This window comes from Eublepharis macularius, chromosome 13, assembly GCF_028583425.1.
Source record: "Eublepharis macularius isolate TG4126 chromosome 13, MPM_Emac_v1.0, whole genome shotgun sequence".
NCBI lineage: Eukaryota > Metazoa > Chordata > Lepidosauria > Squamata > Eublepharidae > Eublepharis > Eublepharis macularius.
Genome location: NC_072802.1, coordinates 31,736,555 through 31,880,733, shown reverse-complemented (window position 1 = coordinate 31,880,733; position 144,179 = coordinate 31,736,555). Strand labels below are relative to the sequence as shown.

The 144,179-nt window shown below is 43.5% G+C and overlaps 1 protein-coding gene across 2 annotated transcripts; it reads left to right on the top strand.

Moving 5' to 3' along the window:
* Positions 1-39,218: 39,218 nt before the first annotated feature.
* On the top strand, positions 39,219-93,338 carry KLHL4 (kelch like family member 4). Of its 2 annotated transcripts, XM_054996409.1 has the most exons (13): positions 39,219-39,640; positions 42,821-42,833; positions 64,291-64,306; positions 65,329-65,473; positions 66,778-66,914; positions 69,170-69,366; positions 75,657-75,869; positions 77,826-78,012; positions 82,218-82,442; positions 83,812-83,974; positions 87,107-87,319; positions 90,483-90,654; positions 92,213-93,338. In XM_054996409.1, the coding sequence occupies exons 1-13, from the start codon at positions 39,219-39,221 to the stop codon at positions 92,270-92,272; spliced, it is 2,163 nt and encodes a 720-aa protein (XP_054852384.1). In that variant the 3' UTR covers positions 92,273-93,338. The 2 variants fall into 2 exon arrangements, with proteins under 2 accessions (XP_054852384.1, XP_054852383.1); XM_054996408.1 differs by lacking the exons at positions 42,821-42,833; positions 64,291-64,306 and having other exon boundaries at positions 65,297-65,473.
* Positions 93,339-144,179: the final 50,841 nt, after the last annotated feature.

Below are 144,179 nucleotides of genomic sequence, written 5' to 3'. Positions count from 1 at the left end.
TCAGCGGTGGAATGTCTGCTTAACATGCAGAAAGACCCTGGTTCAGGACCTGGTGTTGCCAGTTAAAGGATCTCAGAAAGCAACTTTCACAGGACATTTTTCTTTTGCCATGTGTTTTTTTCAGTGCAGATTCTCCTGCCTGGATTTCTGACCCAAGCTTTCTGCATAGAATGGAAAAGCTTCTGGGGTAAGGGGCACCTACATGTGGTTAAACAGTGGGTGGGAGAAAGTTCAAGAAACCTACAGTGTGCTACCTCTCTATGGCAAGTCACACCCTTTCTTTGCTGCTTCACAACTTTTCAGTCAACATCCATGCTTGATGGGGAATGAGTCATTCAACCCAAATTTCCCTGTGGTAACCGATGGGACTTCAGTTGATACTGAAGGCAGGTTTAACAGCATGTTCCTATAGTGCAAGGCAAAGAAGCAGAGAAGATCATGTTTATGAGCTCTTATACCAGCATAATGATTCATTTCAAAATGTTGCACTGCTGAAAATACTGGAGTTACTCTGCCAATACCCTTTCACGTAATGAAAATATGCAAAAAGTACTTTTGCAGTGGTACAGTAAGAAACTGGGGCAGGATTCACCCCTAGTTGCTTACAGGGTGTTTTCTGGACTTGGTTCTACACAAAAGGCAGAAGCATTTGCCCCAACTCAGGTACCCTATAGATTTGGAATTTTTTATAGCCGCCATTCATAACCTGGTTTCTCAAGGTGGCTTAATTATTACTATAGAATAAAAATATCAGAATAATAAACCAACAATAAACCAAAACTTTAAAAAAGTTAACTGCATTAAATAATAGCAAAATTTGTACACAGAATGCTAAATGAAAGCTCCGTGTTTAGAGGCTGTATACTTTTCAATATCAGTTGCTGGGGGAGAGCAATGGCAAAGGAGATTTTGGCTTCTCTGCCTCTCCTTGTAGGCCTTGTGAGGGCATCTGGTTGGTCACTGTGGGAAATGTATGCTGGATTGGATGGACTGTTGGTCTGATCCAGCAGGGATCTCATATTCTTAATAACATGAGTTTAGGTATGGTAGGGAACAAGGGGCCATGTTGGAGACCCCTTAATGGTGGGGTCTTTATAAAAAGATCCCCTGGGCTTTGTTGGATTCTCTCAACCTAAGGCTCATTCTTTGTCACTAGATTTATGAGTGACAGCAGCTGTGTGTGTTTAAAAACTTGCTCTAGGTAGGAAGAGATTCCTAGTCAAGAAAAATCTGGCACAGCTTGAAAAAGTTTGCCCTTACATTGCTAGGCATGTCCTTTAAGGGCCAAGCTACCCAATGCACCTGACATGTGCTGGTTATGGGTGCTCAGGAACTAGGGTTGCCAGGTCCAGGTTGTGAAATTCGTGGAGATTTGGGGGGCGGAGCCTGGAAAGGGCAGCATTTGGGGAGGAGACGGGCCTCAGAATAGTATAACGTCATAGAATTCACCCTTCAAAAGTAGACATTTTCTCCAGGGGAACTGATCTTTGTCACCTGGAGATCAGTCATAATTCCGGGAGATCTTCAGCCACTACCTGGAGACTGGCAAACCTATCAGGAACACATAGAGCCAGAGAAAAGGGGCAAAAAGTGCTCCCATTACACTTTTCACTGGCAAATGCAGGGTGGGAGAGAAACTCCATCTCCCCCCTCACAGTGCTCCCTCACAGCATTGAGCAAACAAGTACTTTTAAAGTGAGTTCCCCCAATATACATCTGACTGCCAATCCAGTCACACACTTGTGACCTAGCATGTGTTGGGCACATTGTGCAGTTACCCTCTAAGAGGTCCATCTTGCTTTCTGTATGTAGGCTTCGGCACTGTAGCCATTCTCTGTAAGCACATTTTAATGTGTGGTTTCAATTTAGAGATTTTTTTTTCATTTAGGAAAAATACATGTCTGCAAGCTGACAAAAAAACCCCCTATCATATGCCAAGAAAAGTCAGCAAAATACCTCTTGATAAGAGCCCCTGCTTATTTATATAGCATATATACAATGCATTGCTCCATAAAATATGCTCCAAGGGTAAAAGCTCATTGTGTTTCCATGCTCACCCGAAGCAAAATAGTCCTAGCAGGGTCCTGAGAAAGAAGTCAGAGGAAGTGGGAAAATGCCGAAAACAAGCTGACAGGAAGCAGCAGTGCAGCTTTCTTGGGACTGGAGGCTGGATCAACAAGGAAGCTCTTGGTTTGAGCCCAGAGTCACGCTGAAGCACCTTGCTGACATTCTGCCTGGCTTTGCAGAGAGGCCCAAATGCTTCTCTGCTAAGGACACTTTGGCAGCAAAGCAGACACCTAGGTCACCCTGATCATCCAAAAAGCAGCAGAAGGCTGCTGGAGGAAAGGACTGGTGGACAGTGGAAGGCACTTAAGCCCTCCCTAGCTACCTGACTCTTGTCTACTTCCTTGTAGCTGTGCGGAAGAAACAGAAGAAACTCTCCCATAAGACCATTTCTTTTTTATGTAGATATGTGTGTATGTGGTAGACGTGGTGTTGGAGACGACTCCTGAGGATCCCTTGGACAGCAAAAGTAACAAACCAAGCTGTCTTGGAACGCATAAAACCTGACATGTCTCTGGAGGGGGAGATTACAAAGCAGAAGCTCAGCTATTTCGGGCATGTAATGCGGGCCAACTCACTAGAAACATCAATGATGCTAGGAATGGTGAGTGGAATGAGGAAGAGAGGAAGACCAAAAACCTGCTGGCTGGATACCATCATGAAAGACACTGGACTGAACATGAAGGAATTGAAAGAAGCAGTCAGAGATATAGAAAGGCCTGGAGGGATATGATCTACAGAGTGGCCAAGGATCGGACACGATTAAATGGCTAGGATTGGATTGGATATGTGGTGCCTGACTTATGGGAACTCCTGGCAGAGTTTTCATGGCAAGACTATCAGAGGCGGTTTGCCATTGCCTTTCTCTGAAACCCTCGTCTTCATTGGAGGTCTCCCACCCAATTACTAACCAAGGCCGACCCTGCTTAGCTTCTGAGATCTGATGAGATCAGGCTTACTTAGGCTATCCAGGTCAGGGGTATACCCTATTTTTCTCCTCATTGGGGACCCAAAGCAGCTTATGTGGTTCCTCCCTCCATTTTATCCTCAATGATATTTGCCCAGAGGTGCTGAGCTCTCCCACCATTTGCCCAGTGGTGGTAAACAAGCTACTGTCCCCAGGCTCCAGGCCCACTAGGACTCTTCCCTTCAGCATGAGTAAAAAGCAGGGTTGGGGCAGCAGGTGCTGCATAATATCATTTCTGGTTAGTACCCAGAATTAATGCCACAACCCTCTAGTAATTTGCTTATCTCAATGATAAAAACCATAGAGATGGGGCAGTTTCTAGAATATTGTGACATCAGTGACGGGTACAAATGGGAAGATATGTTGCACAATGTTGTGCAAAAAATCCTCTCTGTCCCTCAAATACTCCAATGGTTGCCAATACTCGGCACCAGTGAGATAGGCTAAGCCAAGCCAGGGTGTCTGGTCCTAGAAGTGCACCCAGTAAGCTCCCACTGGAGACCGAAAGGGAATTCAGACTGGGATGCCTCTGGATTCTTTGTTAAGAGAAGCCACAGGATCAAACTGGGGTTTTCCAGTGCAGACAGAGCCAGTTTTTTTTTAGCATCCAACCCACATCTTCTTGTTTAATTTCCACACAGGCAAGAAAAGCAGCTTCATTCCAGGGCACAGTTGCTTGGAGATTCAGAAATGTTTGGCTCTAAACTGTATTTTGTTTAATAATAAACTGCAATGGCAATTTGGCTGGGGCTGTGGCAGAGGAGAAAGGGGGAGAGGGGTTAATTCTCCCAACTTCACACCTCTGCTGGATCTCCTATTTGCCCCCATACCAGCATTTGTCTGATGCTGGTATCTTTAAACAACAAGAACAACAACTGCTCTTCTAAGCAGATGAGTATCTCACCAAGAGTGGTGAACAAGTTAGTGTTATTATTATCCTCACAATTCAGCTGAGGAGCTGGGCTGAGAGGACTGGCTTACCTAAGGCCAGTAGTGGGATTTGAACCAGTAGAGTGCTGATTCACAGCCAAACCACTTAACCACTGTGCTACAGACTGACAACAGTATTAGCCTTTTCACCACATAGGGGAATACCAACTTGGACAGGGGCCTCTGAAGGCAAGAAAACAGTGCAAGGTAGAAACCCCTCTGCCCACAGCATGGCTGTAATTTGAATCCCCCCATGTCCACAGTGGCTGTTACTTTACTAATTAAAAATCCTCTCCTCTCCCAGGCTCCAGTCTAGTTTCATAAGGCTTTTCACCTCTGAGCACTGCCGCTCCAGCAGTTCACTGACCCAACCGAAGAAGATGAGGAAGAAAGGAGGTCAGTTTCTTAATGAACCAACATCTTTTCCTGCAGTTCTTCAGGACTGCTTTTCAGGCCTCTTCCTGGCTGAATGATTCTTCCCATGGCCGCAGCGCTTCTCTGTGATCACCAAGGGTCACAGCATTACAGGTGAAAGGGAAGGAAGGAAATTGAAATGCACCCATTTCAAACAATGTAGGGAATTAGGGAGACAAAAAGAGGATGGAAGTGTCCAAAGAATAATGGTGATAATGGCCATTTCCTTCCCCTCTATTATTGAGTATTCAAAAAGAGCTCCTCTTCCCTGCCCCAGGAGTAACTGGTATATAAGAGGGTCAAGCAATTTACCTTGAATGGTAGATGATTAGAGGAGAAATTCACATGCTTATTTAGTTAAGCGAGAAACAAAGTTTGGATAGAGAAAGTTTGCAGTGTATGAGAAATGGTGTTTGCAGAAGCCTGTACGGAACATGAAAAAACAAAGACTGATAGTTCTACTTTGGAGCCAAAAATAAATTTACCTTAACTATTTCCTCCCCTTTAATGGTTTGTATGCACATTTACTCACATGTAATTTGAGTAATGTTTCTATGTTTAATCATTAGGCCTGCAAGTTTTAATTGATTAATCAGTTACATTAATCAAATAAAACTCTTTAAAAAGATGCTCCTGATTGACTGGGCAGCAGATTTAAAAGGAAAAAAAGAGTGGGAAGGTTGGCCAGTTTGTACCAGCCTCAAAACAATGAGCCAGAGGGGTATAGTGGTTAAAGTATTGGAACCTAGGTTCAAATCCCCGCTCTGCCATGGCAGCAGAGTCGCTTCTCACTCAGAGCCAAGCTACACATGACGAATGACACTTGAACGGCAAGTGGATTGAATGGAGGGCAAGTGAACAGGGAGAAATACACTTGCCATTCAAGTGTCATTCGTCATGTGTAGCTTGGCCCTCAGCCTCACCTAATTAATGTAGGTTTCATCAATTTAACCCATACAATTCTTCAGTTGTCTGGCAGCTCTATTAGTAAGCCTTGTTGATATTTTTTCCCTTCTACCAGAAATGTAGGGTGACCTATTTTGTTTTCTCCTCACAATAATCCTGTGAGGTAGATAGGCTGAGAGAGTGATTACCCCAGCTCTCTCCTGCCAACCTTCTTTCTGTCCTTACCAGACAGGGTTGCCAGGTACCCCCAATATCAAAAGGGGGAGGAGCTGCAGGGGTCAGGAGCATAACAGGCAATCAATCACATGTGTGTCTACACCTGCGGCCCAGCTGGTTATGTCATTTCTGGCAAGACCTGGAAGTGATGGGTCATGCCAGAGCTGATTCAGTAAAAATTGCCCCCCAAACATAGCATTTTTGCTATCTTTTGGGATGATTTTTACTGAATCGGCTCTGGTTCCACCTGCTGCTTCTGGGTCATGCCGAAAATAACATAATTTTCTGGGCCTTCAGGCGCATGTGAACTGGTAAGTGCTTTTTGTGCCCTGGCACCTGCACCTCTCCCCCTTCTTGGCCTGTCTCCTCCTGTTTCCCCTTGGTTCCTCCCCCCCCGAACAGGTGAACAGTTGTGGGGGGAGGGATTAGGATGTGCAGTGCTTATATCATTTTTTTGTCTCATGAGCCTTGCTGTTCTAACTAGGGTGTTGAGTTGTGAGTTTTTGGAAAGAGAGGGCATATGGCAGGATTGCTTTCCTGCACTTTGTATACCTACTGTTGTAAAGATGATAGAAAAGGAGGGCTTGCATTACATTGTCATCTGCAATAAGGACCAGAGTTTTTATTATTTTCTAGTAACATTGCAAGGAGGAAGGAGAATTGGGATAAAACCAGAATTAGTTGGCACTGTCTACGGTTGGCTCTGGCTCTGCTGCCATTGACCATTCTGCTGTCCGCCATAGCGGGCAGCGCTAGACACCACTGTTTGTAGACTGGCATAGAATGAGATATGTTTTTATGGCCTATGGTATTGTGTAGAGTTGGATTTTTCAACTTTTTGTAAGCCATCTTCTGTTTAGCAGAAAGGTGAGTAAAAACATTTTAAATAAATAAGAGCAACTATCACCATGGTGATCCCTTGATGTTGTAGAAGATGCTTTTAGTAGGGGAGAGATTTAAAAATCACATTTGCTTTAAACTAACACACATTTGTTTTCTCTAAGTGGGATGAGAATTTACAGGATAGCCCATCTGTAGGGAAAACATACCAGTACCCACTCCAATCCTTTCACTAGCCTGCAATAGGAATTTCTGCCGCAAACCTCACTTCTGCATACCAGTGTGTCTATATTATCTTGATCTTAAGCAGGAAGAAAGTCCTTGGTCACGAGGCACACTTTCTATCACAGGCAGGTGTTTTGAACAGCATGAAGCATTTGTCAGCTGCTGTCTAACCAAATCATGATAAAGTGAGATGGTTTCTGAGAATGCAATGTTTTTAAATAGAAAGATGCTATTTTTATGTTATGTTGAATGATAATTCCTAAATTGCATACTGCCAACAGCCTGATTCTAAAACAATTGCAACCTTTTTGTATCTGGGTAGAATTCTGGGTATCATTTCATATCGCAGATACTTGGACATGCCTTGCAGGTAACACTGAGTCAATGTCAGTGGTCAGTCTGGAGGCAAATGCTGTTTTGCTATGGTAATGATCATACTGTGTACACATTCACCCTATTAGAGGGTTACCAGTCCCCTGGTGGGAGCAGAAAATCCCTCGCTCCCACCCTCTACCCCTCCAACTCACCCGACCAGCCGAGGTGGGGAAGGCATGGGAACGGGCCTCCCAGGTGCACTCCCAGGGTGGTGTGACGATGTCACTTCCCAGGAGTGCAATCATTGTGCCATCCTGAGAGCACTCCCATGTTTCACATTGGGGCTATTTGGGCCCCAAACAGGAGGGCCCATTGGGGGCCAAAATTCCCTAGGCAATGGCTGGAAAGGTGTCTGTATGGTGAATGAAGGGGCCCTTCCCCCACCCTTTTCTGTTTGATTTTGCTTCATTGCAACTTTTTGGTGCTGCAAGCCAATGCAAGTCAATTGGCATGTGTGACTCCTAGTATCTACTGGAAGTTTCCTGGGAGAGGCTGCTTTGGGGGTCTGTAACTTGGACCTCTGAAATGCAATCTTGGCCAAACTTGGAGGGTGGCTGGAGGAGAGCCTGCTGAAGCCTTGCTGTGAGTTTGGCATCTCTGAGTGCAAAGGGGGCAATCCTAGGGTCCCTAGAAGTAGCATACTACGGACCAACAAACTGGTTCATGAATGGGGTGGGTCTGTGAAAAGTTCATGGTCCGTGGTCTGTGAAACATGACAGACCATGGGGCCGATGGTCTGTGGGGTTTTCCCAGTCTGTGCCCACCTGTACTCATGAATAAATGGTTAGCATTTATACTTGTCTTTCTTCCCAATAGCCCCCCAATGCAGCAGCTTACGTTGTTCTTCCCTCCTCCATTTTATCCTCACGAAAACTCTGTCAGGTAGGTTACGTTGAGTCTGTGTGAATGGCCCATGGTCACCCAGCAAGCTTCCATGGCAGACTGGGATTTCAAACCTGGGTCTCCTAGATCCTACTCTGACTTTTGAAGCACTACACCATGCCGGTCTCATAAGAAGAGCCCTGCCAGATCAGAACAATGGTCCGTTTACTCCATCTTCATCGTTCACACAGAGGCTAGCTAGAAGATCTCCTACCTGAATTTCCTCCAAGAAAAGTAGAAATGTAATGTGAATATATTTTATCAATAAGTGACAATTTGTATTTGATGCTTCTGTGAAATGAGGTTACTCTATGCAGGATTGCTGTACTTTGCAAATCAATACAATATAGTAATTTAGGGTGTGTATTTCAGTATCTGGACATAAAATCTTAACATATCGTATCACTGTAGTAAAGTCTGCTGTCAATATTGATGGTTTTTGAAATAAAATTTTCCAGCTGAGGAAAAGAATCACATTGGCCATTTCCACACACGTTGAATAATGCACTTTCAATGCACTTTCACAATCCTTTTGAAGTGGATTTTTTGTTCCACACATGGAAAATCAGTTTCAAATGTTCACTAAAGTGTATTGAAAGTGGATTATCCAACATGTGTGGAAGCAGCCATTGACCCAGGGTACAGTGAGAAGGACTTGGAGGGAGAGAGGCTCCAGTGAACATTTAAGCCCTGGACCTCCCAGTGTTTTAAAAACGGGTTGTCTGGAATTATCCTTTTCCCCTCTAGTAGTTTATTTCTTTTTTACATGCGTCTTTGGTCCAAATCAACCTCATCTTCTCCCGTCCTTCAGTGACTGCTGTTAGCATTTAAACAAATGTATGGGATATCCAGTCAGGGATCTCTGGCCGTGCCTAGTTGGATCCTGAGCAAGCAGAATAGAGTTCAATATCCAAAGCAGCAGGCTGCAGAGACACCAGCCACCCAAATGGACCGGAACAATTTGGTTTGGCTACAAAGATCAAATCATAACATTCTCTGGTGTATTGGAGGAGTGACTGCTGTCCTGCTGCCAAATCAAAAGTATGCTGTAGCGAAGCACAATTCTGCATTATAATTTCTTCTGTACACTCAAGGAATGAAAATACTCAGCTGCTGGAGTGATCATCAATGATGAAACCAGTGGGCTTGCTATTAATACCCACTGTTTATCTTCAGTAATGAGATCTTGCGATTAAACAGCCAGAGTGTGCAAAGCCGTCCAAGCCTCCTGTTAGACAATAGTTCTGTCGCTGGAAACTTAACACTCAAAATGACGCTGAGCCTTGTGTATGGGTGAAAGGGAAAAGGGGTAGAGCACCTCAGCATTATCTGGGAATGGAGAGATCGTGTTCACATGCATGCCTGTGGATGCAGCTGGGTGTGCTAGTGGAGAAGGTCGAGCAATGCTGACACTATTACAGTGTGCCTGGCAATTAGCCTTCAGAGATCAATGTGGGCGGGAAGTGATGCTGCTGCTGATTCATGCTCATCTCTAAAGGTCAATGAATAGATGTGCTGTGATAGTTGGTGCACTTCACAATGGTCTTCTCTTCTGGCAGTACCTGCAATTATGAATTTATGTATTCTCTTGGTTGTCACTCAGCAGCAGGGGCCAAAAGGTGTAACCTGCCCACTCATTCTCCCTGCTACCACCCATGATCCTTTGAAAACAGTGTCTTGAACTCAGTGTGTAGGAGAAAGAAAAGTGACAGATGTGATGCAGTGGTTCTCAAACCGTAGGACATGACTCAGAAGTGGGTCATCATGACTCTCTTGCAGGAGGGTGACACAGCAAGGAGAAATGCGGTGGAACAGGGTAAGCCAGAAGAGGAAGCTTTGGGAGGACTGATAGCAAAGTTGGGTTTGCCTCCGTATAATGTGTGAAATGGCCATAGAAGGTGCCAAATAGGAAAAAAAAACTGAGAACCACTGATGTATGATGTACAGATATTAGGAGCCATCTTACAATGTAAGAAGATCTCTGATGGATCAGACCAGAGGTCTAACTAACTAACCCACCATCCTGATGTCTCCAGAAAGCCTACACGCAGAGCACCGAGGCACCAGTCTTTCTCCCACTGCTATCCTTCTCCTGATATCCAGTGACTTATGAAGGTTCAATTTCGTCATCATGGCTAACAGCTACGGCTAACAGACTTCTCTCCAGATCTCTGCTGTCTGCTTTTCAAGCCATCAAAGGGTCAGATCAGATGCAATGATGGAAGTTCCATGCATGTAGTTCCAAGTATTTTTCTTTTAAATATCTGGGGCACAGAGCCCCCCATTCAGATCGAGGCTGTGGTCTGTGAGACCATTTCAGATCAGGAAAACAGCACAGGGGTAGGCTGAGGGGCCCAGTCTTTCTACACTGTGGTTTTGATCCAAATGAGGATCCTGTGTCTCAGCCCTTTAAAAATTTTTAAAAAAATGCTTGAGACCTCGTATATGAAGCTCTGAGACTTGCCTGGTTTGGACCCAAGCTAGCAGTGATCACCGTCTCTTGTGGTAACAAGTTTTCTAAATTAAGTATGTATTTTGTTCTTTGATTTCTCTTTCTTTTCTTTTTAAAATTTAATTTCTGTTTATTCAGACAAACTAATTGAAAAGCACAAATATGTTTACATGACATTATAACAAACATATATACATTAAAAGTGCAGGAATGTGTTCTCTTTCTGCTACACAGAAAGCTCCTAAACTTTTATATATACAAAAGTTGTACAATTTGATGTCCTAAGGTACAAAAAGATTATTTATAACATTATTTCACACTAAGTTCTCTTTCTTGAATGTGTGTTATGTGCTGTCAAGTCACTTTCAACTTATGGTGACCTTATGAATTAATGACCTCCAGATCATCTTATCATTAATTGTCATGCAAACCAGAGGCCGTGGCTTCACTTTATGGAGTCCAGCCATCTCATTTTGGGTCTTCCTCTTTTTCTATTGCCTTTTCCAGTGAGTCTTGTCTTCTCTTGATATGACCAAAGTATGATAGCCTCAGTTTTGTCATTTTAGCTTCTAGGATTAATTAGGCTTGACTTGATCTAGAACCCACTTATTTGGGTTTTTTGGCTATCCCTGGTAAAACTCTCCTCCAGCACCACAATTTAAATGAATCGATTTTTTTCTGTGTGCTTTGCCAAATGGAAGTATTCTAGAACTAAAAAGTAGAATTATTCTCCAGATTTTTACCAAAGGGCTGGAGCAAAACTGTTAAATCACACATTAAGATGTCAATGTGGTGGATATGTGTGGACTATCAATAGTACTATTAAAGTTCTCTCTTGGGAATTCAGTTTCCAGGCACATGGGAGCCTCATTTGGATTGGGGCTGCTGTGTCTGGGGGAGAGGGGCTTAAGCAGCCCCCTTTCAATAGTTTTTATGACCTGAAATAGCCCCAGAAGCTCCTATTTGCTATGTTGAGGAAACTTATGTGTAGCTACATGTAACTTTCCCCAGTGAGGCAAATAGCTGCTTCCTGGGGCTATTTCAGGTTGGGAAAATGATATGGAAGGGAGAAGTCTGATTCAGATCACAGTGTGTATTGTGATCTGAATTAGACCAAAGTGATTCTAAGAAGAATTACACCATTCTTAGTCCATTGACTTCAATAGGCTTAGAAGGTGGAACTCTACATACAGTTCCACTGTTAGGAAGCCCTCAAGCTGGACTTCTCCTTCTTAGGCCTTCCAGCAACTGTTATTTAGTGTCATTCTCCCTCCAATCATGGAGGTTCCAGGTAGCCACTGTGGCCAATAGCTATGGATCTATCCATGAATGCTCCTCATCCTCCTTTAAACCTATCTAAACTAATGACTGTCATTCTATTTCATGGCAGTAAGTTCCATTAATTCATCATCCTTGTTGTGAAAGTACATTTTCTTGTCTTTGTCCTTCACTGACTGTACAGTACATCCACTTCATTGAATGACTCCAAGGTCAGATATTATGGTGGGAGGAGAAGGCATTCTCTCTGTCCACTTTCTATACATCACTTCCTCCCATCCTGTTACCCATATTATCATTTATAGAAAAATCTCACTGTGATCTGAAAAATCCCTATCATGTCTGTTTACTTGCAATCTATGTTTAAAGGCAATCTATTGTTTGCCACAATAGCAGCAAGATTCCACATCAGCTTCTCTCCTGAGTTCATTGTAGCTACTATTGCACATTCTTGTGTGGAGGTGGCCAAACATACAAACAGGAAATGATGGATCAAATATGGCAGTGTCTCAGAGCCAAGCTACAAGTGATGCCTGACACAGGTTGGACACTTGTCAGCTTTCCTCAAGTTTTGATGGGAAATGTAGGCATCCTGGTCTTGCAGCTGTAATGGAGAGCCAAGCTGTAAAATCAGGATGCCTACATTTCCCATCAAAACTTGAGGGAAGCTGACAAGTGTCCAACCTGTGTAAGGCATCACTTGTAGCTTGGCTCTCAGTTGCAAGTTGCAACTAGCATTCAGCCTTCAGCCAGTTACACAGAGTAACCTGTTGGATGTTTAAGGGGAATCATGAAAATCACCCCACTTTTAGCTCTCTGGGGGCCAAGCTACAAGTGATGAATGACACTTGAACGGCAAGTGGATTGAGTGGAGCGCAAGTGAACAGGGAGAAATACACTTGCCGTTCAAGTGTCATTTGTCACTTGTAGCTTCGCCCTGGGTGTCACTCAGGGCGAAGCTACAAGTGACGAATGACACTTGAACGGCAAGTGTATTTCTCCCTGTTCACTTGCGCTCCACTCAATCCACTTGCCGTTCAAGTGTCATTCGTCACTTGTAGCTTGGCCCTCAGGCAACTACGGCTTCTCTATTAGCCTACCTCAATAACAGTGATAATAAGAGGATTCTGATTGCAAAGGGTGAGCTGGGAGAAAACACTTTGAAATTGGACTGGATTTCATTCTTCACTGGTCTGATTTCTACCCTCCCCAAGAAGAACAGGCAACTGACCTAACTATTTGCGTGTAATTCTCTGTGTGTGACTGAAAGGCATTTTCTCATTACAAGGTAATGTAAAATGTCAGAGTTTCCATGTTGGTTGTGTCACCCCCCACTTCTCTCCATGTTCGCTCCAGTAGGGTTAGCCCTGCTTTCTCTTTCAAAGGCTCTGATGTCTCATTATCGAAGTGACTGGCAAAAGATGTCTTGAGGGGTCTTGGCACTAAAAATATCTCCAAAATTGCCTGAATACTGCACAGTGGACCACACAATGTGAAGGAGTTGTAAAAAGAACGGTGAGAGTTAATTAACGAGATGCTCACCTGGGGATAAGGGAGCTGTCACTTTGGCTTCATCAGCGAGGAGCCTGGATGTGAAGCTGTGGATGGGAGCGGCAAAGTTATAAATATCACTGTTGGAGAAGAGGAGGAGAAAGAGGTCATTGAGGTGTAGGCTCAGCAGCTTACAGCTGAGAGAAGCAAGCAGTTTCAGCAGTCTCCCTCTCCCTCTAACTACTGCAAACCATGCAGCCAGAAATAGTCTTGGATCAGTGTTTCTGACAGGATCCCTCTCCCAAAGCTAAACTCGCTCATAGTGCAGCATTAAGAGTACAATCACATTGTCAGTCCCAAAGAATAAGAAACCATAAAATTGGAAGGACCCTCCCCTCCAAAAAAAAAAGCTTTCAGTAAAGCCCCAAAGTTATGGAATATATGGTGGTTGTGGGTTTTCCGGGCTGTATTGCCGTGGTCTTGGCATTGTAGTTCCTGACGTTTCGCCAGCAGCTGTGGCTGGCATCTTCAGAGGTGTAGCACCAAAAGACAGAGATCTCTCAGTGTCATGGAATATATCTCAGTGTTTATGGAATATATCATTGAGCGGGTAAGCAACCTTAAAGGGACATCTCCTTGCAGGAGGCTGTCCTCTGTCTTGTGGCAGCTTCACACATCAAGTTTTTCATACAGTTTGATGTGATAGAAGCAGTTTGGACCCAGCAGAGCTGAAGAACTGTTCATAGCCATATAGGGGTAAACAGTTTCATTTACTGGAATGGGAAAAGGATATGTTGTGATCAAAGGAAGGTTCACGCAGCCTCCTGGCAGCAGCCACATTGAACATAGCAGCATTAAGGCAGAATGAAAAGGAAGCGACATATCAGATGTAGTTAGGATTGCCAACCAGTGTATATACTACTGGCATGGTAAGGATAACTTGAGTGTTTATTTATTTACTGCATTTAATTATATATCGCCTTTCGATAGTTATGGGACTTAAGGTGATTTACGGGGAGTTACCATAAAGCTTTCCATTAAAGCACTGAACAGATCCTAACTCTACATAGCTTTAACAAGGTTGCTGTGTCCATATGCAGCAATATATTTTTTTAATTGTCCTCTTTGACGGGGCCCATCATGCCTATAATCTATGACTTGTTCCCGTACCCTACCCCATCCAGTCTCATGGCATACACACAATATCGAGAGCTTTTTCATGCAAGAACATTTTCTGACCCCCCCCCCCCGGAATGACATAAATAAACCATATCAATCTTGCAGATGGACTTGGAGTTTGGACTGGGATTCCTCGGGTGACAAGGAAGCTACAGAGCATGTCTACTTTTTTCCCTCCCCCATGTCTGAGTATTAATCGTAGAGGGATAAAAGACACAACAATCCTTTTAACTGGAATTGACCCCATCTTGGGACAGTTATTATCTGTTTGTTGATTTTATGATGAACTGCTGTTTTATGAATTGTTTTAATATTTGTATTATATTTTTTTAAGTGTTGTACCTCACCCTGAGCCCGCTTGTGGGAAGGGCAAATTAGAAATGTAATAAATAATAATAATAATAACTGTGAAATATGTATGAGCCTGTCACAATAGGAGAGATGTCAATAAATTGTATTATCAATTATGCCCCTGCTTATGATCTCTCTCGAGCATTTAACTGGTCCAAGTTGCTGGAATAGCAGCTGTTCGTTGTGACAATTCTTTTTTTCTGTTGCTAGACTTTACAACCCATGTATCATAATCTGTGAACAGGATCTATAGCTGGTGGGTACTAAGTACCTCCAGTTCACTGTTCCATGACTGGCAGCAGAGAAAAGCCTTTCTTGGCAATAGCTGCTACTTGAGAGTCTTTAACGGGAGCTCCTAGGGGCTAAACCTTCTGCATGTCAGAAGACAGTCCATTTGGTGCAATTGATAGTGTCACACTATGATTTGGTAGACCCAGGTTTGAATCCCCACTCTGCCATGAAATCTTCCTGGATGACCTTGGCCAATCATACCCTCTCAGCCTAACCTACCTCTCAGGGTTATTGTGAGGATAAAATGGAGGAGAGAAGACTGCTATAAGCCACTTTAGGTCCCCATTGGGGAGAAAGGTAGTGTATACATGAAGGAAATAAATAAATGCCTAGTTGAGTAGGCTACCGCTGATCTACACCCAGCTAGACCACGTTGATCAAGCAAAATTACAGTTGCTGTTTTTATCCAGCAGCTTATATAGAAGATGGTCCTGAAAGCAAAATCTAAGATTTTTTTTCAATAAATCTGAGCATAACACCATGAGGAAATCATTGAATGGGATTCTCTAATGATGATCTCAGCATGTGGTATCCTGCTAAACTGGTAGTGCTGTCCTAAACGACCTTTTAAGCCCATTGAACTAGAAAGTTATAACTCTGCCTGGGGCTGCACTTCTGAGAACCAAGTTGTTGGTTCCTTTGATGATAATGGCTGATTCCAGACAGCCCTCTGCATTCCGAAATGTTATGCGTCGTCGTGCGTCATCGCGCGGAAAACGCGATATTTTGCATTTTCCGCATGACGACGCACAACGACGTGCGACATTTCGGAATGCAGAGGGCCGTCTGGAATTGGCCAATATGTTGTCATTTTATACAATAGCCTTGGTTTCCTCCTGCAGTGTTCCACAATAATACCCCAAAAGACATTCATATGTTTGCATATATTTTTAATCTCGCATTGTTCCACATGTTCATATCCTTAAAAATGCTGTATGCAAATTAAGGATTGTTTCCTCAGCACTCAGTAATCATCCTATTGTAATCACAATCAGAGTTGTTAAGCCTCATCTTGAAATGATTTTTGTGAATACTGTTGATTCTGATCTGAGATATTGAAATCAGAGGCTTGATAGTGACTCATAATTCATTACTGTGGTGTTGAGTTAATTTTGAATGTGTGGCTTTAGAATCCAAGGGCCTGCTTTTTAACAAGCTGCCAGCTGTGTCCCATTCCCACTCCTACTGGACCTGTGAGGCTCAGATTCTTTGTCAGGGCAAAGAACAAGAGCCAGAACGAGGTTGCTGAAAGAGTAGGGAACCTGTCCAGCCAGACACCTGTGTCAGATTTTGCCTTGGACGCTATGGCGTGAGGCACTGACGTTCTAGGCTCTGGCCCCAGGGGGCATCAGGGATACTGCAGGACCCTGCTCTGTGGAAGGAGGGGCGGTATACATCACCCTGACACCCTCTCAGTCCCCTTTCTGGCCTGCTCAACCTGACCCAGCAACCACTCGCCCTTCTATCCTTCTTCACCAACCTTCCTCCTCGCATCCTCAAAAGCTTTCACTTCCCACTACTCCACTCCATCACTCCTACACAACACACCCCACCCTGTGGGTGGACTTCCTTTTTATCCCTTCACCAATTCCCTGCTCCACCTGTCAGCCACGCCCCCTCCTGCACTCTAGCCACGCCCTTGGCTGACTCAGGCAGCTACACCTGGGTTTGCTCTGCAGACTGCCCTGGGCAGTCACACATGTGCCTTCTTGGCTGGCTGCCAAGCTTTTCCTGTAGAGTGCCTCAGGCAGCTCCACCTGTAGCTACCTGCCTTCATGCCCCACCTGGCTCTGGCTAATTCTTTCTAGCCTGCCTGCAAGTTGGGGCATGGCTCTGTGGTGCCTTGACTGCCTTCCCTCTACTGCTGGTAAGGTTTCTGTCTGCTTAGCTGCTGGCTGGCTGTCCCTGCTTCCTCTGCCCTCTCCCTCTGGTCTGGCCTCCTCTTGGTTGTCCTCACTCTCCCTGCCTGGGCTCCTAGACTCCCACTGGAGGGTGGGGCTAGCTGGCCTCCACCTGCCCCATCTAACCCTCTGAGGCTTGGGTGCTTCTTTCCCTCCCTCCAGTGCTGGCAGGTTCTGGCCCTGGGTGTCTGCTGGGGCAGCTGGGAGGCTGTTTCCTGGCTGTCTCGTGTCCCCTCCTCCTGGCGAGTCCAGGGGCTGTGCCTCAGACCCTGGACAACCTGGAGCTGGAAACAAGAGATAAGGAGCTCTTCCGGAAGCAATGTTGTACTGTCAAGATCTAGCCAACTACTGAAGGACTTTCTAGCTGGTACACTTTCAGAACTGATTCTTGTCAGATGTAAATCAAATCTTTCCTCAGAGGCTGCGCTAGGGATATTGGAGACTATGCACTGAGGTGGGCACTCTATCTGCTAGCCTTGGCTTCCTCTTGACCTTATTGGCATATTTGTTCCTGATGTCCTTGCAAGGGGTGGGAGATCCTGGTATGTCTTGTACTGGGTGTCAACTTGAAGCAAAGAAGCCTTGGGTCCTGAGTAGAGATGGGCACGAACAGCAATTCGAACAAAAAAAAGCCACGAATAGCCCAATCTGCTGTTCGAGAAGAAGCTGTTCATGAGGCCCCATTCTAAATGAACAGGTGGTCATTGCAAGCCTCGTTCGTTGCTGTTCATCAAGCCAGACAGTCTGGCACCTGCAATCAATTCCCTTGGCAACATAGGCAGGGATTGTCTGAACTCCGTCTGAACTCCTGCTGTTGCCCTGGAAACCCCAATCTAAGCCCAATTTAGCTTGATAGGCAGGTCTTCCTTTCAAGTGTGGAGCTCCAAATTTGTTACAAGAGAGCAAAGATCACAGGTGGGGGGGGGGCTCCCAGCTCTGGCTAATCTTTGCAGACAGTGGGGAGGGAGAGACAGCAGCTGTTGGCATATTGATAGAGAGATAGAGAGAGTGCATTGGAGCTTGAATTTTCTTTGTGTGTGGTGGGATAGGGATCTACCCCTTCAAGTTCCAGGGTTGCTGCCAGGATCTGGGGTCAAGCTATTATTTATTATCGGTACCTTTCCTGGTGCCTGCTCAGGTAGGGTTTCTGGGAGTGGTGTGGTAGGGATCTACCCACCCTCAGGTTCCAGGGCTGCTGCCAGGCTCTGGGGCCAAGCTATTATTTATTATTGGTACCTTTCCTGGTGCCTGCTCAGGTCAGGTTTCTGGGAGTGGTGCAGTAGGGATCTTGACCAAACTTGGATGATAGCTGGAGGAGAGCCTGCTGGCCCCTATGAACAGCCAACCATGAACATATTCATGAATAGGATCATGTTTGTAGTTGTTCTCGAGTCCCTGTTTGTGGATGGCAATGAACAACGAACATCATGTTTGGATTTTTTTTCTGTTTGGGCCCATCTCTAGTCCTGAGGTATTTAGGAGAAAGGCAGGCATTTAAATATTTTAAATAAATAAGTAAACAAATATGCACATCTGGACCCCAGCCTTCAATGGAGCCAATTGGGGCATCTTTTCCAGTAGATATTCTAGAGTCTCTAAGGGTTTGTTGACTGGTGGCTGTGGCGGAGCTCCACTCCACTGTCAGGACTCCAGAGTCCACATTGAAGTGCAATGTTCCAGGTGACTCAGCCTGCACCCCAGAAGCTGTCCTTTCTGTTAGGCACTGGGAGGTCATGGGGTATGAAATCAGACCACAACATGAGTGTGATATGCTATTTCTTGTTCTTCTAGCCCCCGCCCTGCCGCCGCCAGTTCTTTTGCTAGATGCTCTACCCTTCTCTTTGCTCGTCATGTTAGCTACCATTTTTTTCATTGATCATACTTTGTTGTGATGCTGCAGGTATCATAAGGATACTTGATGGATACGGGCGGGGGTGGCAGAAAATATTAGCAATGGGAGCATGACTTGAGGATGGCTCCCAGAGTAGCAGATTATGAGAGAACCTCTGGCCTGGCTTGTGCAGATTTTGCAGGCTGAAACATGTGTATGAGGGCAGAAGAAATACAGGAACAAATGGGTCAGAAAAGATGAGATCCTAAAACATGATCTGTCATGGACCTTATTTTTGGGTTATATTCATTGTTAGCATATGTTAGCAGAATTTTGCATTAGCTATTTAAACATCAGAGATGTTTCTGTATGGGCATCAACTGGAATCTTTACTGCATTAAGAATGTCCTTATTCTTTTCTCTTAGATGCCACCATGTCTGCAAACCCCTTTCTTCTGTTCTGAGTCATGCTGCTAAAATAGAGGACAGGAGTGTCCGGAATCAAAAAGTGACAGTTTGCAACACTGCATTTTAAGGAATCCAGCTATGATTCTGTGAGTGTCCTAAGAGGCATTAATGCTGTGTTAAAAACAGATCAATCAATTTGTATCAGTTTCTGCAAGATGCAGATGTTGTAGGTTCCCCGTCTCCATATTGTTCAGCTCAATTTGTTGCTGGAATACTGACATTAAGTATTTTTGAGATGGGATGGCATTTGCTGGAGCTAATACATAATTTCCTGGCAGCTTTCATGATGAGTAGACAGCTGTTTCACAATGGGACAGCAGAACCTTAGTCTCTCTTTTGATGTGTCAGGCATCTTCTGGAATACATGGCACAGATGCTCCAGGAAGATGTACAACAATTACCTGTATCTCTCAGGCATCAGAGAAGGCCAAGGGCTTAGCGGTGGAACACATGCTTTGCTTGTACAAGGTGTTATATTTAATCCCCAGTTCTCAAGCAGTAGGGCTGGGAAAGGTCTCTGCCACTCAAATACCAGACTAATAGTGCAACCCAAAGCAGAATCACTCCAGTTTAAGCTCCTTTAAATCAATGGGTTTAGACTGGAGTAACTTTGCTAATTGCACTGTAAATAGTGTTAAGTCTATGTATGGCAGTTCTGCATGATCTAATGTTACCAGAACTGCTCTTTATTATAATGGGGAATTAGCTGTAGCAGTCTGTAACTTAATATTAAGCGCGGATCATAACCTATGTATACGGAGGTCCCGATCCCAGACACTCTAGTGAAAAAGAGGCAGACAACAAATAAGTTCCAAACACGTGTATTTAGTGTGGCGTAAGCCTAACTTGCACAATCATACAAGGAACACACAAGATCTAGGAAATACAGAGTAGGAAATACAGAGACGTTCGCATTAGCTGGTTCCCAACGATGATAGGGGGAATACTCACTTATCCTGGAGCGAAGCAGAGACACAGCAGCGAGGGTGGTGGTCCAATGCCAGCACTGGAACCACAGACGGACAGCAAGGAAGTCTGGATAGGATGGCACGCGCACCATGCGGTCTGAGGGGCCGGCTTAAATACCCCAAAACGTACCCTGGGGCTGGTGCTGTACTTGGTGGTTCTCACAGATTAAAACAAAGGGTCTAATGGGCTACTGAATGGCTTGGATGGGCCACTTTGGTAATCAGATTGTGATAAGTGACACCTCAGGAAGAGGGGACAAAAGAGGGAGGGGGAAATCCAAGTGGGCTGAAAGGATGTTCCAGCGGACAGGGCTTGTCCTGATGTCATCAGCTCTGGAATGCGGAGGTTTCTTTGAGATGCATTCTCTAAGTGCTTGGGATGGTCGGCACTTAGTTCTTCTCCGGGGCGGCTCCTAAGATATGCAGAGCGGAGCGAGGTACTCTCGCTGCGGACGTGGTGTGCCCGCTTCGCCGAAATGGCTTCCCAAAGCAGTCTTCTTCCCAGGGTCTTCTGGCTGCCTAAGAACATGGATGCCAGCTGGGCATAGCTGGGGCTGGATAGCAGGCTGCCCGGTAGCGAGGGCAAGCTCGGCGACCGACCCGCGGGAGGCTCCAGGCGGGAACTGACCAGGGAGCGCCTAGCCAGGCTCGCTGGAAGTTTCCCCGGCAGGCGCCCGGCTGCTAGCAGCGGCTTGGGCCCATATGAGGCAGGCTTCCATGGAGGCAGGGGAAACAGCACTTTAAAACACAGTCCAAGGCAAAGAACAGGCACGGTCCGTGGCAGATGGCAAAGCAGGCACGGGGAACACAGTCCAAACGCACACTGGGAAGTCCAGATACAGGTCAGGGCAGGGTTGCCCAGAAAGAGAGTCCTTTGTGCAGTTAACCAAACATGGAGTCAGTAAACTACACAGTCTATAACAGCAGCAAGGCAATTGACACGCAGGCAGGAAACTGACACGTGTACCAGAACACACACGTGCAAAGCAGTCTTTGTGCAGCAGTGAAACAGTAATGCAGGAAACTTTAACACAGTTCATGGCATGCTTTAAAGCAGGGGAGGGGGCCTACTTGGCAACACTAAAAAGTGATTTTTTTTTAAAAAAAAACTTTCTTCTTTCCAAATTAACTCCTCTGTTCTGGCAGGTGGGACTAAAGTAATTTCATCATATACAGATGAACATACAAATGGGGAGGGGCTTTTGTATCTATCCCTTTATTTTTTTGCTAAAAGTTTCAGTTCTCCACTTTTCAGTGTTGGTTTTATAGATTTGTTTGTATTTTCTGCATAGGTTGTATGGGGCATATATACATTTTATACAGACAACATACATAATTTATACATAGAGCATATCTATAATGTATAATGCTGATTTGATGCACAAATAATGTTGAAAATTGTATGGTGAAAATGCAGTGTGATAAAACAGAAAATGATGCAAAGGCTAAAGAATGCTAAATTTGGTTCCTGTAAATGAAAAGCAAGATTAAAAGGAGGATAGGTTGGCTTCAATGGAATTAGAAAAGTGTAACTCTGCTTAGGACTGCAATGCTTGCAGCCAAAGCAGCTAGAATGAGAAAGTCAAAATCACTCTTAAGAAAAGAAGAATTGTAAACAGTGGCATTTGTGCCCACAGAATGCAAGAAGGGAAGTCTATTTTGTTTCCCTGCAAAGCTTAGCAGTATATGGCATAAACACAATGACTGTTCACAAAAACAGTACAGTATTCTGAGCTCTGATAGGTCAATTTAACAGTTGTGGTGGGAGAGAAACCTGTCACCAATTTAACTTTGATGAGGATAATTAGTAAGTGACCATTTATACAGTGCTGTTCAAATTGTGTGTAATGATGAAGAATGCTTGGATGATATGGCTGCTTCTGTCATATTCACATGTCTGATCTTGACAGGAAATTGTATGCTGAATTTCTCATCCAGGGTGGCATCTGAGTAACTGGTGGGTTTTTATATTCTCAAGGGAAGAGTGCCTGTTGGGGGGAGGGCTTGGTGCTTCTTAAATCCCAGAATCATATGATGCTTCTTAAAGCAATTTTGTACCCAGGTAAAGGTAAAGGTGTGCAAGCACCGAGTCATTACTGACCCAGGGGGGGGGGTGTTGCATTACGACGTTTTCTTGGCAGACTTTTTACGGGGTGGTTTGCCATTGCCTTCCCAACACTCCTTTTATTCAGTTTTAAGATTATACAAACTGCAGACTAGGGGTTTTTCCATCATGCCCTGAAATATTTGATTCCTCCTCCACTCTACCTGTTTTGTTTTTAACTGAACAACCAAGCTGATGTAGAGTTCCAGGGCAATTGTACCATCTCTCTTAAAACCAGCAAGGTGGGTTTCACTTGCCTGCCTTAGAAAAAGCTGCAACCCTCAAGCTGGTCCTCTTGTATGCTCATGGCACTGATCTGTGTACAAATTTCCCATACAATTACAAAGCCTGGATGGTAGAATAGAGAATCATTTTGCATCACTGATCTTATCTCAGATGAGAATGAAACAAACAGCATGCTGCAAACAACAGAGAAGTGTTACTGTTTTAGGTCCTGACCTTAATAATAACAGCATAATAATAACAACAATACATAGTAAAACAGTACATAATGTACATCATTAAAAAAAACACAAACCAGCCCTATTACAGAATTGATCTGTTAATCTGGCAGTACATTTCAATCTTTGTGTTAACAAGTGCAAAACTAATGGAATGACAGCATCTTCATGGTACAATTTCCTATCATGATTCCGTTTCGTGGTATGATTTCTGACATCATCGCGCCTTGAAACGGAGCCATGATGGGAAATTATGCCATGAAGAGACTGTTGTTCCATGAGTTTTGCACGATTTTGCACAGTGGTTAAGATGTGTGAAAATGGCCAAAGTTACAAAGGGGGAGATTAGACACAAAATGGCCATTCAGGAACTATGTGCCACATATTTTCTGTTAGTGGAAGTTTTTTTTAAAAAAAATAGATAATGTTAACGTGCTTGTTGCTAATTGATTCTGTTTGCAAGTTTATGTCAGGCTTATAAATTGAGTAGAACACGAGTGTTAATGGTGGTGGGTTTGCAACACAGAAGCCATAGCAGTACATTTCTGGGCACAACACAAAGTGCTGGTTTTAATGCCCTATATAGCCTGGCACAAGGGCATCCCCTTCCCATATAAACTGCTAACTTACTAAAATAGTCATCTGAGGGATGATTCACATGTTACAAAGACAAGTGGCTGACACAAGAACTTGGGATCAAAACATGTGCATGGAATTCTGTGCTGGGAACTCAGTGCTCAGGTGCACTTGCAAATCCGGTTAGCCACTATGGGAAAGAGGATGCCAGGCCAGATGGATTTTTAGTCTGCTCTAGCAGGGTTCTTATGATCTTCACTGCAAATATATTTTTTAAAAAGGCGCACAAATCCCTTGGGTGCTTTAGATCCTGACCAAGTTCTTTAGATCCTGACCAAGTCAACCATGAGGACCACTGGTGCTACACAGCAAGTGGTGGTAGAGAGTGCCCTCAAGTCATAGCCAACTTATAGCAACCCCTGGTGGAGTTTTCATGGCAACAGACTAACAGAGGTGGGTTGCCATTGTCTGCAACCTTAATCTTCGCTGCAGGTCTCCCTTCCAATTTCTAACCAAGGTCAGCCCTGCTTAGCTTCTGAGATCTGATGAGATCAGGCTCACCTGGGCTATTCAGGTCAAAGCACTCAGTAGAAATCATAAAATATATCCATAAGGCAGAACAGCCAGTACACTGATAAATCAAATAAAGGAGCTATTCTAGCTAGACATTTGGTGGCCAGCAAATAAAATGCACATCCACATCCATCTTCTCTGCCATCTTGGCAATGCTAGCAACATTACTAATTAGTCAGGCATTTGAATTGCCAATTATACATTTTCCAGTGCATGTCCAAGAATGACTATCTCATCATTATATTGTCCTCATGGCAGCAGGGGGTTTGGGAAGCACCAGAAACTTTATATCACTGTCATTTTGAATTACTGTACAACCTTTGCAAAAAGGCATTCCTCCTAAAGCCATTAAGAAATAATAGGTGCCTGGAATGATTTATGGTTCAGGGAATATCTGGTGAAACTCAACAGCTTTTTGACACGGAAGAAGGATAATCCAGACATAAGGGCAGCATACAAGGGCTAACATGGAATCAAGGAAGATAATGTTTCTTACAATTTAAGTCAAACATTCAACTATGTCACCAACTCTTGCAAGTCAAAGCCATGGTAGTTGTGCTGCACTCACAAAGCTCAGATGAAATGAGCTATCCTAGCAAGACTTCCAGGGAACAGAATAGAGCAAGTGGGGAACCCTCAAAGACTTTAGCAGGGAGGTCAAGTCATTTTGTCTTGTGTCCTCTTTCCTAACAGTATTTCCTCTTTTCCTCCTCCTGGTAGCCTCCATATCCTTTCCCCTTTCCCTACTTCCTTCTCTCCTTCACACTCACCAACCAACCTTCCTTGTATTTGCCTCCCAGTCCCCAGCTTTATTAGTTATTTATTTACTTCATTTATACTCCCACCTTTCTTCCCAGTGGAGATCCAAAGCAGTTTCCATCTTTCTCCTCTCTTTCATTTCTCTCTCTCTCTCTGTGTTTCTGTCTGTCTCTGTTTCTCTCCCCCCCACACACACGTACAGCTACAGGGGGCACAGTGCAGTATTCATCATGACTCTCAACAACAATCCTATGAAGTAGGTTAGGCTATGGCAGAGTGACTGACTGAAGGTCATCCAGTGACTTTCATGACTGAGTGGTAGTAGAAACAGCCTTCATTCCCTCTCCCCAGTAAACAATGGCTGAATCCACATTACCTCCACGCATCCTGGTGTTGCACTAAATGTTTGCTAAACACCCAGAAGTATAGCGTCTTTCTAGCGAGATTCAGAAATCGTGCTTGAAAGACGCTATACTTCCGGGTGTTTAGAGAACATTTAGTGCAACACTGGAACGCGCGGAGGTAATGTGGATTCAGACAACGTCTAAATACATGGAAAGACTTCCCACTTGCTCTTCATGCTATTGAGACTGCATCCCAGAAGACTGCTAATAATAGCAGACCCAGTAAAAATACAAGGAGCAGATACGGAAATACAGGTAAAATCATTGAACACCACTGGTAGCACTACCTGTCCTTTAGGTATTAGAAATCCAGATAAGGGGAAATAAGAGTATTGAGAAATTCTGACTTGACAGACTCACAAACTTTTCATTCACAATTCTGTAAAGTTCAAATTGGCTCAAGCAGGCCAATTTCCTCATCTTCTTATTTTGTCCCCTCTGACTTACAATTGCTCTCGACATCCCCTGCTTCCTGGAACATACTCAGTCCTTGTCACATTGTATTTTGGGAGGTTTGTGATAATTCCGTTTGGTTAATTAACGTCATATTTGTCTGCACACCTAGAGAGTCCCCCATCTATGTAGCCACACCTCCCTTGGCCTGCATTTTGTTCTTTTGTGATTGGCACATACCAGCCAGTTTATAGTTAGCTATAGTTATGGTGCATATTGAAACTTTTGTGAACGCTCTTCAAAAAGCTGTTTTTTCCAAGCAACATGTCGGTGAAATATCATACATACTGTATAATTCAAACATATTGATTTCTTAAGTCCTAATTCAAGCAAGCTCATACAGTTCAATAAAACAACCCCAATGAATTATATTTCTATTGATCAAGAGATGTTACATACATACTGGAAAGCAATTCAAGGCAGGATTAAGAGAGAGTGGAATTTTGGGACTGTGCCATTGCACCTCCCATCACAAAATGCTCTATTGTAAGGAAAGCAAGACATTGGCTGATTCCACACACATTGGATAATGCACTTTCAATGCACTTTATCAATCGTTTGAGGTGGATTTTTTGTTCCGCACACGAAAAAATCCGTTCCAAATGATCTGTAAAGAGGATTGGAAGTGTATTATCCAACGTGTGTGGAATCAGCCATTGTGTAACATCCAGATTTCAACCTTCCTGGGCTCCAAGTGGTGATGTGGAGCAGCTGTGAGTTTCCCTCCTTTCCAATACCAAACCATTTCTGATGCCTTTTTTTTGGTGCTCTACCATCTGTAACATAGCCAAATTGTACCAGCTAAAATCAATATTCAGCAATGCTAATTATCATAGTTTTCTTGACTTCAGCTTTCCTCCTTACCCGGTATCCATGTCTTCCAATAAGTATTACAGACAGAGCCAAGTAACTGCTGGTTCTTCTATTTTTAGTGGAGGAAGAACCATTGCAGGTTTGCATGTTTCAGTAGCTCTTGGGGCAACCTGAAGTCTGTTTTGTACCTTCCTTGTTCTAACCTAATAAGGCATAACTAATACCTCCAGCACCCAATTCAAAGATGTTTATAAACTATAGATAGGAGCCTTTCCCACCATGCTCTGAAATATCTTTTTCTTATCTCCTTTTTTAAAACTGAACATCAAGCATGAAGAAATGGTGCTTGCTACTATGCGATGTTTATCTAGTCCTATTAAAGCTAGTACACTGTTGCTAATCAGAAGATAATTACACTGTTGAGCTTAGCAAGGTTTCTGGATTGCAGTGACCCTGAACAAATCAAAATAGGGCAGGTATGGTGGCAGACCTCGCTCATACAAGCCCTACTGCTGTTAAGTAGCAGAGTGTAATTCCACATACAGGTATGCCTTCTGGTTGCCAAGCTGCACAATCAAGGATTCAGAAAGTACTTGACCTGTGAATCATTTGAGTGGCAAAGCCAGTGTTTTGAATACAGTGGCCCATTCACTCAAGAAAAAAAAACCTACATTCTATGCATTGGTAGAAAAAAAACCCACCATCTTCTCCAACTATACACTAGAAAATGTGTGACAACCTTCTCTTACCTATTTATTATGTGGCTGATAGGTCTGCAATCTAAATGTGATGAAAGTGAACCAGACAGAAGAACAACATGTTCTTCTCTGGCATACATAATGTGATCACGCAGAAGAGGAAAGACTTATCTGAATGCTAAGCAGAAGCACAATGAAGAAAGGGGTGTGTAAGCACAAGCATTCAACCTTGGGCTCTTCCATAAATTGCATAAGGCAACTATGAACTGGAACCTTTCAGAACTGAATTGTTGGTGGGGGTTACAATCTTGTGGGAGCATTCTCCAGTTCTATGTGCCATTGAAATGAACAAGAACAGAGATTAATTTTAGCAACGGTAGTTTGCATAGTAGGTTACTCTGGTGAGTTGTGCCTAATTGAAATAGAACTGGGACATCATTAGATCTACAGCCTACAAAGAGATTTTGAATTTCTCATCTCTATTGTTTCAACCTGCAAATATCGATATTATTTCTCTCTCTGCTAAGGGAATCTTTGATTCTTCACCATACCGTGTTATGGTTTCTAATACACATTTTCAATGTTCAACAAAGCAGCAGTATGCATTATGCCATGTTAAACTATGGGAAAGGCAGATATAAATATTTTAATATTTAAATACATAAATAAATGTATATTGTATGAATGACACTGACTGTACATACAAATGTCTATAAAAACTATGCAACTTCTGTATACCACACCAACATATCTACAAAACTGCAAAGAAGTAGATAACTGAATCTCAAACAAATGAAAAAAGTAATACATCTTCTCTAACCTCCTTAGGTTATGGGTGTCCTACTTTGACGGCTGACAATATTACTAAACAACCAGGACAATTTGTGAAGTTCCCGTTTTGCATCCCCGCAAATCACTGCTAGGGAATAACTTATATCTCAATAAAAAATATGTCATCACTCAAACAGAAGACAACATGGATACAGGAAATTGGCTGCAAATATGTGTGCCGTACACAACAATCAATTCAAAAAGTCAGTCATAAATCAAGCAATGTGTGGACACAATATCCCCGCACAACAGGCAAATGGAGCATGGGGATGTAAATTCATTTATGAAAAATGTAATTGCTTGCCACGGAGGGAAGCTGGCAGCAAACGTGTCAGGGATGGCATTTAATTCTCTGAACATACCAACTAAAAGGAGAAAATGCTGCCGTAGCAACTAATTTGAGTCAGAGGTAAATTCGCCATCACACTCATTCTTCAGGAGCTTAACAATTGTTGCTTTTTAAAAAGGTTTAGAACAGGCATTTCCGGCATATTCAGCGAAATAATATACTGGGTGTTTCTCTATGTCATTTTGTTTTTCAGGCATCTTATATGTCTTCAGCAAATGCATACTACTATCTCTAGAAAGAAAGTTGAGTCTCATTTACTTATGGGAGTCTCAAAACTTGTGTTCATGAGCTAGAAATCTGAAATCGGGACCATGATTAGTTTAATACAGCCTCATTACTAGAAGATCTGAAAACTGGACATGTGCAAATGGGACATTTCCTTCAAAACAAAGAAAACCAGTATTCCTCAAAATGATTAATGTACCTTCCATCAGAGCCCGGCAGCTGAAACCTCATAATTGTTTATGTCCTAGGATGTTATTATAGTCATCCAAGAGTCCAACTCTTGCTGGATTTCAGCAGCTTCAGATGGGAAAGGATGATTCATAGTGGCAAAGAAATATTTTTGAAGTCATCGAATGAGATATTGGTGTTCATTCTCACACATCGTTGCTTAGCTTACAGCCCAGACTAGTTATGATAGACAGGGCAGATAATATTTCAGTGTTTTATGCATTTATTTTTCCTTTTTAAAAGTCTGGGAAGATCCAATCACCGATCTCCCAGAGTAGACATGGGCATGAAATGGAAAAAAACCGAAATGAGAGTTTCATGTTTTGTCACGATCCACAAATAGCGAATTATGAAATTTCACAAAATTAACACGTTTGTCAAAATGATTTGTTAGTTTTGTGATTTGTCAGAACCCAGGGCATTTCAACGGCCCCCTTCATACTCGGAGATGCCAAACTTGTAGGGAGACTTCAGCAGGTTCTCTTCCTGGAAGCAACAAGAGTGTGAGCCCTCAAAAGAGCAGGGAAAGAATTAAGAAGAAATAAAGACAAACAAATAAAAAAAGGGGGAGGCCTAGGCCCCAGAGCCAGGCTAAGGCCTGAGACTAGGGTGGGGTGAGGTGGAGGAAAAACGGCACCCTCACCCAAAGACCTTCCCACAGCAAGGCCAAGAGCTGCAAATAAGAGGCTTCTTCCAGTCTCTTTTGAAGCAGCAGCAACCAAAAGCACAATCCCAAATCCACACTCTTTCTCACTACCCCAATCCCAGCAACAGGTCCTCCTCCCTCCCTCTCTGTCTACTGGGACTGAAACACAAGGCAGAGAAAGAGGTGCTTTTTATAAAAAAAAACGCTGACATAGAGCAGAACAGGAGGTCTGTGGTTGGCTGACAGACCTGCCTAACAGGGTTTGGAGGGTTGAGATTGGTGTGCCCATGGCTACAGAAGGCCCACCTCCATGGTTGCCTAGGGGATTGACCCCCAGCTCCTGGCTGTATAGGACAGAATGGAAGCTCTCCAGATGGCTAGGAGAGCTGCCAGTCAAGGGTAAGTGGGCTATGATTGGGGTTTCCAATGGCAACAAAAGGTCTGGGCCCATTGTTGCCTAGGGAATCAATGGATTGGCACCAGCCTGTCTGCAATTACGAATTGTTCATGAAGCTAACAAAACAGGCCAAAAAGTTGTAAATTTTGTTACAATTTTGTGATAACCGCTGTTTCGTGACACATGAAACGGCTTGTTTCATGATGAAATTTGCTTCGTATTTCGATTTGTACCCATGCCTATCCCAGAGTCACATATGTTTTGCCATTTCCTTAAAGGGCAGGGCTCCAGAGAGGTAACCAGGGGTCCAGGGCCAAATCTAAGTAACAACTGTGCTTATATTCTGCTCTTCTAGATAGATTAATGCCCCACTCAGAGTGGTGAATAAGTTAGTGTTATTATTATCCTTACAATACAGCTTGGGAGCTGGGGCTGAGAGGAGTGGCTTACCCACGGAACCTACTGAGCTCATAGCAGTAGTGGGATTTTGACCAGCAGAGTGCTGATTCTTAGCCCAGCCTTTTAATCACTGTGCACTCCTCTTGCATCCCCTTAAATGTTAAAAGTAGAATATAACACAGAATATTTTTACAGGACACAAAATAACACAGATAACAGAACTATATATAATATATATAAAATATATGTAATATAAATGTATTATATAAATATATAATCAACATAGGTTAGTACATAGCATTTAACGATGATTAAAAAATTAATGAACATGAATGCTGATTCACTAGATAGGCCAATAGGCTTTCTCTGTAAGCCTCTGCTCTGAAGGTAAAACGTAAAAGGTTGGACTGGCATCACTTTGTTTATCCTGCAGACTTTGGCAATATGAACCAATACCAATACGCTGGGGGCCCTCAGCATTGTGATATCTAGGTTTAATAGCTGCTGTGCTGTGTAGGATCCGGCCACTATGGTACAAGGCAGATTTAGCCTTTCAGCTCTTGTGTGGTCATGCTAATTGAAATTGTCCCCACCCCTCAATTGTTGTTATTCATGGAATAAGCTGTGCTTTGTTTGTCTTCTTCCCTTCCAAGGCTAATGAGCCTGCAGGGAGAAGGAGGTTGGTTTTGCTTAGCAAAAGCATGTGAAAACGGAAAGGTTAAATCTCTCCCTCTCCCCACTCTGCACCCAGCTCTGATCTGAACTAGGGCCCCTGCAACAGCCCTTGAAAAATGTTTGGACAATCTCCCAGAGACGCACCTGTTTTGGACCCAAATGCCTTGCAAATATTGTTACCCAAAAAGTAGGTCTCCTTGTGAGTAGGGAGGGGAATTAGCAACAAGGAGAAGCTTGCGAAGGGGAGGTAATTGGGATCTTTTGCACTAATATATACGAGGATCCCTTCCTCTAGAGAACTCTTTCAATAAGCAAGCAGATGTTCAATCTAAAAGAGTTTTTTATTTAAAATACTACATATTAATTGCACACAAAACATACAGCACACATACAGAGCTAACTAGAAAAAGAAACAGGGAGGAAAGTTGGAGAGAGTTGCAGAGTTGGGTTTATAGTTACCAGGTCCAGAAGATTGAGGGTGTCCGAGGGAGAGCAGCTTCAGTGACCAGCACTTCATGGCAAGAGGGAGAAGGGCTCAGACATGCCATCTGTGGGCGTGTGGAAGGTCCAGAACTGAGCACATGGCAGGACAGTCAGATATATTGTGAGACATGCCTTGAGGCAGGACTGAGAGTCTCTGCCCTAAAACAATGTCTTAATGGTTCTTCCCAGGGTGGGACAATAAGGCTGGTGAACTGTCTCCAAGATGGGACAATGAACTAGGAAGGTTTGATTAGGTCTTCCTGAGAGAAACTATAGGTGTAAAAAGATTATTTGATGTCCCATGATGGCTGGATGGGTGAAGTTATAATGGGAAAGTGGGTAAAGGGTAGAATTGGCAGGGTGTGTGAATGAATTCATTCAAGTACTTCTGGAGACCACCATTGTTCTATGGTTATGCACAAACTCCGGGGTGTGGGGCTAAGTTAGTCTTACTTCACTTCTCACATTCCAGTACTTTTCCATCTCCTGCCTAGCCAGGCAGCTTCTCTGTTTTTAAACACATAAGCAGAGGGGCTTATGATTTTGCCATATTCATAAGCCTTAATATAGTAAGGGCAAGTATGACCACTTACAGTATATGCTTGTGTACATATATTACAAATTGAAGCTCTTTGGGATGGAAATTTGAATGGAGATATGGTAGGGGAGAGGGCACATCTGCCCTAAATTACTTCCTCCACTTAGGATACCCCTGCTATGTGTTTGGAGAAAGAGAGGAAAGGACAGAGATATCTTTCTTCCTCTCTTAAAATATCTAAACTAGTGAGGTCACCTCTTTAAATTGGGTTGGATCCAATCAGCTTCTCCAGTTGTGATGTAAAGCTGGAGAGGATCTCCTTTGACCATGCTGGAGATCCTGGAGCCTACATAGACAAAAGCCATGTGGGACGGGAGCTGTAGTATGGACGGGAATTAGAGAAGACTGGGTGAAAAAGCTGGATGGATCCAACCCGCTAATTAGCAATGGACTTGGGGCAGACAAAGCCCTGCTTCACAAATTCATATTTGACAAATGGAATTCATCACCACAAGATGTGGTAATCACCATAGGCTTAGGTGGCCTTGAAAAGCGAGACCCAAATCTATCCATGAATCTTCACCATGATGATTAAATGAAACTTCTCCGAATACATGATGCTTGGGACAGGCCTATATAAGTGTATGCCTACAAATACAAAATCAACCTTGCACTTACAAATGTGTGTATTCTTCTCAGTGGCTTTGCTGCCATATGACATGAAACATGATAGTGAAATTTCCAAGTGACAAGGATTTGAAGCCAGGTGCGACAGGATTTGATACACATTGATACACATCTGAATGAAAGTGGATACCAAACATTTTAAAACGTTAAAACTGAAACTAAAAAAACCCTCAACTGCATCCAGTTAAGGCTGTCAATCTACTTGTGTGAATTTTTCTACTTCTTCTATAACAAGCAAGTTAAATGGCGAGTCTGCAAAAGCAGGGTGACATTTGCTCCATTTGCAATATGATACATGTTTAAATTGAATGTTCTCTTTTTCTGCTTCTCTCTCTCTTTTAAAATATCTGGGCTATATATAATTTTTTTTTGCATTAGAAAGTACTGGAACTTCATTCCTAACAAAAGGAGTTTTCTATGTCCTGAAATAGGGTATGGTTGATCACTGTAAAAGATACTAGTCACCGTCTCCTCAGAGGCTAGACTTGGGACCTTATGTCAGTTTAAAAACTCAAGGCACTTTCTTTAATATCAGAATTAAAGCAAACCCTATTAGTAAATCAACCTGATAGTTATTTTACTGGCATCAGCCAGAAACACATTTCTGCCCAGGACACATTGAGCTGGCAGTAAGACAAGTAGCCCTCTCCCCATAGCCCTTCTCTGTTAGTGAAAGTGTGGAGTGGAACGGAGGGAACGATGACACCCCTCCTGCCTCAGTGTGTGTTTGTGAGTTGATTTGTGCCCCACCTTTAAAGGTGAGTGTCAGGTCATGTGTTGAATGTGAGTCTGGTTGGTGTTTCTTCCAAACCAACTTGTGTTTAATGTATCATCTAATCAGGGACTAAACAAAGGGTCTCACGCAATTGTCCGTCATAAGACAGGTACTGTAAAAGGTTCATCTGATCCCATATGGTTTAGCTAAGTCAAGGCAGCTGCAAAAAATGCTTTCCACAACCTCGCTCCAGCCTAGAAGACGGCTTCCTACCTTGACATGACCAATCTGGCCACCTGGATCCATGCTATGGTAACATCAAGACTTGCTTGTTGGAATGCACTATACATAGGACTCCCATCCAAGTCAACTAGGAGACTCCAGTTGGTGCAGAATGCTCCAGCTTGACTGTTATCAGGTGCTATCAGGAAGAATGAATATTACTGCCATTCTTCAGTCACTCCACTGGCTACTTATCAGTTACTAGGTTCAATTCAAGTTATTGGCTGTCACATACAAAGCTCTTCATGGCCTTGGTCCAGTATACTGCCTCTCTCCCTATGTTTGTCCATGGCATCTTCACTAATCTGAACAGGGACTCTTGCAAGTGCCACCCTACACATGGGCAAAATCAACAGCTGCCTGTGCACATGCATTCTCTGTGGTGGCCCCCACTCTATGGAACAGCCTACCTGAAGAGGTCAGGAAAGCCCCTCTCTCCTGGCTTTCTGCAAATGATGCAAAACTGAATTATTCAGGAGGGCTTTTTACTCAGATAGGCGGGTTATACTGTAAGGAGGTGGTCTCAAAGAGATGCTTCATTAAAGAGATAGAGACCATAGACTTGAGTATTATGTGTTACTATGTACTAACTGTTGCCTTATGCCCTATCTGTTGCTTTAAGCATGTGCTACTATGTACTATCTGTTGCTTTAAGTATGACCCTACTGGTTACTTCTATGTTGTCTAATGTCAGTCCTATACTCTGCTTATACTCTGTTTCAGCATTTCTTCAACTTGTATTGGATTTTTGCCAATGTTATGTCTTTGTAAACTTGTATTTATTACCCTATGGCATTGTCTATTGAAATCTCCTTGATCGTGATCGTACTAATCTCACACTATGCAATTCCCCTTGAATCTCAGCGAGAAAGGCAGACTATAAATGACACAAACAAGCAAGCAAGCAAGCAAGCAAATGGTGCCATCACACAGATAGGCTATAAAACATATGGGTTACCACAACACAAGGTGCTGAAACAACTGTTCTAAAACTTCCTGTGGTACCATCTCCAGCATTTTCCAGGTGGAAGCTGAACCATACCCATACATGCCAGGAAGAAAGCTTGCTGAGAGATCATATTTCTCTGATATACCACTGCCAAGTAGTTGCTTGAGTTCAGACCTTCCAAAAAGAAGTGGGCAGGAGGAAGATCTGGAAGAAAAATACAAACCACTTGAATTTGACACAACTAAATTTGTAGTTTAGATTTCATTGTTTATGTATGAAGTTTTTCATGTGTAATGGTGTTTCATAGCATTCGTTCCCTGGGGAGAGCATAATTGTTATGTGTTTGTATGTATGTAAGTGAATCTATGTTTACATTTCTTTGGTTATGCTGATTCTATGACAGCTAGTTTTACATGATGTTGAGTTATAAACTGAGGGCCAAGCTATAAGTGACGAATGACACTTGAACAGCAAGTGTATCGAGTGGAGGGCAAGTGAACAGGGAGAAATACACTTGCTGTTCAAGTGTCATTCGTCACTTGTAGCTTGGCCCTAAGAGCCAAGCTACAAGGGACCAATTACACTTGAATGGCAAGTGAACAGACTCACGTGTATTCCTCCCTGTTCACTTGTGCTCCACTTGATCGAGTGGAGTAAAAGTGGAGTGCAAGTGAACAGGGAGGAATACACGTGAAGGAATACACAGGGAGGAATTACACTTGCCATTCAAGTGTAATTTGTCACTTGTAGCTTGACCCTTAGTCTTTGTGTGTGTCAGTTTTGCCTCTGAGTGGCACAAAACCACACTCTATCTTACAGGTCTGATCATGGATCTGCTGCTTATTTTCTATTTTGCTTTAATAGTGAAGATAGATGTACCAGTCTAGGGCAGCATACATGATGTGATTAATGAGCCCATTGGGTACCCAGAGATGTCTTTTTAGACAGATGTACAAACCTCCAAGGTGAACAGAACTTTGCTGTCATTGTTTCCTGAAGAATCCAACTCGACATAGTGCTGATAAGGTGGCCCTTTTGGCTATCAATAGAATCACATTAAAAATACACACCACCTAGCTTTAAAAATAGTTCTGAATACATAGTTAAATAGATATGCATTTTTAAAAGAAGCTGAAATGCCATCCAAAGCATGGAGGTGGGTGATGGGATAAAAATCCATGATAAAGTCAGATCTGGGTTTGTGCAATGATAGAGGAGCAAGGGAGGAGAGAAATAGAGTTAGCCCTGCAGTAGAAAAACATGTGCCCACTCTTGCAGAAAGAAATGGTTCAAACACACACATCCAATGTATTTCAGTGAATTTGCTTTCAGGGAGTCAATTTGTGTACATGCCATTTCCACCAAACTTAACTGGTGAAGAGAAACAGCCTTTGTGAGTTTTTTTGTAAACATTACGTATTTGTGCAAACCACTTCCATCATGTCTAGAACGACAGCTTATCTTTTAAAATGATGTTTGCACACTCATGGGTCAAGTTGATTGTTGCTGCAATTTGGAGTGCATGTAAGTTGGAATTTTGTTGGTTCCTACAAACAGACAGGTCAGATCCCCCCGCCCCAGTCCTGCCTCTGTCTTTAAGAGCAACACAGCCCGCCTTCTTATACAGAACTCATTGTAAAACACTGTTAGTACCCAGATGGCACACTTTTCATCACTGTGGAACAGTGCTGAGTTGACAGAAAGCATGCTGAGCACGCCACTAAACAGGAACGCCTCCACACAACCTCATACTTAAAGCCCCAATTCAGGTAATATGTTGTTAGTGTCCCGCCAGGATCAATTTATGTCTGCTAAGCTGTGGATTCTCTGTTGTTGTTGTTTTTAAAAAACTGCTGAGCAGGTGCTTATGCAAGCATGCACTCAAATACACAGGAGTAGAAAAGTAATGGGAGGAAGTGTGGATGTCAGAATAAGTAGACCCAAAAACATTATTCAGTCTTGGGAATTTTACTTTGCTCCCCTGATTGGTTTTAAAGGGAAGAGTGACTATTCCTTATTTCAGTTTTTCTTCTCCATTTTTTATTCCTGGTTTTGTAGGTTTATTTGCTCTGGACCAGCTTTGTCACATGATATACATGTTTAATTCACTGATATCATGCCTAATTTGGCCTTTAAAAATGCTTAACTTTGTTAGAGGTGTGTGTCTGGCTACTCAATGGGTTCAAGTCCAACTTCGTATATTTATTTTCAGAGACTCATACTCTGTACTTACAGCCCAATGCTCTTCAAGGTGCAGGGCTGGCCCAAGGTTTTTTTGTGCCCTGGGTAGACTATGACTTTGGCCCATTTAATAGACAGAAAAGAGACAAGTTGAGCACACATCACATTTTATTTACTTGGCATTCAGAATGAACAGTATTAAAAATACACATTTTTTTTTTACTTTCCATTAATCTTAATGTTTGAGTTGTAACGTTTTTGTTCTCAGTCATCAATTTGTGTAAACATTTATTTTTTATTTTGTTTATTTTACAAAATTTCTACCCCACCATTCTGCCCTCACAAAGGCAGCTTACAAATTAAAACACACATAATAAAAGGTCATTTTAAAACCATAACCCCCCAACACATCATTAAAACAATCAAAACCAGAGTTAACATACATACAAAACCATAAAAGCAACAAGTAAAACATTGGGCATGAAGGATAAATCACTGAGGGAACACTGAATGAAGCAAAAAGACTTCACCTACTGGTAGAAAATGGCAACTGAAGGAGACAGATGAATCTTCCCAGGGGGAGAGTTCTAGAGCTTTGGTGCTCTGGTGAGAATACTTCCCAGGTTGCCACTTAAACTAATCCAGATGGCGGAGGCACCCAAAGCAGGGCCTCAGAAGGCAACCATAGTGGTCCGATAGCTTCATAGGGGGAATTGGTGGTCCAAACCATTTAAAGGTCAGCACGAACCCCAGAATAACATAAGGAAATTAACTGTGAGCCAGCATAGATGAGACAAGAATGGAGAGATGTTCTCCCTACAATCCACTCCAGTCATCATGCTGGCTGCAGAATTTTGCATTAATTCAGGTTTCCAGACACTTTTCAAGGGCAGTCCTATGTAGAGTGTATTTTAGTCACCTAATCTAGATGTAACCAGTGCATGCACCATGGTGGCTAGATCTTTTTTCCTAGAAAAAGACCCAACTGACTAAGCAGTCAAAGATGGTAAAAGGCATTCCTGGCCACAGCTGCCATGCTGCTTATCCAGCAGTAGGCCCAGGTCCAAAACCAGCTCCAAATTGTGCGGCACAGCCAACATTGACTTAATTCCTGCAGGGGATGTGATACCTCTGAGGTAAATGGCACCCTCCCAAGGGGCCCTTGAAAAATGCAACCACTCCTTCTAAGCACATTTAGCTAACTGGACCTTGAAATCCATTTGCTGATTTTACCAGTCCATATCTTGGATACAGTCAGCATCATTGTGCTGACTCTTTATGTGATGGGTGAGAGAAACACAAAGAATGGATAGGATGAGGTTCTTTCCATAGATATGCTTTCCATAGATATGCTCAGGGTTTTTTTTGGGGGGGGGGCGGGTAGAGGTACTCACCTGTACTGTGTACTGGACTCTTTTTTGATAATTATTCCAAGTCCTAAATGAGGAATTGGTGGAAATCAGTGCAACTTTATATATGAGTATCGGCAGGGCTTTTTTTCCGGGAAAAGAGGTGGTGGAACTCAGTGGGTTGCCCTCGGAGAACATGGTCACATGGCTGGTGGCCACGCCCCCTGATCTCCAGACAGAGGGGAGTTTAGATTGCCCTCCACGCTGCTGAGCAGCGCGGAGGGCAATCTCAACTCCCCTCTGCCTGGAGATTAGGGGGCGGGGCCACCAGCCATGTGACCATTTTCAAGAGGTTCCGGAACTCCGTTCCCCCGTGTTCCCCCTGAAAAAAAGCCCTGAGTATCGGCACCCTTTTTGAAAACAAAAAAGCACTGGATACACTCCTTTAGGAAAGTCATCTCATTAGATGGCATCCTTCTATCCAGTGTAGATGAATTTGGCAAAGATCTGCTCCTAGAAATGAAGAGGTTGGTGCTGAGGAGGGAGAGGAGGCCTTATTGTGGATTTTATACACTGTCTCTTTCACTTAGTGTAAAATTATACAAGGCTAGAAAACAGCCATTTCCAGTTACTTCACATTTGATAAGGAGGTTACGGGAATATATGAAACATTCTTGAGGAGAAATTGGACTGCCAGAGAATGCTTAGAGAATAAGGCATAAAAAACACAACCACCCCCTATCTGTCAATCTTGCAATCCCACCCTGAACAGGTGCTCTTAAAAGTATACCCCACTTGATCTCAATAGCACTTCCAAGAAAGAAAGAAGACCTAAGGTTTCAGCTAGCCAGACTAATTCTTTGCATATCGACCCAGAAGCTAGCCCCACTGAATTCAGTGCAGTTTACTCCTGCATAAGTGTACCCAGGACTGCAATTTGAGTGTGAGATCCTGCATTGCCTATCAGCTAAGTTTGTTCCAGTCCTCCTGGGGAGGTGTGGAATAAAACACAAACCAGTTTCTTTTTAATATGTGCTTGAAGTTGCACCGGTAAGATCCCTGAGGATGATAGGAGGCTCAGTTATATATTCAAGAGCGGCGCAGCACTGCTCTCTGTGTGTGCATGTAAGCAGCTGGTGAGTGTAAGAGCAGATGCTCGCCTGCGCTAAGCTGATTTACTTGTTTAAGATCTGACCTCATCATTCTGTCAGAATGGATTCTCACCTAGACAGTTAGGAAGAGCTTTGCAGAAGCATTCAAGACACACAGGAAACAAACAGAAAGGAAAAACGAATGGATTAAGAAAAGACACTGAAACCAAAGAGAGAAGCAGACTCCATTTCCTTTCCGGAACAACAGGATTTGTGTTTGCTTGTGTGCTTCTCTCTTCCTCTCTTCTCCCTGACCTGCAAAGATGTCCGTGTCTGGTAAGAAAGAATTTGACGTGAAACAGATCTTGAGGCTTCGCTGGAGGTGGTTCAGTCACCCTTCTCAGACTTCCACAGGCACCGGAGGTTGTCTACAGCAGGAAGGATATGAGCATAGAGGCACGCCGGTTCAGAACAGGCTGAAGAGCCACTCGCGGGACAGAAATGGGCTGAAGAAAAACAACAGCCCAATCCATCACAACATATTGGCTCCGGTGCCCGGCCCAACCCCGGTGCACCACCGACCGATTCAAACCTGGCACGAACAAAACCTAATTGAACATCTGCAGGCAACTGAGCACACTCTAGAAGCTGGCACACAGGGAAACTGTGATAAAGAACAGTCACACAAATACACACAGGAACTGCAGATGATCACAGAGGACAACCACGATGAGTCTGTTGAGAGGTAAGTGTTCCAGATAGTTGGAGCAAAGGGGAAAAAAAAAATACCGTCTGCTGTATTGTTGGCCAATACTGCTTTTTTAACACTTAACCGCCCCCCCCCCCCCAAACAAACCAAAACCTCTAGTTCTTGCTCTTGGAGCTGCAGAAATCAGAATATTAAAATCTGTGTCTTAGGTAGCCTGAGAAAGATAAGGCTTGGAAGCCAAAGTAAATGAATTCCTTTTCAATGCTACTAAATGTGACTGTTGCTGTATAATTCTGATACATTTTGTGTCTAGCATTTCCTGGCTGGGAGATGCATCCCCCAAGGAACAAGCTTTTTCACACTTCACCTAATTTTATTCCCTCAGCATTTTCAGGTACTCGGCAAAACGTGTTTGTCCGAGGATCAATGGTTTGTCCTATAAATTGTCCCTTTGTTGTAACTTTATTAAAGTGTGCAACTTTGATAAATGGAAAATGGTTGGCATTCACGCATATGCCATTGTGTTTCTGCTGGAATCTTCACCGCTTCTGTTTATTACCTCTGTGACAAACATAATTAACCTTGAACTTCGCAGGAAAGCAGTGAGCAACTTCTGAAAGGTTTATTTTCAAATCACATTAATTTCACAGACAGTTTTAGTGCAATGAGAAGCTATTCCTGCCTGCACACTTACTTGGGAGTAAATTCCACTGCAGTCCTAACCACATAAGCTGCTTGATTTCAAAGATAACCTCCCAGGAAATGAATGGCACTTACTCCCTGGTTCAGCATTCTTGTGAGCGCAGTTTTACTCGGATGCAAATATCACTGAAATAGCAGGGACAACTTCTAAGTTCAGGATCAGGGTACGAATGCCTTTCTTTTGAGTTGAGCAAGATAAACAGAGGGAATAGCAATAAACTTCTCATACAAAATGTGTGTGGTTCCTTAAAAAAAAGAAGAAGTTCAAACAATTCTTCTTGGCCCTTCTTGAGTATGAATTCTCTTTACAGGTAAGTTCATTTATAAAGAAAGCACTTCTTCTGTGGTTGGAAAGCCCAGCTCCTTATTTTAATCCCCCCCCCCCGCAATACAAATAGTAATGCAAAATGTGGTCCTCCCTCCAGCCCATTTCAGTACTAAAAATCATATTAGACAACCTGCATGTTTATTCTTGTTGCTCAGAGGGATGATGTATGGCTGCTTTGATTCCTTAAAATCTATGTCTGGGTAACTTGAGTCAAAGAATATCAGCTTGTTGAAATGAATAGGATGCTGATATGATGTTCAACAGTACAAGTGTCACCCTGGTCACCAGACTGCCCTGATCTTTTGCATATTTACTTCGAAGCATGTCAGTGGGCTTACTTTCAATTAGGTATGCATGACATTGCAGACTGAAACTGAAGGCTAAAGAAATATGATCTTGATGAACTGTGATCTGGTTGCCAGATCTCTGCAAAAGGTAGCAGAGGAAGGGATGATGTTAGTTGGGGCCACAATGCTGGGGAAGAGGGTTTGACGCTCTCCAAACCATTTTCCTGATTGATAAAGTCCTCTCTGAGGTTGCTTTAAAGCCAGTAGGGAAAAAAAGACAGGGACAATGCAGGTACTGTCTCCCTCCCCGCCATTAGTGATATAAGCAACTTGAGGGCTGGGTGAAGGGTGCATCTGGTAACAGAAACAGTGGGTGGAGGGGAAGAGTTAAATGCTCCCTTTCCCTGCACCACTGCCCCAGAGCATATAACCTCTTCCCTATGGAGTGGCTTTGTACAGCTAAATTACACCTAGGGTATCATGTGTAGTTTGGCCTTATGTCTGAACAACTGTTGTGTTGCCATGATACCTGTTGATACATTTTTAAACTGATCAACATACTTGCCAGTGAAAGTCAGTCGAAGTTGGCAGTCCGTTGAGGATCCTCACACACCCTCCAGCAGCTTGGGGGAATGTAGAATGGGGTCCTGGAGACTCACAAAGTGAAGGCCAAGCTCCATGTGGTAATTGCTTCCCACCATTATGGGCCAGGATGGGTAGCATTCCTTTGACAATTGTATTGTAGCCTCTGCTGCCACTACATGCCTGGTCCATAGACTGGACGAAGGAACAGCTTAGGGGGGCTTCGTTTTGGTGTTAGAATGGTATTAGAATGCTGGCCAGAAAAAAATTTGGCTGGTTTAAGGGTTATTACAGGAAAGCCCTGGAAGATGCCCACAATTAATTTCAAAAACTCTACATGTGGTACTGTTTACCATCTCAGGAGATATTTATTTGACAAAGAATATCCATAGTACAGTTTTAAACTGGTTTAATGCTCATCCACAAACTTGTTCACATGCTCCAACTCAGGAAACTGTAAGTAGAAGCCAGGAATCTCTGAGACAGAATTTTTGGCATCTCATTAAACTACAAATCCCAGTATTCTTTGGGGAAGTCATGACAATTGATGTGGTATAAAACAGACATAAATTTGCTTTGTAGATCAGGCCAAAGATGCATCATGGGAAAACGCCAAAGTCAACATTTAAGAGAAAAGCCTTTAAAACAAATATTTTCTTAGGAAAAATAATAATGAAAATTTCACATGGGGTTGTTACAGGAAGAAAGGGGGTGGTCAGTGACAGTGTAATTCATGATTGCTCAAAAGTAAATGGTACTAAATGCAGTGGGACATACTCTGTAATAAGCAGAGTTGCTAACTTGGAGTTGGGAAATTCCTGGAGATTTTGGAGTTGACCATGTGTGGGTTGCCAGGCCTACCTTGGTAACCACCGGGAGACCAGAGGGCCAGGGAAATGGGGAATAGTCACTGGCAATGGTGTGATGCTCCTTCTAGGAAAACCCCAGAAGATACATCATGTCTCTCTAGGATTCATTGGAAACTCTGGGGTAACACCATAGATTTTTCAAGTATTCCTAGAGGAGTAGGATGTCACTTCTGGGTTTTTCTGGAAGTGACACCACGCTGTTACAGTCAGCATCCCCCCCCCCCAATAGCCACTGGAGTGCCAGCAGACAATACCTGCTGGGGATGGGAGAAGTTTCTCTTTCTCTGAGCATATGGCAACTTTAAATCTGGGGAGGGTGGAGTTTGTGGAGGGGAAGGGCCTCAGTGGGGTACAATGGAAAGGAATCCAACCTCTGAAGTTGCCATTTTCTCCAGGGGAATTGATCTTTGTAACCTACAGAGCACTTATACTTCCAGGAGATCTTCAGGCTCCATGTGGAAGTTGGCAATCCTACTTTTTAGTGTGCCTATGACTAAGTCTAACTAGACAAGGCTCTGAGAGATCTATGACATGGTTGGCCCAGCATTCCTGAAACAGACATAGCAGCTGTGTAGATTTGGATCAGGGCCACAGAGGGAAGGAGAAGGAGGTTTATTCTACTCTGCATGATGCTGCCAGTAGAAACTGATTGCCCCATGCCATTATTAGCCTGGCAAGAAAAAAGACAGGCACCCTTCCTGTGCCCATCTTCTTCACTTCCAAAACTAATAATAGTTTTGAAGTTTAAATGGTCTGGCAAAACCATGTGGAGATGAAAATGTTCACTTTGCCACCCCACCCCCCCCAAACAAAATCAGGGTGACACATGCCAGCTATTTCTATGTTAAAAACACCAGGAAGATCCAGCGTGGTGTCCATGAAAGTCCTGAGAATGGATCTTACCATCAAAACATCTTTGGAAATTATCTCTCACTGAGGGATCCTTGGGCACATGGAGACCTTCCCCAAGATCTGTGAACTGCTCACAACAGAAAATGTAGAAAAGGAGTTGCCAAAAAGAGCTTAATATTTACATCAAACACAAACATTAAACAAAAAGCTGTTAAAAAGGCTCACAGAACAAAATGTACTAGTTCAGCTTTGAGAAATGAGAATGGTACCATATAGTCATGTACCAAGGCCAAACTGTAAGGCCAAGCTGTGCTTGGTGGCTGCTCCCTTTGGCCACAGTCCTAATAACAATTTCATGGGAGTAAGTGCTAGTCAATACAATGAGATTTATACCCAAGGAGACCTGATTAGGTTTATTTCCTTTGGAACTTCCTTCTATCGGAAGTTCACCACCCTCTGGGCATGACCATTTTCAGAAATGCTATTGGTCTATGGCATTTGGTCTAGTTTTCAACCCTTGTGGTATCATATATATCAGTTTTCTTCATCATGTATAATTTAATTCTGTTGTTTTATGGTTATATGACTGTGTTTGCATCTATGTGCTTCTTCTCTTTTAAAAAGCTATTATTTTCTGACACGAGACCCAAGTTGGAGATGGGAAAGTGAAAGACATGATAACATTTAACATTCCAGAACTGAACAACTAAGAGTCATTTTACATTTGTCACCAGGCTGCCTTCCTTTGTAGATCACAGCAATATGTGCTTACTGTTTTTCTTGTGCTTGGCTAAGTGATGTGTACTGGAATTGTGGGGGGACTCATCTAGTGGGAATTCTATTGACTCATAGCCTATTTCTATCAAGTATCCACTGCTGTCAGCGCCGACTAGGTGTTATATATTTCACGTCCTCTTAAATTGTTATATTCTCATTAATCATGTTGTTGTGCTCGTCTCCAAAAATGCCCTGTGTTCTAACAGGCATTCAAAACATTGTGTTTAGTTGTTTTATTTATTTATTCTATGCCAGAAAAGATGACATTTGCATTTAATGAATGTCATTTATTGCTTGAAAATGATCACTTCTCTCTCCCTCTTCACATCTGCCTCTCTCTCTATAATAGTAACACTATTGAGATACACACACATAGACACTATTACTACTAACAATATTTCATAAAATAATTTATATCCTGCTGTTCCATTCAACTGACCCTCCCAGGCAATAGACAACAAATAATGAAAAACCACCATAAAGCTCCCATTAGGAAACACCCTGGTCATTTTATCGATCCCATCTTCCAAGGACCTCATGGTTCCTCTCTCCTGTATTTTCTCCTGTGAAATAGGGTAAAGCTGAGAGAAAGGGACAGGCCTAACATGACCCTGTGGATGTCATATCTGAGTAGGCCTTTGAACCTGGCTCTCTCCAAGCCAACAGTCTAATGACCACACCATAGAAGCTTTCAGACAAGCCACCAGCCGCAGTGGCCCAAGCAATGAAAACCATCAACAGTTATCTTTTTATAAAAGAAATAAAAATTAGCCTCAATCATGGCAGAAAAACTAGGAAAAGCCCTGGTAAAAGATAGTAAGCATTTAATCAAATGCTCATATAGCACAATGAATGAACAAGTTTCACAAAAATAACAACAGAAAAGATAGGTTCTCATCATAAGAAGTAATCTTATGGGGGCTACTGGACTCTTGCTCTTTTCTTCTGCTATAGACAAACATGGCTAACCATCTTGATCCATCATAAGGAAACACTGATCCATTGGGTAATCTTTCAGCCTAGCCTAGCATAAATTGCCTCAGAAGGTTTTTATGAAGGTAAAATGCTGTATGGAAGAATCATGTATGCTGTCCTGAGATCTTTGGATGAATGGTGGAATAAAAATGTAATAACAGTTAAACATTTAGACAGCATGGGATTTGTGGCGGCTTTATCACTAGACATGGGCACGAAATGGAAAAAGCCCGAAACAAGAGTTTCGTGTTTCATCGCGATCCATGAATCGAGAATCACGAAACTTCACAAAATTGACATGTTTGCCGAAACAATTCAATTCATGTTCTGATGGATCATGAAACAATTAGTTTCATGATCCATCAGAACCCAGGGCATTTCAATGGTCCCCTTCATACTCGGAGATGCCAAACTCACAGGGAGAGTTCAGCAGGCTCTCCTTCACCCACCCTCCCAGTTTGCAATATGTTGATCAGGAAGGTCAATGGGAAGGATGGGAAGGGAAGTGCTGCCAGAGTGCATGACTGAAACGGGGACCAGGAGTTGCTGGATCAGAGGAGGACAAAGGACCAGCCATGGTGGAGGTAGGCTGGGAAGATGGAGTGAGGGGTGGGGTGGGGTGGAGGAAAAAAGGCACCCTCACCCAAAGACCTTCCCACAGCAAGGCCAAAAGCTGGAAATAAGAGGCTTCTTTCAGTTTCTTTAAAGCAGTCACAGCCAGAAGCACAATCCCAAATCCTTCCACACACTCTTCCACTCCAATCCCAGCAACAGGTCCTCCTCCCTCTCCCTCTGTCTACTGGGACTGAAACATGAGGCAGAGAGAGGTGCCTTTTATAAAAAGCGCTGACATAGAGCAGAACAGGATGTCTGTGGTTGGCTGACAGACCTGCCTAACAGGGTTTGGAGGGGTGAGATTGGTGTGGCCATGGCTACAGAAGGCGCACCTCCTTGGTTGCCTAGGGGATTGACCCCCAGCTCCTGGCTGTATAGGACAGAATAGAAGCTCTCTAGATGGCTAGGAGAGCTGCCAATCAAGGGTAAGTGGGCTATGATAGGGGTTTCCAATGGCAACAAAAGGTCTGGACCCATTGTTACCTAGGGAACTAATGGATTGGCACCAGCCTGTCTGCAATTACAAAGCTAATGAAACAGGCCCCAAAGTCGTGAATTTCATGATAATTTCTTGATAACCATGGCCCTTCAAAACGCTGTTTCACAACACACGAAATGACCTGTTTTGTGACAAAATTTTCTTCGTATTTCAATTCATGCCCATGTCTATTCATCATCTCTGTGATTTTTTATAATGTACTCTGTGAAAGTGTTTAAGAGTTATTGCCAACACCTAAGAGTGAGCTGTAGAAATCACCAACATGCCAAACTTCTAAGTTTTTAGGAAATAACTCTTGCTTTAAAATGTACAGGCTTTGATTTGAAAATTCAAGTGTCTTTTATGGTTCCTCCAAGGATAGTATGAAATTTGTGGTTGTCTTTTCTCCACTCAACCAAATTAGATAGGAATGGTTTTTTGAGCATAAAAATGGTGTAAAGTGATTATCAAATGGCACAAAGAACCATAAATAAGGGGAAAAGAAAACAGAGGGGATGAAAATGGTCTTCCTGACCATGTGCAAAAATTTCAAGGTGCAAACTCTGTATTAGACTGTATTCATGCAGTTCAATACAATGTCTAACCTGGTCAGCATTCATATTCACAAAGTATTGTACCTTCCCAGTAGATGGGATGGAGTGCCATGCTTGGGTAGAAAGGACTCATGAAGTTGCTCCTATAGCATCCATAGTCACATGCTTATTATAGCCATGCAGAATCTCTGCACTGGCAGGCTCCTCTCAAAATAGTAAACAGTGGTAAGTATGAGTGGCCTCAATTCACACTTCCTGTATGTTTTCTACTCCTCTCAGACTCTTATGAGCCCTTGGAATCTTAATTTCTGCAGAGTTCCACATTTAAATTTCAAGTCACATCTGCACTTACTATGCAGATGACATTGAACTGGACCGCTAAGTAGCAGTGTAAGCTTATTTCAAGCTCATGCAATGACTTCCAATCAACGTCACCCAAATACGGTCAGGGTTGGCTATACAGAACATCAATAAACAGCCTCTTGGTCTGCAGGCTTTGATAGTGGGATTTACAGGGTGGGAGAGTCATGCTCTGCCTTCAAAAAAGAGTCAGAGATCCTTTCTTTCTTTGGCTTCTCTGTTCACATTGACGTTGATGGTGAGTTGCCAGATTTCCTGTATGATTCAATAACAAAATAGCCATACCATACCATGAAACACAGTCTTAAGGAATTAACACTATAATGCTAAACATAGATAGGATTTTTTTGCTTTTGGATTGCACTGTAAGATCTGTTAAAAAACCCTAAAAGAGGGTACATGACTAGCACACCCAGAGGTCATTGCATAGAAAAAGAGCTGGAGGGACTCATTAGCATAACTCATTAGCATATGCCACACCCCTTGACATCACTGGAAGTGTGTCATTAGTGTAACAGATTTGCATATACCACACACCCCGACATCACCTATCCTGGCCATTTTGGACCCAATCCTGGCCATTCAGGGCTGAAATTGGGCCCAAAATGGCAAAAAGGGGCTGAAAATGGCTGAAAAGGAGCCCCAAATGGTCAGGATCGGGCCACTGCTGAGTGGGACAGTGATCTACCACCTGTCAGATGCCCGATGTGGGCCATTTCGGGCCCAATGCAGGCTGAAATGCGCCCAAAATGGCTGAGGGTCAGGTGGACAGGGCCACTTGACATGTGACCTCTTTGGGGAACTGCTGGAACTGCGTTCCTGTGCATTTCCCCTTGAAACGAGCCCTGAGCACACCTATAAGAAATAGCTATCTCCACATAGAAGATGAGAGTACAATGAAATCTTCAACTAACTAAGGAGTACCAAGCTATCTTCCATCGTCAGAGAAAGGAAAACCCATAGTAATGGGATTATGAGCCATCTGAGAAAAATCAGAAGATGGAGCTTGATATGTGACTTGGATTTTCTTTTAGGAATTTCAATATTCGTACCAATACCCCAAAATCTCAGTTACGACGGTACTATGCTGATGTAATGTAGTAGTTAAAATGAGATAGGATCTGTGATCCTCTCAGATCACTGGTACAAATCTTTTCTTTGTTAAAGATATAAAATTTCCAGAAATTTTGAAGCCACGGAGAACAAACTTTTTTCCAGGAAAAAAAGAGAAACATTTTTGGGGGAAATTGAAGTATATGCAATATGCATGTGCTTATCAACACTTAACTTATTTTACTGCTTTAACAACATAAATGCCTCATTTATAACTTTCTATATAAAAATATTGTGCATATTTATTTATGAACGTTTAAAATATAAATGATTTTCTATAAGAAAATTGCAAATGAATACACTATTAGAGAGAGAGTGCAGCAAACTGCTGCCCCTGGGTTACCCTCCCCTATGAATCTTATTTTTTATCTTCTGATAAGCAGGAAAAAAATGCAGTTGAAACTAGAAAATGCAAACAAAATGAAATGCATAATTTGTACAGAAACAGTCTTATACAATCACAATAGGACTAGTTAACCTTTCAACAATAAAAATGTCAAACTCTTCAATAGTGTATTATCATCATACACAATATAGCATATCAACTGTGAACAAAATTAGAAATTGGATAATTGGATAAAATTAGAAATTGAAAATATTGTACACAGTATATAGAAGAGTGACTATTCACTGATGCTGTAGACTGTCTTACACACCCACAGACACACACACACGAAGCTGCCTTTTGTACTGATTCGGATCACTGGTCCATCAAGATCAGTACTGCCTATGCTGGCAGTAGCTTACCAGGGTCTCAGGTAGAAGTCTTTCATATCAACTGTTATGTAATCCTTTTAACTAGAGATACCAGAGATTGAGCCTGGGACCTTCTGTATGTTAAGCAGATACTCTACCAGTGAGCCATGACCTTGTTTCATACTACACATTTTGTGTGAGTAAACCTTGTCTTAAAAATCACTCAACTGAGGGCCAACTTTAGGGTTGCGATAACAGGAGGCCTCCTGCTGGCAACCCTCATTGCCCTTCACCGCACAAAACACTAGTGGGAGAAAAAAAAGCCAGTGTTGCATGTGCTGTGCTGTCACTTCTGGGAAAAACCTGGAAATAACTTTGGGTAGCTGTAGGAATCACTGGAAACTCTATGGTTTCCCTTGTGTGATGCTATAGAAGCTCAGTCAATGGTCATGTGTGTTGCAGGTGATAGCCAATGAATATTCTATGCAAATTTCCCTTATGTGATATCATTGCAGCTCAACCAATGGCTGTTTACATTAAAGGCAAGCAGTAAACAATTCTAGTCTATTGTATATATTAGATAAAGCAAGTCTAAGTGGCTGGGCAAGATGGTCTCTAGAGAACCAGTTCAGTCCTGCTGGATGAAGAAAATAAAATATTGTATGTGTGAACGTATTTAATATTAAGATCCCCTTTTCCTTTTGTTCTCTTGTACTTACTGTTAAATTGTTCATATGTGAACAGATTTCCCATTTAGTCACATTACACACAGCAGGTATGTCATTTTGAAAGTAACTTAAATTATATATTATAGCTTCTCATTACAGGCAGCAAAAATTGGCTGTAGCTGTTAACCTAAGGGAGCAGCACGAGTCAGCACCATGAAAAAGGCCTTTAAGTAAAAGTTGTGCATGAATTCAGTAAAATCTGGGGGTATTAAGAGAAGCTATTTGCACTTTCACTGTGGATTTCTTATCCTACCTTTCATGCCATGCATATGCTCAGATGAATTTGGAGATTTTTTCTTCCGTTAATTGGTGGCTTGATCCAAATGCTATAAAAAAATGGCCAAAAAGAGAGTGGATTTGAAGAACTGCTTGTGAGCTTGCAGTTAGAAATCAAGATAATGAGGCATATTTTATCCTTTCCAATTATAGTTGGTCAATCTTTTAGAACAGTTATCAATCTTGCAAAAATCATCACTGCAAAAAAAAAAGGGGGGGGCTGCTGAAAATGTACGAAGCGGTAATTCTACTCTGATGAGGCAGCTGGAGAATGTTTGATTATTTTCACAAAGAACTGGAGTGCGCAAGTGCAGAATCTATGGGAAATTGTATCGTAGCACATGCATTTTTAGAAGGATACAAAAAAAATGATTGCTTGTGTTTATAGGAATGGAGTCAGAAGGCACTTTAGAGATAATGGACAATTAAAGTTGTTTTATGGCTAAATTATTGACTTCCCAACTATTTATGAGGAGATCAAGCCAGGCTGTTAGCAAAACATGTTTCATGTTTGAAAGCATTCTCCGTACTATTAGGCAAACAGGGTGTATACACACACACACTACACTTTAGCCCTTGGTTTCCATGCCACAGGGTTAATGTTTCCCTCCAAGGGAGGTAGCACATCAGAAGCCAAATTCTACCACTTTCTGGATAGATGGTGCGTGTTTAAAGTTCCATCAAGTTGCATCTGGCTTATGGTGATCCCATAGGATTTTCAAGGCAAGAGATGAACAGAGGTGGTTAGTCATTGCCTGCCTCTGGACTTTCTTGGTGGTCTCCCATCCAAGTACTCGCCAGGATTAACCCTGCTTAGCTTCTTAGATCTGATGAAACTGGACTTGCCTGGGCCATCTAGTTTAGGACAGGATAGGTGGCACAATGGTGTTATTCTCTCAATTTCTCCTGTTGCACTAGCAGCCACGTGCAACACAAAGGTTCCCTTATGTACTTTTAAAATTATTTAATCTGCTTCTGTAACCATAAACAAAATGCCAAAATATAACCTACGTAGTCATAATAAAGAACAGACTTGCATTACTAAATTCAACTGAACATGAACTAGAAGAACTGTGGGTTGAAACCAGAGATATTATCAAAGAAGAACATGCAAAGATTATTCCTGTATCCAGAAGAAATGAAAAGCCTCAATGGAACTCATAAAATTGCTAAAGACAGATGCAAAGCAGAAGCAAAAGGTTATGGAAATAGGATCAGAATTCTAAATGCAGTTTACCCAGCATCCTCAAATATGACCCATAGCAATAAAGACAGACAACAATTATGTGGGTCCAACTAATTTCTTTATTAGCCTTCAACTTTAAACTGCTGATCTCTGTCAAACACTTATACCATAAGCTGACAATTTGAGGGCAGGCTGTACTAGGCAACCTCCTTGGCTGGCTGCCTGACAAGTCCACCCTGGTTCCAAACCTGGCTGGTAGCTTTCACCTGCCTTCTTTATCATAGCCTGCACAGCCTCCTGTGCTGAGAGGTGCCCAGTTTCATCTGCTTCCCCCGATGGGCCGTAAGGCACCTACCAGGTTTAGGAGATGCTGTTTACCACCCAGGAAGTAAAATGCGATGAAAATAGAATTAGAATTCTAAATGCAGCTTTTCAGCAATTTGCATAGAGAGACAAAGAGAACTACTATAATAACTAATGCAAACAAATAAAAGAGAACAACAAAAAGAGAGAAGAAGAGATCTGTTCCACCAGATTCAAGAATTCAAAGGGAAAGTCAAACCCTGTCTAGGGATGCTGAACGATGGAAACAACACATCCAAGATTTATGCAGAAGATGTAAAAGAGAACAGATCCTTCAAAGAAGAATCTTTTGACGAAGAACCTGCAGTTTCAGAAAGTGAAATGAAAGCTGCATTCCAATCAACTGAGGGCCAAGCTACACATGACGAATGACACTTGAACGGCAAGTGTATTTCTCCCTGTTCACTTGCCCTCCACTCAATCCACTTGCCGTTCAAGTGTCATTCGTCATGTGTAGCTTGGCCCTGAGAGGGAAAAAAAATCACCACAAGTAGATGGGATATCAATAGAGTTATTTCAAGCTCCAGAAACCGAGTCTATCAAAATGTTAACCAAGAATATGCCAACAAATGTGGAAAACAAAACACTGGCCAACAGACTGGAAATGTTTAATCTACATTCCAATCCTGAAAAAAGGAGATGTGAAAGATTACAGCAACTATTAGACTATCCTCTATTCTATTCTCGTGGCCCTTCTTACATGCCCAGGGTAATGCTGATTGCCACCTTGAGGGTAAGGTAGCAATTTTCTATAGGCCAGTTTGGCTAGGGATCCTGGAGGTGTTTTGCCATCTTCTGGGCATGGAACAGGGGTCACTGGGGCAGTTGGAGGGGGTAGTTGTGCATTTCCTGCATTGTGCAGGGAGTTGGACTAGATGACCCTAGAGGTACCTTCCAACCCTGTGATTCTCTAATTCTATGATTCTCTCCCATACAAGCAAAGTGATGCTCAAAATTTTACAATAAACACTCTTACCATATATGGAATGAGAAATGCAAGTTGTTCAAGCTGGATTCAGAAAAGGAAGAGGCATTATTTATTTATTTACATTATATATAGTCCATCTTTCTCACTGAAACTCAAGATGGATTACACAATGTAAATCAATACAATCAATGGCTGGAAATTCAGTAAGCAAAGCACTAGGGTTTGGATCAGATCACATTGCAAATTTACATTAGTTACTGAAGAATACCAGAACATTTCATAAGGAAATCAGAAAAGCTTTGTGTGGGTCATGAAAATCTATGGATGGTTTTAGAAGAAATGGGTATGTCACAACATCTGATTATTTTGATGCTCAACTTGTACTCTAGACAAGAGGCTACTGTTGGACAGAATACAGGGAAACAGCATAGCTTCTAATTGGAAAAGGTGTCAGATAAGATATATTTAATCTTTCTATCTTTTCAGTCAATATGCAGGTATATCATACAGAAAGTGGGACTAGATTTAAATGGTGGAGTAAAAATTGGGGGAAGGAATTTGAGATACGCAGATGATGCCACATTACAATAGTAAAGATTTGAAACAACTACTGACGAAGAGTAAAAGAGAAAGTGCCTAAGTATGATTACAGCTGAACATCAAGAAGACAAAACACTGAGAGATTACACAACTTTAGGGTTGACAATGAAGAAATTGAAAAAGAAATTGTTAAAGAGTTTCTATTCCTTGGCTCAATCATTAACCAAAAGGGAAATTGCAACCAGGAAATCAGAAAGAGATTGAAACTTGGAAGGACAGCCATGAAGTGTAAGGAAGGGTTGTTAGAGACCAAGATCAATGATAATAATAATAACATTCAATTTATATACCACCCTTCAGGACAACTTAACATCCACTCAGAGCAGTTTACAAAGTATGTTGTTATTATCCCCACAACAATCACCCTGTGAGGTAGGTGGGGCTAAGAGAGCTCCATGTCTGAGGCAGGCCCTCCCTGCCTTGGACTGGGCCGGAGCCACCCCCCTTCCTCCACCCCCCCCCTCTGCCGCTCAGGTCAGGGACCCCAAGGACCTCGCCGCACTCACCGGCTGGCTCATCATCCCTCTGGGGCAGGCAGAGCGGTGGGCCAGTGGAAGAGCCTGCGAAACAGCTGAGCGGCGTGAGGCTGCTGCCACTGCCAGGCCTTGGAAGGCACGGGGGGAGGAGCCCGGCAGCGCAGCTGGGTGGCGAGAGGGTGGAGGAAGCAGCCGCAGACTCAGGCCTATCCCCGGGGAGGGCGGACGCCGGGCTGAGCCCTTATCAGGTGCAGCTGGTGCTGAGCTGCAGCTGAGCGAGGCTGACGCCGAGTGGTGGGTGGGCCCGGAAGCCCTGGGAGGAAGCTGGGCCCACAGGTTGCCTGCCCGCCCTGCGGGTTGGCTGGGAGGACTATGCTACTCGCTACCCAGAGGCCATACCTTTGAGAGACATGAAGGCCCTGGGGGTAGCCCGGGTCCTCCTTCGCTTCTTTGCACAGGTGGGGCTGCCCCGTGAGATCCTGTCAGACTGTGGGAAACCCTTCACAGCCCATCTGACCCGCCACTTGTGCCAGACGCTGCACATCCGGCAGATCTTCACCAGCATCTATCACCCCCAGATAGACGGTCTTGTCGAGAGGTTCAATGAGACCCTGAAGACCATGCTGCATAAGTTGGCCCATGACAGACCGTGGCAGTGGGACCTATATATAGACCCGTTGCTCTTCACGGTATGGGAAAACCCCCTACCGGGTCACCCGAGTCCGCGGGCCCCTCTCCTACGAGGTTCAATGCAGACCCACCCCACGACACAAGAAGAGGCTTCATGTGAATGACCTGAAAGCCTGGCATGAGGCGGGGTCTCATGGACCCCCTGGACCCCCAAAGGCCCTCAGGATGAAGAATCAGAGCTAGACGCCAGTCTGGGGGAGGAACAGCGAGCGCAGCTCCGGGCCGTGCTGTGGCAGAACTCAGGCCTCTTCTCCAGGCACCCCAGGCGGACGTCAGTGATATCCCACCCCAAGGGCTGTTCCAGTTCAAGGTGATGCCCTTCGGGCTCCATGGGGCAGTGGCTCATCGATCATGTACTGGCCCACTGTCGGGAGTTCGCCAGAGTGTATATCGACGATATAATAATATTTAGCCCTGACTGGGAGTTCCACCTATGACACCTCGACACAGTCCTCAAGGCTTTGGCCAACGCCAGCTTATGAGCCAACCCAAAAAAGAGCCGGATCGGCTTCAGGGAACTAATGTACCTCGGATACCAAGGGGGTGCTCAGCAGCGCAAAGGGCAATCTAAACTCCCCTCTGTCTGAAGATCAGAGGGTGGGGCCACCGGCCATGTGACCATTTTTGCCGAGGGCAATTTAAACTTTAAAAAACTCCCCCCTTGTTCCAGCTGACCCAAAGTGATGTCATTGTGCAGTCTTGAGTACCACCACTGAGTTCCACTACCACTTTCCCCAGAAAGAAAGCCCTGTGTCAACATATATTCATCCCAAAGTAAGCAGAAGCCCTATGGTATTTTTTCAGGATCTGGCCGTATGCTCTGCTTAATAGCTGATGTGGGAACTACTAAACTACACAGACACTCCGGTGTGGGAGGAGAACTATTCTGAGACCTTCTGTACAGTAAGCGTTGCCAGGGAAGCTGTTCCTTCATAATATGTTTTTAGAGCATTCTTGCTGTTTTATTTCCAGTCTCAATTGAAATGTATCCATCATTTTTTTAAATATATTAATCCACCACAGAGTTCAGAGCTGTGCATCTGGTTCTCCCCTCCTCCATTCTATCTTCCCAACAACCCTCTGAGGTGGGTTAGGCTGAGAAAGATCATCCGGCTTCATGAGGAAGCAGAGAGGAGATGTGATGTAATGGTTACGGTGTTAGACTACGACTGAGAAGACCCAGATTCAAATTCCTACTCTGCCGTGAAGCTCCTTGGGTGACTGGGTCAGTCATGCTCTCTCAACCTAATCTACCTCACAGGGTGGTTGTGAGGACAAAATAGAGTAGAGGAAATCATGTTTGTTGCCCTGAATTCATTGGAGGAAGAATGGGATAAAAATGTATAGAAATGAAACTGTTCTAGTAATCTAACCACCATAATCCTTCAGTATTTTTACTTATCTTCTGTCATTCTGGCCTAAATATGAGCTGGCAATAATGAAGGCTTAGCATCTGAAGCCTTTTTTTTTGTTCACTTGCCTGGAACATATGACCAAATGACTATGAAGATGGTGCTTTTGAGCATTCGTGGAGTGAGGTCTTGCTCATACAATCCACCTGTCTGATACACCGCACCCTGTGGAAAATGGCTTTCTCTGCAATCTTTGCTGAAGTCATTGGATTCTCACTTTCCAATCCCCTGCTCCAGATGTCAACCCACTCGTTCAAACCTCCCATCTTGTCTCCTTTGACACCAAGTATAATCTTCTGCATCAGCAGGGCAATAGTGTGAAGGTATCATTAGGACAGCAAGTTGTTTCCCAAAGATGTCGTTTCTAAGGAAACAACAGTTTCTAATTATGGCGGGCGTTTTTGACAGTTTATGCAAAACTGTACATGGCTTTAGAAAAGAACTGCATGCCCTGCATGTTCTTTTCCTTCCAAGATCCATTAGCGGAAGCTTCTCTACTTCCCAGGTGCTCAATTACTGGTGTCTGCAAGCAATTGTTTTCTGTGCCTTTTGGTAGAAATGGTTTATTAAAGAACCTCAGCTGGGCCTGCTGTGAAACTGTGCATAATGAGTATTCCATGTCCAATGTTGCATCTGATGTTTGGCTACCCACATTAAGTGAGGGCGTCTTCAAAACCAGAACAGGTGCAAAGGAGGATAAGACATTATCAGAGCAATCCTTCGCAGAGTTACTCCAGTCTAAACCCATTGAAATCTGTAGGCTTAGATTGGAGTAGATCAGCATATATGACAACAAAATGGAGAATAAGCATTTTGTAAGAATGGTGTTGGTTAAAGGAGGTAACAGCAGAAAGATTTGTCAAAATTTTTAAAAAGAGATTGTGGATAAATGCAAATTTGCTTATAAACCCAATCAAAGATGCTGTAAAGGTCTGTAAAGCTTGGCTTATTTTGAAGGACTGCTTGTGAGCATGTAGTTAGAAGTTGCAGGGGAAACCCTACATTGTGTGGTCCTACCATTGTAGGTGAAGTGACAGGGGTATCCACTCAAGGTAGGGCCTTCTCTGTGGTGGCTCCTTCATTCTGAAACTTCTTTCCCACAACAGCTCACCTGAAATCCAGCTTATCTAGCTTTAGATGACAAGTAAAGTGTTTATCTGGATCTTTAAATTTTGGGGGGTGATCTTGAACATTTTGGTTAGTTGGCTCAGTTTCTTATGTTTGCTGCTATTATCTCCAGTTTTATTGTTGGGCTTAGATGACATGGTTTATGTTTTTTAATGCTGTTCTTATGTATGGGTTAAAATCACATAGAGCATTTCCACTGACGGAAGGGATTTCTGGCAGCAGAGTGGACCTATCTCACCTTCCCCCTCCACAAGTTCCATCCCATCACCTTTATTATTATATACTGCTGTGGGTGCAATTTGTTGAGAGATGGTTGACAAAACATAAAGAATAAATTACCACCCTAGTCGGAATGAAGAAGCAGACACCAAGTTGGATCTAATGGCCACTTTATTAATTATATGCATACAATAATAACAGCGGCAAGGGCCTAAAGTGGCACAGGTCAAGACACGGGATCCCCCTGGACCACCGCCTTGACCTGTCTGGGTGAGCCCCGAAGCCCCAGGTGTGACCCATCTAGTAGATGGTGCGGACCTGGCCGGCCAGGCAACGTGGTCACCCCCCTCTTAAGCTCCTAACACCTCAGCCATATAGCAGTGAGGGAAGGACTCGCAAGCGGGGGTTTCCAAAGGCAGCCTGCCCTGCCTTGGCAGCCGTCAAAGCAGTACCAGGCCCTCAGGCAGGCCCCTCTTCCCACTAATGGGGAAGCGCCAAGGGTGCTCACCGGCCTGCACCCTATCTGACCCCAAACCTGCCAACGCCAGGGCCAAGCCTCTGCTTAAGCCCTGGCGCCCCACTGGTAGCTTAAGGCTAACTGGAGCCCTTGCCGCAAGTCATCCAGAAAAATGCGGTTGCCCGCTTCAGATAGGTGCACCCCATCACCTCTGTAGAGGCCGGGAAAATCAGCCCTGATCCTGGGGTGAGGCAAATAGACGCCCAACCCCCCCTCCAAGGCCTTCTGGATGGCCCGATTGGCCTTCATCCTAGCCCTTTCAATGGCCTGGTGGTTCCTGGACTCCCTCCAGACCAAGTGAGGGATCATAGCTGACCACATGATCAGCACCCCCAGCCAGCACATCCCAATAAGGCACAAGTTCGACTGCGCCTGTGCGGACAGGGCCTTCTAAGGCTCTTGCCCTGCCCCACCCAGTCAGCCCCAAATATGGAAGGAGGGTGGAGTTGGTGCTGCCTCCCTCCTTCCAGAGTGGCAATATACAGCACCCGGCTGAAGCAGCATAGCTGCACGCCGGGTAAGTGCCGCATTATTCTTAAAAATAATAAATACTCTGCCAGTCACTTTTCCTCAGTCTAACCTTCCACACAAGGTTGTTATTGTGAGGATAAAATAGAGGAGGAGAGAATGGTGTTGTAAGTTGCTTTGGGTCCCTACTGGGGAGAAAAAGAGTATAAATATCCGAATAACAAGAAGAATCCTGAGCAGAGTCACGTTTTTGTAAGCCCATTGATTTAGAACTCTGGTTAGGATTCCACAGTGACTTTCTGAGGGCCAAGCTACACATGACGAATGACACTTGAACAGCAAATGGATTGAGTGGAGGGCAAGTGAACAGGGAGAAATACACTTGCCGTTCAAGTGTCATTCGTCATGTGTAGCTTGGCCCTGAGTGATCTTCATTGTACAGGGTAAATTTGAACCCGCATCTCTCTGGGTCCTTGCTGAACATTTTAACCAATGCACCAGATCAAAGATGATTTTTATAGATAACACCTCAAAAATGTACCTACATAGAGATTTAAGTATTTCACTAATGGATTAAAATATGGGTGAGCAATCAATTAAACGTTCAGCAGTCAGATGACAAATTAAATTTTTGCTGCAATTATGTCTGAATCCACACGTATCATCATAGCGCGAAACAGTCGGAATGATAGTGCCTTCCTGGCACGTTTTTTGACGTCAGAAATCATGCCAGGAAGGCGCTATCATTCGCCTATGTTTTGCGCTATGTTTTGCGGTAAGTGTGGATTCAGCCAACAAAGCTTCATAGCTATTAGAAATATGTACTGTAACAAGTACAATAATTGTACTGTAAAAAATACAACAATAAATTTGCACAGGAAATCTAATTCCAACATAAACATGAATTTGCCTGGCTACCTCAAACTAATATAACAAACAAGGTCTTTCTGAGCTGAAAAAGAAATACGCAGAAAGGTATGTTAAAATGTGTTGTTTGGGTGCAATTTTTCATTATTCTAGTCCTCATTGTGCCATTCATTTGGCAAGTCATTTTCCAGTCTTCCTTATAATCTAAATCAGATATTAAAATGTATAAGAAATTGCTAAATAAATAGGATTAATTGCCAAAGCAATTATGACAGAGCATCTGGGTGAACAATTACTGACTCCAGCATAATTAGACTAGCAGCACATGATCACTGCAAATAAATCAGGACTGCCAGGATTGGCGCAGGATTGGTGCAGGAGATTCCCAGTTACAATAATTCTGCTGCATTTCATCACCTTTGGACTTGGACAACTAATCAAGCTATAATTGGCTGTTTACCTGACAAGCTGAGAAAGATTATTAGTACTGCAGAGCAATGCTCATGCTTTAATTTATTACCTTGTATGGGAAGACTGATCTACGGAGATGTTTGGGAACATAATGAGAATATTGTTTATAGGGTCAAAGTTACCAAATGGTTTCAACTGCTTTGTAAAAGCAGACTGGCAGGGAGATTCTGGAAGATTTTTTTATCAGGGCTTCCCAGATTTGGGGCTTTTCTGCACGCACTCCCTTCTTAGCAGTTGATCCCCAAGGACTGGCGCTGGTTGGGTGCAGTTCGCCTGCACATCTGCCCTCCCTCTGCTTTTTACAGTTGTGGAGTTAGTTTGTTTCGCCCACATGTGCCTTAAATAATCAGGATTTCCAGGCTGCAATGTATAGTGGTTAGAGTGTTGGACTAGGACCTGAGAGACCTAGGTCTAAATCCCTACTCTGCCATAGAAGTTTGTTGGCTGATCTAGGGCCAGTCACATACTTTGGGTCCCCATTGGAAAGAAAGGTGGGGAATAAATGAAGGAAACAAATAAATAAATAATGCAATTGAATGATTTTGTTCATATGTCAGCAATGCCATGCACATCAGCAGTCATGTGCCACTGATACAGTCAATGCTGGCAATAACGTGCATCCTGGTATTCATGTGCCAGTAACACTCTGCATACTGGAAGTCATGCATGCATGCCAACAGGGCCAGCCCGCCCATTGAGGCCGGCCTGGCAGCCACCTCAGGCTCCAAGGTGCCAGAGGGGGCGCCAGCCCAGGGGGCAGGGGTGTGCGCCATGGAGCTCAATTGCCCTGTGCTGCTGCGCCCGGCCAGGAGCGCATGCTGGCAGTGGCAGCACAGAGTGGGCAGCCTCCCAGCCCTCCTGCCCAGTTGCTCTGTGCTGCTGCTGCCGCCACCACTGCCAGCACACAGCTGCGGGCCAGGCGCAGTAGGCGGCCGGGGTGGCGCGCGAAGCATCTGAGCCGGAGGGCTGGGAGGATGCAAGCCACCGTGCACTGCCCTGGCCACCTGCCGCACCTGGCCCACAGCTGCTGCACCGGGCCAGGAGCGTGTGCTGGCAGCGGCAGCGTGGGGCAGCTGAGCAGGCATCCTCCCGTTCAATTGCTCTGCAGGCCAGGCGCAGCCAGCTGTGCCTGGCCCGCAGAGCAACTGAACAGGAGGGCTGGAAGGCCCCTTGTGTGCGCGCCAGCCCTGCGTGATGCTGTCACAGCCCTTAAGCTGCCTCAGGTGCCAGTGACGCTGGAGCCGGCCCTGCATGCCAAGTAAATGCTTTTGTTCATACATTGTGTTTCTTTGACCTTGGCTCCAGACACCAACATAAAAAAGGATTTGCTCTTGCATGATTAAAATACAGTTTTCATTTTTAATTGAGTTTGGGTATCAAGCATGGAAAAGTCATATCTACATCATGCTGTCTTTCCATTCAAAGATTCCTTTTAGTTTTGGCTAGAACACTAATTAATGAGTGCTATTTACTGGGCCAGCAAGGCAAGGACGGCATGCAGGTCACATCTACCTGGGAGGATGTATTTTGAGATCAGTGTTTTCATGATTATGTTCTCTGTGTGTGTCGGGGCGGGGTGGGGGTGGGGGGCAGAGTTTTTCATTTTATCAAAGAGAGTAAGAAAAGTCTGGTGCTAGCTGGGAAAGATTGAATTCCTGAGATGAAGGAAACAGCCTGTAGAGAAGTAGAAAACAGCTACCTGTGCTATTGATTTGTGGAAGACTGATTACTTTGAGAATAGCACCATGTGAGTGTGTGCACATGCTCACATGCTTGCTTCCCATCTGCTCGACCTGTATAAATCCATATAAACAGATATTACCATCCCTCATCCCCCAGTAGTGCGTTTTTGGTACCCATTTTAACTGTTATAATACAGGGAACTTGTAAGAAATCTAATAACAATAAAGCATTAAGACAGAATAATGAACACTGAATATGCTTCAGGTCTTAATGTTTCCGTATGATAGCAAAAAGAGGAAATGTTATCCTTGGATTTTGGTGGTCCCTAACTACATATTGCAATGAATTTGCTTCTCTGGTTTAAGTCTCTCGATATTTCTCCTTCATAAATATAAACAAGTTTGCTGTTTTCTGAACCATGAAAACATATAGCAAGAGACCTAGAAAAGGCAGAACAGCTCATTTTCCTCCCAAACTCATAAAAACAACCAAATGATGATAAATGAAAATGATTTTTCACAGTCTTTATCGTATGAGTTGCCCATTAAAGTTACATGAGCTTCCCGTTATATTGGGACACATCAATATAATCTGCAGAGGACATTTTTATAAACATCAGAAATGTTTTACAAGAAGGGAGAATCAGTCAGTTTTTAGCTAAAGCTGATAAAGAAACTCCAATTTTTGAAAAACCCTATATATATTTTTAAACAATATGTGCTCATTTCACTTTCTAAAAATTGCCTTTATTACGCCTTTCTTGTCTTATGTGCTCATAATCAGAATGGTTAAATGGTGCCCACAAGAAAAGCGATATGTGCTCATTTCACTTTCTAAAAATTGCCTTTATTACGCCTTTCTTGTCTTATGTGCTCATAATCAGAATGGTTAAATGGTGCCCACAAGAAAAGCCCTGTTAGAAAAGACCAAAGTCCATCTGTTTCCATCAGTGGGCAGCAAAAAGTCTCTGGAAGGTTCATAAGCATATTATGAAAATGAAGCTATTTTATGTTGCTAAAGAGATGACAGCACAAACTTCCAATAATGTTTGCAGACCAAGAGAAAATTCTAGTCCATGTTGGTGATTGTGAAGGGCCTGATCCTTCTTCCAGACCAATTCATACAAGGATATGATCTGTTCATATAGATTAATTCACTTATCCCATTTAAACACTCTTGGTTCTGGGTCCACAGATCCTCGCTGAGACATACTGTTTGATGTTGTGTTTCATGTTTGATGTAGTGAGTAGAGATGGGCATGATCCAAAAAAATTAACTATCAAGATGATTGTGGATCGGTGCCAGCGCCGATCCCGCATTAACGACCCGCACCGAGCATCTCCTGTTCCCGATCCTTGGATTGTGGATCGTGGAGGCAAAAGCGGAGGGGTGCTGCGCTGTTCCCAGCGATACAGGAATGGTGGGTGATGCCGGCGGCATCTGTGTTTGTGTTTGGCCATCTGTGTTTGGCTGTCAGAGCTGCCTATCAGGGTTTGCAGGGATGAGATTGGAGTGCCCATGGCTACAGAACACCCCCTTCCCCCTCCCACCCTTAGGTGTCTTCTCGCAACTTGTGACTGCTTTGCTGCTCCGTGGTTGGAAGGAAGCCCTGCTGATCAAGGCAAGCTGGGCTTCCATTCGGGTTTCCAGGGCGACAGAAGGAGGCCAACAGAGCTCAGGCATTCCTCTGGTGCCTGAGTGTCTGGATCCCCGATCCAAGCCCGGACGCCCCGATCCAGGCCCCTCCCGATAGCTGGATTGTTGGCCATGGCCGATCACAATCCGCCGGGTCACAATCGCACGATCGCCATTATCGTGGGTTATTTTCGATCTTAAGGCGGATCGTGCCCATCTCAGAATGGATCAGAAAACAATGATGGCAAAATGCAGAAAACCACTAGCCGTTCTTATTACTACAAAAGCCAAACCTTGTAAAGAATGTGGAAATGATATGGGCCTGCTTGAGAGCTGTTTTTGGTGAATTTGGATTATTTGCTTTAGTTGGCAGCTCTGACACTGTTGGTGATTTTATAAATATATGGTTCAAGGCTTAAAGTTTTTGCATGGTGGGAAAAAGGATAGATATGTTACCTTCCGACAACCCTTTTCACTTGACACATAGAATTTACCGTGTTGCATGACAGTCTAGCAAGTGTTGTAGGATGCAATGTTCCACTAAGGTAGGGCAAGTGCCAGTCAGTTAAGCCACATGGCTGACTTCAAGAGCAAGCTTTAGAGCATGTCCAGTTCTCCTCTGTGGCTGTACACTGCATGAGAAGACTCGTACTGGAGGACCAACTCTCAGAGAAGCTCATTGATCGTTGCTTATCTGAAGTCCAAGGTTTCCTTGAACACAGTCTGAAAACCAGCAGATTAGGAATGATCTCAGTATCAATGGGGGAACGGGTGGGTGGGCAGACAGAGGTTAAAGTGATTCCTAACAGATTTTGTGAAAAGTGATGTTAAGGGATAGAAGCCTGTTTTCTACATGTAGAAGAATTAGGAAAAAAAGGTACTCAGCTACTTCAGACTTCAGGTAAATAATGCAGTTTTTTTTAATGCTGCCTTATGTAAAAAAAATCCTGCAACCAGAAAACTATCATATCAGAGAGTGGATTGCATTAGGGTTAACTAGCAGGAAGCAGGAAGCCTTAGGTCTGTACGTCCTGTTTCTTGGCTCAACAGCTCAACTGGTTGGCCACTGTGTGAAACAGAATGCTGGACTAGATGGACCACTCGACTAATCCAGCAAGGATCTTCTTGTGTTTTAATAACTTTTTAGAAAGAAACACACACATACAGGAGCATTCAGAAATGGCTCTTCCCACTTACAGTCTGAAGTAGCCTGGTATTCTAACCCCTGATGTGGCTGCATGTGTAGAACAGGGCCATTTCCACACTACTCACCTTCAATCGGAACGCCATGGTACGTTGCGGAAAAAACGCGGAAGATAGCGTTTTCTTGTGCAAGTTTTGTGTGACATGGCGCAAAACTCATGCGAGAAAATGCTATCTTCCGGGTTTTGTTCGCAATGTTCCACGGTGTTCCAATTGAAGGTGAGTAGTGTGAAAATGGTCCAGGTCTTAAGGAGGAGAAGAAAAAAAACCTCTGCCTTGACAGTTAGGAAAAAGAAGGCATGGGGAAAGCCTGGCAAGAAGGCAATGGAAGTGGAAATAAGAGGAGGTGGCAAAAAAAAAGGCTTGCAGTGGTTTTTGGATAAAAGCAAACTAATGATCATGCTGTAAAATTTTGTGGCAAGACACGGTATAGGGAGGGGGGATACAAAGTAGATTTTACTGAAATGGGCAAGCTCGTGCTGAGTCTTTATTTCTGACCCATTTTTAAAACAATCACATCAACAGGATTAAAGAGGAACCCCCCCCCCCCAACAATGGCTGCCTCCAGGACGTTTCTGTCCTCAGCAGTAATTTCAGCACTCACAGGCTGTCATCTTCAGCCCGAAATGCAACGCCAGCGATTTGAAGTGCTATTTACCTAATAGTTCCATTTTTGAGCTCTTGTCTCCCATATTTATCTTCTAATGCAGCTGCATAGTCGGTGCTTCTGTTTGAAATGTATGGGCATTCCGAAGCATATAATGAGTTTCCGCCAAATGCTTGGTTAGCTGCTGGCTCTGAGGATAACTCATTTTGACTGAAAATTGGGGCGGGAGAGTGAAGGAGTTACATGTTCCCAGGCGACGAGAGTAAATCCTTTTAGGTTGCATATGGAGGGTCATTTCCGTACTGCAGTGGGACTGCCTTCTCCTTTAGCATAGGTGTATCACTAGCCCTGATTCAGCACCCGTCCCTTGATACCTATACACATTTGCATCTGATTCTCAACATGGTCCCATATGTGGATACTTAAACCTGTGGATTGGGGCTATGTAGAAGGAAACCATATATTTCTACAAACTTGGGGGAACTCCCCTTCCAGGTTTGCAGAAATATCTACAAACATAAAAAAAAAATGGAGGAGGGCCTTTGAGTCCTCCCAAAACAGAGGAACAGATGCTAAACTTACCATCAGCAAGGAGGAGAGGAGGACCCAGCTGAGTCTGTGTGCCTGGAAGTGCAACCTTAAGCTGAGTTACATTCTTCTATGTGCACTGAAGTTGAAGGACTTAAAATTGTGTAAGGGGGTAACTGTGTTTAAGGTTACCCTGTAAAACCACATTTGGGCATGCACTCTAGTGAATTTAGAATGAACAAATTCCATTGCCAAATCTTTATGACTTTTCTATTGTTTTCCCTGCTCTGAGTAAATAATTTTGCATGAGAATATTATCTGCTAGTTGTAAATGGCAGAATGAAGTGTTATTTGGCAGACATCTGAGAGTGTGGCTCAAAGTAAAAACAGGGGGGGGGGAAAGTTTTAAGTCAAATTAATGTAATTAATCTGCTCTTCTCCCCTCCCCCTGCTTTGGCTGTACATTTGCAGAGGACAGTTACCATGTAATGATTCCGTTTCTTCCCTATTCTCCAACAGGATATCAATAAGCAGCGTCTCCCCTCCTTCAGGAGAAAACAACAATGGATCAGATGAATATTTCCACTCTGCAAATCATGCAGAGCAGACATTCCGCAAGATGGAGAATTATCTCCAGCAGAAGCAACTCTGTGACGTTCTCCTGATTGCTGGAGATCACAAGATTCCTGCTCACAGGTAAATCCTCCAGCTTCACTTTCTCCTTCTGCATCTCAGGAACCTCTTGGCTGCCTCCCCTTTCCTTCCTTTGGATAGGAGGGATGAAAATCATGCACAGAATGACAGGAAAAGGAATGACCATTTTAGTTATATTGGGTCCGACTCTTAAAAGAAGGGATATATCTGCAATATGGCACAACATCAGTTACGCAGAGAAAAGTGATTTGTTTCTGACCCTATTCTGTGTCCTTGCCTGATTTAATTAGTGTATCTACATTCTTCTCTCAAGAGATGTTGTGGGCAAAAGACTCCGGGCCAAACTGCATGCTATGCCTGCCACAATTGGGCTGAGGATTCCTGATCTGACTTACATGACGTCTGGGAAGTAACATTCCAAGCACTCCTGGACCCCAGTTCAGCTTCAGCCTCTCCCCTGCACCATTTTCCTCAGCCACAATGGAGCCCTTTTCTGGCTGATTTTCTGTGTTGTCACTGTGGACAGGAAAGATAATAGAAATTAAAAACAATATCAATATAAGATTCAGAGAGAAAAAAAGTCATGGGACATAGAGAATAGATGAGAATGATCTTGGTCAGAATTAAATTAAAAACAGGGAAGAAAAAGGGGGCGAGGGACACCCCTAGAAACCGATTAACTCAACTCGAGAGCCTTTAGCAGCCGCCTCCTGCCCATTCCTTCCCAGGCAATTCAGAGAAAAATCTATCTATATGTTATGCATCCACATGAAAAGGTCTAGATACTTATTTTTGTAAAAAAAAGCTGGGAGGTTTGAGCATGGCATATTTCTGGAAGAATTGCCCTCAAATCTCCACCCCCCCCAAGTAGTTGTGGTAATAGGGTGAGATTTGACCTGGGGACTAGCACTGTTAGCTCCACAAATGCATGTACATGAATGCATGAACCAGCCCTAGAGCTTTCCACCTTAGGCTGGATAAACTGGTGACATAACAAACTCTTGAGAGTGATTAACCAATCTATAGTAAACTGAGTATGCAAAATCACCCCGGTCTCCTGCTTCGAGAAACATATACATCAACCACTCACAAGAGAAAGATTCCATATGCCAGCCTGTAAGAGTGAAAAGCAAAGCCGCTCTAGAGGAGAATATTAAATTACATTTTTTTCTCTCTTGACTGCACATGTGCGTAACATTGTTGTTGTAAGCCAAAACAATGTTATTTCAGGTGCACGGTGTATCATTAAAAAAAGAAATAGAGAAAAATACTCAACCACTCAAGGCTGATGCTTCCATTGAGATCAGGGGACAACAGAGATTTTCACAAAATACTTTGTTTTCCAGGTTAGTTCTGAGCGCTGTGTCGGACTATTTTGCTGCAATGTTTACCAACGATGTCCGTGAAGCAAAGCAAGAGGAAATCAAAATGGAAGGTGTGGATCCTGACGCATTGCAAGCCCTAGTGCACTATGCCTATACGGGTAAGTCATGTTAAAAATAAGCACAGAATGCCTTAGATTGTAGACAACTTGCACATCGGCCAGATTTGAATGCTAGAGATCTACATCCAGAGTTCTGAAGGAAATTATATACAACGTCCCCACCTCTAGTTCCCTCCTCCACACCTTGGTTTTTTAACTAGTGTCCCTCCAGTTTCTAAACACACTTCTTTCCAATAACACATTGCTCTTCCTCTCAGAACTAAGCTACAAGTGATGCCAGATATGTGTTTTTTAACATGTCAGGGATGCCATTTTAGCTGGGAACTGTAGTTGAAAACAGTGTTATGTCCCTAGCTCAGGTATGCAGGGATGGGAAGAGCTTTTCAAAGACAGTTTCTAAAGACCGAGCTGCATGGGATCACTGGGGGAGAGCAACTTTGCAATTGTTTTCTTGCAATCTCAATGGAGAGATGAACTACCAGCTCTTCTCCTCCCCTGCTTTCCCACTTTCCAATGGGCATTAGGGAACTTGCTAACCCACTGTATCATTCCCCCAAACTGGAAGTAGTGCAGGAGGAGACTGTTGGTGAGCTGACGTCACCTGTGCTTGCCGATTTGGGGTCCAGGCCAAGCAGCCCCTGAGGCTTTGGAAGAGGTGCCAGGGCTTGGCTCTGCTTGGTTCTGGACACCAGTGGTCCCATAGGGCAGTGGCCTACTGGGAAATTTCCCTCTAAATTAAATGACCTCTCTTCCCCAGCTACTTGTGTCCTGATGTAAAGCCATTCAGCATGGATACCACCACATTTTCTGTCTTTGGATAGAGCCCTTCACCTCCATAGATCTTATGAAAGGTTTTTGGCCAGCTGGGTGACATTGGGTCAGTCACAGCTCTCTCAGAGCTCTCTCGGCCCCACCCACCTCACAGAGTGATTGCCATGAGGATAATAACAACACACTTTGTAAACCACTCTGAGTGGGCGTTAAGTTGTCCTGAATAGGGGTGTGCAAAACAACAACAACCAGCAAACAGAAGCAGAAAAAAAGAGTTGGAAATAAGGGATTCCCGAAGTTGCAAGCTGCTTCAGGAATCTTTTGTAAAGATTCAGAGCACACCGACAAACTATCCCCCCCTTATTTCGCCCGATGGGAGGGGGAGGAGGGAACCCCTCCTTCCCCTCCAATTGGGCGAAATAAGCTGGGGGGGGGGAGTTCAAACCCCACCAAGCAGATCAGCTGCTTAGCGAGGTTTGTGGCGGGCCCTTTAAACTCCATCTGGGTCCTGGGGAAACCCCCGCACCCAGATGAAGCATGGAAGGGCTCTTTCTAGCTGGCTGGAGGAAGGGGGGGGAGAGTTTGAAGGGAAGAAGTTTCCCCGTGCTGCTTACAAGTGGCCCAGGGAACCTTTTCCCCTTCAAACTCTCCCCCTTTCCAGCTGGCTGGAGGAAGGAGGGGAGAGTTTGAAGGGAAGAATGACACACTCAGCCGTGTGTCAGGGAAACCCCTGATAAGCGGCTGAATTGGGGGGTTTAATGTCCCCCTTCATGCCGCTGCGCAGCAGCACAGAAAGGGAAATTTAAACCCTGGGAGGCTGCACTCAGCTGCTTGTCAGGGAAACTCCTGACAAGCAGCTGAGTCGAGGGTGAAATGGGAGAGGAAAATTTAAACCCCGGCAGGCTGCACTCAGCAGATTGTCAGGAAACCCCTGACAAACAGCTGATGGGCAGTTTAAATGTCCCTCTCCCTTCTGCTGCACAGGGGCATGGAGAGGGACATTTCAGCCCCTTGACCTGAAGCTTCCCGAAGCTACACAAATAGCTTCAGGAATCTTTGATTCAGGGTTCCCGAAATGGCCCTGGTATGCTGGGGCCCTTTTGGAAATCCTGAATCTTTGTGAATTGAGTCTGATTCAGGTATTTTCCCAAATCAGAAACCCGAAGCACACACCCCTAGTCCTGAAGGGTGGTGTATAAATCAAATGTTATGTTATGATGTCCCCCTAGTTAAACAGGTCTTTCTGTCACCTCACAGAATCTGTTGAGCATCTCCAATATTTGTGAGCCTTGTCTGACTTCACAGCAGCCCAACCAATGGTTGGGAAGAGGGAATGCTCTTACAGGAAACAGGTTGGTGATAGTGGAAAACGATTTAAAAAAACCAGGCCAATTCCACATTTTAAATTATTTCCCAACAACACTATTAAGATATATGCACCTCACTCAAAACAATGATTTCTCACAGGTTTTTCACATAAATGATTTTTTGGCAAGCTTATGTTTTATTTTTCAATTGAGCAGGTGTCTTGGAACTCAAAGAAGACACCATTGAGAGTTTGTTGGCTGCCGCCTGCCTCCTCCAACTGTCACAAGTGATTGACGTTTGTTGCAACTTTCTCATGAAACAGCTTCACCCTTCAAACTGCTTAGGGATCCGGTCCTTTGGAGATGCTCAGGGATGCCCTGAGCTCTTGCGAGTGGCACATATGTATACCATGGTGAGAACAAAAAAACAGGATTCCTGTCAATCATTATGTGATGGAAATTAGATAGGAATTTGGGAGTGGGTATTGTAAAAGACAGGGACGAGAGGATATGCTGGTGACAAAACTGGTGACAAAAGAGCTGACTGTATTGTTAGTATGAATTAATATTGATGAGAAGAAGTTGCTCTATACTAAATGAGACCATTGGATCAACTATCTCAGCATGAGGTCTCTGTTCCAAGAAGGTTTACGTGGTCCCCTTACCCTCCTGGTGGGACGGTGGGTACCTGGCACTCACTTCTGGGCAATGTCATTATGCAGTGGGCTGATTCGGTTCTGTTCGGAGCCCAAATTGGCCTGCTGCAAAGCGCAGGAGTGCTCTTGGGATGGCGCGATGACATCACTCCCTGGAAGTGACATTGTTGTGTTGCCTTGGGAGTGCATCTGAGAGGCCCATTCCCGCACCTTTCCCCCCTGCCAGCCAGGTGAGTGGTGATGGGGGGATTGTGTGTTCCCACCAAGGGATTGGTAACCCTAGTTCCAGGAATACCTGAAATTTCTTGTGGGCTATGTGCATACATAAAAACCTCTCACTGTTAAAAACATGTTGCTATTGTTTGTTCCTTGTTTCTTTGGAACTGCAAATGTGAATTATCCAAAATAACTCTGCTCTGGTGGCACTGTAAAGATTGACAGATTCATTGTGGCACAAGCTTTCAGAGCCTACTCCATCAGATGCATGGAATCGGTTGACAGATATGTATATATGAGTTAGAGAGAAAAAATTGTAAACCAGGAAAGTGCAAATGTCTAAAAGACAAGCAGAGCAGCCATTTACAACTGCACTCATAGATGACAGCAGAATTTAGCTAGATTTGCGGAAAGGGTTATAACACTGCTTTCCCTGTCATTATAGTCCCAACTTGGGCCCTGCTGCAACTACTTTTAACTATAAGAAAATAAAAGTAAAGCTTAGGAAGAGTCAATGATAGCTTGCCCAGCATATTGTCTCGTTTGGTCCTCAACCACCACTATTTTCTACTCTAGCAGGAGATTTGGCATAAAGGCAGAACTGAGCTGAAATGCACGAATGGAAGTGTCTGGTAATGAATCTGTGGATGGATTACACCAATTCAGATCCTAGGGGAGGGGGATAAAAAAAAGGCTTCAAGACTAACCTTCTCCCTGTAATTTAAGCCCCTCCCCCAAGACAGAGAGAGAGAATTCAGATCCTCATGTACATTTAAGTATTTTATGTCAGAAAGTACCAAACATTTGAATACCCTCCCTGCCCAAAATAGTACTTCCAGCAACTTATCATTTGGGATGTTTGCTCATGTGTTCAAGTTCTGAAATCCTGCTGTGTCCTCTGTGATAGATGAGGAGCGTGAGCCCATCTGCCTGACTTCATTTAATTGGAAGACTTTTTAATCTCTGACTAAGATAATCGATTAGCTGCACCAATTTAAAACATTCATGCGTGCTGCTTTCCTTGTCCTCTTTTCAAAGGGCAATTGGATGTCCCCCCCCCCCCCCCGTTTCAAGGCGATAGCACAAACAACAGTAAAAAAAATCCCCTTTCAAACTTCACTAAGATTGCAGTCAAAGGAAAGAGGGCACCCATTTGTTTTTGCTGGATTTCATACGCCTTTGGCAACAAGGAAATTGCAGTGCTGCTTTCAGAATGGAAGAAAAATAGGGAGGAAGGGGCCAGGGTGTGATGCGCGTGTGGGGGGGATCTGTGGAATATAAGGAATAAAAGATATTTAGAGCGTTAGAATGCCCTCATGGAGCTGCCTTGCTCAGATATTAATCCGTCGCTAATTCAAAGCAGAGAGGAGAATAATCAGGCTGTCAGATGAGAAAAGGAAGCTTGCTGTGAAACTAAATCAAGGCATAAATATTTCAGAAGTGAAGTTTTAATAGAACCACTTTGTGCCTCTTCAGATGCATAAAAAGGGCACAGTGGCTTGAGGCCTGAATGTGAATGGAAACTGCTATGGAGATGTGCACAGTTGAGGCAGCTGAAACCAAAATGGTGTACAGGCCAAGACATCTAGGAAGCTAATGAAGAGAATGTTCTTTTTAAATAATGATATTTGACACACCAAAATCACATCTACTAATAAGTGACTGACCAAATTCAGGTTCGGATCTAAACAAAGCTCGGGTTATAATGTAGGGGCTTTCACCTCTCAAAAGGTTATGGAGCCCCAACACAATTACTTATAGAGAAAATGTAATGGGGTGGGCTATGAACTTTACCTTCAGAAAAAGCTGGGAAGATCTGATCACAGATCTCCCAGTGTCTCATCTGGTTAACATTCATTCATTCCTAAATATAGCTACCCAGCCCAGAAGGCCATTCCAAAGGCCGCCACAGAAAAAGCCCATAATCTATGCACAGTCTTAAGAGAGTACCATAAGGAGAAGGCTGTCCAAAGAACTTAACTAGCATGTGGGAATATACTAAGGGCCAAGCTACAAGTGACGAATGACACTTGAACGGCAAATGTATTTCTCCCTGTTCACTTGCCCTCCACTCAATCCATTTGCCGTTCAAGTGTCAATCGTCACTTGTAGCTTGGCCCTAAGAGATGCACCTTGATTAATATGAGGGTTTGAGATACAAATGACAACAGACATAATGCGGCTCTCCCAGCGCGGCTGAATGCCGCTCAAGCTGGGAGCCGTCCTTTGAAGCCCCGCCCGGAGGAAAGGAGACAGTCTCCCTTCCCGGGCATACGGGGCTTTGCTGGGGGGGGCAGAGCCAGGAGCTGTTACTGGCTGCTCCACCCGTTCCCAGCCCCAGTCTTTTTGAGTGCTCGGCCCACCCACCTCACCCTGTGTTAGTGCGGGACTAGCCGGCTGCTGTGTCCAGAGCCAGGTAGGAATTTTTCCCCTTTTTCCCTGATTGGCTGTTGGGAAGGAGGGTTTTTCGCCTACCTTGCACTAATGGCAGTGGTTGAGTCATTATTGGGTTGTCCTGTTTAGTTAATAGTTGGCAGGAGATTTTGGGAATAGGGTGCGGGCTGGTGAGCCCCTCTGGCATTTCCCCATGCGTGGGGTGCAGGGTCTGCCAGGACGGCGGGATGCTTTTGACGGCTCCTTGCTAGGAGGGCAGGCGCCTGAGGGGATCCCCAGGAGCAAGGCCCAACCTCATGCTAGATGGCTGGGGCGTAAAGGGTGCTTGAGGGGGGATCCTAGGCCTGGCTGCTGGGTTCCAGCCATTCATGGGATGGCCTATACCCGGGGCAGGGGGGCTCGCCCAGACAGGCAAGGCGGTGGTCAGTGGTATGACCCCAGGGCTTGACTTGTACCATTTAGTTAGCTCTTGCTGTGCATTACGTTTATGGTCATTTAATAAACGGCCCTTTATTCCAAGCCTGTGTCTGTCTCTTCCTTCCGGCTGGGGGTTCAAGGAACCTCCTCACTTCTTCAACTAAAACTAGCTAGCTCAGATTCTCTCCATCCCCACAGTACATCAAGAAAAACTTCCTATTATTTTACCTTTGCTGTTATTGATGTCAACTATTTACAGTTTCCTGCCTGGGTAATCTTGCTTCCACAGATGAAATTGTTTCCCATCAACAGCTTATTCTATTTTGGGAATCCACAACGACTGTCCAGTCTTCCTATTTTCTGAAAAATTACAAAGGGCAGGAAGTACATAAGGAGGGAAGCCAACATCTCCCTTTCAAGAAACATACTTAAAAAAGAACTCCACTGAGAATCTCTCTACACAAGACATCTTACACAGGAATGTTCAAGTGAAAGATCTTACACTTGTTCTCCTATTGTGGATACACATGCACTGCTAGGGAGACAGAGTACACTTGAATATAAGACCACAAAGAAAGGGCCAAGCTACAAGTGACGAATGACACTTGAACGGCAAGTGGATTGAGTGGAGGGCAAGTGAACAGGGAGAAATACACTTGCCGTTCAAGTGTCATTCGTCACTTGTAGCTTGGCCCTAAGTCACTTAAGTTTCCCCATGTCTTGTTAGAGACACTCTGAGGGCCAAGCTACACATGACAAATGACACTTGAACAGCAAGTGTATTTCTCCCTGTTCACTTGCCCTCCACTAAATCCACTTGCCGTTCAAGTGTCATTCGTCATGTGTAGCTTGGCCCTCAGAAAGCAGAGAGACTGAAGAAAATTACAAAATCTATTGCCAGGAGTCACTCTAGATGAGATTGCGATCATGGCTTTCCTGGTATCTTTAAAGCGAAATTTCAGGTGTCAGTCAAACTAGATGTTACTACTTTTACGAGTTTGCCATGGAGTCAACCCATGCTCCACACAGTCAGACAGCAGCTTCAGGGAATGATTTTATTAAAAAAGGAGAGCACAAAGGGGTCCAGAAAGCTACCATCAGGGGAGGGAAGGCTCCTGCCTTCCCCTCAGCTTTTTCCCCTTGTGCAAATATAGTGCGGGGATGACGACGACGACAGCTAAACCATTTTTGCTGCTGCAAGTGCACATAATACCTACATGTGCAGAAATGCGGAAACATCTTCCCTCTGCACTGTTTCTGTATGGAAGAAAAGTCTTGGTGGAAAGGCAGGAACCCTCCCTCCCTCAATGGCAGCTTTCCAAACCTATTTGTGCGATCCTTTTTTAATAGAAGCCATTCCCAGGAGCTGTTGTGTGACTGTGCAGAGCACAGGTTGGCTCCTTGATGAACTTGTAAAAGAAATAATGTCTAGTTTGGCTGTGAGGAACAGGGCTATGCAGGGGGATACCCCCCCACACACACTTTTACCTTTTGACCAGACAGCACTACTCTCCCCCACCATCCCTCCTATTAGTCTGGAAAGAAAACAAAGATGGGGTCCACTTTTTGCCCATCTTTCTTTATTTCTTAGGATAATAGTGTTTGAGTAGGATTTCAAAAGGTGAATCTGCACAAAGATTGAAAGTGTAAACCTCCCTTCCCCATCCCTGCATGGACCCGATCTGGATCCAGGCCACACTTTTAACAGATGGTGGGAAGATATGGTCACAGATCTACCAGATTCCATCCCCTTTGGACCTTATTATTTAGTTAATCTAACAACCACTGGAAATTTCTTTTTACAAGACTACACTAATCCCTCTTTGTAAGTAGAGAAGTTGGCATAATGTGGAATATTTGAGTGATCCATCAATATTGATCACTTGTACGAAGCTTTAAATGTTACAGTCTTTTGCCCCGACCCATAAATCTTTTGCTGGAACAGAAGAACATGGAGCCAGAAAAGATTGGAAGGATGAAAATGAACCTCAGCAGGAGACCAAGAAAAAAACTCACAGAGGAACATCTCTATTGTTTAAAATCTTTGAGGAGATGGAGTCCCCACAAGCACTTTCCTCATCTGTTTTTATTAGAACAGCAGTTTTTGAAACTTTTCAACGTCTGAGAGTGCAGCTCGGGCTCAGGGTTTCTTCTAAGGAACCACTGCACCTTCCCATATATTTTGGGATGGGACAGAGGAGTGTTCTTTGACTCAGTTCACACAGAGTGGTGGCTACACTGGGAATACTTTAATATTGTCCAGCAGGAATTGAGAGTGCATCCTAAGAACATACCCAACTATAGCGCTATAACAGCACATGGCAAATAAATTCTTCGGTGTCTGTTTGTTCAAACATCTGTAGCGAGCCCTGTGTGTGTACAAATTTACACATGCCCGGGGCTTTGTTTTTAGCAATGTTTGCATGGAAAAGCCTATGCATGGATAACACACTCATGCATCGGGCTTTTTGTAGACATTTGGCTAAATGAAGGTGCCTCTTAGGTGAGATCAGCAGGCTCAGTCTCTTTTACCTATGCACACAGGTGCTTTTGAATTTCTGCACAAGTGTCATACTAGAAGAAACATTTCTATAGGTTTTCCTTTTTGTTCCTGGATTTGCCCTCTGTTTAAATAGATTGGAGGTACATAGAGCAGAACCATGCATGCATGGGGACCATGGATAGAAGCCATACTGCATCATTTATAGTTGGGCTAGTTTCTTCTAGGTTAGTTGTTACTTAGAAAGAAGTCCTATGATACCATTAAGTTCAAATAAATATGTGAAAAGACCATGTCCTAAAACTAATACACAATCCATTAAATACCCTTGGCTGTTAATAAAGCGCATGTGCTACTCATCTTAATAAAGCACATGTGACACAATACACCTGTAAATATGACAATTTAAGCCAAAGGAGAAAGTTTATTTTAGCACTATATTTATTTTAATTTTTTTAAATTAATTTTTAAAATTTAAATTTATGCAAATGCATAAATTTATTTTTCCTCCCTTGCTTAGGAACATTTCATCGAAGTAATAAAGAATCAGGAATTTCTCTTGCTGCCAGCCAGCGAAATTGCTAAACTTCTGTCCAGTGATGACATCAATGTTCCAGATGAAGAAGCCATATTCAAGGCATTAATGATGTGGGTTAGGCATGACTTGCAAAGCAGGCAGCGAGAGCTTGGGATGCTTCTCTCCTATATCAGGCTGCCCTTGCTCTCCCCACAGGTGGGCCACAACATCAGCTACGTGGGTGAAACATTCTGAGTATGGGAAAGGTGGGATATCCCAAGGAAGGTTTGGTTAAAGAAGTGGGTCTTAAGGAAGGGCTTACAGGCAAAAAGAGAGAAATTGAAGTAACATAACAACCTGCATTGTTGAATTTCCACCATGATTCTCCACAGCTGAAGGGTGAGGCACAACTCTCTATCCCTGTAGCTTGGTGGAAAGATATACCTTGTTTTAAAGTGGCAACCAGTCCAATGCAACTGTACCTTCTTGCTTAAAGAAAGATAGGGACCCCAATTTATGAAATAACATGTTCTGGCTTCTGGGTGGGAGGTGGACAAAGGGGGGAAAGATGTTTGGGTTGACTGAAGAAGAAAAGGCCCAATTTGACATGGTACTGAAGCAGCTCCTCCATGTTATACCACCATATTGCTTTGGTACCTAGATGGTGACATGAACTTCATGGTACTTCCCTGTGCCAGTATCTCCCTTGCTGGTAGGGATCAGGATTAGAGAAGGGCATGAACCACATTACGAATGTCAAAAACCCACGAAAATGGCGATCTTGCGATCGCGACCCGGCGGATCGTGATCATCCCCGGCCAACGATCCAGTGGTTGGAAGAGGCCTGGATCATGGTGTTCGGGCTTGGTTTGGGAATCCAGACACTCAGGCGCCAGCATTCCCCTGGCAATGGAGCCAGGGGAATGCCTGAGCTCTGTTTGCCCTCCTTCTGTCGTCCTGGAAACCCCAATGGAAGCCCACCAGGCTCGGCTGCCGCCAGCCTCAACCACATTCCTGCCCTCGGTGGGAATACCAAGGCGCTCCACTTTGGCCTGGTGGGTGGGCACATGGGGGGTGCTGCCAGCGAGTGGCAAGACCCCCCGCCTCCTCCCCGTGCCTGCCAGGCCCGGCGGCCGCAGGCATCAGCCACCGTTCCTGTATCGCTGGGAAGGGAACAGCGGGGTGCCCCTCTGCTTTTGCCTCCATGATCCACGATCCACGGTTTGGTTCAGGAATGGGAGATGTTCGTTGCTGTTCGGGAATTCGGGATCGTGGTCTGCACCGAACCACAATCCTCTGGATCATTAATTTTTTTGGGTTCGTGCCCATGTCTAATCAGGATGTCTACATTAGCTACATTAACAAATTCCCCCACATCCAGATATTACCAATGTACCAGATGGTGGGGAAAATGTAGGGAAACACATCCCCAGTAGGTGACTTTAGGTTAGTCACTCTCAGCCTGGCTTACCTCACAGGGTTGTTGGGAGAAAAAAAAAAGGGGGAGACGCATATGTGTTGCCTTGAGCTCTTGTGAAGAAGGGTGGGATAAAAATGTAATTGATAGATTGATAAAAATAAGATTCAGGGGCCGAGAAGTGGACCAAATTTTGGAAACTGATGCCAATGCAGCATGTGACAGTCTGACAAGCAAACACTACTTTATTGTCTCATTTTTATCCTGCCTTTCCCCCATGGAACTCAGGGCAACATGCACAGGGTTCCCTCCATCAATTTTTATCCTCTCAACAATCCTTCAGGAAGGCTAAGAGAGTGACTGACAGAAGGTCACCCAGTGAGTTTCATAAGGCCAGTTTGGTGTAGTGGTTAAGAGCACAGGACTCTAATCTGGAGAACCGGGTTTGATTCGCCACTCCTCCACTTGAAGCCACTGGGTGACCTTGGGTCAGTCACAGCTTCTAGGAGCTCTCTCATCCCCATCTACCTGTTTTGTTGTGGGGATAATAATAACATACTTTGTAAACCGCTCTGAGTGGGTGTTAAGTCATCCTGAAAGGCAGTATATAAATCAAAAGTTGTTGTTGTTATTATTATCATAACTGGGATTTGAACTTGGAGGGTGTCAAGAGTTCTAGCCATACAAAGGGGAAGGGAAGAAGGAATAAGCTTCTGATTATTACAACAATTATTTTGGCTCTTTTTGTGACCCAGCTACTAGCAGATCTAGAAAACAGCCCCATGTTTACTGATGACCTGGAGTGCCAGAAACTTCTTATGGAAGCAATGAAGTATCACCTCCTACCAGAAAGGCGGTCTATGATGCAGAGCCCTCGTACCAAGCCGAGGAAATCCACCGTTGGTTCACTTTATGCTGTAGGGGGCATGGATGCTACCAAAGGTGATCCCACTTCATCCAATCTCAATCTTTTTTTAAAAAAAATCAAAAATTGTTTGCCTTTATAGTAGAAGGCCCAAAAGAACCAGAAAAAATGAGGAAAATGCAAAGTGAAAACTAATGGTTCAAGAGAATGTGTGAAAACAAGGACTAATGCAATAAAGTTGTACAGAAAACCCCCAAGTTAGATCAGCGGAATCCATATTCTACAACATGTTAAAAAAACTGTAACGTGGCCCTTGATCTCACAGAATTCAATGGGGCTTCCTTCCAAGTAAACGTGCATAGGATTCCAGCCTTAGCTAGATATTGGTGCACCATGGGTAGGCTTAAAATAGGGTTGCCATTACTTAATCAATATCCCTGATACCGCTACATCACTTCCAGCTGGTAAAACTATAGAGTTTCAGGTGAATCCTAATGCATTCCATGACATGGTGATGTTACTTCTGGTTACGCAGCCAGAAGTGATGTCATGGGATGTTTTTTCAGCCTCCCCCATTTCCCTCTGTCATCCTATTGAACAGCAGTGGGAGACAGAGGCTGATGGTAGGAGGTTGCAACCTGGCCACCCTAGCTTAACAATTGGTGCCCCAATTATTTTAGTACAACCTCCCCCCCACCGCCAATCTTGTGCATTTAGGTCTCAGTCCTTGCTGCACTTCTTCCCCAGCTGAACCCTGGGTGGCTTCACCTCTCACCCTGCGCAAGCTATGTCCTTCTTTGCCAGACACCAGATTTTGTTTCATCTTCTGAACCTGATAAGATCAGGCCATACATATTAACGAGCTCTGGAAGAGCAAACTAAACTGACCTATTTATATCAATAGAGGCCTTTTCTGTTGAAATTACCACTTGCAAAGTATTCAATATATTATACTTTTGTTATAGCATTTAGTAAGTTTCTGTGCTCTCCTTGGGCCTGTAGCACAGAAAAGTAATTTTTTTTTTAAAAAAAGGAACAACATCAGGTGCTCTTGCAGAAACAGTCAGCAAGACAGGATGAGAGAACTAATTTCAAATTGCATTTTGTTCTGCAGAATTTTCTGCAGAATTAATGTTATCATCATTACTCAGCTGCAGTAGCTCCCACCACTAGGTTAACAAACATGGCACTTCATCTTTTCAGTGAAGAAAACAAATGTTTTTGATTGTATATGCTTTAACTGGCCCATTTTCTAGGACCTGTCTCTGCTAATTTACAGTGACTGTTTTCCCCTTTTCCCCCCTTTGGGCATATCAGCATTGTTTTAGTGTGAGTGGCTAGAACTGTCATTCTTCAGGGTATATAGTTTTGTCTCAGGCTTTTTGGAAATCCAGTCTCAGAAGGTAAACTGCATGCATGTAAAATACACTCTTTTAAATGAATTTTAGGACATGCTGAATTTGCTTTTGATTGAATCTTACTACAGAGGCTAAAATGAGAGTAAATTTTTGCTCAAGACAGAGGAACATATAAAATATTTTTAGCTCACACTTTTTGTCAAAACTGCTTGGGCAGGTTACAAAAAGTGAAAAACAGAACAATTAAAAACCACCACAAGTAACTTTGTAAGTTCAATTATAAAGCAGGAGAGCACTCGCAAATGATATAGATGAAGCAGGAAAACCATGCAATGATGCAACATTAAAAAGAAGCTAAAACAGAAATAATAAAATAATTGTATCAGATATTTTTTTAAAAAACCACACACTCCTAAACAAAACAAACAAACAAAGCAAAACAGAGTAACTATGTGCAAAGAATTATGCAGAAGGATCACATTCTGATTTCATTCGGTTTAGATTAGAGTAACTTTGCAAAGGGCTGTATCATTATTCAATTATACACCAACCATTAATACAAGAAATATTTATTTACTGGGCACCTAAAACTCAAAAAGCCTGGTGCCAGACAGGGCCAGATCTAGGGTTGCTGGTGCCCGGGGCAACCCTACTCTGATTTCTCCCACACGCGCAGCGCTCCTGGCACTGCGTGATGATGTCACTTCTGTGACATCATCATGCAGGGCGGAGCGTGCCACCCATGCAGTGCACTGGCAGAGGCAGCGTGCAGGGCTGGGAAGCCGCCCGTGCCATTTGCCTCCCCGCAGGACAGGGGGCGGCTGGCTGCCCCCTGTCCTGTGGGGCAGGCGAATGGCGCAGGCGGCCTCGCAGCCCCCCGCACTGCTTTTTGCTGCCCCACAGGACAGGGCGCGCGCAGCAAGCTGGCGAAAGGCAGTGCAGGGGGCTGCGAGGCTGCCCACGCTGCTGCCCGGCAGCTGGCAGCTGCTCCCGGTGCCCCCTCCCTGGTGGCACTGGGGGCAGACTACCCGCTCTGCCCCCCCCTGATCCAGCCGTGGTGCCAGATGATATGATGCAGAATAACAGTTGAAAAGCTGAAGTACCGCACTAGAAAAATCACTCTCTCTAATAGCTACCGAACTTCCCTCCAAAAATGGGGACACATCATGAAAGGATTCCAAGGATAATCTTAACTGATGGGCATAGTCACATGTGAGCAGGTGGTCCTTTTGAGACTCTGTTTCCAGACCCTTTAGACTTTAAAGGTAAAACCCCGCACACAGCAGAAATAAATTGCCAGCCAGTTCAGTTCTTTATATGCTGGCGCAATGCTCAGTTTGTAATATGTAGAAGCTGACAATCTGGCTGCTGTACGAACCAGCAGAATTTTGTGAACTGTCTTCAAGGATTGTCCTACATGTTGCACATTGCAGTAATCTAACCTGGATGTGATCAGAGCATGGAAACCTATCTTACTCCAACTCTGAAAACAGATACACCTTTTTGTATTTCATCTCTGCCTGTTTCCCTTGAACATCTACAGCTAGAAAGTGTTCTTTAGAAGTAAGTGAGGGGTCTGGAAGAATATGGTCTCTTGCAAATATCTCAAATACTTTACTGTATAAACCATGAAATTAATTCTTCTTTAAAACACACACAACTAGCTACCCTGAAGGAAATATTTGACTTTTGCCAACAAATTCACAGTGGCACGCTTCCTACCTGCCTTACTTGTCTAGAGGCTAAAATCAGCTCTTCTTTAGACAAGTGCAGCTAACAAATGATTCACCAAAATGACTCACAAAAGTCACAGCTTTTCATTTAGTGCCAATTACATGAGGACAGGGAATTGGGTCTAATGTTAGAAAGGAAACCTTTATTAAAATATTTGCAGAAATACAATGAAGAGCCACTGACTTCCTTGTTTAGGTCAGCAAAGCTTAAAATAGCAGATGTAGAGTCCAGCAGGACAACAGGGGCCCCCTGACCAAGCTGCAACAGCATCGTTTTAATAGTGCACGATTTTAGGGTTGCCAACAGACCTGAAGTAAAAAATTTCCTGTCCCTTTAGCAGTGATTTAATATGTGTAATTGGATAGCTGAAACTTTTCATGGCATGGAGATAAATAGTATCACCTGGAAAACAACATCCCATTAAGCCTCTAGTTAAGGGACAAGACATATTTCTTCAGGCCTTTTGGCAACAGGGTTGCCAGGTTGCTATACCCTTTTGGCAAGGGCGAGGTGGGGGGGGGGCTGTAACTTTCCTTGTGCTGTCAGCGTGATGTTATTGCTAAATTGGGTTCTCAGGTGCCTGCCGGTGGAGAACAACCTCCGAGGTCTTGTCACCTCCTGCTGACTGCAAACCTGCAGGCACCTGGGAATCCAATTTAGCAACCCTATATAAGATTCAAGCCCTGGGTATTCTCTACTCCAAATTATCAATCAGCTTTCACATGCTCACTAAGAAAGCAGTTTGGGTTTCCATAGTCCACTAACAATGATTGATAAACGTCATCAAGCCACTGGGTCCTACTTCCTGAACTTCCCATTCTTTTGAGCATTTTTTATACTTAAGAGTAGCTTCCCAACCTTAACAACCATTTATTAAACACGACCTTATTCATTCACTAGAGATGAGAGGATATAGCTGAGGAGCTTTTTTTGTGCTGAATTTCACATAATGACCAACTGAAAAACATTTTATATAATAGGCCTTTGGCATTCTATTAATGGAAGAACTGTGGGAGCATTAGGACATAAATTCACAAAACTGAAAAAAAAATCACTCAGAATGTAAATCTCAAGTATAACTTGTGCATTATGAAATATAGCTTTGGAAATGAAGATTTCTACTTGCAAATTGGAAATGTGACAGTCCTCCCTTAAGGACACATTAGATCCCTTATTTATGCTTTCCACAGGGACGACGACAATTGAGAAATACGACTTGAGGACAAACAGCTGGATACAAATTGGGACTATGAATGGGAGGCGGCTACAATTCGGGGTAGCTGTAATTGACAACAAGCTCTACATTGTGGGTGGAAGAGATGGTCTCAAAACATCCAATACAGTGGAGTGTTTCAACCCAGTAACCAAAGCTTGGATTGTGATGCCTCCTATGTCAACCCACAGGCACGGCTTGGGTAAAGATTATTTTAACCCTGTGTGTCCTTCATTTGGAATGTGTGTATTTAATCTGTGTTTTAATCTTGTTAATTGGACTGTTGTGTACTCATAACCTGGTTGCTTCATCATTTACTACCTTGAGACTAGATTGAGGAGGCAGGACAGAAATGGTTTTAAAAAGTAATTAAGTAAATATGGCTTACAGAGGGGTTTTCCCAGAAAAATACTTATCACCTGACTCTTGGCAGTGACAATTTATGCCCTAGAAAAGGGCAAGAGTCCAGTAGCACCTGTAAGTCTAAAAAAATTTGTGGTAGGGTATGAGATTTCATGAACCAAAGCACACTTCTTCAGTGTCTAAGGCAGAGATGTGTTTTTGGTATCTGAAGAAGTGAGCTGCGGCTCACAAAAGCTCATAATCTACCACAAATTTTGTTAATCTTACAGGTGCTACTGCACTCTTGCTCTTTTCTACTGCTACAGACAAACTAACATGACTACCCATCTTGATCTAGTTTATGCCCTATTATACATATGCCGTAAAAACAAGAGACTTGTGGGACCAGATCAAAGGTTCATTTTGGAGTTTAGCATTCTGTTTGCTCCAGTGGCTAGCCAGGTACCACTGAGAAATCTAGCAGAGGGGAAAGAAGGCAACAGCTCATCCCTGCAGTTTTTCTCCAGCAACTGTTGTTCAGTGGATCTGAGGACAAGTCAGTGTGGTGTAGTGGTTAGAGTCCCGGTATAAAATCCGAGAGAGCTGTGTTCAAATCCCCTTCTGCCATGAAGCTCTTTGGGCCACCTTGGTCCAGCTGTTCTCTCTTGGCCTAACCTAGCTCACAGGGTTGTGTGAAGTTAAATGGGGAAGGAAGACCAACGTGTGTCACCCTGAGCTCCTAGCTCAAAGGCCGGGATAAAAATGCATTAGATGACGGTGGTTTCATCATCATTGGGGAGGGGCTGTGGCTCAGAGACAGAGCATCTGTGTGGTATGCAGAAGGACCTAGGATCAATTCCTGCCATCTTCAGGTAAAAAGGTCAGCTGTCACAAAACATCTCTAGCTAAGACCTGGGAGAGCTGCTGTCAGTCTGAGTAGACAATACTGACTTTAATAGACCAATAGTCTGATTCAGTATAAGGCAGCCTGATGTATTCAAACATTCATTTAGCCGTCATGGCAGTACAAGGTTTTCCCAAAGAATGTGTGAAGTATCCCTTGTTGAATATTTTGGAGAAACATTGAGCTGATGTTCTTACTAGCTTATTAGTCATGATTGTCAGTCACCTCAAAGACTCCATTAGATGGAGAGGTGAGTTACAAATCTATTTAAAATCCAGTATGATTTACTTATCTGTTTCCACCCCATCCTTTTTTTTATCCTAAGGCGTAGCAATGCTTGAAGGGCCAATGTATGCTGTTGGTGGTCATGATGGGTGGAGCTACCTCAACACAGTTGAAAGATGGGACCCCCAGGCACGGCAGTGGAACTACGTCGCTAGCATGGCAACACCTCGAAGCACAGTGGGAGTCGCAGCACTGAACAGCAAGTATGTATGACATACAAACCCACAAAGCTGCATTCGTTCACAGAGAAGGATTCAGAAAGAAACAAACCTATTCCCTACCAAGATGAAATTTTCCTGTTAAGATAATTTGCAAAGAAAAACTACAGATAGGTTTCCATTAATACTGAGCAGGGTAAGGTAGAAAGGGCTCTTAACAGAGTGTTTTGTAAATGTCTCCCAACATGACCAAAATGTTTTTGTGTATCTATGTAGAATATATTGTACAGAATATATTTTCTATACTGACTTCACTAGCATAAAGAAATGCTAATAATTTGTCATGTCTTGAAGAACTCTCTTTTGACAGAGAGATTGTGGCCAATTATTGGCATGTGCCAAATTTCCCATTTGTGGGGAAAGTTGTGGTGGAAGAACAATTCCACGGTTTCCTGAATCAGTCATTTGTTTGTTTATGTCATTTATAGTCCGCCTTTCTCACTGAGACTCAAGGTGGATTGCACAGTATGAGATTAGTACAATCCGTATCAAGTACATTTCCAAACAGTATCAAGGGCATTTCCATAAACCATGCCATAGGGTAAATAGATACAAGTTTAAAAAGACCTAGTGTTAGCAAGAGTCCAATACAAAGTAGAAGAAAATACTGAAACAGAACATAGTCACCTCTAGGATCAATATTAGACAACATAAAGCAAACAAAGCACAGGTAGTACATAGGACTACATATTTAAAGCAACAGATAATATGTAAGGCAACATAGTGGTGAAGTCTACAGTCCCTAACTCATTAGTGAAGCGTCTGAGATTCCAAGTTTTGCTTGGAAGGAACAAAGCTGAATGTTTTTTTTTAATGGATATTTTGTGACTTTGTATTATCAATGTTGCGCTGCGGGGTGCCCCCTGGCGGTAATGATGACGGGTCCGGGTGGGGCAGCCCCGGCGGGTCCGTTCTGGGCGCCTCGGTGGGGCCAGCGGGTCCCTGGCAGGCGGAGGCTCCTTCCCAGGCGGCCTCAGACACGCGGGCGGCCCTTGTCTGAACCGGGGGGACCGGTCAGCACTTGGCTCCACCCAGGCCAGCTGAGCCTTAGCTCTCAGGGCAGTCTGGCCTCCTTCAGCAACGTCAGCCACACTCCAACTGGCAACCTCCTCCTCGGCCTGCCTCCAGAGCCTCCTTAAATCCCTTTTCCCCCTCAGCTCCACCCCCTCTCCCAAGTGCTTCCACCCAACATCATCCCCACCACCTGGGCCACCTGCGGCCACGCCCACTGTGCCCACCTCCCCCTGGCCCATGGGGGGGTTGCTTGCAGGGTTGCCCCGCCTCCCTCCTGCTCCACCAGCCTATTGCCTGCCTCCCCCGTGGCGGACAGCTGCCCCAGCCACTGCCAGCGCTGCCTGGAAGGCCCAGCTGCCTCCTGGGTGGCCCTCCCGTCCCAGGTGGGCCGGCCCCTTTCCCTGCCCTGCAGCCCCTGGCTGCCACCTGGGCCAGCCTGGTGTGTCTGCGCCGGCGTCTGGCGGCCCGGCGTGGCCCTGCCAGGCCCGCCGCGGCCTCCCCCCCATGACAGAGCTTCTTTGCCGCCGCCGTGCAGCCGGCCACGCTCCTCGGTCTCTTCTCCCGCTGCCGGTCGCCCTGCCTCCCGATGCTCCTGGCGGCGGCGCGGTGGCGGCTGGCAGGTTCGCGAGGGCACCGCGGCTCTCCACCGCCGCTGCGGTCTTCGGCCTCCCCGCGGCCCCTGTTGCCGGGTGAGTGGGGCCGGGGTCTTCATCGGGGAGGGGGTGGGGGTGGCCGCAGTCCGAGGCTGCTGCGCCGGGCCTCGGACAATCTATTACACCTTATCTATTAAAAAGGGATAGTTTCAAATGTCTTATCTCCTCTTTGTCTCTAAAAATGGCTGTTTTTATTTTGCTTCTCCCTTGCATGCATTGAAGACATTATTTTGCATCACACTGTTTCCTCACATTAGATTATCTCCATATGCATTTTTCAGTCTTAAGTGTATCAATATGTGGTCATTATATAATGTACATACATGATGTATGCTATGCATGCAAATGTCATATACGTTGCATATAGAAACAACATCATGTGCTCATAATCAAAATGAATAGACAAATCTAATAGTAACAAGTAGGGGTGTGTGCTTCGGGTTCCCAGTTTGGAAAAAAACCCGATCCGAGCCTGATTAGTAAAGATTCAGTATTTCCGAATCAGGGACAGTATGATGGCCCTGATTCAGAAATACTGAATCAAAGCTTCCTGAAGCAATTCGGATTGTTCTGGGAAGCTTTGGGGCCTTTTTAAAGGGTGCCTGCCCTCCCACCACCACCCCACTTACCTGGGACATCCTTCTGGCAGCGCAGGCGCCGGTGTTCACTGCTGCCCTGCCGGCCGCCACAGATACTGAAGTGGCAGGGCAGAGGCTGCCTCAGACACCAAAGCAGTGGCATGGGCGGCAGAGGCACTGGCTGTAGCCTTCCCCACTGCCCTGTTGGCGGAGGCGGCAGAAGGCCTGCTCCGGCCTTCGGAAGGTAAGTGAGGTTGGGGGAAGGGGGGCTCAGGGGGGAGGTGGGAATCTCAATTCGGTATGCTCCGAATCATTACAAAGCATACCGAAGTGATTTCCGACAACCCAAACCAGCTTGCCGCTTCGGGTTTTGGGTTATTCTGGATCACCGAATATTTCCCCGCTGCACACCCCTAGTAAAAAGCAGAGAACTTAGCCAATAAAAAACATAAGGTAGTAGAAAATGTTGTGAAGTCATAGCTGACTTATGGGAAGAAAACATATAAATGAATATAAAAAGAAATAAAATAGGGAATTTTTGCTTACTCTTAACATTAAAGTCATATATAACAAACTTAAGATGAATTGTGTACCTTTTACCATCAGATAAAACTCTCCTAATCTCCAGCACACTTCCCAGGTGTTGATTGAACCTTGGAGGAAAAACCTATCAATGTTGAATAACACATTTCCCATGAATATGCAGCTTCTGGGAGCTGCGGAGCAAAGTGACCACCGAGTAGAAATCAGGACAACTCAAACTCAAATTCTTCCTGAAACAGATAAAATTTCCAACAGGGCAATTTGAATGTTTGGTCAACAGATAAAGTATCTGCGCAACAGCTTCACTCTTATGTGCTTTTCTTTTGTAGGTTGTATGCTGTTGGTGGGCGAGATGGCAGCTCTTGCCTAAAATCCATGGAGTGTTTCGATCCTCACACCAACAAATGGAGCATGTGTGCATCAATGTCAAAACGAAGAGGAGGAGTTGGTGTAGCAACCTACAATGGGTTCTTGTATGCCGTCGGAGGCCACGATGCTCCGGCTTCAAATCACTGTTCTCGACTTTCTGATTGTGTAGAAAGGTAAGAGGGAAGAGAGAAAATGCTTGCCATCTTTGCTGTGTATCGCAGCAAACCTTTCAGGTTTCAGAAATACATTTGATAAACTATTGATCAGATTAAGAAAGCTCAGATTTAGGGTCAAATTAGATGACAGCTGGAGAGCTATGATCTGATCTCTTGTTTTTTTTGTCCTAACTTCAAAGCAGCTGCCCATGGATGGGGGTGAGATGGGGAAGTTGTGCTGAGTGTGCATTCCCCCTGCGCTATTTCCTCCAGTGTAAATGACCCCTAAAGTCTTTTTGACCAGCTGGGGTAAATTAACAGATACCATAAGAGCATTTGTATTTTTCACTGAAAAACCCCCCATCTTCAGTGGCTTTGAATGGATGCTTAAAATCAAGGCAGCAGTGGGGAGGGGGTGAGAACATAAGAGAAGCACTGCTGGATCAGATACAGTCACCCTTCAGAGGTCTACAGCCTCTCAAAATGGAGGCCCTAGTTAGCCATCATGGCTAATGACCATTAACAGTGCTGATGAGTTGCTGCACGCACAGATTCCTTACTTTCTAATTTATTGTTGCTTTTGTTGTTATTAATTTCATTTATACCCTGTCTTTCTCTCCCATGCGGACTCAAAGTTGTTTACATCATTCTCTTTTCTTCCATTTTGTCCTCACAACAACCTTATGAGGTAGGTTGGGCTGAGAGTGTGTGACTGGCCCAAGGTCACCCAGCAAGCTTCAGTGGTGGAGTGAGGTTTTGAATCTGGGTCTTCCAGATCCCAGTCCAACACTCTAACCACTATACCATGCTGATGCCACAGTAGTTTGGTGTGCTAGATTCTCCAGACAAAGGAACTAAGAAGCAGGAAAACTATTTTGCCATAATATTGCTCCAGGCACTGATGGCCATATTAAACCAATGCTGCTATCTGAACTCCAATTTTATTCAAATATCATTGTAGCAAAAGAGCTAATGGAGAGAATTTGGGACTGACAGGACTTGGATTCAGCCTGGTGCTCAGCCATAATGTTCCTTACGTGACCTTGGGACAGTTCAGCTGTCTATCCCTCAAGGTGATTGAGAGGATAAAATGGGAGATAAAGCTAGTTACCTAGAGCTCCTTGGAGGAAGGTATTGGGCAAGCAGGAGTGGGGGGAGAGAAGACAAATGTGATAAATTTGGTTCAGTGCTCTGATGTGAATTTATCTGTAGCTAGAAGAGCCCCATGGCTCAGAGTGGTAAGCTGCAGTACTGCAGCCCAAGCTCTGCTCACAACCTGAGTTCGATCCTGGCGGAAGCCGGGTTCAGGTAACTGGCTCAAGGCTGACTCAGCCTTCCATCCTTCTGAGATCGGTAAAATGAGTACCCAGGTTCCTGGAGGTAAAGTGTAGATGACTGGGGAAGGCAATGGCAAACCACCCCATAAAAAGTCTGCCAAGAAAATGTCGTGATGCAATGTCCCCCCATGGGTCAGTAATGACTCAGTGCTTGCACAGGGGATTACCTTTATCTTTTTTTATGCAACCAGGAAGGACTTGTTTGAAGGAACTTTCCTGCATTGCTCTACCCAGTCTGGCAGATTTCAAAAATATTCCATGGCTCATAACATTAAAAAAACACAGTAAGCCCCCCCTTTTCTCTCGTTGTGCCTCAGATAAATTTTATTAACGTAAAAGAGAACATAGAAGACTAATTGAATGTGTTTTCCAGACAATGTAGAACTGAATTTGTATTACATTCCAATTTACACCTGGTATAAGAAAACATCCTTTGTTTCTCCTTATACTCTTTTTCCCTAAAACATTTTTATGTACATGATGTATGCTAGACAGGTTGACCTATTGCAGAGAACACAATGGAGAATCTTGAGAAATATTAAAAGTGAACAAACCAGTTGTGCAATACATGTTCACACAGATCATATGTCATGTATTTTAGGGCAGGTTTATTTGATGTATGCAGAGGACTGCAGCAGTACAACATTACAAAAATCACAGCTTATAAGGCCTAAAAGCATTAGTTGGCTGATAAATCAAATAAGCTTGAATGGATTCTTGGGTGGAAGCCACTTTTTCTGTGGAGTCAATAAGGAAGGGCACATTTATCGGGGGTTACTATTTTGATTCTGGTTTATTCCTGTAAATGGGGAGTGAAAAATAAATGCATATTAACAGTGGCCTTTCCTTTTAACCAGGGCCCTTTTTTTGTGGTGGCACTCATTGGTACTGAGGGGGGGGCTCTCTCACAAATCTGGAGAGAGTAATTGGTGAAAATCAGTGCAACAACAAAAAAGGTAGCGCACCTTTTTCAAAAACAAAACAATAACAAAAAACAATAACGCAACACTTTATATATATATAAACCCAACACTATATATATATATATATATATATATATATATCACTTATACCCCACCTTTCTGCCCCATGGAGACCCAAAGCAGCTTCCATCATTCTCCTATCCTCTGTTTTATCCTCTCAGCCCCATGAGGTAGGTGAGGCTGAGAGGGTGTGACTGGCCCAAGGTCACCCAGCAAGCTTCTCTGGCAGACTGGGGATTCAAGCCTGGGTCTCCCTGATCCTAACTGAACATTCTAACCACTCCACTGCACTGGGTCTGCAAGAAGTAGCTTTATCACCAATATCCTTCAAGATCTCAAAAAGGTACCTGTATAGAGCTTGGGATAATATGCAAAGACTAGTTTAATCAAATCAGTCAGTTAAAAAGCAGATAGCTAATCAGCGCATGATTTTTTAATTGGTTAAAAAAATTAGAGCAGCAACTGTGTAAGAAATGCTTTATTCTTGGATATTTATGTGACAGGCTTCTCATCAGGAAAGAATAAGGAATGGCCGACTGACAATTACAATATCAGATGAGATTATACAACACCTGATGTGGGTTATTTTACCTGGCAGAATGTGACTACATCATTTTACCTGGCAGAATGTGACCACTTCAAGACAGGAATAGATCTTGAATCTGTAGTGCCCTCTGATGGTAGAAGAAGACTTGGCTAGATGTCCTAGTAATCTTTCCCACATCACAAAGATCTATAAACATTTCAGTGGTCAACAGAATAATGAAATAACACGAGAGAGGGGCAGTAAAATCTAGTTTGGGCTTTTATTACTGAGCCTTAAATAACTGTTGGTCAACTTTCTCCCATAAAATATTCTAGATATGATCCCAAAACAGATACCTGGACTACTGTAGCGCCTTTGAGTGTGCCTCGTGATGCTGTGGGAATCTGTCCTCTCGGAGACCGATTATATGCAGTAGGCGGCTATGATGGACACACATACCTGGATACAGTAGAATCATACGATGCTCAAAACAATGAATGGACAGAGGTAAGTGTCCTTCTTGATCTCTCTGCTTCCATATGCGGATATATTCCTATCCATGATCTTTGCTTCTGCAACTGTACTACATTCAACTGTCCACAGGTTCCTATTCCCTTCTGTGACTCCATCCATTCTCCCTTGCTGCCCTTCTCTTGCTCCTTCCCTAAACACCTATTTCTTACTACTTCTCCCTTTTCCTATAAATCTCTTCTCATACCATTTTTGCAAAGTCTTTGGAGCAAGCTTGTAAGCCCTCATGCCTTTCAGAAGTAGCTTTGATTACATGTAAACGCCCTCGCACATACTCTTCTCCTGTTCCCCTTGCCTTGGTTTTCATTGTCTCCTCCTCTGTTGAAATTTAGGATGTAAGCTCCTATTGGTTCTCTGTACATATACACCTCTCTGGTGAATGTGCAAAATGGCTGGTGTTTTTGTGCATTCTTCAGTCAGTTTTACATTAACCCCTATAGTTATACATTTACTATATACAAATATATAGTTCAAGATTGGTAGCTGTGTTTGTCTGTGTTGGTAGAAAAGGGCAAGAGTCCAGTAGCACCTATAAGACTAATAAAATTTGTGGTAGGGTATGAGCTTTTGTGAGTCACAGCTCACTTGTTCAGATACCTACTGGACCCTTCCTCTTTTGTACCGATACATATATAGTATATGCAGGGCTGGTGCGCCCATTGAGGCCAGGTAGGCGGTGGCCTCAGGGCACAGGGTGCCGGAGGAGGTGCCGGAGGAGGCGCGGGGGGCGGGAGCGCACGCCACGGAGCTGCAGCCTCCTAGCCCTCCTGCCCTGCACTGCCGCCACCGCCAGCACACGCCCCTGGCTGGGCGCAGCAGCCACGGGCAGGCATCTGCAGCAGCGCAGGGCAACCGAGTGGGAAAGCTCAGAGGCCACCCACGCCCTGTCCCAGCCGCCTGCCGCAGCGATTGCGTCGGCGGTGTGCGCACACCCGTGATGACGTCACATGTGACGTCATCATGCAGGCTGCTGCGTGCGTGCGCGTGCGCGCTGGGGCACCCAGCCAGCCGGACGGCTGCAGGCACTGAAAACCCTGGTGCTGCTGCTGAGTAGATGTATATAACACATACTGTATGTGTATATAAACATATACTGATACATATATAGTATATATACATAACTCATCCATATATAGTATATGTATATAAACATACTTCAGTTGGTAAGATCTGGGATTTACTGCTTTCTGGATATTTTTTAATCAGCATTTTCAAATAATCACATTTGATTTATGTACTGCCCTTCAGGACAATTTAATGCCACACTCAGAGTGGTTTACAAAGTATGTTATTATTGTCCCTACAACAATCACCCTGTGAGGTAGGTGGGGCTGAAAGAGCTCTGAGAGAGCTGTGACTGACCCAAGGTCACCCAGCTGGCTTCAAATGGAGGAGTGGGGAAACAAACCTGCCACTCTTAACCACTACAACAAACTGGTTCAAAATATTGTTGAGAGAGAATGTTGCTCCTCACTCATCCAGATCAGTGAGTGTCATATTTCAAGAAACTAACTAAGTACTTTTACTTTTTTAGGAAGTTCCAGTCAACATAGGAAGAGCTGGAGCTTGTGTTGTAGTTGTAAAGCTGCCATGATGGACATGATGAGATGTAAAACAGTGCTTGCGCCCAGCTCCAAGCAGCAGCATGGGAGAAGAGGATGAAACATGTTCCAGAATGCAGTGTAAACATCATCCATTATGGAAGAGGAGATGGAAAGATGAGCCAGGGTGGAGTCTGAGCATGAACACAGCATTGGTCTACATTCCAAAGACAAACTCAGCAGATATTTCATCATCAGGGTGTTGCTAACCTCAGTTCACAGAGAAAAACTGATTATTCACTGTGCTTAAAAAAAAAGTCAACATTCTAAGCCAGGATAACTCCAACTCAGTGTCAGGCTTGATTCCTCTGCCTGAAGCCAGTTCGGTGACCTTGGGTCAGTCACAGCTCTTCCAGAGCTCTCTCAGCCCCACCCACCTCACAGGGTGATTGCTGTGGGGATAATAATGACATACTTTGTAAACCGCTCTGAGTGGGCATAAAGTTGTCCTGAAGGATGGCATATAAATTGAATGTTATTATTACTATTATTATTATAAGGGAAGCCAGATTGTATAGGCAAAATGAAAAATGCATAGTTGCATATGATTGCTTATCTTGCATAACTCATTCTCCTTATGCTAGATATGGAAGGGCAAGCCACAGGGAACTCTTAAGAACAATTCCATGACAACTGGAAGTCCTCTTTACCTCTCCTTGGTATTAAGACACACACGGCCATATATCTCCAACAATTAGAAATGTTGCAGATGTGATTGTACCTTTCATGAAATCACATGACAAAATCAGCAGATGTTTTTTCAGTTGTGGTTGGGCAGGGTATTAGTAAAGCTTTCATGAAATGAAAACTGAAGGGTTATAGAGAGTGCATATTTTAGAGGTGAAGTCAGAACCTTGTAGCATCAAAGATAAAATGGTTCATAGGTAACCAAGAAAGGCAGAAATTTGAATATATTTAACTTTGCACCCCATTATTAAATGTTAAATGACTGTAAGGAATAATTATAAAGCTTGACCTTAAACCTCTTAAGATCCATATTTAAGTCCAACTTCCAAACTTATGGCATTGGGTTTTTTAAAAATATATTTTTGATCTTTACTGAATGTGCATCTGCCCTTTTATTTCCCCCAAACATGGCTCTGACACTGGTGTTGTAACTAGACATGGGCACGAACGGAACCCCCCCCCCCAACACCCTGCTCATTGTTCGGTGCCATCCACAAACAACAAACATGGACGAACATGAACTGTTCCCGGACATGTTTGTTGTTCGTTGTTCATGGGGGCCAGACCCCCCCACTTAGCCCCCCTCCCCTCAAACCCACTTACCTGGCTCTTTAAAGATCCCTTTAAACTATCAGCTGGCAGGCGGCAGGGGGGGATTCTCCCCTGCCGCCTGCCAGCTGATAGTTTAAAGGGCCCTTTCCTGCCATGTGCAAGGGGCAGGGCCCTTTAAACACCCCACAAGCTGACCTTCCCAATATTCAATTTTGCAGGGGAAATTTGCAGGGGAAATAGTCCTCGTTGTCCTCTAAAGACCCCCCAAGTTTCAGAGAGATTGCACCCCGGGAAAGGCATGATCCACAGATCTCTCCGTTGGCTGTCATTTTCTCTTCACAGTGGCAAAAACGGGACTCTCTGCTGGAAGTACTTTGAAGGGTTAAAGCCAGAAGGAGTTCAGACAGAGTTTAGTCCCTCCTTGCCTCCGGTTGCCAAGGGGATTGATTGCAGCAGGTGCCAGACTGTCTGGCTTGCTGAAGGGCTGCTGAAGGCAAGGAAGGAGGCTTTTAACAACCACCTGTTTGTTTAGGATGGGGCCTCATGAACAGGTTGTTTGGGAACAGCAGATTAGGCTGTTCGTGGTTTTTTTCTGTTCGTAATGCTGTTCGTGCCCATGTCTAGTTGTAACTACCTTACTTCATCTGATCTTGCAACCTACCAATCCAAGACCAATGTATTATAATATGATAGCAGAAGCTTCCTGCTTTGTGGGGGAAAAATAAAAAGGGGAACAAGATATGGCGCTAGGTTTCACTCCTTACTCCACATTGGCTGGAGCATCGAAGTGCAGCCTGCGGTTCCCTTACCTGCCATGCAGACAAGTGGAGGTGCTGCAGGTCTTGGAGGGAATGATCCTTTGAAGAATAATATTTAATTTGTGAACCAATCAGAACAAGCCAAAATCACCCAACCAGATTTTTCAAGAACAAACTCCAGAGACTGACATCCTGAGAAACTCCTCCAATGTACTGGTATAGTGCTTGGCCCAGTAGGTCTATATTTTAAATAAAATTAGCAGCTTTCTGCTACAACTGGTTGGCCATGATCCTCCTAGGTTCTCACTCCATCCTCAAACCCATCAGAATGTGTATTGCATGATGTCTGCTTCTGTAACATATAGACCTATTTATTGCGGGCCTTAAGTCACCTGGAACTTTGATGTCCCTATGGGGAGCAATGGCTATGGGAAACGTGAAGCTAAGTGCCTTCGATCAGTACAAGGAGCAGTATGCCCACAATGCAAATGTACATGCATAACCAGAAGAACTTTCTGCACCACAGCCAAAAGAGACTTCTTGTTCTGCCTTTTTTTCAGCCTGTAGTATGGTGCAATTTGCCTCCTTGGTTGCAATGCAGAAAGCAGAATGGTCTTTGTGCACACCGGCCTTCCTTATGGAAGTGCTTGGCAGCTCCTTGGCACTGTGGTGCCTGTTGCTGTAGCACGTATATGCCACCATAGATATAAATATAGTTTATGACTAAGGGTCAGACAAAAGCTCCCAATTTGATTCAGACAGTTTTTAAAATCTTTCATGTAAGAGAGAGGAGGAAGAGGTTGAGCCTGGTGGCAGAACATATGCTTTGCATGCAGAGGGTCTCAGGGTTCAGTCTTGGCACTTCCAATTAAAAAGAGATCCGAGGTAGCAGATGCTGGGAAGAATGGCTGCTTGAGACTTTGGAGACTTTGGAGTGTGTCAGAGCAGAGAATATCAGATAAGGTAATCTGATTCAGTAAAAGGTGTTTTTTTTAAAAATGCTTCTGATTGAGTAACTAGGCAGGCCAACCTCCTCTGTTCTATTGCCACATTTTGACTGCTTCCTGCCTCATGATCCTTAAGACACTAGAGTTGTTCTGCTGAATCAGACCAAAAGTTTATCTAGTCCAGCTTTACTTTCTAACAATGGCCTTCCAGATGTGCACAAGCAAGGCCTGATGTTTGTACTGACTTTGTACACAGAGGTTTCATCTAGCCCTTAGAGCCATTGCTAGGTCTTTTCCAAGCATGCTGCTCCCCATGGTTGCTTCCATTCCAATACATACTACCATGTTCCACTATGACATTACGATTTTTGTCCAGTGGCACCTTAGAGACCAACAAGATTTCCAGAATGTAAGCTTTCGAGAGTAACCTTGGCTGGGATATAGAGGCTCAAGGATCTCCATTCCTACTCGTGCCTGCGCAAGAGAGCTCTTACTCTTGAAAGCTTACACTCTAATAATCTTGTTGGTCTTTAAGGTGCCCCTGGATGAAAATGCCTACTGTTCTACTGCAGACCAAAACAGCTACCCACCTAGCTAGCACTATGACATTGAACAGGTAAAGAAAATGTTGGCCAGTGTACCAAGAAAGCCTGATGGCAGCCAAAATCTGCACCAGGCTACTTATTACAATTCCCATGGGAAGCAGAATCTGTCTGGTGAGCCAACTGGAATGACTTAACAGGCCACTTATTTGAGAATAGAAATTCAAATGAATATTGGAAATTCAGTAATAAAGGAAGCATTGTTCCTTTGAACAGAAAAGAAGGCAAATATAATCTATTACATCAGCTGTTTTCACATGTCTCAGCACAGCGCTAAATTCATGGAACAAGGGCGTCTCCATGGCACGATTTTTGACATCATCGCACCACGAAAATGGAATTGTGGCGCGATAATGTCAGAAACTGATAAATAAATCGTTATGTAGGCCCCAGAAACCTAATTAAAGGATTCCATGTTTGGGCTGTTAGCATCATGTGGCATAGGAAGCGTGATTATAGGTGGTTGTGAGCTGGTTCTGCTGGCTGGTGTGTGTGCAGGAATGAAAATAATAAAAGCATACACTTGCTTTATATATAGAAATGGAATGACAGTTCTTTATTGTAGGAACTCCATACTCTGATAGGAGAAGAGGAGAGACAGAGCCTAACTACCTATCTAGTCTAAGGATGGGCATGGATGGCAGGACAAGGCCTGCATCCATGCTGCCAAGATGGAGGAAGGAGAAGGAGAGAGATGTTGCCTGGAACAAAGCCAGGAAGAGAAAGAGTGAGAGGGAGGAAGTCAGGAGGAGGAAATCCTGAGAATAGCAGTCTGCATACTAAAGGACAATCAGAGCAGTAAACAATAGTAAACAGTGAACAGAGGGCCCTGACCTCTCTATCTTTCTAACTCTTTGGTTTGTCCCCCTCTGAAACCTGAGGAAAGGGACAGCACAGAATCCTCCTCTTCCAACAGAAATTGCACCATGAAGATGTCCTTATTCCGTGAGTTTAGTGCTATGCTGAGACAAGTGAAAATAGTCATTGTCTCCTTGAGGCAATACTCCTGCATGTACTGTTAAATATTCTACAGCCAATCTATTATGGTTTCAACTACCCGTGAATAGAGGGGACTGCTTGTGGGCTTCCTTGTGGCATCTGACTGGCCAGTGATGGAAACAGGATTCTGGAATAGGTGGGCCATTATTCTGATCAAGCACGACTATTCTCATGTTTTTTAAGACTGTGTATATGTATGGGCTTGGTGGTGGAGGAGAGTGCCCTCAAGTCATAGCTGACTTATGCCAACCCCGGTTGGGTTTTAAAGGCAAGAGACTAACAGAGGTGGTTTTCCATTGCCTGCCTCCACAACCCTGGTCTCTGTTGCAGGTCTCCCATCAAGTTACTAGCCAAGGCTGACCCTGTTTAGCTTCTGAGATGTGACGAGATCAGGCTCACCTGAGCTATCCAGGTCAGGGCATGCATGTGTTTACAGAACCCATATTTACAGAATCCATATTTATGCCACCAAAATGAAATCTCATTTCTTCAAAAAATATAACAATGGCAAGTAAAATTAGTGCTTTTACAAAAATGCGGCACTGCTGTTATTATTCTAATTACATAGTGTCCAGCGATTCCCTGAATGGCTCGCAAACCATCTGTCAGAACATTTGAACCAATTTGGCTTTCCTTGGAATAATCTGGATGTTAAGACCTATTGCCAAAGAGGTATTAATGTAGTCATATTTGCAGAATGGAGCTTACACAGTGAAATATGTTTATCATATTGATATGCTAAGTCTGTGGCCTCCACTGAACAGAATAAACTGTGCTACGTGTTCAGACAATTGGACCCTAAGCCCAAGACAGGTGTGCTGCATAGCATTATATTATACTAAACGGCACACGTTTACAGTTTAACTAAACAGTTTAACTAAACAATAACAAAGAGAGTGATTTCATTATCAGATTGCTATTAAAGAGGGAAAAGAGAAGGACCAGCTCCAGACACAATCTGAAGCTCATAAACATCCTGGCCCTACATACTTAGTTCAATGCAAAAAGCAGATATACTTTTTGTGTGTACGTCAAGGTATTTATTTCCTTACAATATTTTAGACTGTATTTTAACCAAAATAGTTCTCAAAGCAGTTTATTAAGTTCAGAAACATTAAAACAATTAAAAATCTTTAGTAATAAATGTAACAGCTGTACAAGTCAACCATGCTCTAGAAGGTTACATGGCAATCCTAGAAGACTGGCAGAATGAAAAAAAAAATCCTGTACTTACTGACCACTCTAGTAAAGTTATAACACTACTCACTTAAAAAAAAAATTCTGCTAGCAATGAAGATGATTATTCAGGAATATGTAAATTTGAATACATTTTATGTGTCGGTCTAAACCTATTAGCCCTGAATATGACACAGAAGAGGAATGGAATCAAGCGTACCATCCCCTATCACATGTGCTGCCTCAGCTTTGTGCTTACATGTATTGAGCACAATGTGGCCACAGAGGCACATGAACCGTCCAAACCTGTGCGTAACTAGACTCAGTAGCATGGATCCAATCTTCCTCCAAGGAGCCTTCTTCCAACTTAAGGAGCCTACTTCCAATTTAAGTGGCTTTTCCAGTGGAGAAGAGCCACTTAAGTCATAGGAAGGCTTCAAATTTTGCTTAATAGAATGGTGGTAGGTGCCAGGCACACATCAGTAACCCCTAGGAGACTTCAGGGGGTGGAGCATGAGGGAAAAAAGAAGTAATTGATGTGTTGGTGTTACTTTTGGCTAAAACGTGGAAATGATGTCATTAATGCTCTTGGATTTTGCCGAGTTCTATGGTAAAACCATAGAGATGTGTATAATCCTAGAATGTCGGTGATCTCACTTCTGGGTTTTAGCCAGAATTGATAGATCTGTCCACAATCTCTCCCCCGCTCCCCCATTCCACCCCAGCTGTTCATTGGAGCAGCGGCCAGACTTGGAGGTGATTGGAGACTCTCACCATAGAGGTAAGTTGCCAGCTTTATGATAGGGATAGGATCCATTCCAGTCTTTATAATTTACTGCATTGTTTTCCCAATATTCCCCAAGCAGATGTATGGTATGTGCATGCACAGCTGGTATGTACAGAGGCTGTGTGCGTATACTGTGGTGCATGAAGGCAGAGAGGAGGGGCCAGTGCATTTGATCTCAAGTGGGGACAGAGCAAGTGACAGTGCTCAGTTCTACTCTCCATCTATGTGCATTGTGATAAATGCACATATGTTATGTGTGCAGGGCTATTGCATGCAGCGAGTGTGTGTAAAGAAAGGAGTGCAACCTGTTTCTAATGATAACGTATTCTGTTATATAATTACTCAAGGAATTGTATATAAGAAGATTCTTCCTGTTAAAAATATTTGGACAGTATATAGTTTAAGACACCATTTTCATGGCAAGATAATTTTTTCTTGGGATAAAACACAAATTTGTCACTACCTAAAAATAAGCTGTTAGAAAAGAGATGTTGTTTTCTAAACCCTGGCAACTTGCTATTTAAAAACAGTCTTTTGTACTATTATACACTTTGAAGGAAGGGATAAGAAAAATTGTCAGTTCATGGGACTTTTAAAAAAATTCAGGCAGTGGGAGAATGAAAGTGTTTTTTTTAAAAAATTGCTTATTAAAATGACAGAAATAAAAAGTTATATTTATAGTGCAACAACTATGGCATGCTGTTTAAATAAACTCTACTTTCTTGAACAAGGGATTTTGGTTCAATATTGTTATGTGATTCTTTATGGTAGCTGATGAATGGAAATTTGACTCTCAAAAGCTTATACCCTGGAAATCTTTTTGGACTTTAAGGTGCTACAAGACTTAGATCTTGCTGTTCATTGCATCTGTAACTCCTGCATTTAAGAAACGAGAGGAAACATTTCCCTGTTTTTAAGATAATCCCACAGGGGTAGCAATTCACTACTCTAGACTTAATGAGTAAAAGACTGAGGGCCAAGCTACACATGACGAATGACACTTGAACGGCAAGTGGATTGAGTGGAGGGCAAGTGAACAGGGAGAAATACACTTGCCATTCAAGTGTCATTCGTCATGTGTAGCTTGGCCCTAAGTTACCCCCTCTTGCTGCCTATCCTTTCACGCTAATTCCCCCGACTTGCAAGGAGACCTGCTCATTGGGGAACAAGAAAGGGTGGAATAAAAACTGAAACGGGAATACTTTAAGGTGTTGCACAGATAGGGTATGTCAGGTTTATTTTATTTACTTAATTAACTTCATTTATATGCTGCCTTGCTCCCCAGGGGAGACCCAAAGAGGCTTACATTGTTATCACTTCTTCCATTTTATCCTCAAAACAACTTCCTGAGGTAGGTTAGGCTGAGAGCGTGTGACTTGCCCAAGGCGATCCAGTGAACTTCTACAGCAGAATGGGGATTCAAACGTGGATTTTGAATATCCCAGTCTGACATTTTAACCATTACCCCACACATATGAAATGAGTGACATAAATACTAAGCATAATTCTGTACTGTTCATTTTGAAGGAGACCCCATTTATGCTTTGAAATATTTCTTAGACTTCATCCTCCATCCTGACATTTTTAACCCTAATAACCTCAGACCATTGAACTAAATGTAGCTCACAGAAACTCAGTTTCCTTTTTTAATCACCTGGAATTCCACAGCTGTGAGGATCGGTATCTAAATAACGAATAATATTTCTTTAGGCTGCAGGTCTTCCCCACCATAATTCCTACACTTAGGCTGCAATTCTAAGGGCACTTTTCTAGGCGTAAGCCCTTCTGTATAAAATGGGACTTACTTCCAAGCAGATCTGTTTAGGATTGCACTCACAGAATACAACCCCCCCTAGCATAAAACAGAAGGGTTTTTTAGTCTATTGTTTTCCCCAACATGTTTGTTTCTTATGCTCTTAAATTTTAAATTATAGATAACCATAAGGGGTCATCTGATTGAGGGGGCTGGGAAAGTCCACCTGAGGAGCCAGTTTGGTGTAGTGGTTAAGAGCTCTAATATGGAGAGCTGGGTTTGATTCCTCTCACTCCTCCACTTGAAGCCAGCTGGGTGACTTTGGGTCAGTCACAGCTTCTAGCTCTCTCAGCCCCACCCACCTCACAGGGTGTTTTGTTGTGGGCATCCTTTGTAAACCGCTCTGAGTGGGTGTTAAGTCATCCTGAAGGGCGGTATATAAATCGAATGTTGTTGTTATTATTATTAATTGCTAACAACACCTACAGGCCTGATACACAGAGGTGAGTGGATACCTTTCATGTATGGCATCAATGGCCTTAAATAAGCCTTGAATCCCGTAGGTTGGAGGCGACTTGATGGCACATAACACATACATAGTCCTTCCCTAGGGAGACCAGGTCTCCCTGTTTATTACCTGATGGCCTGCTGAGGCCCAGTGGGAAGAATTTTTTTTAAAATGGCGGTATGCCAGTAATTCAGTGGCACTTCTGGCAAATACCTGGAAGTAATATCATGTCATCTATGTGAGGTTGACATGAGATTCCAGGATTTGGGCAAAATTCTATGGTCACTGGGAGTGGCATCTCACTGCCAGCATGGCACCGTTCCTCCACTTCCCACATTTGTGGTCCACTCTCTGAGGTTCCTTCTTTTGTTCTGGCTCAGCCTGCCACACCTTGGCCATGCTACTGTGGTTCTCTCTTCACTGGGCCATCATTTCCTGACTCTTTTCTTGCCTGCTCAGCCTTGAAGGTGTTCATAGCTTACTACTCACTGGCTGTGAATGGCAGAGCTGTGGCATTGGCAAGGTATGGCTTAATTCTCCCTGGTATTGTCAGATAATATGTGGGTTACCATTAGGTCCTCAGCATCCCAAACCTTGAGACTCATGGAGTGAGATCTGGGCCATTTTCACGTCTTACCAGCTGTACAAAATCGCGTGAAAATCCAGGAATGATGGCGTCTTCCTGGCACAATTGCACCACAAACCGGAGTCATGACAGGAAATCGCACCAGGAAGACGCCGCCATTCTGGGAGTTTTGCGCGACTTTGTGTGGCCGGCAAGACATGTGAAAATGGTCCTGGTGGTATTAGACTGAGCTGCTGTACTGAGCTGCTGCCTTTATGTACCACAAACAATTGTAATGTGGCTTTGAAGAGACTGACAATACAAAACAAACATGAAAATGAACTACCAATTCAATGTAAAGTGTAATTAACCAATTATTGGTACATCATTGCCTCCCACCTGCAATTTACATGCGCAGGGGTCACCGGAAGTGGGCCTGCATAGAAATCCTAAAGAATTCACCAGGAACTAGATGAGGGTCTAGATTTCAACCTCCAACACTGAGCCCCAAAACTTGAGTCTCAGCATCCAAGCCTGAAGCCTGGAAAACTGAATCAAGCCCCATACAGGATGAGTGGTGTAGTGGTTAGAGTGTCAGACAGGATGTGGGAGATGCATGTTTGAATCCCCACTCTGCTGTGGAAGCTCACTGGATGTCTTTGGGCTAGTCATGCTCTCTCAAACTAACCTACCTCACAGGGTTGTTGTTGTTTGGATGAAATGGAAGAAAGGAGAACAATGTTGTAAGCTGGTTTGGGTTCTCATGGGGGAGAAAAGTAGGGTTGAAACTGCAAGACACAATTCTGCTGTTTTGCTTTTAAATCATTCATTTGGGAAGAATTTTCTAAGTATTTTGTAGGAAGGGTTGTGGATTTAATCTATGGCACAATTAGAGAAGGGATCTAGACGGCACTCTATTACCATGAATATGATGAGTGGAAATGAATTATTGAGCATCATTAATAAGATACTGAGCAAACATTTGTTGGGGTATTTGTTCTGTTCAAGTAAATAACTGAGAGTTAGTTTGTTGACCTTAAAACCAACACATTCCAGACTGTGGGAGCTGGTGCAGCTGTAAAACAGACCAAACACTGTGTGCGTTTAAACAATGGGACAACATACACCATTTGTGTGGTAAATGTAAAAGCAACAAAGACTTTCTACTTTTCTTCTAGGGTCAACACAGATAAGATTTGATAAAAAGAGAGGAAGTTATATAGAGAGAGTGGTTGTAGTTTGTGTGTCATCATTTTCAGAATTTTAATATTTAATATTGGTTGCTGCACCCCTTTTGGATATTTCTCAGAGAGACAGATTAGCACAGCTGCAGGAAATTTAATTTGTTAAAAGATTATTTGGAACAGGAAGGTGGTGGGTGAGTGAGCAGTGCAGGGGCCCAGTTTGAGGATGACACAAAAGTATTCAGGATGGTGAAGACCAAATCCGACTGTGTGAAGAGCTCCAGGAGGATCGCTACAAATTGGGTGAGTGGGCAACAATGTGGCAAATGAAGTTCAATGCAGGTAAGATGATGGACTTTGAAGCAAAAAAATGCCAACTTCAAGTACATGCAAATGAAGTCTGCAGTTGCTGAGATCAAGAGGGAAAGAGATCTTGGAGTTGTAGTGGCTTAATGAAAATTTCAGCTCAGTGTGCCACAGCGGTAAAAAAACAAACTCAGTGCTGGAGATTATTAGGAAGAGACTGAAAATAAATATTATAGGCCTCATTTGGAATACTGTGTGCAGGTATGGTCACTGTATCTCACAAAGTAAATTGCATAGCTGAAAAAAAGTGCAGAAGAAGGCAACCAAGGTGATTAAAGGTTGAAGTACCTTTCCTAGGAGGAAAGGTTGATGAGGCTGGGACTTTTCAGTTTAGAAAAGAGATGACTAAGGGGGGCATGAAAAAGGTTTATAGAATTATGCATGGTATAGACAGAGTGGACAGAGAGAACTTCTTCTGCTCCTCCCCCTTCACAATGCTAGAACTTAGTGAGAGAGGAGAGAATGGCTGGCCCAGGCCACCTTGTCAACTTCAGGAGTCAGAAGAAATTCTTGTTAAAAATAATTCCCTCCTATAAAGTGCTAATAGTGATGAGGTGGGGGATTAGTAAATCCCCGCTTCCAGGAAATGACATAATTGTGCAGGGCGCAGCCATGCCTGGAAGCGCTCCCACAAGGGGGGAATTTAAATTGCCCTCTGTGCTGCTGGCGATCTAAACTCCTCCCTTGCTCCAGCTGACAGGAGCAAGTCAGCTGGAGTAAGGGGGAGATTTTAAAGTTTAAATCACCTTCTGTGCCAGTGTGGAGGGTGACCTAAACTCCCCCCTTGCTTCAGCTGACTTGCACCAGTCAGCTGGAGCAAGGGGGGATTTTAAAGTTTAATGGTCACTGGTCACGTGACCATTTTCTAGAGGTACCAGAATGCCGTTCCCCCATGTTCCAGCTGGAAAAATAGCCCTGCCTTTATGATTGTGGCGGCAAACCTTGCCATTTGGAGAGTAATGGATTTGTCCCTATCTGCCAGTAATAGTTCTAATTTCTCCTGATCTGACCTTCCTGGGGAAGGTCCTCAAAAGCTGAATGTGTTCAGCCTCAAATCTCAAACACTGGAATGTGACATGGGACAAATCCTCAATGGACTTATAGTTACAGGGACAGACTCTTTTGCTATATGGAATCCCATTGAAGAGGCTTTCCAAGACGAAGAGAGGTGGAGTATCTAGGCGTGCCTTAGCGAAGGGCTTTCTGTGCTAACAATTCATTATGTCAGTAAAGTTTGCTGGAAGAGTCACAAAACCAAGCAGGTATGAAGACTTCATTTCCTATTGGTATGTGGCTTCTGTCTGAATCAGGACCATACACACTTGCAATTTCCCTGTTACACACAAATGGAGACCTGTGATATTAATTGCATCTGTTTTGGGGCTCACATGTATGCCAAAAGAATAGGCATCTGTATTTTCCACCCCAAAAGGATTACTTTATTTAGCAACACTCATTGATACCTATGGGAATTCATGACAAGTTATACAACCCAAGTTTCAAACGACCAAATAATTTGTACCTTGACATTTGCAGTCCTCCCATTAAAAGAGTTCGCTATGTTATCTGTCAATCCAGTCTTAAACAAATATTCATTGATTACCTCATTTAACAAATCCAGCTCACATACGCACAATGCCGATCTGATAAATGGTGTTTGTTTAATAGAAGAGACAGTGCGAAAGGAAAAATTGTTCTCAATCAGCCAGATAATTTATGGCACATATTGCAGGGAGAGATTTCTTAATGTCACCTACCCAGTTACAATGATTTTCTGGCATGAGCTAGCCAGTCCCAATCTCTGTAGAACCCGTCTGGTTGTGTCAAATCTGCATATGAATTCTACTCCTGAGAATTTCACTGAGAATTTGGCAAACTCCTCCCTGTGCCTGAACTTCAAGGATTTTTCTTGCAATACAATCTTTTCTCAGAAGATGGTGCTGTCTGATAATCTTTAAAACCCACACAGCTAAATAAAATAGCTTGTTGTCTTAGCTGGATCAGGTACAAATAAAGCAGATTCATCATCTTCTTTGCTACTCTCTTCCTTTGGGGTTTATTCCTTCCCCAAGTATTATCTATAGCGCTTCATTGAATGGATCCATTCAAACATTTTGCATCAGTAACTAATATGCTCTTGCTAATTCTTACGGGCTCCCCTTTCTCCCTCTTACTGCTTCTTTGCAGTCCCTGTAAATTTGGAGCAAGGCTCTCATAATTCATTCAACATTCTCCAGCTGGTGTTGCGGTTCAGTTTTTCCCATTCAGTAGCCTAGTTAGCTTGCTCGCACAAAATATGACAATAGTGTAAACAGAATACCAAATAGAGTAGGCTGTGTGATTAGAATGAAAACTAACTTGATGATGATTTTGTTCAATTGCACTTACCTACTAGTATTTTAAGGATATATTGAAAGCTAACAGTGGACTAAGAATGGTAGACAGCATGGTGAAGAATAAAATGGGAATCAAAGGAATCTGTACAGAGATGGTTTCAGGTGAGTAGCCATGTTGGTCTGTAGTTGAAGAGCAATATCCAGGTGCAATAGCACCTTGAGGACCAACAAGATTTCCAAGGTTTGAGCTTTCAAAAGTCAAAGCTCCCTTTGTCAGATGTCGTAAGCTTTGACCCTTATTATAAATAACATGTATAAAGTACAGTGGTGGAAAGTGCCATCAAGTCATAGGTGACTTATGGCAACCCCATAAGGTTTTCAAGGCAAGAGATGGACAGAGTTGGTTTGCCATTGCCTGCCTCTGCATAGTGACCTTGGACTTCCTTGGTGATCTCCCAGCCAAATACTAACCCTGGGCTGACCCTGCTTAGCTTCCAAGATCCAACAAGGTTAGGCTAGGCTGAGCCATCCAGTTCAGAGCTTAAAATGCATACATACATACAATGAAAACAAATATTTATATATTTACTTTATTTATAGTCTGTCTTTCTCACTGAGACTCAAGGCAGATTACACTGTGAGTAAGGACTGTCAATTTCAAAGACATCTCAGTAAACAGTGTAACAAGGTATATAAATGCAGATTTGCAAAGATTTAAAACCAGCAGAGCATAAACCTGAAAAATTCAACAACACAAACTACCTAGTAGGATCATACTTACAGCAACAAAGACTAGTAGTCAAGTCTATGGTTCCTATCTCTTTACTCATGCATCTCTATATGACCAAATATATCCTTCATCCCTGAGCAGTAGTTTAAAAAGTGCTACATTTTAATGACTTCCCTTCTCCAAGCAAACTGTTCAAATGCAATACTTTGCAAGCAGAACTCTGAATGAAGAGGAGGCTTGGGAGGTGGGGGGGCAGGGGGGCGGGGGGGTGGGGGGGTCAGTGCCATAAGTGGTTAATAAGCAGGCACAAAACAAACTTTCCACTCCCACCTCCTGCCTTCTAAAAGTTGCAGTCCATCTCAGGCATGCTTCATCTGGGCATCAAACACACTGAATGACAAAAGTAGAGTTGCCAACTGTAGGGTGGGAAATTCTTGGAAATTTGAGAGTGGAGATTGGGAAGGGTGGTGTTTGAGGAGGAGAGGCACCTCAGCAGAGTATAATGCCATACAGCCCACCCTCCAAAGCAGCCATTTCCTCCAGAGGAACTGACCGTTGTGATTTGGAGATCTGGGAGCTCTCCAGGCCCCACCTGGAGGGTGGTAACCCTGGTCAGAAGGCCGCTGAGGCATCGCAACTAATCATCTTGCAGGCAACATGAGCCTTCTGAAGTGAGGAGGATGGAGAGGCAAAGAGGGAGGAGGGCAGAGAAAGAGGACAACGCTTGGGAGAGGGGCTGGGAGGGGGGGGAGAGTGGCTTGCCTTCTCTTTATCAGATCATGCCCTAGGTATCCTGCCTGATGCAGGAGAGGAACAAGCAAACAAACACATACACATACAACCAGGGAGGAGGGCTAATAAGAATTTGCTGGTGGTATATCAAACCAAACAAGAAAATCTTCACCTACTGGTGGAAGACAATGGCAGAGGGAGACAGCTGAAAGTTTTGACTCCACAACCTTGAGCTTGTTTGGAGGTTCTAGCAAGGGAGCGCAGCTATCGTATACCCTTGACCAAAGAACGGTACACTCCTTCTATCTGGGATGGTCATCCTCTTCCACTGAGCGCGCAACTTCGGGAGGGATGCACATGGAGTGGTGAGGGAGGAAGGGGACACCCACCTAGCCAGCCAGATCAGCCGAATCAACCCTGCCGATCAATGGGGTGACAAATGTCACAGCCAGATCGCCCTCACATCCTATTCAGGATGTTCCTCAATGGCCCCCAGTCACAACCAAAGAGGTCAAAAATCTCATACATCCTCTTAAACACGGAAAGGCTCCAGGTGAAGATATGATCCCTCCAGAGCTTTTTAAGCAATTTCCTGATTGGTGGGCTCCTGTATTGGCAAGGTGACTCCACAACCAAGAAGGCCCTTTCTTGGGCTGCCATCTGTCTAACCTCAGATGGCAGGGCACCCAAAATGGGGCTTCTGAAGATGACTGGAATTAATGGGTTGATGGTCCTTAAGGTACGCTGGCCCTAATCCATATAGTGCTTTAAATGTCAATACCAGCACCTTGAAATAAACCCAGAACCAGAAACAAATCGTGAGTCAGTGCAGATGGAACAAGACTGGAATGATATGGTTCCTGTGGCCTACTCCTGTCAATAGTCTGGCCACAGCATTCTGCACCAATAGCAGCTTCCAGACAGTCTTCAGAAGCAGCCCCACATAGAGCGCATTGCAGATATCTAATCTAGATGTTATCAGGGCATGCTCCACAGTGGCCAGATCTCTGCCCCATGGAAGGGCCGCAGCTGTCAAATCACCTGGAGCTGGTGAAGTGTGTCCCTCCCTGCCCACTGCTGCTACCAGTTTCTCCAACAGCAGGCCAGGTCCAGCAGCACCCCCAAACTATGAACCTGTTCCTTTAGGGGGAGTGCCACCCCATCCAAAACAGGAGGTATCCTCATTCCTGGGTCAAACTTTAGGTGGTGGAAAGTGCTATCAAGTCATAGCTGACTTACGGTGATTCCTACTGGCATTTTCAAGGCAAGAGACTAACAGAGGTGGTTTGTCATTGCCTGTCTCTGCATAGCAACCCTGGTCTTCCTTATAGGTCTCCCATATGATGACTACCTGATCCTGCTTAGATTCTGAGATCTGATGAGATCAGGCTTGCCTGGGCTATTCAGGTCAGCCCCCCCCCCCATCCACACCATTGGCATTGGCATTAAGTTTCTTATGTTTTCAACTACTCACAAAAGCCTTGAAAAGTAGTTCGGGTTGAGAAACAGCGACTTCCTCAAGGAGGCCTCCCTCATCTTTGAACTTCCTGGCTGAGAATAAATTTGAACCCTGGCCCATGTAAATATGCTAACTAAATTGGTGTCATTCAAAACAACTTGGCTATAACTCAGATCCCATGGAACTGCAACCCTACACTTTCTTGGGAAGAAGTTCTATGGAACTCGGGGGACTTACTGCAGAGTAACTGCAACAAATTAAGCTGCAAAGTGCACAATTTATTTATTTTAAAATAATTGTACTTCCCCCACACTAATTAACCTGTAGGGTTCCTGAAGTGGGCACTTTAGCCCTATGTATGAGACTTAAATATGAACATTTCCCTATGGATTGTATTTTGTGTATCCTTCCAGCAAATAAAGAGGACAAAATACAACTCGGCAGCATACAACAGAGTCTCCCCTCAACGAGGGTCTCTCACACTAACATCAGCGTTACTTCAGAGGAACTAGTTAGATCAATACATCCTTGCACATCTGCTCCCATTCTTTGCCATAACCAATTAAGTGCATTGATCTCTGAGGACCTCTGGGGCAGGCTGAGTTGTTCAGCTTGTTTTTGAGCGCACTTTACCATTCATTAAACATGACTTTAAAATCCAGTCATCTCATTACTAGGATATAATTGGATTTCTTCACAATGAAGCCGGAGGAATGTAGCTATAATGAAGTCTTCCTTTCCCTCCTTTTGGCCTTCTCCCCAAACTCATTCAGATACTAGACCATTTTGAAAGGGGTAGGAAAGCACAAGGGTTAAAGTTGGGGCATGTGGAAGAGGCAGCTTATGGACTTAGAAAGACATAACTTTCCCCTAGGTGAGAAGGCCTTGTGTCTGTCCTCACTAGCTTCCAAAGACAGACGCACAGCGCTAAAAATAATGTTATTTACTGAGGTTGTAAATTGCATGCACAGCCGCAAGATAAACTACACATGAGGTTGGTGCAGAGCTGAGGTGACATCTACAGGGTGTGGTAGTGGACTCTGCATCAGGTTAGCAAATCATTCCTCCAGTCACAAGCCTGCTCTCAACGATCTTTGGGGGTGGGCAGCTGCAACTTTCTCCCTGGGCGTCCTGCTCCCGGGGAGCTGCTCTGGATTTGCAAAAGCTGCTGCTGCTGCCAGCTTTCTCTGGCTCTTCAGGCAGCGATTCTAACAGAGAGGGGAAGGACACTGGGACTTCAGTTCCGAGGAAAACTTGCAAAAACGATCAAGTGTTCTACGCGTGAAAAAAGTCACTTGTAGCTTGGCTCTAAGTCATTCCATTGTGCCTGGGCTCAGCAGCAGTTGAGGGGAATGGGGTTGCCAGTCCTCCTGCTGGCGACACTCATTGCCAAAGCTGGAATTGCACATGGTATGAGTAAGGATACAAGTCCCCCAGCAAGGGTGGGGGATCCCTCACTCCCAGCCTCCACTCCCGCCACCTCTCACCTGGCCACTGGGGGAAAACGCCTGGGAATGGGCTGGGAGCTGCACAGCAAAGTCCTGTGCCGTGCCAGCAATGATGTCATTCCCTGTGTGATGTGGAAGTGACAGGGCTGATTTGATCAAATCGGCCCTGAATCTAGTGATCTACGATCCCTCACTTGTACGTCACTCTGAGAATGACCCGGTTTCAAGCCTGGGGGCCTGACAACTCTTGGTGTGATGTCACTTCTGGGGAAAATGTGGAAGTGACATTACATCACTCTAGATAGTTTCAGGTGGGTAGCCATGTTGGTCTGTATTCGAAGAACAAGATCCGAGGTCAATAGCACCTTAAAGACCAACTAGGTTTCCAAGGTATGAGCTTCTGAGAGTCAAAGATCCCTTTGTCATGCTAGATATTTCTGGAAACTTCGAAGATTCCTAGAATGACATGATGTCACTTCTGGTTTTCCTCAGAAGTGATGTTATTGTGCAAGTAATGCCACATGCCCCCATATCCCCACCCCCAAGTTCCTGCCCATTGCTAGGCCCTACCTGGCCACCTAGAGGGGAAGCAGAAGTGAGGCATTTTTCTGTGGGCCACTTTGAAGTTATGTAAGCCATATATATTTATATTCATGCAGGGCTGGATTGATGGGGGGCAGGGGGGTAGTCTGCCCCCGGTGCCACCAAAGAGGGGGCGCCAGGTGCAGCTGCCAGCCGCTGGGAGTGCAGGTGGCTGAGGAGAGGGCTGGGAGGCCGTCCGCACTGTTTGCCTGCCCCACCGACAGAGTGGCTGGCTTGCCATGTGCGCAGGACAGGGAGCATGCGGCAAGCTGGCCTCCCCATCAGTGGGGCAGATAAACAGTGCGGGCAGCCTCCCAGCCCTCCACTCAGCCGCCTGCGCTGCCGCTGCCAGCTCCATGGAGCATCATGCACTGGGGTGGCTGGTTTGCTGCACGGGTGGCATGCGTCTGGGCCCCTGCATGATGATGTCATGGAAGTGACATCATCATGCAGTACCAGGAGCGTACAAACACTGCACACGCATATGCGAGAATGCCAGACTTGGGTTGCCCTGGGCGCTGGCAACCCTAGATCCAGCCCTGTATTCATATATTTAAATGATATTTGGGGCAGATCTTGAGGCTTGTGGTAGATTCTAGCATCTAGGACTTGTGATAGATTCTTAGCAGTCCTGGGAGAACATTTGGGTTCTACAGCTGGGGAACACAGAACAGTGGCAGGAGCCATAACTCTGCTAAGTCTGAAAACTGCAGAGTTTAAAGCGCAGCCACCTATGTGTGTGTGTGTGTATGCTAATTTAGTGTACGCTAGGCCTATCATGTCATAGTAGTTAAGAGTGTTATATTAGACCTAGGGAGACCTGAGTTCATATCCTTTCTTGCCATGAAACTTACTGGTTGACTTTGCACCAGTCACTCTCTTTCATAGAGCTGTTGCAGAGATAAAATGGAGGCAGGGAGAGCCACATAAGCTATAGTGGAAAAGGAGACTAAAATAAGATCTTCAAAATAAATAAATGGGCTGGGGTGAAGAAGATGCATCTTTCCTTGATATCCAGTGGTCAAAGGCACAGGCCTTCATTTAGAAAAGTCATTGACAGCATTAGTAACCAGAAAAACTGCAAATATTCCAAATACACATACCTTTGCAAAGGAGCTGCTCCTTTCGATACACAGCAGAGTTGCTTATTGGAAGAGCCAGACAGGTGTGAATGCCAACAGAATTTGCATCCCTGATTAAAACAGAGGCAGGGTTTTTTTTGCTGAAGAAGCAAAGGCAACATGAAAATATTTATATCTTTCCCATATTTTCCTAACTATGTTTTTGCTCATTAAAATCACAACGCTAGTTTATGCCACGATATACAACTCTAATTAGCAGGATTACAGCACTCGGTGCCAGAGAGATTCCATATTGCTTGCTAATCCTATTAACATTCTGTCAAAGATAAGTTAAACGTCTTCTATTTACAGTAATGTTTACTCCAATTAAGAAAGATTAGTAGACAGATACGGGACCTACTCCATTGCCTTAGGAAAAAAAATGAAAAATTGGGCCTGAACTAGACATTATGTAGCATGCACAGCTGCCACTGAAAACAGAAGCCCTGCACCAGCTCCTTTTGTCCCCCACAACGTCTAGCAACACAAAAAGATGTGATATGCTGGCATTATGCTTTTTCCTTACCTGCTAGCCTATTGCTAGCAGGGGTAGTGAAATGTACAGCATGATTACATTATGTATTTTGTATTAGTATATACTGTGGAGGCAAAAGGAGAGCACAAGACTGCTGTTTTCAGCAGCAGCCATGCATCTTCTGTATCACCTGGTATGAGCCTAAGTGAGGCAAAGGAAAGCTAGTTCTCTACAGCCAAGATATTGAGGTAGTCATTGTAGACTTTTCTTCTCTGTATGAGTGAAGTGAGGAGGGAGAGACATTCGGTCAGTAGCCTCCATTTCTGGAATACCCTTCTATTGGAAGTCTACATTTTAATAACAATAATAATCGATTTATATACTGCCCTTCAGGACAACTTAATGCCCACTCAGAGTGGTTTGCAAAGTATGTTATTATTATCCCCACAACAATCAATATAGAAAGGGAAGATGCACCGGGTTTTAGAATTCTAGGTTCTATTTCTTTTCTCATTAAGACTCGATCAGATTTCTGCTCATTGTTTTCCATGTGTGGAAAATGGCCAATTTTCCTGAGTATTTTTTTCACCAAATGGTATCAAAATATCAGGGACCTGGCCCACCCTTTCTTCTATAGACTCCCCAAGTTTCAACTGAATTGTACAAAAGGGCCTGATTTTATAGCATCTTGAATAAGATGCTTCCAGCCATCCTCTCTGCATACTGGAAAATGCTGGTTTTCAAAAGTGTCTTTTTGAAATCAAACTTAGTAACTACAAGTGAAAGTAGTCCATAGTCTGTCTAATGAGGTGCCTACCCACTGTCCTGCACTGAAGACGAAAAGGAGCCTATCTAGTCAAACCTAAGTAATGAAAAATGTGATTGTTACCCCAAATCACGCTCAATCTGCAAAAGGTTGGAAAACAGGTAGCTCACTAAGCCAATCTGATGAGCCAACAAACCAAGAAAAAAACCACAATGAAAAACAAGAAACCAACTTGTCAGAAACAAACAAAAGGGAAAGGCAGAAAATCAAAATAAATCAATCATTAAACCGCATAGAACTGAAAACAACAATGTAAACAATAGCTTTCCAGAACTCCCCCTCCAGCCAAATGTACCCCCCCTTACTGACCCTTCCCATGGGGAAAAGGATGGAGGAAAAGCTAGCTAGTAGTAATAATAACTTAATCAGGCCAGTCTGCTAAGTGCAGTCCAAGCAGGATCTGACCAGCAGAAGTCTCTAGAGTAATCCAAGCAAGGTGTCTCCAAAGACACAAGGCACAGTGAGCGCAACACACACAGAATACAAAATGGCCGATGTAATGGCTGGCTGCAGTTTAAAAATTCTCTCCCTTCCAAGAAAGACTATGTGATCAAGGCAACTCATCTAACCAGTTCCAGAGCTAAGATGGGCTGAGAGAATGTGGCACTACCGGTTGGCAGCAAGAGCCACTTTAGCTGAGTGCCGTGATTTGCCTCCCTGAAGGATGGTGAGGCAGCGGCTCTTTCCCGGTCTCCCAGGAATGTTGGAGGGGTGGAGCTGGCTGCCTTAAAAGGCAGTGCCACCCCTCAGCATCGCAGTGCGCCTCGTGCTCAGCCCATCCTATTTCAATGCAGGTTGAGCAAGTCGCCATTTATTGGGGTCAGGTAGGAATTTTTCTCCTTCCCCACAACTGGCACTTGGGTGAGGAGTTTTCACCTACCTTGCACTGTCAACAGAAGGAAGTAATTGGCTACGGTGGGTCAAATATGTTCTCCCTTGGCAGGTTAGAGCTTGGGTAAATATCAGCGAGCCAGTGAGCACCCTTGACATATTCCCATTGGTGGGGAATTGAGGTCTGTCAGGAGCAGCTGGCTGCTTCCAGCAGGTAATTTATTTGTACATTTTCTAGACACCACTGTATAAATATACATGAAGGAAGCTTAAGAACTACCTTATACATGAGACTTATTGGTATCTACTGCCTCCCATCTCCATCCTAAACACACCAAACAATCCATCATCTACAGCCAAACTCTATGAGTCTCTCTACACGAGACACCTCGGTGCATGTTAGCCAGGAAGCGTAGTTTAAAGACAGACTGGCAGAGATTGCTCTTCAGAGGGTTTGTTAATTTCATCTTTGTCTTCCAGAAGGCACTGTCAATTTCATCTCTCCAGTCTTAAACTGTGTGGGATTGCAATCAGAGGGCAGTGAGGAATGGAAATGGGCTGGAGCTGCCTTCCAGAGTCAGGCTTCGACCTGGAGAGGTTATATTGGGCTGAAGTTTCCCTTCTGGCATTTCACAGCCCCTTCACACAGCCCCAGTGTATAGCAAAACCTTTGCCTTGCCACCAGCTCTTTTAAAACTACTCTTCCCAGCTAACATTGCATCTCCCGACGTGTTCTTTACATGTCAGATGTCTCATGTAGAGAGACTCCATGATATAGCTGCATCTGCTCCAGAGATTCTGCCTTGGACTCTTTGGAATTATAATACCCACTTAACAAAGTAAGGAAATAGATCAGAAAAGCCGGAATGATATGAAGGGATAACCTGCTATAAGACAGGACCAAACAAAACAACAGAACACTGCTGGTGGTCATATACAGCTCTCATCTCAAACCAGTTCAATGCATCATTAATGGCTTGCAACCTATGCTGGATGACTATACTCTCCGCTCACAACTCACAAGCACTGGGAGGCAAACTTTTTATTGCCCAAAGACAGCCCCCTAATCTTAAACAACTTCTCACTCACAATAATGTACTTCCTAATATGGACACAGATTCTGGGACTAAGGCCTGCAATAAACCAAGATGCCAACTCTGTCTCCATATTCACTCCAACAACACAATGACTGGACCTAACAACACCAGCTATCCTATTTCAGCCTCATTCGCTTGTTCGTCTTCCAGTATTATACCTGCTATCAAATGTCAGGACTCCTTCCACTCTCTACATTGGAGAAACAAGTCAGTCCTTATGCAAAAGAATAAATGAACATAAATCTGGCATAAAAATCACAACATTCAAAAATCAGATGGAGAACAGTTTAACATTTCAGGAGATTGCTGAACTTGAGTTCATTTACAAGTTCAGAACAATGGAACCCCCAGGGCTGAATAGAGACATGGGATTCTTATCTCACTACAGATGTTAATTTCTGCTCTAATCAAACTGCATTGTACCTTTATATCGTGAGTGCATTCTTTGTTTCACCCATCCCACCTCCTGCCTGGTGTAACGGGACAGTTCCCGTGTCTAAAACCAAGTTTCAACTTGCCAAGAGAAAGATGGATCTCTCTCCGGGGAAGCCGAAAGCAGTTAGTCCTTAGACCTGTCAAACAGATAAGTTCTTTGAACCAGCTGTTTATCAGTACATTTATTTATATAGGGTTCAATATTGCTTTGCAACTCCCCATCAAACACACAGACACCAATCTAGAGTTTATTTCACTTTATTGAAAATATACCCTAGTTTTTTAATGAAGCAAGCAATCAAAATATAAATGGCTATTAATATGAATCCTATAACAACAGAACATAGAAGGGCAATAAGAAATAAGTTCACTAACATTTCTCAATAAATCCTAAGTTTAACATTGCTCAAAGTTTCTATGAAATACATAGGTAGAAATAGTTTTTCACCTAGATTCTCTCAAGAGATCTCTTCCATCAGTACCCTGCTTATTCTTTCTGTGTTTGCAATGATATACCTAATCATATGTAAATATTTAGGGTCTATTCACATGATAGCACAAACAAATATTGATTGGTTTGACACTTCACTGAATATTCATAATTTCATAGTACAGCCTTCCAATTAGTTAAAAAATTATGTCATAATCTGTACTGCAGGAAAATACTATAAATCTCTGACAAGTGTCAAGAAAAGTTAAGTTGGACGATCACCATTGGTTGAATCTCTGATAGAGGAACATCAATCTCGGTAGAGTCCACTATTTTAATTAATTGTCAAAGGATGAAAGCACACCTGTTGAATTACCTTATACATAGAAAAAATACACTGAAAGTTCATGTAAAGTTTAAAAGTTCATCTAGAGAGTATAGAAGCTAGGCCTAGTATTGTTCAGTATTGATTATTGGCATATGATTTTAATCTATATTGGCATAACACTGGGATATAAAGGCTCATCTACTCCTCTCTGTAGCTGAAGAAGGGAGCTTTGACTCTCAACAGCTTATACGTTTGAAAAATCTTGTTAATCTCTAAGGTGCCACTGGACTCAAATGCTGCTGTTCTATTGCAGACCAACACAGCGACATATTTGAAGCTGTTTAATAGTGTGCATTGAGCCTGAGGACTGTTTTATATATCTCATTTTAGGCTGTTGCTTTTATGTCGTGGCTTCTTTTCAATGGCCTGTTGGGTTTATTATGCAGTTGTGAGCTGCCTTGAGTAGGTCTCTGGAGAGGTTGCATCACTGGCATGTATATTTTATAAATAATAAATAAATAAATGCAAATAATGCCTCTGAGCATAGGAAGTATGTGGCAAGTGTATATAATGCCTTATCTTGGGTGCAGAGTTAAATATCTCTGTGCTTTGATGATACTTCTGTCAGCTGTGCATGAGAATCAACCAACTCAAATTTAACAGGGTCGGATCTGCAGGTACTTGATGCTGCAACTTTGATGAAATTAAATAGAATTGTTCAATGCCTGGGTTGAAGCCCTCCTGGGAACTCTGTATAGGTTACCTTGAATTTCATGGAAAAAGAAAGGATGCTAATTCAACCAATACATTTTGGTTAGCAAATTTGACTGATATGGAGTTGTGTCATAGTTGTGTATCATGATACAAGCCAACATTCTGAAGTTGCCCCACTTTGTGGCACAGAGGAACCTACACAAAGCCCTGCATGGATCAGGCAGAAAGCTTTTTAGCTAAGCTCAATTCAGAATTTCCTAGACTTTTAATTTTTGCTTTGAAGCCGACTACAATTTGCTGGCAATACGCTGAGGTTTAAATTACTGTCACAACCTCTCACCCTTAACTTAATCTCAACATAGCGTTTTGTCTTTGGATAAATGGGAATTTGTGTTAATCTTTTATTAGATATACTTACTTTGAATTATAATTGGATGACCTATGAAGATCATCATCAATTTTTGATCAGGGCCCAGATGAAAATAGAAGAATGGGAATCTCATTAATTATGTACCCTTTGAAGAAACTGTGTGTGCATGGGGGGGGGAGGGAATACATATATATATATATATATATATATATATATATATATATATATATATATATATATATATCACGTTCCTCAGGACTGAAGGGTTTTTTTAATACCACGATTTGCAAGGAGGCGAAACAGTAAAGCCCATTCTGTACAAAAATGTCCTATGGAGGACATTCCTGAGGAAATGGCTATACAATTTCAAAATTAAAATTTTAATTACCTTTTCTCATTAGCCATTGATCCTGGTCTGAAACACATTACTTAGAAATACATCACAGTGGTTTCAATTGGCTTTACTCCCAAAGAATATGTACCTTTAAAGTTGTCTTATACAGAGTCGGCATATGAGTCCTCTTAATACTGCCTAATTTGACTGGTAGGATCTATCTGGGATCTCATGCAGAGAAAGGTATTCCCCACCATCTGGTACCCAAGATCCTTTAACTAAAGATGCCAAGGATTGAATCCAGAGCCATATGCGTGCAACCAATATACTCTCCTATTCAGCTACAGCCTCTTCCACATGTTTCTCATTCTTATAGCCGAAATGTGGGACTCCAGGGCTTGAACCAGGAACCTTATGGCTGGGATTTGGCCTTGAAGCGTCCTGGAACATATGCAATCAGGCAACAAAACCCTTGCTACAAGCATGAACCAGAACAAGAGTGTGCAACACCAGCCCATGTGAGTGGCAGACAGTACAAAACAAAGAGACTGTTATTCTTGCAAATAACGTGCTTTGAAATCAATTTGCCCTGCTTGCAGTACCCACGTTCTCTTGAGCCAAACACACCATACCCTTGATTTTCTGATTCATTTGCAATTTAAAACAAACCACATTACAAACGACAAGCCAAGAGCTGCTTTGGTACATGCTGAAAATCTGCTGGATCATTGGGGATGGTGAGGCTTTAAGCATTGTATTAGCTGCCAGTTCAGTACACATCAGCAATAGACACCAAGACAGCAAGCAAAAGTTTGATAGAAAGCTTCAAAAAAACCCCTCTAACCTCTATGTACAGAGCTCTATGATCAGGGTGAGCAAAAAGGAGAAAGGGGAGGAACCTGAATAGCAAAAGCAAATGAGCAGTAGCCGACTCACTTTGGGTGATATATCACCTGCTCAGGAATATCTCATTTCATGCATGCCAAATTTTACTCTCCTTACAGTGAATCCTGGTAAGGATTCAATTTTCCAATTACTATTCCAGCATTCTTTAAACTGATGATCAAATCAAATTCTCTCTCATAACTTTATTTAAATCTTTCCTCCTCCACTGAACTATAAAAGTATTTTCTTCCAAGAAAAGAAAATGTATTGAGATGGTGGCTGGCAGCATGCTAATCTGTGTATGCGTATATGAATGTGGAGGACTTTCCCCACTTGTTAGCTATTGTGACTATATTTTGCCCTTTTCAAGGTAAATATCAAACTACTTTGCGTAGGAGTTTAATTTGGCAGCTGAGCTTTGTGTTCTCTGCTTCTACTAGCATCAGATCAGAACTGGAAGTTGCTAAAATGATAACTATCTCGACTTCCACGTAGCAAGATAACCAGCTACCAGGTCCTCTGCTTTCATAATCCATAATCCTCCTGGAGGCTTGTTCTGTGTTTTTGTGGTGTGGGGGTTGCTGCAGCTGTGCCATAGAAGTCATGTCAGAAGTCATGTTGTGGGAGTAGCAGTCACAGCATGTGTGTGTGTGTGTGTATAGATATAGATATAGATATAGATATAGATATAGATATAGATATAGATATAGATATAGATATAGATATAGATATAGATATAGATATAGACACACACACACACAGAGAGCAAGATGCCTTGTACCAAATCCATTCTTTTCACAGAAGATCAGATCAAATAAGCTTCCATAACTTTATTTTAATCTCTTCTCATCTGCTAAAGTCTAATGACATTTTCCTCCAGGGACTGAGGTAGCTAACCAGTGTGTGTGCTTAAATCTGGAGAAAGTCCTAGGAAGAAGGGAAAGCTGGCCATTGGTGCCCATGGGGAAGTGCTGGTCTGGAAATGGTCCACTAGGGTCTATACGGCCAAGCAGACAAAAGCAGTTAGGGTGAAGGTAAGATAAGAAACACAAAGGCAGCTAGCAGCAGCTAAGGCCATGGTTAGTGCCCAGCACAGGTTGGATCCAGTGACACTTTCAGTAGGGAGTTTGAAGCATTCTTCCAGCATCAGTTGGAGCCAACCGAGGGCTTAAATACCTCTGCAGTTCCATGTAGGGTTCAGGTCCCACCTCTTGGGAAGGACGGCTGGTAGATTTAAAGGGCCTCTGCACAGTGGCAAAAGGGGGTGCCCTGCTGCCTCAGAGGTTAGCATGGTGCTGGTGGAGATCTTGCTGGTATGGCTGAGGGTCGTGGGATCTCTTCTTCAGAGTCTTAGGAAGAAGGAAAATAAAGAGTCCAGTGACACCTTTAAGACTAACCTACTTTATTGTAGCATAAGCTTTCGAGAACCCCAGTTGATGCATCTGACGAAGAGAACTGTGGTTCTCGAAAGCTTATGCTACAGTAAAGTTGGTTAGTCTTAAAGGTGCTACTGGACTCTTTACTATTTTGCTACTACAGACTAACATGGCTAACTCCTCTGGATCTAGGAAGTAGGGAAAGCTACTTCCTTCGGAGTTGGTGACACTGACATTCTTGCCTTTCTGAGCACCTCCTTGTCTCTTACTGGGATCTCTGACAGAATAACTACTTCCTCCTGTTCTGGTTCTGGACACTTGGCCTCTTCAGTGTCTTTCTGTCCCCTACTGCCTGTAGGGTGGAGTAAAACCCTGGTCCATGAGAAATATCAACATGTAAAGTTGCCATTTTGAATCTCCCAACTGGTTCATCTTGCCCACTTTTGTCTTGTTTAACTGGCAGTCTGGGGCTCCCTTTTTCTCAGCCCTGTTTCTGGCAAGGGGATGAATTCTGGGCTTTATGCATGTGAAGTATGTATATTTCCAGAGATTTAAGGACCCTTCCCATGACTTGGAGACAGCTCCTGTCCATGCTGTGCTTACCCCAAGAAGCTGCCGTTCATGTCACCCATTCCACAAAATAAATATCAGCACAGGATCTTTGAAGCCAAGAGGACTGTGTCGAGACTCTGGCAAAGCACTCGTACTCCATTCTGTGTATTCTTGGTGACTGTAACTGGTGCAGTTATGAACACATGTATGAGCTATAAATGCTAAATGAAGCAGAACTTAACTGGCTAACAAAACAGAACCTTTCATTGAATCTCTTATTTTCCCAATTCTTTTGGAAGAACGTAGTGTATAGATTGAGGCATTTGCTCTCCTGGTTTCTTTCCAAGCTGCACAACACACATATAAAAAGTAGGAAGCTAACAAAAGCCAGCCGTGTTGTATCACAAGAAGGTGATGTTAACAGGATCAGATTGACTTCATGGTCTACTTTTCTTTTGTATTAGAATCTCTGTGGTCCACTAAGTATTATAATTTTGCACACTAAGAATGCATTGGAACACTTAAGACATTACTAATCTCTTCCACACCATTCTGAGTATGCACTTTTGTTTTAAGAACTCTTTGCAGGATCAGATCAAGAAGATTCTCATTCTTTTTAAGAAACCCAGCAACCAGCAGATTTTCCATCAGAAACGGGAACATCGGAAATTGGCCAGTCGTCAACTAGTAGACCACAAACTACCTTTCCCCATTAATATAGTGCACATACTACAGATACTTGGAATACAAGAAACAGACATACTTAAAGCTGCTTTACATCATCAGACAACTGGTCCATCTAGGGCCAAGCTACAAGTGACGAATGACACTTGAACAGCAAGTGTATTTCTCCCTGTTCACTTGCCCTCCACTCAGGGCCAAGCTACACATGACGAATGACACTTGAACGGCAAGTGGACTGAGTGGAGGGCAAGTGAACAGGGAGAAATACACTTGCTCTTCAAGTGTCATTCGTCATGTGTAGCTTGGCCCTCAATCCACTTGCTGTTCAAGTGTCATTCGTCATGTGTAGCTTGGCCCTTAGTTCAGTACTATTTACTCTGACTGATGGTAATTCTCCCGGGTCTCAGGCAAAGAAAGGCCTTTCCTAATGCTTGTTATCTGAGATTCATATGCAGTTGCCTCCTACCCAGTGGGACCATTGGTTCATTTAACTCAGCATTGTTTAATTTGAGTGGTGGTGACTTGCTACCATCTCTTTGCACCTGAAATTTCTTTCTAACAGGAGAAACCCGAGACCTTCTGCTACAAAGGGGTTGAACTTGAGACCTTCTGATACAAAGCACGTCTTTGCTCTCTTTCTAGAGGGCCAAACTTACTCTGAACAATCCTACCAGCACATTTCAAGAAGATTCCTCCTTAACTCCAGATAAAGTGTTCTGCCAGAGCTTCAGCATAAGGAAAACTTATTCTTCCTAAAGGAAACATTATTGGAACTCTGTGTTTCAGTGTGATGACCACATGCCTTGGCTGCGTTACTGTATATGACCCCAAGGCAAGCCTCTTGCACCTCCATTTAAAAGGGTTTTCTGGTATTATGTGCTGGGAAAGACCTTCCTCTGCTTCACACCCTCTGCCCATCATAGCTAGATGGACCAATGTTCTGACTCAGTATAAGGCAACTTTTTATGCTTTGCTTTACTTGATTTCAAATCTGAATGCCTTTCAAATCCAAGTTACCCTTCAAGGTCTGCCCTTTTTATATTTCCTGAGGCACAGACGCAATGTTATTATTGCAGCCTTAAGAGGGTGTACTGAAGCATTCAAAAACATCTTTTATGCAGATTCCACATTCCTGTCCTATTTGTGCCAGACAGAGCCATAATTGCAACTTAATACACTGGTTTCTTTTCTTTTTTTTAAAAAAAAAATTGGGCTGCAACCGTTTCCAACTCTGATCAATTTTACTGAAAAAGGAAGCAAATTTAGTATTTTAAACCATAAGCAAATGGAAACATAATTCAAGACTGAGGAAGAGTTATGCTTCTCGGAGGAAGCCAAAATGCACTCATTTGCATTTCTGCACTCAGCAAGAGGGGCTACGAGGTGTCGATTATGTTCCATGTGTGACCTTTTTCGCTTTCAGGTAATGTGCCTCAATTAATTGTCTGTGGCATCATAAAGAACCTTTTTTGCTGCAGCATGACTCTGAAAAGCCATAAAATTCTTCCTGTACAGCTGAAGTATGAAATGCACAACTGACCTTAGCACTTAGCTATAGCTCACCGAAGCTAACGCAGACTTTCTGTTGGCATAAATTAGAGTGAAACCCAAACTGACTATCTCAACTTGAGCATTCTTCATAGACACAGTAGGTTTAGGTAAAGTCACAGAAACAATCATGGCCTTCAATTCATATTTCCGCCCATCTGTTGACCTACACCCCAAGAACTGACTAAGAACGTTCCTTTAATGAAACCTAGTGAGTCCTCAATGCCATCCAAAAGGTCTGATTTTCAGAATGTTAATAACGTGACTTGCTGTATTGTGTCAGAGTTCCTCTGAGTTTATTGTTCAGCTTCTAACGACCCTCCAAGTTTGCCCACAAGCACAGCGATAGTCTTCCCTTTTGCTTGTCCTCTCACTATTCAAAGAAATACTTTCTCTGTATATGGAGGTTCTATTTATTTTCCAAGACCACCTTCAATTTATCTGCAACTGATTCCTGCAGGGCATGTACACCTGTTCTCTTTTAGATGGATTTGGGGAAAAAAAACAATTTACACATCTATTTGTGGCCCCTGGAAAATTTTGAATTGTAAATCTTTATGGGCCCATAGTAGGCTTTGTGGGCAATTTTAAAGCATGGTGCTTTTTAAAAACTGTTCCCATGTCTGGATGTGTCTTTCTTATATAGATTGTATAGATCTATGAAAACTGCCTCAAATATAGAAAGAAGTGAGATATCCGTTTTTAAGTAAATAAAATAGTTTCCCCCTAGGGTCATCTATGGCCATCATCACATTTTGCAAAAGCGAATGCCAGTAGTTATTTATGTATCATGCATGGAAATAATTCCTTTATCAGCTCTGGATTTATGGCCAGATCGCCTTTGCCAAATTCTAGTTTCCTGAGAGGAGCAAGAAGTTCCGTGTTTTCCATTGTCTCTGTACCATTATAAATCACTTTCATCATTGTCATTGGTGACATGGTCACCAATGTCATTAGGTGACATCAAGGTAGCTTTATACTAGTATCAAAGATTAACATGATGTTTGGAGCTTAAATTCAGCTGCTGTTGAAAGAAAGCCAGGGAAGAAGTGACCAAGTGCAGTCACGGTTGGCACAGGTGTCTCTGCTCTTCACAGAACAATTGCACAGTGGAAGGCACTTAGGAAATTGTGCAGACAGGATTGAGAATGAAGTTGAAGACTTTCAAATCCCACCTCAGACATTAACTCATGAGACACCTTTAGGCAAGCCACTGTTCCTGCACTTTCAGCCCTAGGCCTTCTTGATCTGTAATATGGAAAAATAATACAGGAGGTGGTTGTCAACATCACTGAGGCAACAGTAGTGAAGGGACAGAGCTGAGATTCAGGAAATTGCCAACTGAAAGCTCAACTCAAGTAAAATCTCACTAGGTGGCCTTTGGCAAGCATTAGCTGCCTCAGTCTTCCATTTGTGATACTGGAGTGGTTGTAGGGACTTCTGTGGTGAAATGCACAAAAAGTTTTGAGTCCTGAAATCACATACAAATATTGAGTATAATTACTGTAAGTGTGGGACCCCAAGGTTGGCCGATTTTTTGTGGCACGCCAAAGGAATGCATTAAATGTTGCAATTACAGTGTATCTTATGTACTGGTGGACCGATTCTTCTGGCCCCTGATGATGTACATTTTATGAAACAAGTTGGAATTTATAGCCAGCCACTTGTTGGGCAGGGAGCGGGGGTCCTTTGGGTCCTTCCCCCATTTAGACAGCCTTCACCTGGAAATATAAAGAGAACGCGCAATTAGAGTTTTGATATATTTGGAATACTGACCTGTAGAACTTCAGCCTTATCTTAAGCATCCTCTTTTGGCATCTATATCTGCAAAACAGAACAGATATTAGTTAATTACATTTTCAAGAGACTGTTTTAAATCTTCTGGATTTGGCTGACACCACTACTGAGTGACATTTATGCAATAATTCATAATAGGTTATTACTAAAGTTGTATATATTTATAAGTATTTATTAGTAGGTTTGAAGTATTTATTAGCTGTACCGGTCACTTTTTCACTTGAATACAATAAGTTATATCTACTGGTATTGTTATTTATTTAATTAATTAATTTGATTTGATTTATACTCTGCCCTCCCCACAGATGGGCTCAGGGCGGCTAACAACATTCCAAAAATACATTAAAAGTCACAAAAACATAAAATCAATAATTTTTTAAAAAGTCATTAAAATAGTCCAGGAGCAGGCCATTTAAACAAATATTGGGAATCCGTATACGGGCATAGCAGATGGCCGAGGGCAGCCCCAGAAGAAGTGGCGGTCTTAGATGGAAAAAGGAGAACACCCACTGGCACTCAGCCAAAGGCCTGGCAGAACATCTCCATTTTACAGGCCCTGCAAAACTGTACCAGGTCCCGCAGGGCCTGGATCTCCAGTGGGAGAGCGTTCCACCAGGCTGGGGCCAGGGCAGAAAAAGCCCTGGCCCTGGTTGAGGCCAGACGGATGTCCTTCAGGCCGGAGACCACCAGGAGTTGCTTGTCTGCAGAGCGCAACACCCTGCAGGGGACGTAATGTTATTGATTGACCCTCTAGTTGTAGGCTTTCCCACTGGGTTGTTGACTTCTTATTACTGGAGGTGCCTCTTGGTTTGTTGCTGAAGGCAACCAAAATGGCACTAGAAGCTTAGTGAGAGTTCATGTGCCTTTCTGGATGTATTTGCAACCTTATTAGTGATGGATCCCATCTACAGAGGGAGCGTGTGGGTCAGAATTTTGTTTTACATACTTAGGTTCTCCCAGATCTGCAAATTCATCCCCTTCCCAACTTTTGCCTGGCCCTGTTGCATGGATTTCACTGTACACACAGCATCCAGAACTTCAGTTAGATAGAATGATAATAAATGGAATGTGCATTGTATACAATGCCCAATGTTTTCTAGTACATGAGTACTTTTCTAGGACATGAGACTAGAAAAGACAATTGGTTTTTGGGAGGGAACAACAAAATAGGAAATTTACAAGTGTTCTTTGCTTGCTTGTGAGTTTGTGAGCCACAAATAGGTACGTGTATTCATGGAATTTTACTTGAGGAAAGAAACAAAATATGTCCTGGCTCAACCACTCTCTTCCTAGTTACCAATCTAATCCAATCAACCTATGAAAAATTCATCCAGCACTGACCAACAGTCTCCTATGGAACAACTTTGGCAATGTCTAGAATCACTTTTCCTTCACAAGCCTGCATGTGACATTGGAAAATGTTCATCTAATAGAAGAATCAATGCAGGCAAGTAAATGGTGTGTAAAATTGAGTAGAAAGATCTTTACTTTTCCTTCATATTTATTGTCGCCAAGTAGCCTCGGAATGGCAGTGGCTTGACAAAGCATTCAGGTGGAGTCTTCCATCCATCTGTGGCTTGTTTTCATTAAACAGTATAATTTTATGTCAAGAGGATTTATGCTCAGTTCTGACATGCACACTACTCTATGTTTAAGGTGTTATCAAAAATGTTTTTGATCATTCAAGTTTCAAGAGACATCCATTCATTCTGCTTTCCCTGTCCACAGTATGACCTTGGCTTCTACCGTAATGAAAGTTAAAACTCTTCTTCTACCAAGAACTATTGAAGCCAATTTCCTTGCTCTTAATTGTTAGAATTCTGCAGGTTAAAGAGAGGCGGGACATTGCAATAAGATGAGAGACAGATTGGAACATTTAATAAAAGTAGTTTTTAAAGAGCTCTTATCTTAGGGCTAGTTTATATATTTTTTCCTGACCTAGATGATCTAGGCTAGACCAATCCTGTCAGATCTTGGAAACTTAGCAAGGTCAGCCCTAGTACTTGGATGGGAGACCACCAAGGAAGTACAGGGTTGCTATCCAGAGGCAGGCAATGACAAACCATGTCTGAATGTCTCTTGCCTAGGAAACCCTACAGGCTCACTATAAATCAGCTGTGACTTGACAGCACTTTCTATCACCAGTTTATTTTTTTACCTGGCTTGACAATTTTATTCCTGTAGCACACTTCTTTAAGGGCATGTTGATATTCCAAACAATAAACTGGTTTCGAAATCAGAGTCTAACTAGAGGAGACACTTGGAAAATAGTGATCTGATCTTCCTGGAAATAGTAGCCATAGGGTTTACCAATTTGAACTGGGGTCATTATCAAATGTAGGGAGAGAGGGGTTTTTAACTTTTCCACCTGAACTGAGATTGGTGAAGTGATGCCATCCCATGGTAATAAAAAATTGGTTAAAGATGGATGCCACCTTTCATCCTTTCAAGGCTAATAACAGCATGCTGGTGGTGGTGGTGGTGGGAATTGATTTCACTTAGTGAAACCATGCTAAGGTGAAAGAGTTAAACCCCCTCACCTCTAACATGTGGCCTTGATCACAATTGCTGGCTTGACAAGGCCACTATTTCTATGGAAATACATTGGAAAACTGTCTTTATATGCCTCCCTGTTCTCATCTGGATGGACTTCCAGAAAGGCTAAGACAAATATACCAGGATAGTCCTATTATTACATGCTCATCACTTCTCTGAGCAGTGAGAAGTATAAGGGTTTAGTGCTTTCCCAGTTTGGTTCCCTTTGAGGAAATTCAGTACATTTTTGTAGCATTTCTTTCATTACAAATATACAATGAGAATACATGTGGAAGTACAGAGGCCCTCTTAGGGTCTCATTACACATTACACAACCCTTGTGTCTGCCTATCCTTTGTAACAGTGTGACTGCTCCTGGACCTGCATCTGTCTTCCTGTTTTTAAGAACTTAGTGATGCATAATCGATCATAACCATCTCATGTTTGTCTGCAACTGAATGTTAATTGCAAAGGGGATAGCCATGTAAGTCTGTTATAGCAAAATAAAACAAAAGTCCAGTGGTGCCTTAAAGACTAAATGTTGTTACTCTTTCAGGTGCCACTGGACATTTGTTTTATTTCACTGAATGTTAGCCAGTTCACTAACCTCTAATTACCAGTGGTTTATATGGTAATTAGAGATATTGAGGGGACGGTGCTATGAAGTTAAATTGCCCTGACCCTGTTTGCATGCCTGAAGTCTTACTTTTGGGACTCAAAACATCATCTTCCACAAAAAGAACAGCATTTAATGTTTTAAAACAATGCCTGTAAGTAACCTCTATATATCTCTGTATCTCTAAATTTGATGCTTAAAAACGTAAACCAAAATTATCCCTCTTTTGATGTATCAGTTTGGCAAGCAATTTATTTATTTATTTATTTATTCAATTTATATACCGCCCATCCCAGGGGCTCTGGGCGGTGAACAGTTAAAATTGATAAAAACAAAAACTAAAATCAATATACAAATAATAAAACAAATTAACAAGGTGCAGTGGTGGGGAGAACCTTCCCCACCCCAAAGGTGGGAGGCCGACATGGCACCGCCCCCTTCAATCACCAAACGCCTGGCGGAACAGCTCTGTCTTACAGGCCCGGCGGAACGATAATATGTCCCGCTGGGCCCGGGTTTCCATTGACAGAGCGTTCCACCAGGCTGGGGCCAGGACTGAAAAAGCCCTGGCCCTGGTTGAAGCGAGGCGGGCTTCCTTAGGGCCGGGGACCACAAGTAAATATTTATTCGCTGATCGGAGCGATCTCCGGGGAATGTACAGGGAGAGGCGGTCCCGAAGATATGCCGGTCCCAACCCACTCAGGGCTTTAAAGGTAAGAACCAACACTTTGAACCTGATTCGGAATTCAACTGGAAGCCAGTGCAGCTGGCGCAGGACAGGTGTGATGTGTGACTGGTAAGGTATGCCAGTCAGGACCCGTGCCGCTGCATTCTGGACCAGTTGTAGTTTCTGGATCAGGCCCAGGGGTAGCCCAGCGTAGAGTGAGTTACAGTAATCTAGCCTGGAGGTGACCGTTGCATGGATCACTGTAGCCAGGTCCTGGGGTGTCAGGTAGGGGGCAAGTTGCCTGATCTGACGAAGATGGAAAAATGCAGACTTGGCAACCGCCGTGACCTGGGCCTCCATCGATAGGGAGGCATCCAGGAACACACCCAGACTCTTTACCACTGGCAAAGTTGCCAGTGGTGTCCCATCCAGGGCAGGGAGCTGGATCCCAACATCTGGCAGCCCCCGTCCCAGCTGCAGGACCTCCGTCTTCACTGGGTTCAATTTCAGTCTGCTCTGTTTCAACCATGCCGTCACAGCCTCCAAAGCTCTGGCCAGATTGTCTGGGGCCGTGTCTGGCCGGCCGTCCATCAACAGAAAAAGTTGGGTGTCATCCGCGTATTGATGACAACCCAGCCCAAACCTCCGCACCAACTGGGCGAGGGGGCGCATATAGATGTTAAATAACATTGGGGAGAGTATTGCCCCTTGGGGAACCCCGCACACCAAAGGGTGACGGGCCGATAGATCTCCCCCGAGTGCCACCCTCTGTCCCCGACCCTGGAGAAAGGAGACCAGCCACTGTAAGACTGTCCCCCTAATCCCCACGTCGGCAAGGCGGCTGGCCAACAAATCATAGTCAACCGTGTCAAACGCTGCTGTGAGGTCAAGTAACACAAGCAGCGCTGACCCGCCTCGATCCAGATGCCTGCGAAGGTCGTCTGTGAGGGCAACCAAGGCTGTCTCCGTCCCATGGCCAGGACGGAAGCCAGACTGGAATGGGTCCAGGACTAGAGCATCATTCAGGAATTCCTGCAGTTGTACCGCCACCGCCACCGCCAATGTGGACACAACAGAGCAAATGACTAGCCTGGGCCGTTTCCACATGTCTTAACCATCGCACAGCATCGCTCAAAACTCACGAATGACAGCGTTTTCATGGCATGATTTCCCATCATGATTCTGTTTCATGGCATGATTTCCCATCATGATTCTGTTTCATGGCATGATTTCTGACATCATCGCACCACGAAACAGAGTCATGATGGGAAATTGCGCCATGAAGTTGCCATTGTTCCATGAGTTTTGCGCGGTTTTGCACAACAGTTAAGACGTGTGGAAACGGCCCTGCTCCTGTTAGCATCTTTTTGCAGATATGGTGTGACTCTTCTGTTATCTCCACCTATCTTACAGGGCTGTAAAAGAGATATGAGTCTGACAGAAGCCATGCAGATCATGTAACGTGAAATGAGGGCCATGGTGGATAGCAGATCTGCTACCCCATATTGAGTCCACAGAGAGAGAGGGGAGGGGGTTCCTTCACTCCCAAGTTGCTTCAGCCAACTCTCAGAAGAGAATGTCAAATGGAGTTGTCCCAAATGTTTGCTTATCATTTTTGTTATGTTTCAGTTTTTCTTACAATGAATTGTTCCTTCTAGTGGACTTCTTTGCACTTCGGTAAGTTAGGAAACATTTGTCAAAAATAAACACTGCATCAGGTATATTCATGTAATCTTTTAAATGGCACCCTGATCTGTTCTTGTATTGGAGCCAAGGGAACAACAGCTTTCCAAAGAGAGAAACCAAGGCCACGTTGAAGCCAATTTAAGCCCTTTATTTCTATGGACGTGTTTAACCCTGCTCAGTCGGACTTAGAAATACTAAATTTGGGGAGGATCATACTCAGAATCTACAATTCTAGTCCATTGAAACCAAGAGGATTTGGCTGTTGAATTCAGCAGAAACAGAGTAGCACCTTCATGAATTATCTGCACCTTCCCTCCCTCCCTCCCTCCCTCCCTTCCTTCTATACCCCACTTTTGTCCCCCATGGCTTACATAATCCGCTTCTCCATTTCATCCTTGCAACAACCCTGTGTCAGGTTCTGGCAGATCCACTGCACATACTCCACTGCACATGGCTACTGCACTATGGCTACTGCACATACTCCAGGGTATGAGTTAAAGTAACTTTATTAGAATCTATCAGTAACAGCATACTCAGACAAGGTCATTGGCAGAAGAGATGTATGGGAGTTTGAAGGGGTCAGTTATAGGGAAAGTTTCCGCCTTCGGGATAAGGACAGTTGAGATTCTAGAGCGAAGGGGTCAGGAGGACAGGAAGGAAGGGCTTTCGAGGCAGGAGGGAAGAGGGACTGGAGGAGAGAAGCAAAATGGAGTCATTTTCAGTTCTCAGGCTCGCCTGGCCCTCAAGGACGCTCTCTCAGGTGGTTGTGAAAACTAAAGTAGACGCCACTATAGGCACCTGCAAGATAAGGAACTTCCAGCCAAGCAGACTATCTATAGGTAACCTACATCTATAGGTAACCTACACCTACTATCTATAGGTAACCTACATCTATAGGTAACCTACACCTACATCATGACCTACATCTTTTCCACACTGTGACACTGAGAGATCTCTGTCTTTTGGTGCTACACCTCTGAAGATGCCAGCCACAGCTGCTGGCGAAACGTCAGGAACTACAATGCCAAGACCACGGCAATACAGCCCGGAAAACCCCCAACAACCATCGTTCTCCGGCCGTGAAAGCCTTCGACAATATATCTATAGGTAACTTCATGAACTCTCAAAGGGTCATTACCCAGCACCCAACACAGAAAATACTCATGGCAGATATGTAGACAGACATATATGACACCCTGTGAAGTGGGTGAAGCTGAGAATGAGATCACCCAGCAAACTTCTGGGGCTGACCAGGGATTGGAACCCAGATCTTCTAGATCCTAATCCGACACTCTAACCATGCTGGCTCTCTTCATGAATTACCCAGTTTGACCCTATCCAGCCCATGATCTTTCCAATGGGCTCTTTAGAAACATTCTTCAGGTATTGGGGCATTGTACGCTGGTGGCGCAAGTCCTATCTGGAGGACCAGTTGTAGAAGATGGCAATGGAGAACTACTGTTTGACATGACATTTATGCTATGAAGTCCCTCTTTTTCTCCATGCAGCTTAAACCACTGGGAGAGGCCATCCAGAGATTTTTTCTTAAAACACCCTTATGCTGATGACCTACAACTTTATGTCTCTTTCATGTGAGTCAGGTGAGGCAGCAAATATCCTGAATTGAGGCTCAGAGACAGTAATGGGATGGATGAAGCCCAACAAACTGAAGCTCAGGTCAGATAAGTCTGAGGTGTTGTTGTTCATTGGTATAGCTGCAATTCAACCAAGTATATACAGAATTGTAAGGATGCTCAAAAGCTGCTACTAGATGTGCTCCTGCAGATGGATGCCCAAATCTCATCTGTGGCATGACACATTTTTTGCCAGCTTGGCTTGGTGGTCCAGCTGTGGTTCTTAAGCAACAGAATTCACCAGTGTTTAAAAGATGTTCACTGATTTACAGGCCCAACTCAGAATTTGTATTTTTATCATTAAAGGCCTAAACAACTGTTTGGGATCACGGTACTTCAAGAACTTATGGTTCCCATATGAACATGCCCATGTAACAAGATTATCATCTAGGGCCCTACTTGGGACTCTCTCTCACCTCTTCATATGGGAATTGGGTTATCTCTGGGCCAAGCTACACATGACGAATGACACTTGAACGGCAAGTGGATTGAGTGGAGGGCAAGTGAACAGGGAGAAATACACTTGCTGTTCAAGTGTCATTCGTCATGTGTAGCTTGGCCCTCTGTTGCAATGCCTCATCTGTGCGATTTGTAGACTTCTTCCAGGCACCAATTCTGTCGATTTTGTGAAGATAGACCAAACCTTTTCCATCCACGCAAGCATTTGAGAATAGCTTCAGTTTTTGGGGTGGACAATGGGGGGAGCCACTAAGATTTTTCTACATTTAGACTTTTAGATTAATCTTTTAGACTACCATTTAATCATTTTTATCTGATAGTTTTTAGGCTTTTACTACTCCAGTTTTAAGAAGAGAAACTACTTTTAGATGTTATACTTTGCTGTTCTGATGATTTGCTTTTATATTTTTGGAGGCTCATGCTGCTATTTGAGACGTATACTTCTAGGGTTTTACATAGTAGCGGTTTTATGTCGTAATTTGGAGGAGTGAGAGACTGGCAACTGGGGGCCAAGCTACACATGACGAATGACACTTAAACGGCAAGTGGATTTAGTGGAGGGCAAGTGAACAGGGAGAAATACACTTGCTGTTCAAGTGTCATTCGTCATGTGTAGCTTGGCCCTAAGTCATCAGGAGGAGGAGTAGGCTTGTTAAGTACCGCCTCCAGTTCCAACTCATTCATTGCTGCTACTGCTGGAAATGTGCAGGGAACATCAGCAACCAAAGTAAGTCAATCCCACCTCTGCCTTCAAGTAAAGGTAGTATATTCTTGTATAGTGCAAATATGTGCATTTTTCTTCCAGCACATGATACCAATCTACCTCTCTGAGGGCCAAGCTACACATGACGAATGACACTTGAACGGCAAGTGGATTGAGTGGAGGGCAAGTGAACAGGGAGAAATACACTTGCCATTCAAGTGTCATTCGTCATGTGTAGCTTGGCCCTGAGTCAAATACTTGACACCTAGGACTGTATACTAGAACAGGGGTCTCCAATCTTTTTGAACCTTTGCAATTATGGCACAGGGTGGTGGGCACAATCACAAAATGTCTGCTTCAAGAGGTGAGATCAGCCACAAAACATCAGGGAGTGAGGTTATGCATAATTCTGATAGTAAATCTTCAATGTTTCTAACAGAAGCTCTGTTTAACAGGATGCCTTTTAAAACAAACATTGTTAAAACAAACATTGTTTTAAAGGGTTTTTTTTCATATACGTAGTTATGTAGTGAAGATCCTTTGGCTGTGGTGGCATCTCCTGACAAAGTAACATTTTAAAAAAAATCTGCACAGCTAATCAGAAGCCCTGCTGGGCAAAAGCTCCATCTGGCCCCACCCACTTTCTAAAAAACACTAGACAGGTGCCAGGAAAGGTGTTGGTGAATTCTATGGCTCTCACAGGCACCACGTTGGGGACCCCTGTGCTAGAAAATGTGAACTTTCTCTGTAGCATTACATTTTGTTGAAGAAAAATAATCCAGAATGGCTACAGCTTTGCAACCAGAGTCCTTTGCACCAGGAATCAAATGCAGCAGGGACAACACTTATTAGTTTCACAAATTTTCAAATGAACGTATCAAACAGTTTACTGACAAATAGCTTGACTTACTCAAAATTCATTTTGGAGAAAATGTCACGACTTCCCTCTATTGTATAAACTATTATATTCTGCGGGGGTGGGCACCCTCCATCTCTCAGTTGTCAGGCCCTCCTTCAACACACACTTTGTTAGCTTTGAACTCGACTGGAACTGCTCCTGCTATTCTTTTCTGTTCTGAATAGCGAGAAATCTGAGCACTGGCTCAACAGGGATTCCAGCTTCCCACAGCCACAGATAGCCTCGTAGCCACAAGTTAGCCACAGGGGTCCTACTCATGAAAACCGCCCCACAATTCAATCTGAATGCCAGCACATATTTAATCCCGTTCTATCATATCTTTTGAACCCCATTTACTGAATAAGGAAGATGATGACAGCTCCGTGCTAGGATTGTAGGCCTAACTCTACAAAGCCTTAGGCAGACCCATGAGCTCTTCTGCTTGTGCCACAAAGTCCTGATCTCTTTGGCACAGGCAGTGCCACAATAGCAGATCAGGCAGTGACGAAAAGCTGCCAGTGTTCATCTTGACCAAGCACTTGAGATTCTGATGCTCAATATGTTTATTAGATAGACTGGGGTGTTGGGGAGGGGAACAATGAAATTTAGAACTTGACATTCAGTGCCAGCATTAAGCAAAGTGGTGCATGGGGGAAAGGGTACAGAGAAAATTAATTGGCTGTGTCCATTACCACTGTGCAGGCCTTGGAGTCCCCTGAAGCGATCACTGCAGAAACTGTTATGGGAGGCTGCAACAGTGATGAGAGTCCTGGGCAGAGCTATTATTACAGAAACCACTAAGGCAGAGAGTCGAATACAGAATCCAGGGGGGCTAATAGGCTACCGGTGCATACCTTATATTCTCATTTGTGATTCTGGCAATAAAGAGATTAGAGAATATAATAAAGGGCTCTGTTTCCTTTAATGAGCTGCTGACTTTAGTTCAAAGGACTTTTGGGAAGCCAAGCCGATGTAGCAGGAATAGAAGCAGGGGCTTGCAAAAAGAATGTTGCATCTCCAGCATTATGTGTTGCTTATCTCAAGTCCTGTTTTTCATTGAGAATGTTTCATGGCATTTTCAGCCACATACAGGAGTGATGGGAAGGAAGATGTCGCATGAGCATCAAAGTCACAAAGGATGCAAAACAGGAAAGAATGGCAAATGAGTTGGAGGATGGGTCAAAAATTATCAAACATCAAACCATCAGGACAAATGGTAAGTGTTCTATATAGGAATAAAAGGATAAAACACAGAATAATAAGCTGGGTAGAATCTGGCTAGATGGCAACATGTTCGAGAATGGCTCAGTGTCCACACATGACATACCTCACATGAACTAGTAGTGTGACTCCTCTGCATCAAAGGTCCAGCTAGTGTAGAGTAGAAATTAGATGGATGTGCTAGACTAGGCTGGAATCCCCACTCTTCTACAGAAGCAGACTTGGTGACCTGGGGCCAGTCACATGCTGCTTTGAGTTCCCACTGGGGAGAAAGGGGGGATATAAATATCTAAATAAATAAGAGCATTTCAATGGGATGGGACATCCACAAACATAGAAGACCTCAGGGGGAGGGGAGCTTCACTCTGTATCCCTTTTTCATCCTACCACACTGCATTCTGTTGGTTGAAATATGTTTCTCCTAGCCTGGATCCAATATGCAAGTAAATGATTCAAGCAATGGAGGCCTGAGATGAAGCAGAGAATGAAAATCTTTCCCTTTCCTTTTTACCTTCATCTTCTCTGTTCTACATTTAGTTGAACTGACTAGCTTATCAAACTAGCTCAAGTCTTTAATGTTATCCCACTGATGGGATAGAACTCGCTTCCATGCAAAAACTTTGCTTTCAATTTCTTTTCGGCTCATCCCCTTGGACACAAAACGGGCTTCAGCTCCTATGTGCGGTGCTGCTGGCATCTGTGTGCTGCAGTGACAAGCGAATAGATACACCCCACTGCCCCCATCACACCGAGGTTATCCACTAGGCCCAAGATGTAATTGCAATACTTTGTCCTGCGCTAGTGAGACCTCATCCAGAGCTGCACATCTGTTTCCAGGGCACAAGAAGGCCTGAGAATCACCCAAGGAGATTTTGGGTGAAGGAGAGAGGGAGGGAAATAGTCACGTGAAAAATGTAGGGGTGTGAGATATAAGCACAATTCCAGCTCCGTGCTGCACAGCACTAGAGAGGAGTCGTTGCTGAGGCACATGCTTTGCATGACGAAGGTTCAATCCTTGGCACCCCTAGTTAAAGAAAGATTAGGTAGAAGGGAGAGATCTGGCTCAGCCTGAGCCCCCAAAGAGCTTCTGCCAGCCACAGCAGGCAATAGTGAACCAGAAGGACTAATAGGATGACTTGGTATAACACAGCTTCACACGTGCTGTCAGCGGTTCTGGTAGACCTTTTTCACACTGTATATATTTTTTTAATTAGAGAAGCCAGGGATCAAACCTGGGGTCTTCCACGTGCAAAATATCACTTTAACTACTAAGCTATAGGCTTCCTTCATATCCGTTCATTTCCTTTGCCCAATTCCCTACAGACATGCAGAATACACAATCCCATGTATAAAAGACAGTTTTAATAATCAGCTGAATAGCTGCTCAGATTTCAGGTCGCCATAAGATGGCAGCATAAACTAATATACAAGAAAAATTTAATGCCTCACTGGTGGAATTCGATTGTTTTTCTTAACTGTGCCTTTCTATGGGTAACCAAAATTTTATGCCAGAATGAGCTAAAGAAAAATAAAGAATGTCCAGAATTAAACATGCCAATTAACAGATTATCAGCTTCTTAAAAAACAAAACACTTTGGATAGCTTTTGAGTTAAGTTAGGAGAAAAAAAAAGAACCTGTTTCAGACCATGTTCTCAAGAGAGATCAGAATACTTCAGGGTCAACTAATAAGTAGCAAAAATGAGTTAGCTGCTCCTACCTACACCGGCAAAGAGTTATGGGCAGGTCTGGTTTAAGGCATTTGGTCATCCCAAGAAAGGAACAGCATTGCTCCCTCCTGTGCTACTGCAGTAGGATCAGCAGCCAAATTTGTAACCAGCTGGGGACAGCCCGTTTGCCAGGAGATGAAGTCTGGCACCTCCCATACTGCCGATGGCCAAAACTGACCTGAGCCTTTGTGGTGCACTGTTACCCTTCTCGCTGTACCATCCTGAACAGTCACTTGGGTGGCTCAGGCAGAGAACCAGCTCTAGCTGCCGGAACACCCAGTCGTTCATGTTCTTGCTGAAGACTAACAAACTTCTTTATGTTATTTATATATTTATACTCCATTTTTCTCCCCAATGAGGACCCAACGCAGCTTACACCATTCTCCTCTCCTCCTCCATTTTTTCCTCACAGCAAACCATGTGAGGCAGGTTAAGTTGAGAGTTTGTGACTGGCCCAGAGCCATCCAGCAAGCTTCTGTGGCAGAGTAAGGAATTGAACTGGGGTTGCCCAATTCTAAGTCTGTCACTCTGGCCACTACACCACACTGGCTTTCCTTATGGGGACAGGCGATTCCTCACCTTGACCTCCCTTTGCCTGCCACTGCTCTAAATGTTGGCAGGTGGGGGGAAAGTGGTGTTGGTGGCACACCGATGTCAATTCTGGTAATACCGCGTAACTGATGACAGGTAGCTCTAAGAATCGCCAAAAACTTGGAAGTAACATTGTCATGACTGTGGCACTGCACCCCAAGTCTCTGCCCCCAACCCTTCCACTGGTTGCCTTGCTTAGCCTGGCAAGCCTTTTCTACTCTCTTTAGAAAATACATTCTGTCTCCTTAAGAAACCAACCTCCTTTTTCTATTTTGAAATACATTCGTCACAATCCTCTCTCCATTACCCTAATCTTTAACACCAGATTGGTTCGGAGACTGATTCCCAGATGGCAGTTCACCATTCACAGGAATTGTGAACAAGCCATTGCATGTAGGTATGTATCAGACATATTTTCCTTCAAAAGCTCAAGGTGATGTATAAGGTTGTGGTGTGACCATGAGATCGACAAGATGAGACACTGGAACATCAATAAATAGTTCCATATATGTTTAAAATGATCATCTGCGGCAACAGGGTGCCCTGATCCAGATCAGATCTGCAGAGCTGCTTTCCCAGCCTCAGTTCCCCCTCAGAGCTCCTATTTACTCACTGGAGGGGAACATGAAAGTTCCTCAACAGGGCAAATAACAACTCTGGAGACTGACTGGCCTATTTAAGACTGTGAGAATGTCATGAGGGAGGAGCTAAACCCTTTTGCTTCTGTGCTGTCACTCGATTGAAATATCCCCCTCTGCATAGCTGCTGTTTTCAATAAAAACTGCCCGAGAGACCTCACTTCTAAATCTCCTGATATTTTTGTGTTGTTTGGCCCTTAATTTAACTGTGAAATAGTAAGCCTTCACTCCTAAATCATATACTTTGTAGATGCCTGAGCTGGCACGAGCACTCGTAACGCGATATCATCGGCTTAATTCCCTATAGTTCACCGTACCTGCATTGTGGAATTGGCTGCAGTCATGGAAGCGCCATAATTCATTCTCTTCCACTGAAAATCTAATAATAAAAAACCCTCCTTTAGCAACCAATTTATGAAGAGCGACTAATGAAAGCAGCTCAGCGATCCTGGGTACGAGCTGAAATCAACACCAGGAAACCCAGTGTCATCACAGCATGGGCCTAATTATTCAATTTTTAAACTAATTCTGAGGGCTTTTCAGCAACTATGGAGTTTAATAGTTTTAACGTACGCTGGCTTAATGTATTGCTCAGATAGCAAAGACTGATGGTTTTTGGCTCCAGAGGGGGGGAAAGGCCTAGCATGACAAATGGGTGTAATGCATTACAAAATGTTGTCGCTTCATTATCTCATTCATAAAAAAAAGGATGCGATTGTTGATGACTGCCACCCATAATTATCTTGGTCTGAAATACTTTTTAAAGCTCTTGTTCACACAGCAATGGCTCCTGCTGAAAGCTGCCCCTTCCTATTCATGCTCTGATTTTACATACCAATCAGTATTATAATACAGTGCTGGTAATGTAGATGGCACATAAGCAAAGTTTTTTTTAAAAAATGGTGACACCCTATCCTTAATCAATGGCTAATCCTGCTGGGTCCTGCGGTACGAAGAAATTAAGGACTAAACTACTTCTCACCCTTCCTCCAAAGCACTCTGGCACATACGCTTTCCCCTTGTGTATGTGTGTTATGTACCGTCAATTCACCTCCTACCTATGGTAATCCTATGAATGAGAGACACCCAAAATGTCCTATTATTAACAGACTTGCTCAGATCCTGCAAACTGGAGGGCGTGACTTCTTTTATTGAGTCAAACCATCTCATTTTGGGTCTTCCTTTTTTCCTACTGCTGATCTGCTGGATCAGGCTGATTTCCCCCTCACTGGGGCTTGTTCCTCTATATGCCTAAATATCTTGTCTTTGAATACTGTTTCTGCTAAATCCCCTAGGACAGACATTAGGCTAACTGCCCTGTAATTTCTTGATTCTTCCTTAGTCACCCAAAGGTCTTCTTCTCTAGCTGGTTTCCTGCTGTGATTATATTTCAACAAATGCTTATTGTTTGCCTTGATATTTTTATTTGCTCCTCAAATTCTCTTTTTGCTTATGTAATTATTAATTTATTAACCCCTGTAGTGTCAGTCTTTTATGGAATAGTGTTTTAATGTTTATTTATAATGTTTTTATTGTTTTTAAACTGTATGTTATTAATTGTATGTTGTCACACTGCCCTGAGCCTGTCTGACGGGGAGGGCAGTTTAGAAATGCAATAAATAAATAAACAAATAATATTACTCTGCAAGATGGGTGAGGCTGAGGGCCAAGCTACACATGACGAATAACACTTGAACAGCAAGTGTATTTCTCCCTGTTCACTTGCCCTCCACTCAATCCACTTGCCGTTCAAGTGTCATTCGTCATGTGTAGCTTGGCCCTGAGAGAGCTCCAAGAAGCTGTGACTGACCCAAGGTCACCCAGCTGGCTTCAAGCGGAGGAATGGGGAATCAAACATGGTCCTCCAGATTAGAGTCCTGCCACTCCTAACCACTACACCAAATTGGCTTATAAATATGAGGGCCAAGCTACACATGACGAATGACACTTGAACGGCAAGTGGATTGAGTGGAACGCAAGTGAACAGGGAGAAATACACTTGCCGTTCAAGTGTCATTCGTCACTTGTAGCTTCGCCCATACACTTGCTGTTCAAGTGTCATTCGTCATGTGTAGCTTGGCCCTAAGCTGTTGTTAGTATTGGGTACTGGATGTACAAGTCTTTTCATTCTCTCTTGCTGATAAGATATTGGAAAGGATTGTACATTAGCCAGGCCAAAACCAGTGGAACCTTTCATTGCCTCTCTTCAGGAGGATACTGTAATTTTATTTAGTTTTTAAAAAATCTCACCCTTCCTCAAGGAACTTACAGTACCTTACATGCTATCATTTTATCCTCACAGCAACCCAGCAAGGTAGGCTAGGTTGAGAAAGAATGAATGGTCCAAAGGTCATCCAGAATGAGAGTTCAAACCTGAGTCTCTCCAGCTGTCGCCCAATACTCTTACCAAACTCCACTTCTGTTTCCATTCCCCTGCACACAATTTCCAGTGGACTCAGAAATGCAATCAATGAGATATGGGGCCAAAAAGATGGGGCAAACCTCTTTTTCTTACCACAAAACATTTTGTATTCTTTACCATTTACACTCAATAGCCTCACAGGGGGCTCAGCGTCTTTCATTACCATGCCATGTTTGATGCTTGTTAATTAACAGATATCTTCAGCTAAACCCTCTCAATTTTGAATTTTGCTTAATTAAACAAAATCGCCAATACGTATGTTCTCCCATCATGCTTTCTCTGATAATTTCCAAAAGCCTCTTGGGATTAGAAAGCCCCACAGGGAATTGTTGTGAGATTAAAATTTGGGAAAGGATTTCCCTGACGTAAGACTCTCATAATTAATACTACGTTGTGTTTGAGGCTCAGCGGCCCCATCATGAGCTGTTGCTGATAAAGACAAACAAGAAAGCCTCGTTTACACCTGATAACTTCATTCCGCCTCACAGAATTTGGTATTAGGAACTCAATCAGTTCCTGGCAAAAGCTGCCACTGCAATGGATGACAGCCAACTCAATTAGAAAGGCCATGATCAGAAAATATCCTTTGTCCCTTTATTGTTTGTGGTTAGACATCTTATTTCAGGAGACTTTGCGGAATGGATTCATTTTTTATCACTGGTTACTTTTTGCTTTAAAGTGTGTAGCTGAATTCTGCAGGAAATTAGTTTCTCTGAACTTGTAGCTTTAGTTCTTACCTGGGCCTACCCTGTGTGTATATCATATGCCATCAAGTCACTTCTAACTTATGGTGACCCTATTCATTAATAGCCTCCACAAATCCTATTATTGACAGTCTTGCTCACATCTTACAACCTGAAGACCATAGCTTCATTTATTGAGTCAATCCATCCCATATTGGGTATTCCTCTTTTCCTACTGCTTTCAACTTTTCCTAGTGTTACTGTCTTTTCCAGTAAGCCTTGTCTTCTTATGATGTGACCAAAGTATGATAGCCTCAGTTTAATAATTTTAGCTTCTAGGCAGAATTCAAGCCTACTCTACCTAGTTATTTTAAAGGGTGGTCCAGCATACCTAATTATAATCTTGGGGTATCATTTAACCTTTTGCTTCTATTAGGTTAGCAGAAAACAATTAAAATATTTAGAAAATTAAGTTCCAGTTTATTTTAAATACGAGTCAATTACACATGTTCTTTTGCACTGTCATTTGTATGCTGGTATACGTCAAACATACTTAAAATCTGTTTTAGCTAGTATGATGGATTGCTCTGACTCGCTCAAGGTCTATAGACTGTTGAACGATTCCTTTCATGATGTCACCGAGAAGGTGGCTAAGTTTCTCCATTCTGCTTTGAAGTTGTGTCAAAGGATATCATGGAAATAAGCTCTAAATGTATTTATGTATTTGTAATGCAGTATTCTTTTAACTTTGTTCTTTCTTTTTTGTAAGTGGATAACTTGAATTGCTGCTATATGCCAATAAAGGCTAACTTGAACTTGAACTACGTAGGCAATGAGAAACCACCTCTGTTAGTCTCTTGCCTTGAAAATCCCAGCAAGGGTCACCAAGTCAGCTATGACTTAAAGGAACTTTTCACCACAACTATATTACACACACATGTTAGCACATTGTACTAGTTGGAGTTATAGTAGATTGGTATTGGTGGCCTTATACTGTCTGTAGAAGTCTACCTTCTTCTTGAGGTAGATCTCTACTTCTGCTGTAGTGAGTACAATGACTACTATCCCATGTCCAAGTGGAGTTTTCACCAAACAGGTGCTCATATTCATTGCCAATAGGCACCCAATAGACTTGTGCATAGAAGTTCCATTTTTGTATTAACTCCAAAAGATACTGTTTCATTATTAGGTTGTTTGATTATTGTTTCTTTTGTATTGTTTTGGCTTCATAATGCTATTGCATTATTATTTCCCATGGTTTCAGTGGAAGATCCTCTCCTTTCTTGGGTCTGCACCTTCATGGTTTCCCATCCAAACTGGATAAAATTCATTCCTCCAGGACACCCACACTGCCAAATTTCAGACAGAATGAAAGGGTCCACTTTTAGAGGCAGTGAAATGCAGCCATATTTAACTTGGGAGAATTGATAGGGAAGATTCAAACACTAATGCAGACAGCACTGCAGCCACTTAGTCTGAAGAACAGTAGGATGAGTAGAGGCAGACTGAGGGCCAAGCTACAAGTGACAAATGACACTTGAATGGCAAGCGTATTTCTCCCTGTTCACTTGCCCTCCACTCAATCCACTTGCCAAGTGTCTTTCGTCATGTGTAGCTTGGCCCTATGAAGGCAAGGGCATCTGGTGTCACAAGGCAGGGCATTTGGGGGAGGCAGGCAGCTAGTAGCAAGAGGACCTTGAGATGGATTTTCTTGGATGAAGGCTGGAGAGCAGCAAGCAAGTGCAGATTACAAGGGAAAAACTAGCACAGCAAGGCAAGATTTGTGAGGAGTCAGGAAGGTGAAGACCCAGCCCATATGATTCAGAACTAGAATAACTCACACATGTATGTGAGTTAGAGGCTACAGCTTGCAGCCAATCAAGAAAGCCCAGAGGCTCTCCTACCCTCTACCCCTAAGGAGCACTGTGGCCTCTCTTTCTCTCAATGCCTTTTATTAGAACAACTGTGGCTGCCTTGTAAGAGTGAAACAAGCAAAGCCAGAGAAAGGCAAAACTGCAATAATGGAGAAGAGAACAAAGCAAAAGAAAATTGTTGTTTTTCTCATTATTGGCTGGGGAATTGGTTTTGTTTTCATATTAATTCATGATAGCTATGAAAAACCACATTTTTGTAATTATTGTAATTCATAACGAAAGAAAGAGAGAGCCAGTTTGGTATAGTGATTAAGAGTGTGGGACTCTAATCTGGAGAACTGGATTTGATGCCCCACTCTTCCACTCAAAGGGTGACTTTGGGTCAGTCACAGCTTCTAGCTCTCTCAGCCCCACCTACCTCACAGGGCATTTTGTTGTGTTTTGTTGTTTGTTCCCCCATAAATCCACACATTTCAACATTACATATGCATCAATAAATCAGCATTACACATATATATCATGTACATTGTTCATATAAATACTTTGTAAATTGCATATAAAAATATACAACGTGCGAACATAATAAGCAATGTCTACAACAAAGTGAAAAGAAAAGACTGTTAATAAAAATATAGCTGAATATTAAAAACAGGGTTAGATCTAGCCAGCTTTTTAGTTCAATTCTCTTCTGTATACAGTCTCAGCTCTACATGGTAGGCATGTGCATAATGAAATCCCTGAGCAGGAATAAACACAAAAATAAATGTTTTTGAGTCTTACTTGTGATACTCCAAAATGGTAACACTAATCCCGGTTGCTTGGGAATTACAAAACCCCTCCTGGAAGAAATCCATGGTTTTGTTCCAATGCTTTAGAATTATAGAAACATAGAGTTGGGAAGGGGCCACTACAGTCATTTAGTCCACCCCCCCTGCACAATGCAGGAAATTCACAACTACCCCCCCCCCTCCCAGTGACCCTTGCTCCATGCCCAGAAGATGGCAAAACACTGTCAGGATCTCTAGACAAACGGGCCTGGGGAAAATTGCTACCTGACCCCAAGGTGGCAATTGGCATTACCCTGGGCATATAAGAAGAGACATGAGGACTAAGCACTGATGTAACCTTCCTGCTCTCCCTCTTATGATCTGCCTAGGTTCACATGAGTTATGAGCTCACATTTTCCTTTGATTCAGTGTCAAACTAGATGATCAGGTTTCTAAAGAGTTGGGTCCAGGTTCTCCAGATCCAGTTTGGATTCTCCGCCACTACACTGAAACTGTAGCAGGAAATGGCTGGTTAAAAATCAAAGAAAGCCCAAATGGCCCCAGAACACCACTGCAGGGGGAGGAAGGACTCATGCCTGCCCCCCCAAGCCATTTCCCTGTGCCAAAATAGCATGGGGAGGGGGGTATTTTGCTTTACTGGTCCACATGCACAGCAAAAACAAAGACTTGCTACTTTGGAAAATGGCTTGAGGAGAGACGCAGGACCCTTCATCCCTGCTTGTGGAGGTATTCTAAGGGCATTGGGCTCTATTTTCAGTATTCCTCCATAAGGAATAATGGAAG

Excerpts from the sequence above, each read along its gene's own strand:
- KLHL4 (XM_054996408.1), top strand. The coding sequence starts at position 39,219 with ATGTCCGTGTCTGGTAAGAAAGAATTTGACGTGAAACAGATCTTGAGG. Across the intron at positions 65,474-66,777 it reads CACAAGATTCCTGCTCACAG|GTTAGTTCTGAGCGCTGTGT; the intron begins GTAAATCCTCCA and ends TTTGTTTTCCAG. Across the intron at positions 75,870-77,825 it reads TGCCCTTGCTCTCCCCACAG|CTACTAGCAGATCTAGAAAA; the intron begins GTGGGCCACAAC and ends TTTGTGACCCAG.